We start from the raw sequence: 140502 nt of genomic DNA, 5'->3' as shown, positions 1-140502 counted from the left end.
CCCTGCCCTATATCATTTCAGAGAAATGGCTGTCCGATCTCTTCTTAAAAACTTCCAATGTTGCAGCATTCACAGCTTTTGGAGACAGATTGTTCCACTGATTAATTGTTCTAATTCAGGACATCTTAGTTCTAGGTTGCTTCTCTCTTTGGTTAGTTTTCATCCGTTGCTTCTTGTCCTGCCCTCAGGTTCTTTGGAGAATAGGTTGACTCCCTCTTCTTTGTGGCAGCCCCTGAGATATTGGAACCCTGCTGTCATGTCCCCCCTCATCCTTCTCTTCATTAACCTAGACCAGGGGTCAGCAACCTGAAACAGTGAAAGAGCCACTCGGAACCGGTTCCCTCACAAAAGGAAAAACTGGGAGCCGCAAAAAATGTGTGCGCATGTGCGTACATGCGCAGAACAGGGTTTGACTGAAGAGTGGAGCCAAGGCGAGATATGCACCTACCCTGCATATTTGAATTGATTGGTTGAACTTTTTTAGTCCCACCTTTTTTTTTTTTGGACTGCACATGGCAGAGGACTGGGAGCCGCAGGAGACGGCTGAAAGAGCCGCATGCGGCTCCGGAGCCGCGGGTTGCAGACCTGTGACCTAGACATACCCAATTCCAGCAACCGTTCCTTATATGTTTTAGCCTCCAGTCCCCTAATCATCTTTGTTGCTCTTCTCTGCACTCTTTCTAGAGTCTCAACTTTTTTTTTACATTGTGTCACCAAAACTGGATGCAATATACCAAGTGTGGCCTTACCAAGGCATTGTAAAGTGGTATTAATACTTCATGTGATCTTGTTTCTATCCTTCTATTAATGCAGCCTAGCACTGTGTCTGCTTTTTTGGCTGCTACAGCAGACTGCTAGCTCATATTTAAGTGATTGTCCACTAGGACTCCAAGATGCCTCTCACTATTCCTACTATTGAGTGAGGTACCACTTATACTGTACCTGTACATTTGTGTTTTTCTTCCCTAAATGTAGAACCTTACTTTTTTCATCATTAAATTTCATTTTGTTAGGTAGTGCCCAATGTTCAAGTCTTGTCAATGTTCTACTGTTTTTACACAAGTGTTCTTAGAAAATATCTTATTTAAAATATCAAAGAAGTATATGGAAGCAGTGTGACTATCTTCTCAAGATACGTTTTCTTCTACAAAAAATTAACTGAAAGAGTATTATGTACAGATTGCATGGCACAGTTGTTAACATACCTTCAGGTGCAAGTGGACTCCTACAGGAGTTTTCAGTCATACACAGGAGAAAAAATAATCTACCATTGACTAAAATTATTTTCAAGCAGATGTTCAGTTACTACCAAGTTCATTTCCTCACTGCTTTTGGAACCCAAGAACTGATATAACTCCATATTCTTTTTCCAGCTCCAAATATAGGTCACTCCTGTTTAGTGAGGTACAGCCACTCAAGATTTTAAAAAATGAATCGGTAAACTGGAGAATTCTGAATGGTGAAGTGGGATTGGAAAGAGCCAGTGGAGGTTGAGAAGTCCTAGTCAGCATGGGGATGGAAAGTTGATGGGGTGGGAGATATTACAGAAGTGATGAGAAGATAAGCCTTTAGAGAGAAATAATGGATAATTTGTTTATAAATAATATTTTAATACTCATTTATGATCCTATTTTATTGCTTCAAATTCCCTTGAATTTCATGAAACTGAACATTTCTTGGATTCTGTGCCAGCATTATTTTCTGCTCTGAACTTTTCTGCAAGAAGAAATATTCTTGTTAGAATTCAGAAAACACAACATGCCTTTAATCTTTTTGAGGTGTAAATAAGTTCAGGCATAATATACAAAGTTTAGTAGCCACTCAAAACCATCTGTTGCTATATGTATATTTAATTAAAATTTAATTTAAATTACTACAGATTTATGAAGCTGAAATGAGCCCCTCTCAAAATAAAACTGGCTTCTTTGCTTTATTGTACTTACTGTAGTAAGAAATTGGATATATTGTCTAGCTTACTGTCACTCTTTCTTCTATGCTTACAAAGCCCAAGGCTTTTTGCAATTCTGTGCTTACCTAGAAATAATTCTATCAAACACATTGAGTGTGGGTTTTGCTTAGAAATATATTCAGGCATCCCTAATTATATAGGTAGTCCTCGACTTACAACAATTCATTTAGTGACCGTTTGAAGTTACAACGGCATTGGAAAAAAGTGACTTAAGACCATTTTTCACACTTATGACCATTGCAGCATCCCCATGGTCATGTTATTTATATTTGGATGCTTGATAGCTGGTTCATATTTATGACGGTGGCATTGTCCCAGAGTCATGTGATCATCTTTTACAACCTTCTGACAAAGTTAATGGGGAAGGCACATTCACTTAACCATGTTACTAATTTAACAACTGCAGTGATTCACTTAACAAATGTGGCAAGAAGAGTTGTAAAAAGGGGCAAAACTTACTTAACAAAATTTCTCACTTAGCAACATAACTTCTGGGCTCAATTATGGTCATAAGTTGAGGACTGCACTTGCAGCCTCTTGTTTCATTTGTTAGAAAGTCTGATTGTACTTCTGCCTGTGCAGCGTACTTATGTTACCTCCTATTTTTCTTTTCTTTTGCTTACAAGGGCATGTTCTCTGCATTGCCTTTCTATTTTTGTATTTGATTTATATCCCCCTTTCATTCAGCAGCATACCCAGAGCACTCTCCTCCTATTTCCCTCCATAACAAACCCCACCACGCGGCAGGTTAGGCTGAGAAAGTGAGTGAACTCAAGTCAACTAGTCGTGCTGGCTGGGGAATTCTGGGAGTTGAAGTCCGCATGTGTTAAAACGGCTAAGGTTGAGAAACGGGGGTCTGCAACCTTGACAACTTTTAAGACTTGTGGACTTTAGCTCCTAGAATTCCTCAGCCAGCTATGCTGGCTGAGGAATTCTGGGAACTGAAGTCCACAAGTTTTAAAAGTTGTCAAGGTTGCAGACCCCTGGTTTAGACTCTCTCCCTGTCTGAAATTTGGAACCTCCTGGCTTTTATCATAGCAAGCAATTCTGCTGGAGCAGGACTGGAGAATAAGAACCAGAATGAATAATGTCATTTGGCTCATGTGGAAATGAGCTGCTTCAATTGTTTTTAAGGGGCTTCTCACTAGGAAGTATTGTCTGAAGACCCTTTCAGGTAAAAGTATGTCTGTAAATTAGTTCTCTGTAATCTAACTGGATTTGCCCTGAATCTTTTCCAAAAGGGAAAGGTGAACTACTCTTAACAGGCTCTTAAGTGTGATGCTTATCACAATTGCTCACCAGCCAGTTGTTGAAATCCCACACTTATCAGATCTTCATATAAATATTTAATGGGATTCTGGCCAGCCGTCAGAACACCATGTAACCAGATAAGAAACATTCTGTGTCCATGTTCCTTGTAGCTCTTTTCCCCTAGAGGATAATATACAAAATGTTAGCCTACTGTTTGGAGAAATGCTTCTGTGTTAAATTTTTGGCTGCAAAGATTTGTTTCGAGATTAGATTCTTTCAAGACCTAGATTCTTAAACTTTTCTGTTGGAAAGGGAAGGTAGAAGAGATTACGGTAGTAGAGGTAGAGCATAATGAAGATCAGGCCAATTAACCCTCTTTTGTTCCCTCCACTAATTCCTAAAGGGAAATATGAAGAGATCTACTACTAGAGATGTCCTTTCAGCAGATTTTGCAAATATATAGAAGACAGTAATGTTGAGGATGACATTACACAAATGAGACATAAAAATCTGGTGATGTAAGTCCTTCTTTATATTAAAAAGTTGTAGGAGACTGTTATTTAGCCCTCCTCCACCTCACCACATTAGCAGTCAAAGCGTTATTTCCTAAATTGTTTTTGCTCTCTAGGATGAAAGTTATGGGGATTCTGTATCTTTCCATGGGTGAGACAGTGGCTTTGGCAAGTATGATTTTGAGAAAATAACAGGAACACAAAGGATTAAACAGCTTTGGCGTTCCCATCTACAGCTGGATATTCATTTGGGAGGGGTTCTATTGCCCCTCTCCTCGTAATTAGGTATTTTTAGTGCTCTATGGAAACAAAAGAGTTATTTTTCATATCAGAAAATACGCTCCAGGGCAGTAGCTAAAGTTTAAAATGTCAATAATATAAAATAATAAGCATCTAAGCTGTGCCAAATATTGAATAGGATAGAATTCAACCAACTGAAAGATGTACAACAGACATCAACATATAAACAAAATTCTGGGGCAATCGAAACATTCTTTTGTTAAAAACTGAATCTCCTTTGAAAGATCAGAGTATGCTCCTATCACAGAAAACACTCCTTCCTAATGTATTTATCTTACCAAAGCCCTTAGAGAAAGGCCTGCTAAGATACAAATAAAATATGGCAGGTTTAAGCTGGTATGGGGAATCAGTAAGTACATTATAGGTGCTGAAGAGACAATCAGTTGGGATGCAAACTAGCTTATTTTAGACCATATTCAAGGGATAAATGTGTATGTCTGTTTTTATCAAGGAATAAAGAGGCCTTGTCTTGTCTGTTTTTATCAGTGAAGGTCCCTAGATGTTCAACAGTAAGGGAAGAATGGTCCTCTATAGTGTTTATATGCCCAATCCAACCCTGTAGGACTTGAAGAGTAATCAAGTAGAAAAAATAATTTTTCATTTAGTGTAACGGAATGAGGCTCCTACGTATATCATATATAGTAATTGGATGTTTAGGAAATCCTGATGAAGGAACATAATTGTCTAGGGAGATTCTCAGTTATCCAGGTCACAGTTGTCTCAAAGGTGCTTTTTTCAAAAGGAAACTGGACTGCTTTCTGAGGAAGAAAAAGAAGCTTCATCGCTTGTGACTGGATGGTGGGGGGGCTGGAAGGATAGGTTCTGACAGGGTGGTGGGGGGGAAATGGAAGGATTGTATTTTTTTGCAGTCATCTGGTCATTGGCACTCTCTGGGAGAGTCGTGGAGGCCACTTAGGGGTTTCTCTGTGTCCCCAGGGTCACCTGAATCAGAGTGCAAATGGTTATGGACTTCTTGGAACTGCTGAAAGGACCATGTTGTAGATAGGAGATAGGTGGTTTGAAAGAGGGGTAAAAGAGTCCATCTATGTTAGAACTGAACAGATCTCCTTCAACAGGGGGAACAATATGACACCACCTACTGTATCTCCTGTCTACAATGCAGTCCTATCTTGTTTGCAGCAAGAACTAGAAGAATCATCAATTTCCAAAATGCATTTTACTTAATCTGTTCTGAAGAAGTGTAAACATTGAAATAGACATTTGGTATAACACCGTGGTGGCGAACCTATGGCATGCGTGCCACAGGTGGCACGCAGAGCCCTCTCTATGGGCATGCGCGCTGTTGCCCCAGTCCTAGGCCTTCAGCTGGGTTTTATAAAACCTTTTCACTTTAGGCCTCCGCCAGTGTGTGCAAAAAAAAAAAGGTTCAATCAATTTCAACTTCTCGCGGGGAAAAAAAAGATCTCGCAAAATTGGAATTGATTGATTGAACTTTTTAGTCCCACCCAGTCTGCCGTTACCACCGCAGCCATGCCCACCTAATGGGCCATGCCCACCCAATGGGCCACACCCACCCAGCACCTGACAATACATAAGTGAGTTTTGGGTTCCAGTTTGGGCACTCGGTCTCTAAAAGGTTCGCCATCACTGGTATAACATATGCTGAAAAATTGCAGTTTGATAGTGTTGAAGCTCATAAAATTGGACTCTAAATCCATTTTTTAGTGCCTTAAATTTTGACTGGCCTATGTAATGATATACACCTTTAACATTTAAGAAACTTCACAAAATGAAGGCTATGGTCTCAACATACTGCAATGAAATTGTGCTTTGTTTTTCTTTAAGCACACATATAATCACATATCATTTTTTTCTAATTAGCTTAGAAACAACATTTACAAGAATATCCAATAGTTATTTTATTTCAATTTTCTTCCCTATTCTTTTTTAAAAACACTGAAAGGATTGCGATTTATAACGAAAGAAGTCTATGTAACTCAGAAGTACTCTTCTGGATTTTAGTTAACTTTCCTATATTTGGAATGGAAACACTGGGTTTTTTTAAAAAAATCCAGCAACTTACCTGTCCACTGTTCTTCTATTGCTTTGATTTGTTCATCTGTAAACTTCCAAAATTGTGCCAGTTTTACCCATTCACGCATTTTTAACCCATTATATGCTAGATTCCAAAGAGATGCACGGATCTGTTTGGTCTGTATGTTGTGATCTTGTTTAAAAGATAGATTAATATTCGACACATTACAGTGATGCTCCTACAAAGGAAATTTCAGGGATTATATCACATATTCTTGTTTTCACTCTCAACTATAATCTTTGGATATTATTCTAAATATTTTACAAATGTTAATAATGTCAGATACATGTTTTTCCCCCTTCTGTTCATTTATGTCCAATTGAATTATGTCCAACAAGGTTTTTCGGAAATAGATTACCATTGCATCCTTCCCAGGACTGGGAAAGTAACTGGCTCAAGTGCCAAAGGCAGGACTAGAACCCAGCTTGTAGCCTGATGCTTTAACCATTACATCAAACTGGCTCTCTAGCTATATGGTGCTGAGTGTCAAATCCTTCAGACGTTTTCAGTTCTTCAGTTTTATATGCCTTATTCACCAGGCTCTAGCTGATACATCTTGGAGTACTAGTAAAAATAGAGGCTTGACAATGCTAAAATCTGCTCACAAATCACACTTTGGGACTTTTTTTAAAAAAAAATGCAAGCAGTGTATTCTGCTTTCCCCAAATTGTCCTACTTCTTTTATACATTATATTTATCTGCACAAAGTTATTTCATAGCTCCTTTCCATTGATAGTTTAGGAAATAGCTTATAACATAGTAGGGAATATTGTGGAAATGAGCTCTCCTTGTCTGCCTATAACATACATTTTATAGAGAGGCACTTTCTGTTACAAATTTGCTCAAAAATCAATACTTGTTCTTATTTCCTTTGGTCACTCTTTGTAATCTAATATCATTTTCCTCCTTTGCCTGTGTTTGTAATAAGCATTAGCAGATATATTTATCTAGCCTCAAAAGCAGCCCCTTCTATTCCCTATGCCCTATGGTATAAAACAGTTGCTAAAAATAATCTTATCCATGCCATATAAGACAGCTAGGAACTATATTGACAAGTATCAATATAGTTAATATCACACAGCATTAAGAAAGCCAGGTAAGTCCAGACTAAAGCAACTCCTTCTCTGTCCTCTATCTTCAGTTTTTTTCAGCAGAAGAAAGTAATGCCATACAGTATGCAGAGTAGAAACCTCCTTGATCTCTTCAGCAAAAATGAAGGGTTTACAACTTTATACAGTAAAAGCCTGAATAGATTTGCCATATTTCTGTGGGTTCTGTTCGACAGACCTTTGCCCAGGAGTATCAAGGAAAGGCAAAATCTTGCACTAGCATAAACACAGGTGACACCTGAATTGAAGGAGGTAATTAGTAACTAGATTATGTAAACTAATGACACTGATAGTTTTTGGTATTCTACGTACATGATTGTTGCCTTATCTAGCTTTCTGGTTTCTAATATGCCCATGTAGGAGGAATGGCAGAACGTGAAGGTGGAGTCAAAAGGGAAATTAGCCTAGAATTCCTATGTAGCCAGAAGCGGACTAAGTCCAAACCTCCTTTTCTGTGGATCCTTATCTAACTCCAAGCTGGTGCTGTTAGTTGAGAATATTCCTACGCATAGGCTACAATAAACCGGTTTAATAATAAACCGGTTTATTGGACCTTCACATGTGGACCTGGTCCTTCACACTCGACAGCAGCCAACATGTCCAAGCAGACACATTTTGGATTACACGTATGAAAATTATCTTTGGAAACTACCAATTTCTACAAAAGCAATTATTTCTTCTGTCAATTTTTTAACACTATCAGCTAAGAAATAAAACTGGAAATTCAAGGCTTCATTGGTAAATAGAGGTTAAAAAGCAACCTAAGAATTTAACTTCTTTAATATCAATGATGGCATGAGGAAGGGCTGCTGGGCAAAATGGGAAGAGAAGAGAAAGAAACGGGATACTTCTGATCTACAATTTCCTACCAGTTCTGCAAGGAAGCTTCAAACTCCAGAGCTAAAAATAAGATATTTTGCTTATGAAACTCAATATAACGGAGAAACATGCTTGACCAGAAAAGCCAAATAAGTTGTGTCCTACCTGTTTCCAGATGTAGTACCTCTCTGCTTTTATAATCATGTCTACAACTAAGGCATGATTGCTTCTAGATGCTACAGCAAGTGCAGATTTTCCTTGCTAAAAATGTAAACATTGTCAGTTATTAAACTAAAGGTATACCCACCCCCAAAAAATCTGTGCTAAGGTAGAGAATATGTTGCAAAATTCTCTAATCTCACTGCCATGTATCTTGAGAAGTGTTTTTTAAACTTTTTTAAAAAAGTCATTTTGGGCAGCAACAAGCTTTTTTTTTTTAGAAATCTAAATATAATTCTGTATCTAAGTAGGTAAAATGTTTCCGTGGATCCTCTATTTCCTCTTAAAAAGTTAAAAATCCTGCAAACCAGCTAACTACTGCTTTTCACTAATCTGTGTAAAAGCACAAATATTTCCAACTCATATGTACTTCCAACATATTAAATTTGTAAAACTTTGAATAGAGTTTTTAAAAAGTGAGTTAGTGGCTTCAGCTATATTTACATGCCCCACTTTGGCTCAATGTTGCTTGGACAGTAGTTCTTAAAGGACACCATACAGCTTTCTTCCTATCCCCATAACAAAAAGCACTTTGATTTTTTTTGTGTAATTTAAATTGGTGTTTTGCATTTTCTCCCAATGACATGAGTGCTTTGGTAGTAATTGAGCTAATAATATAGCAGGATTGGAATCTACCCAGTACATATTGGTCACTTTCAGTGACTTTCAGTGGGTAGTGGCTGACAGGCAAGCTGTCTGCTGGCTGAAAGATATGACTCTCCGAAGTCCTATTTACACTCCCCTCCAAGATTCCATGCATGGTGTGCTGCAAGTCACATTAGCAGGTTGTGTGCATGGTTGTGGCATGTGGTCCTGCAGGAGCAGTGCCTTCTGAGAAGATTGCCAACATGGCTGCTGGCACATCGTACTGTGGTGCACATGCTGAAGTGAGAAGATCATGCATTATGACATCAGACTGGAATTGGTGCCCTTCTGCTTCAACCAGCACCACCACCAATGGAATGGTGGCAGTGTGGGGCAATCAAGTGAAGGAGAAAGGAGAGAGTGTCTCCCGCTTTTCTAGAAACTTCTTGGATCAGGTGCTGCAAGTAATAATCCAAGATGGATAATCTTGGTAAAGCAAGAGTGGATTGTTTATTAGGTTCTGAAACAGAGCTAAATCTCTTATATAGCCATCTGTTAAAACTTAGCTCCTTCCCCAGCTTCAGCCTCACCTCATGGTAGACAGAAATGAGTGATTGTTTTTTCCCACCATCAGCGAAATCCCTCTATTTCTACACAATACCTTGCCTCTGTTACAGATAGCACCACTCACCAGTCTTGTTAACAATGATAGCAGAAGCACAGGATCCAAAGGATCAAAGTCTCACCCCTTTTTAATATTTCTGTGACATTGCACATTCCTAAAAAAGACTTGGTGCTACTTTGACCGACAATTTTTTTTTGCATTCCCTCTGCAAACACCTCTAAAAAATATTTAGACTAGCTGTTTTACTTGTCGAAATAATTTCCCTCTTGCCTTATGCATTCTGAAACAGAAAAAATCCCAGAAGCCTCAGAAGAGAATAGAGAAATGGAACCATCCCATTTCTAAGAAGTTCTCTTATCTTGCAGCTGCCAAATTTTTGGATTCATTGCAGTACCCTGACTTCGTGGTAAAATTACTGTGCTGGGAGCATACACTAATATTTGGTTTAATCCCTATTTTTCAACTAAATTCAATTCTATTCAAATAAAGCCTAAAAAGTTATATATTTATCCACTCACCCATCTCTTGTGGTGGTTAAAGGAGAATTGTTGGATAGCTTCATAACAACATTGCAAAGAAGTTGGGATAGCAAATATCGATGGCCTACCAATGACTAATTGGTAATTCATTGTGGAAGCAAGGATTTGGACTCAAATCTCCCTAATCAAAGCCCAACAAACTATCTGCTGTGATGCACTTGCCTTAAGATATTCCTCACAAAGTTCTAAGATGAATGACCTGCTTTCTAAAGTTGCATAGGCTTTTATTTCATTTTGCTGCGGACTGTCATCTAGGCAGCAATAAATTTTTAATGAAGCTGGAATTAAATCTGCTTTTGGGTTAAGTAAAGAGGAAAATCAAGGCTGCAGACATTACTGTTGCATCACCTCTATCATCATTCTCAGCAGCCACAAAGGCTGTATTCAACACCTTTAAAGCAAAACCTAATGGTTTCACTCATAGGACATGATTAAAGTTGGTTATTTAATTTTGATTTGGTTTCGGTGTAATGCAACCTAACATGTTTAATTAGGTCATACTTAAGGTAGTGACTCCAGGAAATGGATCGTCCCAGTTAAGTGAGCTGTATAAATGTAGCCAAAATGTTAAGAATGGTGTTCTGTAATGGGAAGTCTTATAATTATAGAATGTGGCTACTTAGATTTAGAAGCCTGATTTTCTACTTAACAACCCACACATTCATTTAACAAATGCGTTGGGGAAAACACAGATGGGGGTGTCATTAAGATAGGTGATTTACTTAACTGCCCTCTCAACTTTCAACCATAATGGGAGGCTCCATTATAGTTGTAACTTGATGATTAGCTATACTACCTTATTTCACAAATGCAAAGAACAAATACTGTTATTTTATGTCTGGCACCACATTCCATTATCTCTGTTGCAAGTTTTAAGAGATAACCTAAGTCAAGAATTCTATTTTAATACAGGATCATCTGAAAACCAAACCAGGATATGCAGGAGAATTGCATTTTAATAGAATCATGAATACCTTATCTACTATGCTGAAGTCACAGCCTGCCTTTAGTAATGTTTCTATTACGTCCACATTTCCAAGGTCTGCTGCCAGATGTAAAGGTGTTTGATGTCTCTTGTAGATGTAAAGGATAATATTATTCAGAAATCTTTTCCATCAAAAAATGTAACAAAAAAGTTAATATTCACACCATGCAAAGAATGGAATTCATATGGCAATGAATAGATCAGGCAGTGCACTTTCTCACTGGCAGTCCCCTTTCTCCCATACAGAAGGACAGATGACCCCAATGCTTCTGGCAGTTTGAAACACCTAAAACAGTTTTATGGTAGCATACATTTAACTCCTAGCTTACATGAGATTGTATTTGTTTTAATAGTGTGATTGTATGAATGACTGTCAATGATATTACTTCAATAGTTTGCATTGAGATTTTACTTGTATTTTTGTCTTTTGCACTTTATTTTGTGTATCCTTTCCTGAATCAATTGGAATTGAAACAGATTATGGATATGGTAACATAACATAAACAATACTAAATAAGAGCAAATGAACTTAAATCAATGAAGTTTAGTCAATCACAACTGAAGTTCTAGCAAGTCAATTTAATTCCAAATCTGTATCCAATTCCGTATCTGTATTGTTTTTTAATTATAATTATTGTTTTAAAAGTATTAATTTCTGCCTAAATATTCTGAAATATTTTTAAAATCAGAATAAACATGTTATTCAAACTTTTTCTAAAAATAAATGTGGTGAAGTTGTTGTTTGCTTCTCTGTATGTATTTATGTGGAAATTAGGAAAAGTACCAGGATGTCTCAGGAGCTAAAATGGAGATGTTAAAAATTCAAAGATTATTTCCCTGGTAATTTTGTCTCAGAGGATTGTATTGGTTTTATGGAAACATTTATATTTGAGAGTTGAAGTCAGTAGCCTGGACAATGAGCAGTCAAGCCATAAACCAAATTATAATGCTGATATGTTAATATTGTACCATAATTTTTAAAAAGTATAGCACGTGTATATGTATATACTGTATGTGTAAATGTATGTTTTGTGTGTTTTACACACACAAACACACACACAAATATTATCTCCAATATTCAGTTCATATGATTCTAACAAGAATTTCTTACCTTATTTAGGCAATTTATGTTATGGTTTGCTTTTATTAAGCTATTTATCACTGATAGGTTATTTTTTGTGATAGCCAAATGTAGAGGAGAATTATTTTTCTGCAAAGAGAGGAGAAATAACACAATGAAACTATATTATTTATTCATAAGAAATCACACTTGACCAGGTTGAAAAGTTTTAAAATATGATGAAAACCTTTGATAAATCAAGTATATTATTTCAATAAGGTTATTCAAGATTTCCATTTTTCCACTAAAAGCCACTATTCAAATAGCTACCTTATGCATTTACTTTAACTGTACTTCATGAGTATACATCCACTACAAAACTGGAGTTTTATTTCAAATGTGTTAGTATATTAAAATACCTTTCTTTTTATCATATTTTAATGTCACATATTCAATAAACTTCTCCCATAGTATGTCTATCATGCTGATGGTACAGCTTTTATAACAACATAGACCAAGGGTATTTTCCAAGAGATCAAAAATGTCAAGATGGCGATCACAACTATGCAATTAAAAAAACACATCCTTTTTTATATCCATTGCGACACAAGCACAAGGCAAGATTTTGATCACATGACTGTGGCCACCATTTTGACTTTTTTGAGCCTCCTTTGCAGATAGCTCTGATACGGACTATTTGGCTACTATATGGCTATTTGAAATAATATAGAAACATATAGATTGCTAAAAGTCTTTACTTTAATGTTCTTGTTAGAAGACCTGTATTGCCAATAGCATTTTTCTGCAATTTTCTTAAATTATAGAACATCTCTTATTTGCATATGCTATATCTCGTCACACAAACACAGACACAAACTATTTATAACTTTTACTTTTTCATATTTAAAAAATCCTGCTGAATTTCTCCCTACCAATTTTTTAAATCCAAGTTTTTTATATTGTAATTTCATTCAACTTTTTTTCAAATCACAGCTACTGCTGTTTGCACAAAACTTTCATCATGTACCTTTTTTTCCAGTTACATTCTGTGATGGATTTTTGAATGAGGAAAATGAGCCCTTTGATTGTAGTGTTTGTTCCACTGCAGAACCAGGTGCAAGCACATCGCTCAAATTTATTTGCAAAGAAATCTCTTATAACCAGGGCTTTTTTTGTCATAGAGCGCTCAGAACGGAGTTCCGGCACCTTTTTTGGATGGAACCTTGTAGGGTAGGCAAGGCAGGTTGTATGACATGTGTGAGTTCAGGCACCTTTTTCTTTTACAAAAAAAGCACTGCTTATAACCATAGCAAATGTATGAGGTACATATATTGTACATCTGAAATGTTACAGCACAATTCCTCCAGCTGAACATTTTTACTTATATTTATTTCAGGGTTAGGCATAATTTAATATTCACTCAGCAAAACTGAAAATAGAATGTTTAATTGATTTATGTAGACTGTGGTTCTTCTCTTTTTTATGGCTTGAATTATGCATAACTTTAGCTATCATCACTTTCAGAAAATGTTGAGAAATGTCAGGATATAACATATGAGAAAACAAGAATAAGAAAAAGTCACCTGAGACTGAGCATCCAGATCAATATTATTACTGATAAGAAATCTGACCAAAGGTGTGTGTCCTTTTTGGGTTGCAATATGCAATGCACTGGCATTGTGCTGAATGAAATATGTTGAAAAGAAAGGAAAATAATTTTTATTGTTAATAATACAATGTAATTCAAATGTATGTTTTTGGAAGATATGTACAGTTGTGCTAATAACAAAAAACTAATTAGGCCAATCTCCAGAAAACATTTGGAGAATAAATCCTTAACTTTTGCCACAGCTATTTCACATTTTATACAAGTCTACACCAAATACATGAGTAATGTTTTTTATACTCTCTTCTACCACATCTCCTTAAGTAGTTAGTTCTGATGGAGAAACTCGGTTCCTTATGCCATGGTTTCTAAGCCTACTCAAATAGAGGAAATATGATTCAAGACGCAATATTTTCTGTGAATGTGGGTGTGTGAAAAGATGAGGGAAATGGTTAAGAAAGGAAACAAATTATAGTTTTCCAAATCAAAATCATGCACCTTAGCTAAATCTATCAGGCTAAAGTTGCATTTGTATATTCTCTTCATAACAAACAAAATTAGTTCTCAAAAATATGCATTGGATTATTGCTGGATGACATGGAAAGCAGAAAATGAAGTTTTAAAAAAATCATTATTTCAATTTCCCTAATAGCTGTTCCATATTATTAATTTGAATTATTGGGATGCTTAAGGGTTACTATTAACAATAATTTTACTACTGTTTCCTTCAGCTTTCTTGAACTTCTATATTAATGTTGCATCAAGATCCTTTTTATTACAAAAATAAGTAATAAAGAATACACAAATGTGAGATGGAGATGAGTTAACTGGGGCTATAAAAATCCAGGTGAATGATATACACTAGAAAACTTGAAATCTAGTGTTCATCTGAATTTTGCAGCCCAAATCTAGCACCCTTGTTACACTTTAATACAAATTTCACAAAAGCAATTTATCTGATTTTTAATTCACAATATGGAAAAGTTCAAAAATATTATCTCAGTAAGTAAATAAAGAACACCACATGTACCTACATACTTTGTTCAAAATATTGATGTCACTTCCGGCGTCCAGTAAGAGGTCAGCACATTTTTCATGGCCTCCTTCAACAGCCATATAAAATGGTGTTTCACCATTCTGAAGAACAATACAAAAAGGAAGTATGTCATTAATGTCAGATACAGCTGCTTATATACAGCTACCCAATACAGGCTCATAGGAAGTAAGAAATTTTTTTCAGATAATTTATATAAAATTAAAGAATTATTAAAGATAATTTTTCTATTGAAACTTTGATATGGGACTGCAAAATATGTATGCCTGCAATAAAGCAGTTATTTATCTTCAAGGTAGTTCATATTTAATAATTGGCAAAAGAGAAATTCAGAATTAATGGTAATCCTAGCACCAATCATACACTATGATTGATTTTACTTGTATATCACCAAATCAAAACAGACTCATGATAATTTACCAAACACTCAATAATATATCTGTAAACAAAATGTCCACAGAGATATAATTACATGGATTACAGTAATGTATTCTGCATAGGGCTATCCTTGAAGACCATTCCAGAGTTGGTCTAGAATGCAGTGTTGTGGATAGTGTTGGGCATGCTTTGTCATGCCTGTGTGACACCCATTGTTCTGCGATCAGCATGGATTATCAATTGGCTTATTGCAATTCAAGATGCTGGTTATCACTTTAAAGCCATTCATAGTATTAAGGCCTGATTATTTGAGGATCCACCTGTCTCTAATTGTTTTTACCTGTCCAGTATATAATTGGACAGTGGGCATGCTGTGAGTCCAATTGATTAAGCAGTGGTATCTTGTAGGATCCAGGAAGTAGGCCTTCTCTATCATGGTACCTCCCCTCCCACCCAAGGTAATGTAGTAAAGGTCTTCCTGTCTGAGTTTTGAGCATGAGTTGCTTTTTAATTGTTTTGCTTCACACATATTTTAGCATATTTCTTGTATTTTTACCTGATTGAAATTGTTTATATCTTCCCACTGCTGAAGAAGAATCTCTACCACTTCATCGTGGCCATTTTTAGCTGCTAGATGCAAGGCAGTGTTTCCTTCCTACAAAAATGTGCATAGACATCTAAGAATGTAGGCTTGAATTATCACTAAAAACAAATATACTTGAATCAAGAATAATAAATATAATGCTCAATCTTTAATAGAAGACTGCATATACCTGGTACATTGATATTTTGATAAGAAGTATTCAATCTGGCATTTCAAGTAAAATATGCTGTTACAATATTTATTATTAAGACATTGTTCAATATGTTTGCAAATTATCATTTCATTATTTGGCTAATTAAATTCGGGGGAGAGGTAAAAATCAGCAGAAAGTAAATTGCCTTGTGGACCACAAAGCCCGCCCCCTTTTTTATGTGATCCCTTCTCCCAGAGCGACCTATTGTACCTATTCAGTGCAAACCGCTATATAACACCAATATGACTTTATACTGTTTTTTTTTCCACAGAAAATGCAATCAGACTTCTGGTAGATATAATACAAATGTAAGACATTGAAAAACAAAAAGATAATAAGTGTTCTAACATCAGTGTCCTTCGGTGCTCACTGACATCAATAAATAGAAAATGTGGCTTCACCTGAAAAAAAAATCTGTTGGTTTTAGATTTTTTTTTCTACATCCCAAGAGAATGTTAGAAAAATCTTAATAGTAAGGACAGTGAAATGATAACTGGAGAAGCGACTTCTCGGGAAGTGCTTAAGTGGAAGATAAGAGATGCTTAATATGCACAGAGAACTGGACTCATGACCCAAGTGTGTGTGTTAGTCATGTGACAGAGCAGAGGAAGAATTGGCAGCTGAGAATATCATGATGAAATGTAGCTCAGTAGGGAAGTGTGAAAAAGGAGCAGGTCTGGATTTCAGCAAGCCAACAGCACAAGGCCTGAAAGAGGAAGCTACTTCACTCCACAACAGCACAGGACCTGAAAGAGCCCAGAAGCTACTTCACTCCACCAAAGATACTGACAAAGTACAAGCATACAGCAGCTGTTCCCACCCTCACCAACAAAGGGGGAAAGGCACTTCAGTAGTTCAGAAAAGCAGCTGACAGCAACAGAAGCCAACTAACTTCAAGATAGGTACTGTACATGACATCTAAACATACAATAGCTGTCTTTAGTTCAACATAGCTCAACAAAAAACAAAAGAATTGTTTATAAGACTCTTTAAATGAGATAGACCTTGGTATAGGTGTGGTACAGCATATATTATAGGTTTAGTGATGAGCGATGAATTTCAGAAATAAGTTTGTTAATTTTTTTATTCAACAAAAGCATCTCTAGAAATGCAGGGGCAATAACAATAGTCTATTGGAGGTCTGTACCATTTCCCCAAAGAACCCTCTCACAATTTAGTATAGAACATACAAAATCAAATAAGTAGCTTTAGAACTTACCTTATCCTTTTCGGAGGTAAATAAATTAAGGGTAATCAACTCATTTATCATTTCTTCATGGCCCATTTCAGCTGCCAGGAGGAATGGCGTTCTCCCTTTCTGGGAGGAAAGTAAAGTTAAAAGACACTAAGGAAGAAAATCGATATTCTTTCAAGATTAATTACCAATAGTTTTAACCCAGTTGGAGGTAATTTGTCCCTTTGGATTGCACATGGTCTGCAGCCAAACTACAAAATTATTTACAGGTGGTCTACAAGAATGCTGAACAAGAAGATGCTCAAACTCTGCATGAGTATTTTCTGGTGATGCTACAAGTGCCATATGAACCTGAACAAGACACACCAGAAGGGTATTTCACTTCAACAAATCTGGAAGACAGGGTCTGCAGGGTTTTTTTTAATGGAAAGATTTCTAAATGCTGCTCAAATAAAAAAAAACCACAAATCTTTAAAAGTCTCATGTATTACTACATATGTGATGTGACCCACAGTATACGCATAATCTTTTAGACTAGATTCCTCAAGATCACACATAGCCCCTAGAAGCTTGTTAAGAGCCCATCGAAAAGTAGCTATCAGTTTGCAATCTTTAAATAAACAAAAGAAGAAAATCATTAAGTAAATGGAAATCAACCATATTAATTATATTGGAGTAACTGAATGTTATTTTTATTAAATTAAAATTAAATTAAATTGAGTTTAGATTTTTCAGCCAAGCCTTTTGGAATGTAGCTCCCAAATTTACAAGCCAAATGTAGCATTTAGCCCAGCAACAGCCAGGTATCTTGATGCATGCTCAGAATTACTGCAGAGCATAGGAGTATGAATATATGTATGATCAGTTAATATAATTAACAACATATGGTTAATCAAAAGGAGCCAGAAATACACAATACCAGCAATATCTATAGGGGTGTGTGGGTGTGGGTGTGTGTGTGTGCATCTAAGATGGCAAAAAGATGGGCACAGCCTTGTGACGCAAGCTGTGCCCTATACATGTGCATATAATATTGACATACTATAAAAGGAACGAGACTAGCATAATGATGCTGCATCCGCCAGCATCTTTCCCAGGTTTGACTCACTCTATAAGCAACACTGAATAAAACAAACATTTGTTCTATCAATATTCATGAAATACAGAGAAAAATATATGGAAGCCATATTTATAAACATGCTCAGTATTTTAAATACATGTATTCACAGAAATAATGCTAATATCCATTGTCTAATTGCTTATTCTTTGCACTCATAATACCTCATCAGGTTTATTGAGTTCCATCAGGTGAAGATCTTGGATAAAATAATTCACTATTCTAACACTATTATTCTTAGCAGCAAAATGTAGGACATTCATGCCTTCCTAAAAAAATGAAAAAAAAGAGTTACTGAAAACATAATTAGAAATCCTGTTGTGAACATGGTTGTTGCTGGCTTATATTTTGGGATACCATACCTGGTTCTTTGCTTTTTGATCAGCTCCTGCTTTAATTAACATCAGCATTATTTCCAAATTACCAGACCATGCAGCAAGATGAATTGCAGTAAGGCCATGCTTTAAAAGTAAGTAAAATAAGTAAGCATAAACTTCAAAGAGACAATGAAATTCAAAACTAGCCTTTTAAATTCTGTTTTATTGGAAAATAGGTAGATTCCTCATCTTTGTGACAGCCCCTTAGATCAGCGGTCCTCAACCTTTGTGGCTTGGTGGCCTGGCTGGGGGGGAGAGAGGGGAATTGGGCTACACAAGCAGCAGGCCAGCACACACATGCATGAGTGCCCACGAGCCCACCCCTGGCACAAGTTGAGTTGCATGTGTGCACACATGCTCCAGCCAGCCACTCACGCAACCCAATTCTGAATAGACCATGGCCTGGCACTGGGCCGCAGCCTGGGGGTTGGGAACCTCTGCATTAGATACTAGAACACTGCTATCATATCATCCCTAGTCCTTCTTTTAAACTAGACATACCCAATTCATGCAACTGTTTTAGCCTCGTCTCCTAATCATCCTTGTTGCTCTTCTCTGCACTCTTTCTAGAGTCTCAATATCTTTTTTATATCACGGTGACCAAAATTGGTTTCAATATTTCATGTGTGGTCTTACCAAGGCATTAAAAAGTGGTATGAACATTTTGTGTGATCTTGATTCTATACCTCTGTTAATGTAATCTAGGACTGCGTTGGCTTTTTTGCCAGCTGCAGCACATTGCTGGCTCATATTTAAGTGATTGTCCACTAGGAGTCCAAAATCCCTCTCACAGTTACTACTATTGAGCAGGGACCACCTATTCCTATATCCATGCATTTGGTTTTTCTTGCTGAAATGTAGAACTTTATATTTTTCACCACTGAATGTCATTTTGTTAGATAGGGTCCAGTGTTCAAGTCTGTCCAGATACTTCTGTATTTGGAACCTATCTACTGGAGTATTGGCTCTTAGTATTGTACTTTAGTATTGTATGCAAATTTGATAAATTCCTCTTCTATTCCCTCATCTAAATCTTCAGTGTTTCACAGAATCTTACAGCACTTCGGTTTTGCCTTTAGTCATCTTTAGAATATTGCTCTATCGTTTTATTTCTTATCTATTTAGCAGGAAAACCCTAAAATGACATATTATTAATTCAATTTTTCCAATAGCCTGGGCATGATTAATCAGAAATATTAGAATTAATGATTCCATTAAATGTATTGTAGGAGCAGAGATATTTAATCAATGTTAGTCAAGGATCAGAATGAGTCTGGTAGCCTCTTTTTAGACTAACATAGAGGTCCCCTACCCCCAATCCGCAGCACATCATCAGTCCACATCCCACCAGAAACCAGGCCACACAAACAAGTCCCAACTGCACACACCCATGGGATGCAGGCAGCACATCAAACCATGCATCCCTAGCCTGCAGAAAAACCTCTCTCCATAGAACCGGTCCCAAAGGTCGGGGGCCACTGGACTAACACGTGTTATTAAAATTCATACGTTAATCTAAAATGCTACTAGCGGATTACTTCTTTTCCATAAAAGAACCTCTAAGTCTGTTTCAGGTACTCTAACATAGTATTAAAAAATCAATTGCATATACCTTATCTGCAATATCAACTCTAGCTTTGTGATGGAGAAGAAAATCAACTGCCGATATATGATTTCCTGCAACAGCAAAATGGAGGGCTGTGCGTTTCAACTAAAACATGAAATAAATCATAGGGAATGAACACAGAAAATAAAAGGTAAAATTAGACATAACAAGCCTTTAAACTGAGTAAATTAAACTATGGCTAATATGAAAACATGTTTAATGAGTCATTACCTTTCCAACACATCCCCCAAAACACACCATTTTGTAAACCTCCACATCTACAGTGCAAGCCCAAGAAAAGGTGTAGCTTTTGTTTTGTTTTTTAAAATTAACAATGTAGGTAGAAGATAGAAAAAGACATAGTAAAATTTCAGTAAACAAATGATTTACCATTATCACAAAATTCAAATTTCATTGTTTCATTAATTAATTAAATGTATAGAAGTAGGTTCATTATAGCACCTTAAAAAAAATTCTATAAAACTTTAAACATTAATATTAATGGTGATATTGCCATTATTTGTCATTGTTCCAGAAACAATATATAAAGAAAAAGGAGAAAAGATAAAATAAATAAAACAAATCAATAAAACAAAGAATCATAAAATCAGTATTAAGTTCTAAATCCCTTTCCATTACATCTAAAGGTGATTGATTGCATTTAAGTTTTATAAACATTCAAACTGCTCCTAATTATTATCTTTACATTAATTACTTTCTCTTTTAAAACCATACTCTTAAATATCTGAGTACGTGTGGCATTTATTTTTGTGTAACATATAATATAGAGGAGCCATTATTGCTTAAATTTACTCAAAGTTCTGTGCTGTATATGTATTATTATTAATTTTGCCATTGCTACATTTTCCTTATGTTTGGTGTCCCAGTCTCATATTGTCGACACAGTATCTCTTTTCTAATGTTGGGCATAATTTTGACTGTGTGGCCAAAAGTTTCAGCCTATCAATGAACCAATTGACCGGTACAGCAAGACTGTGCTTGCTTCTGCCTGCCTCCATTCTCAGAACTGCACACCTCTAGTGCAGGAAGAGGGCTAAATAAAAGTCCCAAAGACTAAAGAATAAATACTACTTTTTTCCTAAATTAAGAAACAGAATCTGCTTGTTAGAGAAATTCATTATAGTAAGTGCTTTTATACTTACAACATTTACAGCATTAATATTAACTTTTTTCCTAAATAATCTTTCCATAGTGTCCAGATTATTAGTTTTAGCAGCATGCTGAAATTCAATCTCATCTGGAAGCACTGCAAAACAAAGAACACAACTTCTATGATACTGAGGAAATTCTGATAATAATCTTAAATAACTAAATTACTAAATTACTTTACTTTTCCCCAAAGTGTTGAGAATCTTCTATTAAAATACTCCCATGAGATCTGGGTTACAGTATCCTCAAACATCTGGTGACTATTACAGCTGAGTTAGATTTGAACTTTTACCCTTCTGATTCTAGTCCGGAATCTAAATATAGTGTATCACACTTCTACTATGTTTCCTCAAAAATAAGACCGGGCCTTATATTAATTTTTGCTCCGAAAGATGTTTTAGGGCTTATTTTCCAGTTAGGTCTTATTTTTGGGAAAATATGGTGCTAAAAAAATGAGTCCGTTTGGCTCATGATCTTAACTGGGGCTTATTTTTGGGGTGGGGCTTATATTACAAGCGTCCTGAAAAATCATGCTAGGGCTTATTTTCCAGTTGGGTCTTATTTTCGGGAAAACACAGTATTAAGCAATGTAGGTATAGTTTTTTATTTTTATTTCCTTCATTTTCTACAGGACCATATAACCATAAATATAATTAGAATCAAGTATTTAAAAATTAATTTAAATCTAAAACTTTACAAAAACCAGAACCTGATTATCTCCGGGATTACTTACTCTGAAATAAATTTGTACATTTAGCAAGATCTGTGAGAAAAACCCATCTACTGAAAGACCCATCTTCTACGGCAGGGGTGTCAAACTCAATTTCATTGAGGGCCGGCATGACTGTACGCCACAGGCACACAGAACACTGTTACCTTCCCACCGGAGTGGTTCCTATTTTTCTACTTGCATTTTTACGTGCTTTCGAACTGCTAGGTTGGCAGAAGCTGGGACGAGTAACAGGCGCTCACTCTGCTACACGGCACTCGGGATTCGACCCGCCAAACTGCCGACCTTCTGATCGACAGGCTCAGCGTCCTAACCCACTGAGCCTTTTATTATAACAGCTATAGCAACAGACTCTTGCAAGTCTGAATGTGTTTCCCCTCCCTTACTTTACGAAGAATGGGACTTGTCTGGGATGTTTGCTTACCTTATTTTCTTAGAAAAGGCTCGCACCTCTTTTATCCATTGCTTTGGTAGCAGCTCCTCCTACCATCCTTCAAAGCAGTTCCCTATGCCCTCTATATCCCCCTTGTGAAGCACAGTTTGCTCTTATAGAAATCTTACAGACTGACGTAGGGGCTAAGCTACTGGACTAATGAGAGTTAGGTCTCTCTTAGACTTGAAGGCTGGCTAGATGACTTTGGGCCAGTTACTCTCCCTCCGCCCAACCCACCTTACGGGGTGGTTGTTATGGATGACAGGAGGTAGGAGCACCATGTATGTATATTGCCTTGATCTCATTAAGGAGAAAAATATTTATTCTATACATGTCATTCTGAACTGTTGGAAGAAGAGCAACATGGGAATAGTTAATGAGTTAATTAATAAAGAAATTACAATAAAGGACAGCAGGGACTGTCAGATACCCCAATGGGAGCTTTCTGTGGCAGAGACCCAAGGCTGTCTCCAGGAGCCGTCTCGTGTGCTGCACAAGGCTGCTTCTGCTTTGCTTGATCACAGCTGGTTCTCTGGGGCACAGAGCTGAAATGGGGAAATCCAATGTGATAATGGGTCTCAATCCCTCTTGTTCTCCCCAAACCAAGAAGCCTAGTTGGCATATTTATTTTCCATCCCATTAGGAACAGTGGCATACCCAACTGGGGAATGAAAAATGTCCTCCCATTTCTCTATAGTTTCTCCCTATCGCCACTATATGTAGGTTTTCTATATTGATATATAATAAGAATGATTTAAACAGATTTCAAATAAATCAAATCAAACTTAGATGGGATGCATGCTTTCAGGAACTGGCAGAGGAGATAGCTTACCTGTACTGACGTTTACAAAAATAATTTTGTGAATGAGCAAGCATACCTCCTTGGCTGTGGCTACCATGAAAAAGAGCTGCAATGTAGACCTATACAGCAGATAATGCTGCCAGTCAAAATGACACTGCATGATGTTTACAAGCCTTATAAAATAGCTGTTTCCATTTTTTTGTTAGGAAATCTAATACTTGGGCCAGAATTTTTTTTTTTTGTTTAAGTATATCCTTGGGCGTTGAATGTTTTTTTGTTATTTAAGTCAGTGTTGATTCTGGGTGATTGCCTGGACTACTCCTTGCGGTTTTTTTCACTAGATTTCAGTAGTACTTTGCCATTACTTCCTTTCTAGGGCTGAGAGAGAATGACTGGCCCAAGGTCACTGGCTGGCTTTGCACCTGAAGCAAGACTAGACCTCAGACTCTTTTTCTAGTCTGACCTCTTAACCATTATATCAAATTGGGTCTCCAATTTTAAAATAAATAACTATATTTTTAAATTTCCTCTGAATTAAAATGAATTTTAAGAAATGCTTACCACATAATATGAAATTTGCTTAACCTTGGTCTACTCTACTACCTCTCTCAAGACTCCAAACGGGAGTTGATTGAAATAAGAATGAACTCTTATCAATTATTCCCCCTCCAGGAAATTGGAAGCTTGCCCTTCTTTCAAACGTTTTCAAAGGGTTATTTGAGCATTTACTATTTTAAAGAAACATTATTCAAAGTTTTCAGAAAGCCCTGAGAATGCAAATTCAAATCTGGGCTGGACGGGATTTCAAATTTCAGAGGGTTTCTAATTGGCAATTTCCTATAGGAAACGAATCGCTGCCCTGTTCGGTCCGTTTCCCTCTCTGGAGGATTTCCTCCAGGGCGGCTGTGCTGTTTTGCCTGCTTTTTAACTGTTCAAGATCACCGGAACCTTTGCAGAAAAAGGGCCAGACAAAAACGTCCAACCGAAGTAGCTCAACGCCTCGCGACCCCCAAGGAGCGATGGGGCTGCGCTCCACACTTCGGAGCAGAGCTGCGTGCCGGAAGAGCCCCACAAACCGGCGGTCTTGCCCAAACCAAGGCTTGGAGACCTGCCTCCGCCTCCCTCTCGCCGACACTCACAGGTTTCCGCGTTGGCCGCTTCTGCTGCGGCTGCCGCCTTCGAGCTGTCGCCTTCCTTCACAGTCAGGTTGAAAAAGCCCTTCAAATCAGCGAGGCCTTTCACGGTGCGGCTCCGGATTTCCTCCATTGCGGTACCTGCCGAAGCAGCCTCCTGGAGCGCGGCCAGCGGAGGAAGCCACCCCGACCGTGTCCCTTTCTAGGGACAACTCCCTCCAAGCACCTGTTTTCTAACTAGAGAAGCGGGGCGGAGGGGAAGGGAGGGAGAGCGCGAGCAAGAGAGGGAGAGATCTGTGGCCTCTCGGTTGGTTCCAATAAATATATCCCAATCTTGGATTTTGAATTTTATTTTATTTTATTTTATTATTTTTATTTTATTTTATTTTATTTTATTATTTTATTTTATTTTATTATTTTATTTTATATCCCTGGTATCACTCATTGTTCAGTCTTGAATCCTAATGAGAGGCTTGCCTAAATCTACAACTTCATGACATTTTGACTTACAAAAAACAGTAGAAATTGTCAATGGAATTAAGTTGTTTATTTAGTTTACATGGGCAGTGTTTCCCTATACACACATTCTTCCAGTGCATTTACCTAAAATTTGGTTTGTATTATTCATTCTGTTAGATCAGCATCAACTAACTGAGGATGAATTGCAAGCAATCCACACAATGCCAAATCCTGAAAACTTTTCCAGCCTCTTCAATCCTTTCAGTCACAATGTAAAGTATCACCACTATTGAAATATTTACAGTGTGAATCTACAGACAAAAATAATACTGATGGACGACCCAATATGATTAAAAAACAATCAAGATGGCTACAATTATGTGCATTACGCGTAATGGGTGGAACCTGGATCATAACCTCATGACCACAATTGACTTTTCAACTTAAGCTTATGGAAATTAATAATAATAATAATAATAATAATAATAATAATAATAATAATAATAATAATAATAAAGTTGGAAGGGACCTTGGAGGTAATCTAGTCCAACCCCCTGCTCAGGCAGGAAACCCTATACCATTTCAGACAAATGGCTGCCCAGGCAGGTTGTTCCACTGATTAATTGTTCTAACAGTCAGGAAATACCGGTTGCAGTATTCCAAGTGTGGCCTTATCAAGGCATTGTAAAGTGGTATTAGCACTCTTGATTCTATCCCTCTGTTAATGCAGCCTAGCACTGCGTTGGCTTTTTTGGCAGCTACAGCAAAATTTCCCTTACTCTGCTTCCAGGTTTTATGATGACTGATTGTAAAGCATATTTGGTAAATATTACAATTTACCGTAGTCCTTGTGTTTGCACTTTGGAAAGTGTTCTGTATGTACTGTTTCTATTCACTTATTTCTTCTTCCCTCTCAGTCTACTTTTCCTGTTATTAGACTGTAAGTCCAAAAGATTCTTTAATTTTTTATGGGGTTGGGGTTTAAATAGTAGAATAAAATATATTTAAGACATACTACTACTACTACTACTACTACTACTACTACTACTACTTTGGTATAGATCAGTTACTTCTGACCCAAGGTTGGACCACGTCAAGGCTGAAATTAAGACCTATGCATTAGTGAATAAAACTGCTAATTTCCTGCCTTCTAAATAAATATTGACAAAAGTGACTCAGTGTGAAACTAAATATAATTGTGAATGAGTCATATTTATAACATAAAAATAGTTATCTATGAAGCAGTTGTATTAAAAAGTTTTAATCAATTGCTTATGCTTACAAATATTTTACAACAAAAATATATACTACATAAATTTTTATATCATTGTATTCCATTTTTTTATATATATGAAAAATATGGGAAAATATGAACTAGATGAAAACATCTAGGGGGAAAGGGTTAAGCAACAACCTGTATGCTTTCTGTTCACAATTTCACTTATCTAAATTATGCTTTTAAAAAAAGTAAATACATTTAGAATCCAACAAATCCAACAAATCAAGAAAGGCCATTTTTAAAAAGCAAACAGGAAATAGTATTTCAGGGAATTCATTCAGAATAATTGTTCCTAATTCTTTATTTGTTAAATCATTTTAAATACTAACCATAACTTTTAATATTATTTTATAAAGCTACAGTTTTATATATAAAAAGCTGCATGTTTCCAGTAAACATATATATTTGAGATATGCAGGCCATACAGAATTAGAATTGAGCTGTTTTCAGTTGGGCAAAACTGGCAAAATGTAATGTATATAAAACTGGATAATAGAAGGAATGGTGCATGCCCATTTTTCAGTTATTTTAATTATAAGAATGAAAGTCTCTGTAGATTATATCTGTGCATTGCTCAGATGCTGCACATTTTGTTAATCACTTGATGAGGCTCCTTGAATTTTAATCTTTAGTCTATGCCACTTGTTAATTCCCCTGCATGCAATTTCTGGTGCCTGTAGCTAACAGTGAGTGCTTGAAGTTTAATGTGTCTAATTTGCTAAATTTCTTTCGTTAGAGGTCAGGCTAGTTGAATGATCTAGAGCAGGGGTGACAAATTGGTGGCCTGCAGGCTGGATGCACAGGCCATGCCCACCCCAGCTTTGCAAAGGCAAAAAATGTTGTGCTACTACAACACTGTAATCCCTTAATCAATCAGTCAATCAATCAATCAGTCTTTGGTCCTTAACATAGCATAGAGTGCTCATGCAAGTGGCAGGAAGTGTCTCATGCTATTATCTAGTGTGCTCCCTAGTCCACCTCAGAATTTATCATTATTCACAACAAAATTCCAGCCTCAGGCATTCCCTTAATTTTCAAGTTATGTTTTTCAGTCCCAGGTAGAGAAAGTGGCTGCCTCTATAGTTATTGTTATTTAGTGTATGAGAACATGACAGAAGGGAAGTAAACATACACACAATCCATGTAATTATATACAAAACTTCTATAGGGGTATGGCAATGGCCTCACAACTGGATGTCCAGTTCAGCTATCCAGACAATCCCCTCTGACATTGCTTCTTGCCAATCTTCCAGGCAACCGGAAAAGACATGTCGTGGGCAATCTTGCACAATATCTTTAATAATTTGCATATCAGCACCACAATCACAGCAAGGGACATCTTTCCATCACCACTGATACAGGGCAGAGGCACTTCTTCCAGTATCACACCCAATTTTGTTCCATTTTTTCCAGACAAGAGTGAGGCAGGTCAAAACCAAATGGCTTGGTAGAGATATCACTAATGGTCAGGCCACAAGAAGGTACCTTGGCCCATTCCTCTCTCCAGGCATTCTCGGAGTTAAACTGGGTTGATATTAAGTGAATAGTTGGTTTCCATGCTGGCCTATGGGATTTCAGCCTATTTATTGTTCAGCATCCTTGTTGTCTTCTAATGTGGGGCGGTATGATTATTGCTAAGTATGGTAACTGGTGCACAGGAGTGGGATGCAATGTGTCAGAGATGATACACATTGTCTGGTGGAGTTGGACATCAACCATTTGGGTGTAGTTTCTATTACGCTACGTGCTGGCACATTATTCAGCTGTGAAATAAACCAAAGCCAAGGCTGTCTATGGAGAGTCTCAGTCATCCAGGTGATGGTTGTCCCAAAGGTGTTTTTTCAAGAGGCAACTGGACTTTGTTTTTGTTTGAAGATGTTTCACTTCTCATCCAAAAAGCTTCTTCAGCTCTGAAGGAATTTTCTTGGATGAGAAGCAAAAGAAGCTTCTTGGATGAGAAATGAAATATCTTCAAAGAAAAACAAGAAATCCAGTTGTCTCTTGAAAAAGCACCTTTGAGACAAAGTGAAGGCTGTTGTTCGTAGGATGTTAGCATCAGCACCCCAGGATGTTTCTGCCTGTCTGTTCAGTAAACTGTTGCAGCTTTTCAATTTTGCAACTGTTTTTTTCTAGGTGCCTGTACAATAACCCAGTATAAAAGTGTATCCTCTTACTCTGAAAATACAAGCAGAGTAGACTGTTACCATATATAAGTCCTTCGTGGATTCTAGAGGTGGTGGTAAAGAACAGCCTCACCATTTCACTTGGTAATAAATGGGCATTCTGTGATTAGCCACCACTCATAAGCCAACCTTTTAACCTCACAAAATTACAATGTAGGTGACTGGCTTCAAATGGTTGAGGAACTCTGCTTAAGACTAAGGAATTAATTTAGTATTTGAATATAAATTCAACAAAATAAACTAAAGCATGAACCAGCCATACAGAATTGAAAAAACTGAAACAAGTATATTTATGGTTCATAGAGAAAATGCAAACTACAGTTTCATTAATGTGTATTTATTTTACATATTTTGTGCTTATTTTGCTAAAAACTTTATCTTGAGTTTTACAATTAAAAAATCAGTATCACTTGTTTTTGGAAAATGCATCTTAGATTAAAATGATTTTGCAAAATAAATTACACTAAATAAATTACAAAGGAAATTATTTTAAAGCACACAAACTCCACAGAATCATAAAGTTGCCAAGCTCATTTAGATCATCTCAGTGCAGGATTTCAAAGCAATAGATCCCCAGCTTCTGTTTAAAAGAGAGTTCAAACTTACTAGGTACCTTGGTAATTGACTTTTTCAATGAATTGCTCTTGATAAAGTAGAAAATTATCTCACCATTTAACAGGAATCTGAATTCCTGTAACTTTGATCATTTATTCCATGTCTTGCATTCTGATACGTAGATCTTGATTTTCTGTGTAACATCCTTCAGGTACTTCAAAAGTACCAATGAATTTGCTCCCACCCACCAACCCACCCTTAATATATTTTCTTCTCTCCATTTCCATCTCACATTTTAAGGCCTATTTTCCAATTTTCTGAGTATCTTCACAACATTTTTCTATATCTCTTCCATGTTCTCTGAATTTATCTGACACCTGGGCACAAGGGGTACTCAAAATGGAATCTGGCCAACACAGAATATACTGACCAATTTTTTCTTGAACTCAAAAGTAGATTTCTAGGGTTGCAACATGAAATTACATTTGTCTTTTTAGCAACTGCATCACATTGCTAATGCATGTTGAGCTTGTGCTCAATTACAATTTGAACTTCATATAAATCTATATTATGTAACAGCCATTTATTTTTGGAAACAATTTTAAAATGTAAAGAGGTAAATGGAAGTACAGTGGTACCTCTGTACTCATTGTTAATTGGTTCTGGGAGGTATGATGAGTACTAAAAATGATGAGTGCCAAAGAAACCAGGTGACTTACCACCTGACTCTTTGTTTCAGCCGAGAAGGACTTCCTGTCTGTCCCTTTTTCTATGTCAGTCATCTTCCCAGCATGACCAACTTCCTGTCTGCTCTCTGCGGCCGCTCCCCTCTTCCTTTTGCAGCAAACCTCTCAGCATGGCTGATTTCCTCTCCTGTTATTCTCCCCCTTTTCCTATTGCAGTGCATCAAGTACCAAACAAACAAGTACCAGGACATTTTCATGTCAAAATGCATTGAATACCAAATTCAATGGGTTTTGAAGCAGTCAAGTACCAAGGTATCATTGCAGTCCTCAACTTATAACCATTTGTTTAGCAACTATTCAAAGGGGTGACAAAAGTGACTAACATCTGGTCTTCACCATTATGACCATTGCAGCATCCCCACGGTTACATGATCATGATTTGAGAACTTGGCAACTGGTATGTATTTAACAACAGTTGTGATATCCCAAGGTCACATGATTGCCATTTGTGACCTTCCCAGCCAGTTTCTGACAAGCAAAGTCAGTGGGGGAAACCAGACTCACATAACAACCCTGGCAACAGTCATAAAATCAGGAAGAGTCATGTGATGACTCATGTAATGATGGACATTCCAGTCCAGTAGCTCTGTTCAGGATATGTCATTAATATGAAGTTTATTTAGCCTGCTTTTACTAATATCATCTATTATATGTAGTACATAAAGTTTTGTTCTCTAATGAACAGTCAACAGATTCCTGCTTCAATTAACAAAGGCTAGAAGTGCTACATGACTGTACAGAAATGAGTCTGAATTTTGGATGCTAACTATTCCATATTTTCTAATATTTTTATACAGAATTGAGGGAAGCAAATTAAGTCTTAAATTTTCATCTTTCTGCCTGTAAGATAATAGTGCTGGATCTATAAAGTACAGCTTTTAATTTTAAAATAAAATCCAAATTCTTTCACTTTCCCTTCCTATCTAAGAGTTGTGAAGATAATAGCCATTACTATCATGTTATTCAAAGAGAAACTGGCTTTTAAATGTGCTTGATAATCCTAAACAAATAACAATATGATTATCAGATTTAAAAGTCAACTTTATAAATTTCATGCATTCTTTAAAATGAGGCTGTGATTTAAAGAAAACGGAGGGTTAGCTGGTGCAAAATCATATATATGCAATATACATAAGTAATATATAATCTATAATCATAAATATATAAAATTTTATATAATTCTTTAATGTTACATAATTTATACATAATACATATGGTCCAAATGACATATTTTATTCTAAGCCTCTGTACCATAACAATAATTAATTTATTGTGTTCATTTGAAAAATGATTCTATAGTGCACCTAGTATTGCCTGACTTGGCTTTTTTGGATGTTGATTGGGGAATTATTGTTCCAGATCTGAAAAGAAAAAAAAACATATATTACTAATTAAACAGCCACAGCAACAAAATGTTTAACATTAATATATTCTAAATATTCAAATAAACATTCTATTAACACTCACTCAGAGCTTACCTTTTTGTTCCTGCTGAAAAATTTGTACTATATTGTCCTCTATCCATGGTTTCTGGGGAAAAAATTACTTATTTTTTTAAACTGAAAGCAAAAATGTATTCCAGTATAATTATAATTAACAAATGGAAATTAACAAAAACATCTATTATTATTTTCTTCTCCTCCACTGAAACTGACATTCTATAGACTTTTCTATAGCTATCTTGTTCTCGCCCCTTATTATCATTATTATTATTATCATTTTTGCTTGGGAAGGAAAAATAAATATTTGCTCTTTTAACAATTATGCAGATGGTCTATACTTCCAATGACAAGTGACAAATGAGTTATACTACAGACTCCTGCATAGCTCCTGCATAATCTGTGTATAACAAGAACCCAGCAATGTTTATGTGTCCTGCATTTAAAAACTAATTTGTTACAATTTACAAAATACCTTTATCTGCAGAAAGAAACATCAGCCTCTTTCTACACAAAATGAAGAAATAGTCAACTCCTTTATAGAAACCTCATATAAATTTGCGTTCTGCACTTCATTTAACATTCCAAAAAGACGACTTTGAAGTGTTTTATTTAAATGACTGGTAAAATACTCACCATTACCTGAATTTTCTGTCAACTGCTCGATAATGCCTTTGTTTAAACAAACATCCACGTGCCTGTTGAACAATGTGAGATCCTTTGTTTTTTGTTCTATGTTGCAAACTGGACAAACAAAAACATTTTCAGTAATGCCAGAAAAACTTTGCAAATCGCTTCCTGAACAATTTGACTCTTTTTTATCTATTAACAAGGCTCCAGAAGACAAATCATCCTTAGCATGCATTTCAGATATCGAAGCATTGGGAAAACCACATCCATTCTCATTCTGTTTATGAACTAGGTGCTTAGATAAAACATCTTTGCTACTTGCAGAAGCACAATCAGCTATATTTGTTGACTGCTCATTCACGGGTGGTTTACTTATTTTAACTTTTATCTCTTCTTTTTTTTCCATATCCACAGGAGGATCATTTTTCCATGATTTGCTATTATCAGTAATTTCTGCATTTTCTTTTTCTATTGTTCCACTAAGGCACATATCAATATGCCTATTAAATGCTTCTAAAGTGCTATCCTGCTGCTCTTCAAAGCAAATAGGGCAAATAAAGATCTGATGTTCATCATCCTTTATTCGTTCTCCTGAAGTTATTGTTGACATTGCATCTTCTAGATGCTTCTTGTCTGAAGATTCATTTAAAAATATCCCTTGATTAGTTTGTTCTCTTGTAGCTCTCTTTTTATTGAAAAAGCTTTCTCCTTCAGATACTTTTGGGAAAATGTTGACAGCTTTCTTAAAAGCACAGCCTTGTTTTCCTTGTCCTAAGAACGTAACGATGCTCTTCTGACGGCATTTTTTTTCTTCTTCAGTTAAAAAACCTGATACTCTTACACCTGGAATATGATAGACAAGCCACAAAAGGATCAGTGAACATCAGAGTTGTTTAAAAATATAATCAAAACAACATATGCTGAATTGCAGTCTGTTTCACATAGACATGTATAGGAATGCATAATGAGGTCACTAAATTCTTACTTAAATCAATTCAAATTTAGACATGGGTCAACTAACCTTTCAGACCTTTGCCCAGAATTCTCTTGTGCATACTGGTTTCAGCCTAGCTTTAACATATACAGTGAAACTGGACTTCCCTTCTCCTTCCACTTCACAGATCTCCTTGGAAATATCATTCAGGTCCTATCCCCTCTCCTAGAGGGCATGTTATGGCTTCCAATCCTTAAGACATCTGGTGGGACCCATAAAGCAGGTCTTCTGTATCTTTGGAAGAACATTATCCCAAGATTCACCTGACCCTGCTGGCATTTCATAACTCCCTGAAGATTAGGACGTTCCCTCAGGTGAGCCTGTTGTATGATTGTTGACATTACTGTGGAAGTATGACCTGGGTTAGACTGTCTACAGATGTCACTGTATTATTATTGTGTTATTATTTTTTGTTGCTGCTTTTAATCCATTTTGTTGTCAAAGTCATGGTTGTGAGATAGATAACCATATAAATATATTTAAAGAAATACATAAATTACTTAGTCGTACAACCTTGTCTTCCTATGATTCCCCACTGCACAACCTACCCCTAGAAGAGTCATGGTGGGGATGGAGACAAAGAGAAACACAGTTTTACCCATTCAGTTTCATATACTTAAATCTCGACACAAACTACAAACAATGAAGTAATACTTGAAGTGCCAAATGTTCTTTTGACATTGGGAAAGTGTTAAGAATACAACTATTTTTTGAAGGAGACAGTAAAGGAATCATATTTTAAACATATATTCTAGCAATTAATAGTGAAGCAATATTGCTTTGAGGTACTTTCAATAACTATGTAATTGTAAATGTATAATATTAGTGTATAAGAAGAAAATTTAACAGCTATTGCATGTTGATCAAAACTTTCATTTCACTCAAGTAACTAGCAATAACTGACATAAGTTAATTACACAAACCAGTAATCAGCATAATTATGTGAAATGATATTTACCCATTAATCTTAAACGTAAAGGTTCTGGGGCCACACTCTCCATTTCTGATTTAAGCAAATCTTTAGCAATAGTAAATATTTCATCTTCAGTAGAAACTGCAGAAAGTACTGTATTAGCTCTTGTTTTCACTTCAAAGTTCACATTCTTCAATTTTAAAGTTACAGTTCTAGCCTATTAAAAACAATAGACAAGTTTTCTGAAGTTGTTATATTCTGAGACACAGAAATAGCTTAATAATAAAATACTACATTTTACCTTTTCATTATGTGTTTATATTAACATTAACTCCGACATTAACTCCCCATCGTCCTGTGTGCTCCCACAGAGAGGGCCGCCTTAGGGCACCGCTGGTGAAGGATTGCCGGCGGGTGACTCCCAGAGAGAGGGCCTTCTCTGTGGGTGTGCCTGCCCTTTGGAACCAACTTCCTATGGAACTTAGGACTGCCCCCGACCTCCGTTCATTTCACCGGGACCTAAAACCTTGGCTCTTTGAGCTGTCTGGCCTAGACTGAGGGGTTTTTAATTGGGTTTTAAAGTTTTAACTTTGGGGCTTAAATTTAATTGTTTTAAATTTATTTTAACTTTTGTATTGTATGGTTTTAATTGCCCTGTAAACCGCCCTGAGTCCTATGGGAATAGGGTGGTATATAAGTCAAATAAATAATAAATAATAATAATATTTACGACTTTTAAGCAACTGATTATTTTAATGTCTTGTTTTGTTCAGTTTAAATCTTACAAAAATTCTCTGTACTCTGGTTCTTCACATTCAACCATGTCCAAAAAATGAAAGCCAGAGCATATCTATACAAATACGAACAGACTTAATTTTTAATGATCAAGTAGAATTTTTGATTGAAACAAATAGAAAAAAGTAGCATGAGACTTTATTTTTTGAGTTGGGAAGTGAACTTTCAAGGGAGTTAGTCATTTGTGCACTGCTAGATCCCTTTTCTTCTATTTATTTTCAGTTGCTTACTTGGCAACACCAAACATTTTTTATAAGTTTCATGGTTCAAGAAATAAGTCTCCATGTTCTTGCACAGAAACACTAAAACTTACTATAAACTGAGTCCAAACCATTATTCCATTTAACATTTCTCCAGAATTTCAATGAAATATTTTGCAGCTAGGAATTAAACCTGGGAAATCAACATGAAAAGCCAAACATCTACCAATGATCTACAGCCCCAACCTCCTGGTGGGTAGTGTCTTGCAGTAAAGACGAAGAGGAAGATCAGCTCAATGAAAAAGAATGGGGGCCATATACCATTTTTAGCAATAGGCAGTCCATTCCTAAGTACAAGTTCCAACTTTAAATTTAAGTTAAAGACAGATTTAGGAATTGAACTCGTTTTTAACCAGTGACTGCCTGAAAATCTAACAAATCATCTTCATCATCAGCATAAAATTATGTTCTACCTAAATTCCTATGACCAAGAGGAATGCAGACAAATATTTTCCCCCCCCAAACAATACACCAATAAACACAGAGGATGTGAACACTAATAAACAGGAGAATTATAGAAGATATAAAGTTACCTACTTTAAGTCCTTCCTTTTTCAAATCCTGAGCAAGGTCACTGCAGAGTTCTTGACATAACTTGTATTGTTCTGATGCACTTATTTCATTAAACGTCCTGCCAAGAGTGAAGAAAATCTCAGCATGTTCTGTTCTTGACAAATTATCCAAGTAAGTTTAAACTAAGCTGTGCTGGCGCAGTGGTTAGAATGCAGTACTGCAGTCTAATTCTGCTAACTGCTGGCGGTCAGCAGTTCGGCTGTTCAATTCTCACCAGCTCAAGGTTGACTCCGCCTCCCATCCTTCTGAGCTTGGTAAAATGAGAACCCAGATTGCTGGGGGCAATAGGCTGACTCTGTAAACCGCTTAGAGAGGGGCTGTAAAGCACTGTGAAGTGCTACGTAAGTCTAGTGCTATTGCTTTTGCTAAGCAGAAAATATTTGCAAAATCTACTGAACAATACCTAAATACAAAAACAGTTATTTAAATTCACTGCAGCATTAAAAATGAATGTTTCAGCTTATAATAGATGCTACATACTTACTACACAAAAATCAAGACCACAATATGATTTCTTGTGCCTGTTATGGTAACATATCAAAAGGAAGTGAAGCTTTGGAACTAATATGACAGTCCAGCTTCCATTTAATAGTGGATGTCAGATTTAGAATTGGATCAAGACTAGTTATCTCATTTAGTTTGCGCTGAAGTTAGACATTGCTTTTACAATTATTTCAATGGGATCTAATTATAACAAATTTAGCCTTGATCCAGTTTAAGTCTTTTAATTTATTACAAATATCCAATAATGACTTTGCTTTTTAAAAAACTGCATAATGAAAAAATAAATTTTGGTTCTTTGGAGATCCAACATTTAATTCTACTTGAAATTCTGCTCATAAAGCTTACTAGGGGTTGGGTCAAGAGAATGATCACAATTTCTTGGTACCTTCTCCTTCACTATTTCAGAGGATTACCTAACACTCTTCAGATTTTCCAAGGTACAGACAGCTTATTAAGAAAGGAATCAATGAAAATAAGGTTTTCCTCTGTTTGGATCAGTTGAACTTTTCTCCTGTGTCAGATGCCTGTCACTGATGGAAGCAGCATATCTAGACATGGAGGGAAAATTCTATTTTTATCTTAGGTCTTCTTAGCATAGTCACAGTAATTATATTTGATATTACTGTTCTAATAGAAAAAATATTTTTTTCTAGAAGAATGTCTCAAAAGAGGCTCAGTTATGCTAGAATTACATATTTTTTTATCTCCAAAGAACCAGTATCTCTTTTAAATGATGGTGAAAGTGTGCTGGTACCAGAATTTGGATAAATTGTCTTTGCAGAATTAGCGACTGGCAACTATCTATTATCGTTATGTGGACAGAGTTTTAGCTGTTTATATGTTTTTTCTGGTTATGAATGCCACTGGTGTTGGGCAATGAATACATTTAAATAATAAACAAATGAACAAACAAATAAGCTAATCCATAATTCAGGTAACTCCAAACATTATTTGGCAAATTTTTAGCATTGTATTGGTATCTCTTGCATCATGGGGGGGGTCACATTTACAGTACATTTAAATGCATTTAAGAGGTGAGATGTTTGCACTTGATTTAATTTTGAGTACATACCTTTCTGTACTCATACTTTTTCTTTCCCCATCCCTTAAAAAAAAAAGAAAGAATGTTCAAGAGTGCTAAATTTCAAAGGTTAGCTCCCAATAAAGTAAGTGTCAAATTTTATGAGTAGACACATAAACGCACACAGCAAAAAAGAAGCAATGGAAAAATAATGATTAAAAATCAGGAAAAAATAGTTATCTGAAAAGGTAAGAAATATTAGTAAATCTCATTGTTTTCTGTATGTGTTCAATATCACTCTCTCCTTATAAGAAAGTTTATCTTTTATTAGAACATGATGGAACTGAATTTATTCAACAATTTGAAAATATTTTTCAATATTGAAAATTGAAGAATTTCGCTGATTTTTTTAAAAAAGTTACACGTATGTAGGTGATCTAGTTTAGACGTAAGGATCTTAGGAGAATTGAGGGAAAGTTCTAAGATTCTGCAATTCTATTAGGAATTAGAATAAAAACAAGACTAGATTAAAGAACATTGAATAATGAGGCCGTTATTAATTTCATGCGAAATGCAACCTATTAATAAAATATTTAGAAAACAAGTAAAATAAGGATAAGTACATTTCATATAAAATACCTTTCCAAATGTGTGGAACCCAAGCCAAGAGAAATTTCAAGAAAATTATGGCAGGATGTTTCAGAAAACAGAAGAGAAATCAGAGCCCTCTGATGGTACAGTTCTGTGCAAGTCTCTATTTCCAAAGCTTTTAGCATTTTCTCTGTTACTTTTCCTATGCCTGGTACCTAAATGAGAATGAATTATATACCAGTGAAACAGGAAGTTTTAATGTGAAAGCTTAATTTTAACAGTTTCAATATGTAACCCATTATCAACTATTATTAACTATGACCTTGGAAACTGAGCATTTTTAAAAGTAACAGAAATAATTAGATAGCTTGATAAACTGCTGCACATAACTGGTGAATTTGTTGTATTGTTCTGCACTGACGTATGTAAGTGAGGCACTATGCGACAGTATCTGATTTTTTGAGCGGTCATTAAGCAAATCACACAGTCTTTACATGAAACACATGGTTGTAAATCTCAACCTATCCTCCTGAATGGGCGTTTATTTGCTGGCAACTGGCAGAAAAGTCACAAATCATGGTCATGTGACCACAGGACACTGCAACCAGTTGTAAATGTAAGCTTGTTACTAACTGTCCAAAATGCAGTCATATGTCATGTGACTGCATTTTGGACAGTTAGCAACAAGCTTACATTTACAACTGGTTGCAGTGTCCTGTGGTCACATGACCATGATTTGTGACTTTTCTGCCAGTTGCCAGCAAATATAGCAGATAAAATTTTCATAAGAAAACTAGACACCAAAAGACAACAACTATTTCCTGAACACAACATTCATAAAAGTAGTAACTTTAAATAAGTATTTTTTCACCTTTCTAATAGCTAATTTTTTAATGAAGTCCATCACAGCATCTCTTTCTGGAGGGATTCTATATTGGCCATTAGGTTTATTTTTATCACTGCACATTTTTGCCAACATCATATTTGGAGCTATGCCTATAATTAAATGAAAAAAATTCAAATAGAAACAAAAAAGAATTATAGCTTTCCCACTTCAATTATATATTATGTAAAAGACATAGTAATCCAGATTTGATATGAACCTTGAGTATAAAGAATACTTTTGTGGCAGGATCATGGGTCCGATTAAAACATAGGCATTGTGGGTGCCCCATCTTAAAGTGGCTAAATATAACACTATTTGGTTATCCAAAGGAAAGTAGAGGCTAGGTTACCAAACTGTCATATATACATCTCACTCACTATTCCACTATTCCAAAGTCATAATATCAGTCATAATATTGGATAGTTCTGTCATATTTTGGCCATTATGCCACAAGCACAACTAATACCGAGTTTTATCTCAAGCATGCTAAAAAAAGTAAGCTAGGATCTCTAGAATAGAAACTTTCCAAGCCAACATTTTGTTGCCTGCATCGTATCAACTATGAATGTGGACTAAATTAAAAAATGAGTGACCACTATGAAAGGAGTAAAATGAGTAATTTGATCATATAGACCAGGGTTTTTCAAACTTGGCAACTTTAGGAAGTGTGTACTTCAACACAAAACAATAATATAGACAGAACAAGGATTGAACTGCAAAACAAATACATATATTGAATGAATGATTGAATGAACTGAAACAAGTGGATGACTGAAATGGGACAGAGTTTGTTAAGATCCTCATAAAAGCAAGGTTCATTTGCAAGGACAGAAAATATGGAAAGGAATAATGAATAATGTTAGTGTAAATGTTCCCTCTCAATGTCTTAAGCTTTTTTGGCATTTTGCATAATTTCATCATATCTTTTTAAGATACAGTGGCCAGAACTGCACACAATATTCCAGATGCACTCACACCACTGATTTTTCTAAAGGTGTTAATATATTGATGTCTCTATTTTTAATACCATTTCTTATTAACTCTAACATAAATGAATGTACACTGTGTTGACACCTTGATTAAACTGTTTACCACTAGCCCAAAACCTCTTTCCTCACTGCTGCTCTGATCCCATTTAGTTTGCACGAATACTAAAGATTTTGAGCACCAATTGTACTTTCCTATCTAAGTTGCTTAGAGATTTCCTATCAACTTCCATGTGCAAAATTTGCTTGCTTGCCTTCTCTGATCTCAAACTCCCATAAGCTGCTTCTCTGCCTGGACTGAAAAAAAAGAAAACGACTGAGAAAAAAGGGAGGAAATTATCTCCCCATTTACCTCCCCATTGACTTCACTTGCCAAATTCTTGACTTCTTTACCTGCAATATTATTTAACTTCATCTGAACAGACCATTACAGGTCTGTCTAGATACATTCTCTGAGCTATGCTTCGATAATATTCAGCTTCATTATTTATTTGTTTTACATTAAAATTTGTGCTATTTAAATAGCATTAAGTCTCTTGTGGGTGTTTGTCTCTTTTCATTATAAATACTTTTATTTCGGTTAGCTCTTAATCATATCCACTGACAGAATAGCAAAAGCTCTAATTTCAGATCAATTCAGACTGATTTCCAGACCTCTGTTATCCCAGAAGGTATAAAAGATGAAAAAAATTAAACAGTAATGGGTTCTTCTTCACTGAAAGAATTTAAGCAGAGGTTGAACAGCTGACACGGATTTGGATGACTTCCAAAATTCCTTTCAACTTTACATTCTTTAGCTTTTTTAGACGACCATTGGTTATTAGTGTTTCCTAAGATATAGTCTTTTACAACCAGTTTTTATTTTTGTTATTCATAACTCTTCTAGTCCGAAACAACTGAATCTCGTACAAAGGACTGGTTTATTTTTTTTTCCAAAAATAATCAGTTATTTGGCCATTATATAATTGCTGGTTCCAAATTTTGCCTACAAGCAATGTAAGAACAACTGTCTTTCCCTTAATTATTATAGATGTCTTATTAAATATAAACAAGACATTCACATCCTTTGATTACGCCCAAATTATTATATTTATTCAGAAAAGAAATCAGAACTAATTCTTACTAATCTGACTCACTGTCACTCATTGCAGCCAGCCTCCAGATAAAAATCAAGGCAATAGATATAAATTTTGTTGAAGTCAGGGTAGGTAGAAAGGTTAGGTAAGTAACTGAGAGAGTAAGACTTAACAATCTTTGGTTGTGGCCCAACAGAGTAGTGAATGGAAGAATATTTAAATAATATCTATGAAAGGGACATACTTACAACTTTGTTAGTTGTGAACACAACATTCCTAGTCTAAAGCCTTCTTTCTCCCCAAAACAACTTTGTAAAACAACCTGCATAAGTAACAACTCTATAGGGAGAATCAGTCTGAAAGCAATTCCGTTGTTGTACGCAAATGGAGATTCTGTGAATATTGGAGTCCAGAGTCATACCAATTCTGCCTTAATTTAATGGTCAATATTTGCACTTGGGACCACAAGAATGCACATATCTAATAAGTTGTACTATCTTATATAGACAGGAGCCACGTAAATGAAATAAAATCTAGAACACACTACACACAAGAAGTACAACATAATTATTCAGCTTTACACTTTTTGATTGCTATATGGTTGGATAGGTATATAGCAGCAAGGAATCACATATACAACTCTAGTCAATCAACATGTCAGATATTTCATGAACATACTTGCAGTAAATATGTACAGTAAATATGTCAGTGTCATAAACAATAAAAATATATTTACCAGCGCTGGCAGTCAGCCCAGTTTTTTGTTCAATTCTCAAACGAATTTCATTTACAACTTTCTCAGCTGATGTTTCCAAGATAATTGACTTTAACTGTACACTTGACTGCTGGCACCGCTGCTCTTCTAAGGGCAAAGATGGTTGAATAGTCTGCTTATCCATCAGAGTGTCACTGTCAAACAATACTGGTGAACAGGAATGCATATCTTCACTCAAGTTTGATTCATCAGATGTAACTGTGTTCTGCTTTCCTGGTTTTTAAAAATTTTAAACAATCAGGATATCACAAGCAAAACAGTCATTTCAAATCTCTTGTAAAGCTAATAACAGAAACAGCTTTAGACCATGGGTCCCCAACCCCTGAGCAAGGACCGGTACGAGTCCATGGCCTGTTCAGAAGTGGGCTGCACACCTGGAGGTGAGCAACAGGCGTGCAAGTGAAACCAAAACCATCCTCTTCCCCCGGTCTGTGTAAAAATTGTCTTTCATGAAACAGGTCCCTGGTGGCAAAAAGTTTGGGGTCTATTGCTTTATACTTCAAAATCACTTATTTGGCAAGATTGTTGCATATATTGCTTTTAGAAAAGCAGTATTCTTATTGTTACTGCTGCAGGGTCATCTCCCATGGAAGGAATGAAAGAAAAAGCCACAGTAATTAGAATACAGTAATGCGGGCTAATTCTCCTAACTGCCAGCAGTTTGATCCTGAGCAGCTCAAGATTGATTCAACCTTCCATCATTCTGAGGATGGTAAAATGAGGACCCAAATTGTTGGGGGCAATATGCTGACTCTGTAAACTGCTTAAAGAGGGCTGTAAAGCACTGTGAAGTAGTATATAAGTCTAAGATCTATTGCTATAGCTATTTATATGCATCTAGATATCCCCTCGTACAGATGAGTTGAAGTTTAGAGAACTAAAATGGTATTGAAAGAAACAACATGTCTCTCTATATCTACTAAAATGACCAAAGAACTCACTGGTATAGGGCTATCTAAAATTATAGTAAATTACTAAAATTGTTAAGATTTTCTCCTTAAGATGTGCAAATCAGAACTCCAGTTTAGGATCACAATTCTTTTTCTTGACGAAATCACTGGTCCAAGATAATAACCAGCACTAGAAAACCTTCTCCCATTGAAATGAGGACTCTTACATTTAATAAGCGTTCAGAATACTGTACATTTAAAATTCCAGATTAAGATCTTATCACTAGCTTTTGCCTTGGAATGAAATTAATTCAAAATAAACATGAAAGCAAATATTAAAACTAAAAATATTCTTGTGCCACACAGTTTCTAGGTTTACTAAATCACAAACATAAAAGCAACATAATATTTATATTCTGACCTGAGAACTCCTGATAATTACATACCATTTAGACCAAACTTGGATGTACTGGGATGTTTTCTTTTACAGCAGTGGTTCCGTTCTTCTAAGTAGTCTGTTATGTTCAAGTAGGCTTCATCAAGGCCCATGGGCATGAATTGAGGATCATATTCAGCTAGTACTTCCCTAATCTTCATAAATATAAATACAAGGTTGAACTATTATTTAGTCATGTTTTAAAAATATACCATACATTTAATCAGTATCGGCACTGTATCTTTTGGCATACATCATGGATCGATCATACATCAGGGAGGAAAGTCAATTATTGAAGAGGGTTTTTTATTTCACTCCCTGCTAACTATAGCATCTTGGTCACTGAAGGTATGCTATTAACAAGAAAAACTTGTTCTCAGTGTAATAAAATGAGGGCTCTAATAAAAATGGATAGTTAAAATGTTTTAAGACAGAAATGTCTCCCCATGAAGACATTCAAACTTGCTGATTCCAGGGATGGGTATCTCTCAGTTATTTGATTTTATCTCACCCATTTAACAGCAAGTAATAAAACAGACTGTATTTCTTAATGATGCTAAAGATACACTGTGGGAATGTATACTCCTATTTCAGTGCTACAAAGATATGCACACAATTTTTATGAAATGTCAGAACCATGAAGCATAATAAACTCGATGTCAGAGTGAAGACTGACCAGCAATGTTTTCAGCAAACTAAAATGGACTGGAATCCTATGTCACTTAAAATCAGAGAGTGTCATGAAATTCATAGTAGTGATAATGTAGCCATCACTATTAACAGAAGGTGACTTAACTCAGTGCTAAGACCCAAGTCCCCCAAATGACAGAATGATCTCAGTCTGCATGAGAGCAGATCAATAATATTACACTGGCTCCAGACTATGCTTCAATCACACATGCACAGGAATAATAATAATAATAAGTTGGAAGGGACCTTGGAGGTCATCTAGTCCAACCCCCTGCTAAGGCAGGAAACCCTATACCATTTCAGACAAATGGCTGTCCAGTCTCTTCTTAAAAACTTCCAGTGTTGAGCATTCACCACTTCGGGAGGCAGGTTGTTCCACTGGTTAGTTAGGAAGTATAATCATTCTCTGGAAACCTGCAACAACTTGTTAGCATAATGCAAAAAACAAAAACACAAAAGAACATTCAACCCCATAATTTATTAATTATGGGAAGCAATGCTAATACTATATGGAATAATGGGAAAAGTGTAACATAATTTTTAATTGTAGGTGAACTGCAGAGAAATTAAAATAATTAAATTAATATGCATTTTGCTATACAAATGAATCACATACCTGTTTACTTACTTCTTCATATTTCTTAAAGTTTAATGGTACTATAGTAAGATGTGGACAAAGTTTCTTCGCAATAAATCCAGGCATAGCTGCACGTACCCCATATCTTCTAGCATGGTAATTTGAAGTGGACTTAAAAAACACAAAACCATGATTTTTTTTTTTAAAAAAGCTTTTTAAAATGGATTGTATTACAACTAAATTACAAAGCTGTTAGGAAAACTTAAGGAGTCATTAATACCAATTCAAGTACTACTTAAACATGGAAATTAGCTTCTACTGTGAAATCAACTCTGATTAGAAAACTATTCCATTTTGAAGAGACTCTGTTTTAAGGGTGGGGGGATTGATGATGTGATTGAAGGGATCCTCATCATATTTGCAGATTATACCAAGCTGGGAAGAATTACTAAAACTTTGGAAAATAGACTCACAATTAAGAAGGATCTTGTCAGACGTGAGTATCAGGCCCTATCCCAATGGCAAGATGCAGTTCAGTGGTAAGGAAAGTAAGGTCTGCACTTAGGCAGGAAAAACCAAATCCACAGGTAAAGAATAGGCAGTACCTGGCTCAACAGTAGTGTCAAGAGAGGGATCTACGTGTCCTAGTGGGCTACCACTTGGATATGAGCCAGTAGTGTGTGCTGCAGCTGCCAAAATAGCCAGTGCAGTCCAAAACTGCTTTAAGATCACATGAAATGTGATATAATTTGCAACTTATAATTTGCAGTTATAGTTTGCAACTTTCCCTACTGGCTTCTTACAAGCAAAGACAAAGGGGAAGCCAGCAGGAAGTTGCAGTCATGTGAGGTCCTCACATAATGCCCACATGGTCCTTGTTTAAACATGGCAACTTAAATTGCAATCACTAAGCAGTGGAACGTCATTTTTTTTTTACTTATGACCGGGTTTCTTAATGACAGAATTTATGGTCCCAATTAGCAAGTTTAAATGAAAACTACCTGTATATATGCTCTTCACAAATATCAGATATTCAATTTCCAGCTCTTTGGGGCAGATGGGGAAATCTTCCAGAAAGCTGCTATTCAGTGTCAATAGTTACAGAGGCACACTAGAGTCACACAGAAAATATTTGTGCTACCATGTTGTAAATTAAACCAAAGAACTGTTTTATTTAAAACCATAGACCAAGCTATGAACAAGAACAGGAAAGGCAAAATATTAATCTTAAAAAATATTTGTACCAATACTTGCAAAAATAATTATTTTGCCTCCCTATTATCACAAATTTAGAAACAAAAATAATTATTTTGCCTCCCTATTATCACAAATTTAGAAACATTTCATTTTATAAAATGAAAATTCATGTTTGTGTTTTCTATGCAGGTATGCCAATGCTGTATTTCTTCTTACCAGCATACTCAATGAACCCACTGCTATGGGCTTGTCCCTTAATTCAGGATTGTCTCTCATTTCTACAGCTGCATAAAAGGCATCCATGTCAATGTGTACAATAGTACAACTAAGGTCACGATTCTGATCCAATTCCATTGCAAGTTTATCCATCTGTTTGTAAATAGATACACAAAACTGTATAAAGACAGAGTTTTTCTCTTACTCAGAGTTGGATAAGTTTATAAAAATAACTAGAAATTACTTCAGAATTGTTTCATAAAATATATACAGTATCAACATTGTTACATAGAAATTTAATAGCTTCTGAGGCTTTAAAACAGGGGTGTCAAACTCAATTTCATTGAGGGCCGCATCAGCATTGCGGTTGCCCTCAGGGGGCCGGGTGGGTATGGCCTGGGTGGGCGTGGCCTACTGGGTGGGCATGGCTAGAGTGCGTATGACCTACTGGGTGGGCATGGTCAGCTCTACATCGTTGGCATCAAGGGTGCCTATGGGGGCCTGGGCAGGAGTGGGACAGATCTGAGGGTCTCTGGCAGGAGGAGGGTCTCTGGGCCAGGGCCAAGGCAGTGGGGGCCGTTCCCTCACTGTTTCCAGGATGGCTTCGCGGGCCGCATGAAACCACTTCGCGGGCCGCATCCGGCCCCCGGGCCTTGTGTTTGACACGTCTGCTTTAAAAGCTGACATTCAGGAGCCCCAGAAACACTAGTTGAAGCACTACAACGGAAAGCCAGATCTCCTAGAGTTTAGACAAAGAAGATTGGCAAGATTCAGTAAGTCACAAACCAAACTGACTTACATTTACTTAAATAGCAAGCCTTAAATTGATGGTTATCTTGAAACAGCATGCTAATATGTGAGGCTGACATCACGGACTTCCTTTGTATTCTAAGCCCTAAAATATATTAGTTATTTCAGATTAAATCAAGCAAACCTATGCAAAATGGAGTTAAGTTAAATGGAATAAACTTTTAATATTTTTTTTCTTACTTGGCTGGTCTTTTCAAGACCTTTAATAAAATTACCTGCAATTGTGCTTTCAAAATCTGTTGCTCTGTGATTTTACTTTTTAGTTTCAGCATTTTTTCAATCCGTTTATTAACCTGTTGATCTTTCTTAAGTTCATTCTCATAAAATCTAGAACCCTGCCAAAGAGATTAAAATTACTTCAGCCTGGTACATATCAGTTTAATTGTTTTTAAGTTGTGAAGGTCATTAGAAGAGCATCTACAAAGGACTTTGACCACCAAGTTTGTTATATTCACTAGTAAAGTGGCATTCCTTAGAGCAGGGGTGTCAAACTGCCGGCCCATGGGCCAGATACATCATGCCGAAAACACGCCCACTCCATTGCCGGCAATGGGAAAAAAGTCACGACATGTCACATGATGTTGCGAGTTTGACACCCCTGCCTTAGAGCAGCATTTCCCAACCTTAGGAACTTGAAGATGCGTGGACTTCAACTCCCAGAATTCCCCAGCCAGCTATGCTGGCTGGGGAATTCTGGGAGTTGAAGTCCACACATCTTCAAGTTCCTAAGGTTGGGAAACGCTGCCTTAGAGCATGAAAGAAAACTGGAATCACCAAATAAAAAAATCACAGATTCTCTGAACTGTGTCAGAATGTATATATTTAGACACATATTTTGTGTAATATTTTGGTTAAGACGTTTCATACCTCATGAAAAAAGATAAAACAGTATAAACAAATAATAGATTTAATTTTATAGATTTATTTTTAACATTAATTGTAATGACTATTCATGCCTATTACCTATTCCATGTTGGTAGATACCTGATATTTTTTTACTGAATACAACCAATGTGAATAACTAAAGCATTTGTTAACATAAAAACTTATATAAACAAACCTTGGAGGCTTCCATTATGATTTTGTTGATTTTCTCTTTATCCAGCCCTTGCATTCCAGCTTTGTTATCATTAAGACCCATCCTAAGAAGTAATCCTTCTCTGGAAGAAGCATTATCTTTGTTTGCATTTTCCATTGTACAAACCCAAGCAAAGAGTTTTTTAGTTATTACCCTGAAAAAGAAGAACTGCATAGTTTTAGAGGCTACTGCTGTCACTCTCACATCATAATATAACAGAATTATCTACACATGCACCTAACAATGTTACATTGTTTTTTATCCACAGAGACATATTCAGATGAGAAACTTGGGAAAGCGTGCATATATCTTATTTTCATTTATTATCTCTTTATTAATTTATCTAAGTAATTGCAATATCATTTGCCAAATGAGTGCAAAGTAGCAATGTTTCTGGTTAAATTATCTTCGGATCAGTGGTGGGATTCAAATATGTGAACAACCGGTTCTATGTGTGGATGCCGCTTCCGGAAGTCCATTCTGGGCCTGGGCAACAAAAAATTAGTTGTCGGTTTTGCTGAAGTAGTGTGAACCAGCTGAATCACACCACTGCTTCGGATAGATATGAAGCCAGCAGCGCGGAGGCTTTAGAATTCTGTCTTATAACTAGAAGGTTTACTTTATTTTTTAAAATAAAAACAACAAGAGGATATAGAAACAACCAATATTAACACAAACCAATAACATGACTTCAACCATGAAAGCCAGCTAGGTGATCTTGGGCCAGTCACACTCTCTCCCCAATCCACCTCACAAAAGTTGTTGTTGTGGGGAAAATAGGAGACATGCATGTTGGATATATTCACTGCCTTGAATTATTTGTAAAAATAAAGGTGAGATACAAATGAATAAATAAAAAATTGGCATCTCTGTATATAATCTTTCTCAATATTTACCATTACAATTCAATAAAAAAACTACTTCATGTCTTGGCTCTGTGGGGTATCTTTTTGGAAAGATGGATTCACCTAATTGAAATGTAGTACCCAAAATATAATACAGGTAGTCCTCAACTTACAACAGTTCATTTAGTGACATTCAAAGTTACAACAGCACTGAAAAATGTGACTTATGATCATTTTTCATAGTTATGACCTTGCAGCATCCCCATGATTATATGATCAAAATTCAGATGCTTGGCAACTGGTTCATATTTATGACCACTGCTGTATCCTAGGGTTACATGATCACTTTTGTGACCTTCTGACAAGCAGTCAATGGAGAAGCCAGATTCACTTAACAACCAAGTTACTAACTTATCAAATGCGGAGATTCACTTAACAACTGTGGCAAGAAAGATTGTAAAATGGGTCAAAACTCACTTAATGTCTCACCAACAGAAATTTTTGGCTCAATTGTGGCCCTAGGACTAGGTCGAGGACCACAATATATGGCCAAACAGTGTCTTTTTTTGGACAGAAATTATTTTAAATATTAATTACATTTTAGCACCTGATTGTCCACTTTTGGCTTGCCTGGGCCGCATGAAGTGAAAATGACTTAAATGATAGTAGTTTACAGGTAGTCCTCATTTAGTAACCACACTTGGAATCAGCAACTCAGTTGTTAAAGGAAATAATTGCTAAGTGACTCTGCGTAATCTTACTTCAACCTTTGTTTGCTTTACAAGCCTGTGAAAATTGTAAATGCAGATCATAAAGTTACCGGTACTTTTTCATCAATATAGTAACTACAAATGTCACTAAATAAGGCAATTGTTAAACAAGGATTACATGTAACTTTATGGCATAACAAGGATATATAATTACATTAGGCTTTATTTAATATTTACAAGGTACATATTTTCCTAGGCATTTTCTTTTTTATATAATTAAAAATAAAAAAGCTGACACATTGTAACACTAATTATCCTTGTTAAGAACAGTGGGAATAAAAAAGCTGTTACTTCTTCTGTTCATTCCATCTGTAAGTGACAGGATCTATAATATCTCAAAACCTTGACAAAAGATTATACAAGAAGTAGGGCTATCCTAATAGGCTATTCTGCCTAATATTATTGCCTCGATGTTGGTTGGTACAGCAAACCAATTTAATTCAAAGCATTGTTTGAATAGAAAATCAAATCAAATCACCAGCTGCCTGCAATTAGTGCAGGTTCGAGTCCCATCAGGCTCAAGGTTGACTCAGCCTTCCATCCTTCCGAGGTAGGTAAAATGAGGACCCAGATTGTTGGGGGCAATAAGCTTTGTAAAAAATGCCACTTGGGGGGGCCGAAAGCCCTAATAAGCAGGCATATACATAGAATGAAGGCTATTGCTAAGCACATTGATTTGTGCTTTAGATTGTAAGCCGCCCTGAGTCTTCAGACAAGGGCGGGATATAAATGGGATTAAAATAAAAATAAAATAAAAATAAAAATCACTCCACCTCACACATTGAAAGAACTTCGCTTATTCACTCTACAGGATAAGGATCATAAAGAGAGGCACCTTTATGTGATCTGGTACTTTGAAGGAAATGTTCTCTCTAATCCGTGGTACTACTTCAAGGACATGCTTTTACTAAAATATTATTGAAGCAAAGCACCTCTTCAAAGTTCTGCAGTTCTGACAAATCATTTTAAGCCAGTGTGTAAAAAGTACAAATATATCCAAAATATATCCAAACACAGGAGTAGATAACCTACCATATCAGAGCTACATACAGACCAGAAATTATTTCTTACCATCCCCAAACCACCTATAAATATTGGTAATAAAATTTCCTACCATTTTGAAACAAGAAAGACACATTTAAAAACAATGACAGTTTGGAATATTCAGAAAGCTCTTCCAAAACCAAGAACAATTATGTAAAATTTTTCATATCATCACCCTGTTGAGTTTGCTTCAAGATGTCACCCACAATGGCCCTAGGTCAGGCCTTTTCAACCAGTGGTATGGGTACCACCTGTGGTACATTGGCACCTGGCAGGTGGTACACGCCCATCCTAGAAAAGTGGTAGTGGGGGAGGGGAATGGTAGCACCGCACAAGCCTGAGTGAGACATGGCTGGAGCTGCAGGGCTGTCAGGGCTCAGTGGAAGTGCCAGGATCAGTGCCAGACTCCAGCTGGAGCTTGGTGCTGATCCTGGTGCTTCTGCTGAGCCCAGAAGAAGCACCGATCAGCTGGAATGTTGCAGCATCTCCAGGGTCTTGTGATTTACATTCAGATGCTTGGCAACTAATTCATATTTATGACTGTCACAGTGTCCCAGGGTCATGTGAAGTGACCAAACCCTGCTGCAACCACCCAACAGATGGGGGGGATAAAACCCAAACACCCCCCACCCCCACTGCCAATCCTCAACAGAAATGCTCACAACAATGAAAACCTCAGACAGGCGGAAGAGCGCTGCCGGGCAGGCAGGTAGGTGTCTTGCTCAGCTGTGGCTTGGGGGGCACTTTTTTCAGTGCCATTGTAACTTTGAACAGTCACTAACCGAACTGTTGTAAGTCCAGGACTACCTGTACTTCATCACTTTTTTCCTTTTTTTTGGTCAAGTTTTTGACACCTTGCTAGGCGACTGGTGGTACTCGGATGTTGCCATATCCTAAAAGTGATACAATGGGTAAAAAAGTTGAAAAGCTCTGCCCTAGGTCACCAAAAAATTGTCATTTCCTGCTCAAACTACAGAGTTAAAATAACCTGCTTAAATTAAGTTAGCCAAAGAAAAGGAATTGGCAAAAAATGACCAGTAATACAAACACTCCAAGCCCCTGATGGCTACATACATACATAGCTAGTAGAATTTTAGAATAACTCTTATGTTTTTTTCCATAGTTAGACAAAGTTAATAATTATATTATCTAACAAAACATTATTCCAGAGGGGATTATTACTTGAAGTTATTTATTCTGCTGAATGATATTTTTCAGATATATTATATTCTTCACAATAATGATCTTTTTCTAAGGACTCTGCATTTTAACAAAACACTGAGGCTCCAATGAAAGATGTTTTATCTCACTACACAAAGACTAACTATTCCAAGAATTTAGGCCTGAGTCCACAAGCACCTCATACTGTATAATCCTCCTGCACTATCAGACCTTTTCTTTCCATCACTGGAACTTTGCAATTTAGAAGAGTCATGTTAGACCATATTTTTGTTAGTTTCAGTCCCGGAGATACAGAAGAAATATGTTGTGATTAGCTTGGCTGTGTTAAAAGTCTTACTGCTTTATCTTAGGCCTTAACTTACTGTAATAATTTTGTGGCCTTTTTAGTGCAATCATACCTGTGACTTGGTTAAGCAGAAATCCCAACAACAATTTGCATTAAATAGTCCAAACCTTTATGCTTTGGACTGACATTCATCTGGGCTAATATTTTTCAGTCATGACAGTTCATTTTTATTGGGGCCAGATACATGGTACATGTAACACCACTTCAGTGAGAGCTGCACTGGATACCAGTGTTTCCAGGTGCAATTCAAGGTTATGTTTAAAGGCCTACATGGGGTAGCTGAGGAATCATATTTTTCCCAAGAGTCTCTATCCATCCAACCAGATCGAGTAAAATGGGTATGCTGCAAGATCCCATCAGCCAAAGAGTGTCGGCTGGCAGTGATCAGAAGAAAAACTTTTTCTGTAGTGGTCCCTGCTCTATGGAATATCCTCCCTTCAGAGATTAGAACGGCCTCAACTCTGTTGGCCTTTTTAAGACCCTAAAAACCTGGCTATGTTCTCATGTCCGGGTTGCTGAATGTCGGGCAGCTATAGAAATTGAATAAACAAATAAATAAAGATAATTTGGTTATCCTACTGATCAGATTAGAAACTGATGCAGGAGAATATTGGTAGCTCAGGGTTGAACTCTGGGGTCACTGATGTTCTCTGAGCTTGGTGCAAGCTTTTCTTTTCTTGCAGATGTTTCATTACCAAACTAGGCAACATCATCAGTGCTCAAAAAACTGAATGAAGAACAGTATTCTGTGATTATAGTGAGATACCTTTCCTATTCCTTACATGAAGAAAACATCTAGAATACATTACATTTTGTTTTAAACTATTTTTGAAGCACTTTATCTTTCCATTTTGTGAAGCTGATTAGAATTTTAAAAAACATTTTGAGATATACAGTATTTATTTACTAGAAAGGCAGACTAACTTTTCCCAAAATCATTTACCTATACTTGAGTCATTTTGAATTTAAGAGGAGAAAATCATTTTAAATTCAGATTTGTCTTACTTTTAGGTAAATATGGAATATTTATTAATATTTGCTTTAGTAATTAAAAAGAAGTTATAGTATGAGATCTTCTCACAGAAAAAAACTAATAGTAATTCGAATAGGAGTAACAGTTTTTATTCCATTTATTTTGGGCAGGATGCTTTCTAAAATAATTGGAAAAGTAAAATGTAGTAGGAAATGTTTTTTGCGTGCTATATTTACAAGTCCATTCTTACTGGTAGTAATAACATTTTAATACATATTGTATGCATGGACAATTAATGATGAATATATTATAAATTAACCATCCATTAAAGTGTCTGCCAAAGACCAAAGAACCAGTGAGTATACCAGTGAGTTCTTCAGAACTTCTCCAAATGTGGAGAAGGTGGGTGATTGCCCACGTTTATTCCAATCACTGTTCCTCATCAGAAGACCACAGGATAGCAGTATTCTGCAGGTTTGTCAAGAGATGAAGAAATTGATCATTACGCTCATAACAGCCTTTCAAAGGATACTAAATTTGCTTACCTCACTTTCTAGTCATTTGTGCAAATTGCTTATTTAACCACCTTAAAGATACTAGGGATCTTCAGTACAAGAAGTTTGAAAAGCCACTTGCTGAGTCCACCTTCATTTCTCAGCAAAAGAAAAATGAACTGTAAGAGTAACAACTTAAAAGAATTTCAAATAACAGGCAAAAATCTAAATAAGATTTTGAACTAAGAAAGTTATTAACAAATTAAGGTCCATACAAATTTGGAACGTTGAAATGTTCAAGATTTTGAAATTATATAAAATAAATGATTTTTCGTGGAAACCAAAACTAGTTTATCTATTGTGTATCATAACAGAAATTAAAGGTTTACTATTTAAACTGAACACTACAGGGGGCTGGAGATTCCAGACAAGAAGAAAAAAAATGCTTTTGGTTTTGATCAGTAACAATATCAAAAATATTAAACAATGTCTGCTTTTATGGATAGACTAATTCAAAAAGTGTCAATGAAGTAATGACAGATGTGAAACAAAGGTTGTGAGCAAGAGCTGTAAGTCTAGGGAGCCCCAATGTGCATACAGGTAGTCCTTGACTTACAATAGTTCATTTAGTGACTCCAAGATGCCTCTCAATATTCCTACTATTGAGCAAGGTACCCCCCTATACTATACCTGTACATTTGGTTTTTCTTGCCTAAATGTAGAACCTTACTTTTTTCACCATTTTCACTTTGTTAGATAGCACCCAGTGTTCAAGTCTGTCCAGATCCTCCTGTATCTTAAGCCTATCTTCTGGAGTATTGGCTATTCCTGCCAGTTTGGTGTCGTCTGCAAATTTGATTGAGCTCCCCATCTATCCCCTCATCCAAATCGTTGATGAAGATGTTGACGAGCACTGGGCCCAAAACAGAGCCCTGGGGCACCCTACTACACATTTCCCTCCATGTAGATGCGGTTCCATTGAGGACCACATGCTGAGTACGGCCAGTCAGCCAGCTACGAATCCATCTGGTGGTGATGCTAACCCACATTTTTCTATCATATCAAGTAGTAGTTTGTGATCTACTTTATCAAATGCCTTACTGAAGTCCAAATAAATTATATCCACAGCATTCCTAGGGTCCACTAATTTTGTCACTTGGTCAAAGAATGCAATAAGATTTGTCTGGCATGATCTGTTTTTGACAAACCCATGTTGGCTTTTAGTAATGGCTTTGTTTGCCTCTAGGTGCTCATTCATTGTTTGATTATCTTTTCCAGAATCTTCCCGGGTATTGAGGTCAGGCTGATAGGTCTGTAATTTCCTGGATCCATTTTTTTTCTTTTTTGAAGATGGGAACTACATCAGCTCTTTTCCAGTCCTTTGGTAGTTCCCCATAGCTTTAGGATCTTTGAAAAATATAGTTCAGTGGTTTTGAGATCACATCTGCCAGTTCCTTGAGAACTTTGGGGTGTAATCCATCGGGACCTGGTGACCTAAGCTGTCTTAAGCTGGACAGGTGCTCACTTAACATTTTCTTGCCTATCTTAACTTGTGTTTCTATTGTTTTTTATGGCACTATTTTTGATAGGTTGGTCTGTTTTTTCCCTTTGTGTAAAGACAGATGCAAAAAACGACTTTAACAGTTCTGCTTTCTCCCTGTTGCTTGTCATCTTCTTGCCACTTTCACCCACTAATGGACCAATCATTTCCTTCACTTTTTTCTTGTTTTTACATTTGAGTCCTTTATGATTGACCCTGTGTTTACTTTCTACATGACCTGTGTGGTGCCTGAGTGCCCCTATTGTCTTACCACCTATTTGGTTAGTACACTTTGTGTGGCACTCGCTATTAGAAGCTTGATTTTGCTTGACAGCAAGGTTGATATTCTTGTCCACACACACATCTATGTTACATGCACTGATAACCCTATAATTTTTAGATTGCCGGGGACAGGGATGTTCTGTATCAATTAACTCACTGTCCCCGCTGTTTAGTTTAAATATTCCTTCAGAAAGTCTGTGAATTTATAGCTGAGCAACTCCGTCCCTTTCTTTGATGGATACAAACCATCACTTTTGTACATGTTTTCATTGGACCAGCTGCAAACATCATGGCTAATATATCCAAAGCCTTCCCCTTTACAACTGGCCTTCCCCTTGGCAACTGGTTCATATTTATGACTGTTGCTGTGTCCCAAGGTCATGTGATCCCCTTTTACAACCTCCTGACAAACAAAGTTAATGAGAAAGCCAGATTCACTTAATAATTGGGTTACTAACTTACCAACTGCAGTGATTCACTTAACAACTAAGGCAAGAAAGGTCATAAAATGGGACAAAACTCACTTAACAACAGACATTTTGGACTCAATTGTAGACATAACTCGAGGACTACCTATACTCAGGCACAGTTAGCAATAGAAAATCTCCAGATCAAAACAAAACCTTTATTGTACTCAGTGAGCATCAAAATCTTCAGAACCAGGCCTAAAACCCACAGCCACTAACTAGTCTTGCCATGATTAAACTAAGCCTATCCTCTCCTAACCAAACCCCCATAGTCTCTGGGCACCAGGAAAGGTCCTAGTGGTATCACTTTTTTTGGCCTAGGGCAGGGGTAGCCAACCTCGGCTCTTTTATGACTCATGGAGTTGAAGTCCATGAGTCATAAAAGAGCCGAGGTTGCCTACCCCTGGCCTAGGGGAATACAACTGGCTATCATCAATAAACTGATATTGCACACGTGTCATATGATTATTTTATCTAGCAGCTTCATATAGATGTTAAATAAGAGTAGGGACAGGGAAGAGTCCTAAGGCAAAACCAGCTCCAGGGAAAGGAGGAAAATCAGTCTAGTGCTATTATTTTCTACTCCCAATTCCTGAAATGGGCCAGAAAAATTTCACGATCAATAGCATCGGAGGCTGCTGACTAATTGTATTAAATCTTCAGTAATGTTTATTTGCAGTTACATAGCAGATAAGAACATTTCAAATATAACAGAAATCTTTTAAATATGCAGATTTCAACCTACATAATCTTTTAAGCGTGTTAACTGAAACTAATGCTATTGACTTTGAAACCCTAACATAAACAATATTACTGCAGATGGAATTTTTTTTTTTACTTGGTGGCTGAAGCTATTGGAGCATCATTTCATGATGGATTGCAATTTTCAGAGAAACTGCACCATCTCCTGAAACTTAATTTAACTCATCCAACTTGTTTTCTATCTGCCTCACCAATTCCCTAAAGGCAGGAATGAACACTTTCATACCAACTTGCCATTATCTTTAAGAGGTTTATCAAATGCAGCCAGGCACAGAATGGATATTTTAGGCAACTGCTGAAGCACGGACAAAACCAAGATCAATAAGGAAAAAAAAGAAAAAGGATAGGAAGTTGCAAGGGATAAAAGTGATTGAAGATAACTGCAAAAGCAGAAAAAAACATAACTGATACTTACTCCCTTGGAATCTGTAGTCAAACCACATCACATTAGTTCTCCTTCCTAAAACAATAAGACATTTTCATATGTTTCTTTTTTTTACATACAAATAAGAACTACCTTGCTGGAATGAGACCAAGAGCTGACATAGTTCCTACTCTCCATTTTCACCTATGGCCACATATCTGTAATGGCCATGGTCAAATTCAGCGTCTTCCCCAACCCTTTTAGAACCAGGAACTGATTCTGTGGAGGGCAGTTTTTCCATGGAGAGTGAGAGTGAGTGAGTGAGTGAGTTCCTACTCATGTGCAGATGGGGCTTCACTCGCATAGTTCCTGGCAAGCCACAAACCAGTGCTGGTCCACAACCCAGGGATTGGGGACCTTGGTATAATTGCTAAAACTACTCATATATGACATGATATGGTATGGCTGTGGAAAGCATTCAAAGGATCTGCTTCATAAAGCACAGCAGTTGATTGAACCACCCCTTCCTGAAATCTTAAAGCAACAACATACAGGTACTTTGAGGGACATTTTTTGCTGTTTGTACAGACACAATACTTCCATTCGGATTAGCAGCAAAGCTGCTGCATACGCATGTAATTTCTTTTGAATAAGCCAATGAATTCTTTAAATAACATTGCATCAACACTTCAAGGAAATGATTTACAAATAGTCCTCAATTTATGACAATTAAGCCCATATTTTCTGTTGCTCAGCAAGACACTTGTTAAACTGAGTTTTGTTTCATTTTATGACTTTCTTACTATGTGAATCACTGTAGTTGTTAAGTTAGTAACATGGTTTTTAAGTGAATCTAGCTTTCTCATTGACTTTGCTTGGCAGGTCACAGAATATGATCACATGACACCAGGATACTGCAACCATCATAAATATGAACCAGTTGCCAATCTGAATTTTGATCACTTGACCATGGGGATCCTGCAATGGTCATGTGAAAACTGTTATAAATCACTTCTTTCAGTGCCTTTGTAACTTTGAACAGTCACTAAATGAACTAATGTAAGTTGAGAACTATCTGTACTTAAACCACCAATGAATTTTGCAAAGTATCTCTCTTGAATTTTTTTCACAGGCTCTGTGGCTACATAAATATACAGCCTCAACTGTATTGTGCTTTTGCAAATCTTTAAAAACTTCCAACAGGCCTGAGGCATTCATCCTTTGGTAGTAGAACACTTTTATTATCAAGTTATGTTCTATTCTTTTCCCCAATGTATTGTTGTTCTTATTTACAGTTTATTATCTTATGGTTCTTAAAGTAATATGTGAACTGCTTAGAATTGCCTGTGAGGAGGCATATATGATGATTAAATACAGGCCACAGCTGAAGACTGCTGAGAATCAGAGGTCTTCAAAGTACTTTTATTTGGTTCTAACAAACTAACAAGGTTTGGAGGGGGGGGGAAAGCTCAGATTTTTACGTCATATTTCACAGGGATTGTAATTTCATTGCAGTAAATTTTGGATGTTGTGCCTGGCACTACCAGTCACATAAGCCTTGTGCTTTATCCGTAACACACTGATGACAAAGTATTTGTGAAGACAGCTATTGCAACAAGAGGCATTATGTATCCTTACTCTCCATTTAACCATCTGTGCTCTGCACCAAAGTTACTAGTAGAATCTTAAGCTATAGATCAAAAGGATTTATTATTTCTATTTGTTTAATAGGAACCAAATTTATATTACCAAAAAGAGAACTCTTAAGGTTATGAGAAAAGTGTTGGGGTGAGGTTTCAATTATAAACAAGATTCCATTTATTTAGTTTGAACAAATTCTATATGTTCAACCCTATCTTGTCCAAGCCAAAACGTCCGCCTACAAAAAGTAGCCACAGGAACAACAAATTAACCCTAAATCAGCTTCTTTGACTCGCACTATAGCAAGGGTAACATATTTTGTAGTTTTTTTTAAAAATTCCATTTATATCCCGCCCTTCTCCGAAGACTCAGGGCGGCTTACAAGCCTTCATTCTATGTATATGCCTGCTTATTAGGGCTTTCACACACCCCCAAACGCCATCATTACAAAGTCAGCTTAATTGCCCCCAACAATCTGGGTCCTCATTTTACCTACCTCGGAAGGATGGAAGGCTGAGTCAACCTTGAGCCTGGTGGGATGCGAACCTGCACTAATTGCAGGCAGCTGGTGTTACTTAAGGAGGATGTTCAACCCTATTAAGTTCAAACGAACTTTTTCTCTCGAGTAAATTCGCATCACGTTGCAATTTCGTCTCCCTGTTTGGAGCTGGCAGCACATGTAGCCTTTTTTCTCCCCATCTCTTACATTGCCAGGTGATCTACATACTCCACCACATAATTAAACCAAGTAGCTGTTTCAATTACGAAAAAAAACCCCTCATTGTCTTTTCCTTCGCTCTTGTGTATATGTCAGAGTCGTGCAAGAACATAAATCATCCCATTTATAAGGATGGCATAGGGAAACCTAAAACCCGTGCAAAGAAAGTAAAAAAAAAAATCTCCCACAAAACCAGTTCCTTCCTAATCACATATAATACAGCCATAAGGCCCGCAACACACCTCAGTCCCAGAAGCTTCACTAGCCCCCGTTTCCGCAATAATTAAGTCGCACCAAGATGGCGACCAATTGTGTTTTCAAAAAAAAAAAGAGAGAGAGAGAGAGAGAGAGAGAGAGAAAAGGAGCGACGCCGGTACTTTGCGGAAGCAAACCCAATGCAACAACCAGGAAATCCAGAGAATTAGGGGAACGATTAACGCTCGCCGCCCCACCCCGCTTTCCCAGGAGGCGACGCGCCTTCAGTCGACTACAATTCCCAGCATGCTCTTGTTCTAGACAACTCCGTCTGGTGAGAAGCGTTAAAAGGGCTTGGCAAAAGAAGAAAAAAAAAAGGTGGCGAGAAAGATGGCGGCGGAAGTAGTAATAGTTGCACCAACCGCCTCCACAAGGTGAACTGAGTTGGGGAAGGAGAAGAGAAGACGCGCGCTTATCCCGCTGAAAGCCTGCTTCTAATGGTCAGGGCTACCAGCGTGCGCGGAAGGGTGGGGGAGATCCGCGAGCTGCTGTCCCGGCGGTGGCCAGAAGGGGACAGACCGACGGAAGGGCTCTGAAGGGCGGCTTAGGCTGGGGCGACGTAGCAACAGTAGCGGCTCCGGAGCGGCGAAGCGTCTTAAATCAGGTAGAGAGCAAGCTCCGCTGGTCTCGGCGTTTCGGCGAAAGGGCAGAGGGAAGTGCCTCCATGTCGGACAACCAGAGCTGGCATTCCTCCGGCTCCGAAGAAGATCCCGAGACAGAATCGGGGGCGCCTGTTGAGCTCTGTGGGATCCTCAGCAAGGTAAAGAAGAAGAAGGGGAAAAAAAAGCCCCCTTCGTTTTCTTTCCCCGCCGCTATGGCTCCTCGGGTTGAGCTTAGACGACCGCCTACCTTAGGGAGCCTTTTTTCCTTTCCCTCCCCCGTGGTTGGGGTGTGTGTGTGTGGGGGGGGGGAGGTTGTGAAGGCATTTGGGGGCCAGGGCGGAAGGGTGGCACCGTCATGCTCTGTCTTCCGCGAAAGAAGGGCTGGCAGGCAATGGGGAGAGCCTGACGTTGAGTCACCTCGCCGGTTGCCCACCCGCCCGGCGGTGGCGGCGCCGGCCTTGCTTGTTAGACTGGCTTCCTGGTCAGCGGGAGGTCCCGGCACGTTTCCTCCGCCGCCCACCGATGGAGCCGAGGTGTGCGCAAAATATGTTATATTGCAAGTATATATTTGGATAAAGCGCTTCGTCGCCGCAAGCGGAAAAGGCACTGGGGGGGGGAGTCTTTATCCAAGGAGGGGCAGCTTGACTCCAAAATATTTCATTCGCTGAAACGTCACTTTCTCGGGAAATTTCTTGATGGCTACAGGGTTTTTTGCTTGAAAGTCTTGCTAAAATAACTTGTGCGTGGGTCTTCTTTTTTTTTTCCTTCTTGTGGTCAAAGGAAGAATCCTTATGCATCCGTCTCTTTGCAAGTGCCTGGTAGAGTATTATTGCAGACCATGCTTGTAACCATTGCTTGGATGAGTAAATGTTTGGGTGATGGCCTTCGCTGAGGATTGCTCAGGGCACACTCTTGGTATATGCATGAAGGAAATGCTAACTTCATTGTTGTCCCTGAAACAAAAATCCCAAAATTTCTTTCTACTCCTTTTCACAAGGGGAAGAAAAATCATGTGTGTTTGCAATTATAACAGATTGTGGCAAGATCACACAAGAGTTCTGTGATCTTTGGGCAAAGCATCAAATAATGTCATCAAACAGGCTGGTTGGAAGATAGTACAAATAGTACTAGAAGTAGCTCTTGCTTTCAGATTTCAGTCTCTCTACTATCTAATCTGTATTATGAATCCTTGCTTTGAAATTAAAAGGGATGGGCATGGTTGCTACATAGCTAGAGATCACTTTTGATTAGAAGTTTGGGGGAAAATAACAGAAAAGGCAATGACAAGTTCTGTATTGTTGCCAAGAAAACTACATTAGTGTATCTATGAAGTCATTTGATGTTGAGCATAGTTTAAAGGAAATCTTACAAATTTGATAAAACTCATCCTAGGGAGAAAATTGCTTATTTTAAAAATGTAGCAAATAGTTTAGGAAACAGTATTTTTAGAAACTCTGGCTTGTGAACTGCACTGGTAGAAACAAAATCTAGCTAACAAAATTATTTGCTTAATAACTTTCATAAATAGTCTACATGTTTCCTTCAGATATTCTTAAAAATGTAGACAAGCTCAGATATAGTTTAGTATTTTGTAACAATGAATAGAGAAAGCACTCTATACAGGGAATTTATTTGTTATAAGAGCTCAAAACCCTCAAAAGCTAAAAAGTTTATTCATTAGGTTGTAGCATTTTAGATAGTCCTTAGAAATATGTAACTAGCTTTACACAAGAATGATGTACTAGACTGGGATGAAGGAAACTGGGGTTGAAGTCCACTCTTGGTGTTAAGCTCTCCAAGTTATTTCAAGCCATTCATCTCAGTATTACTTCACAGGTTGTTGGTTGAAGGATAAAATAAGATAACAGCATAACAGCTTGCGCTCATAAGAACAGGTAGAATAAAAAAGTCAAAAGTCAGTATGACATTTTAAATGTGCCTTATCATAGCTGTTGCTCTGTCTGCTTGGTTTGACTGCAGTTGTAAAGAACGGATGGAAAAGAACTGCAGTATGTATTTCCAAGAACTTCACAATGCCTTATCCATGTTGTTTTCCATATTTTTATTAATACTTTTGTTTGCCTTTTAGTAAGTTCAGAGCAGATAATTCAGAATAAATAATACAGTAGTGATGCCTTTTCTCTTAAGTTGAGATAAAAATTTGCACATATTTACAAGCTGTTCTTCCCATTGCATTAAAAGTATGTACCTGTTAATAAAATTTTAAAGAATTCACAGAAATTCACAATTCTCTCATCTAATATCTATTCATGATAATATTTCCTTGAAGTTATGATCTATTTGGTATAGAATTCTGAAATTATGCTTCTAGAAAGTTCTTAATCTTCTAAACTCTCTTAAGCACTTTATAGCAACTTTATCTCAAAGTTTTATTGGTCTGTAACAAGCCAAATATGTATATTATAGATTTATTTATTTCAAGTTATATAAGGCTGCCAAACTTTGAGCAGTGTACAACAAAATAGTAATTTACAACAAACAACCAATATATAAATACAAAAGCTAAATGTAAAATTGCAGTAGAGCACAGGACAAAACAAACCTCAGAGTGGGGACTGCCACTCAACCAACCGCTAACACCTGGAAGAAGAACCAGGGGTCTTCTTAAGTGCTTTCCTAAAGACAAGGAATTTTGGGGCTGGAACCTGTGATATAATGGGTATTGGGAGTAAGATCATTCCAGAGAGAGGGGACAACTATGGAAAATACATGCTTTCTACATCCCATAAGACTTTTTTTTTAAAAAAGAACATGGAATGTGCCCTCCCTATGGAAGCATGTGGGGTGGGCAAGTTGTCTTGGGAAAAGGATGTCTCTTAAATACAGTAATGTGTTCCTATACCATTAGGTCTTTTATAGTTTTCCTGGGCTAAGGAGGAGTTTTAAAATAGTTAAAATCCCTTTAGTTCCAAAAAGCTGCCCAGAGTTTTTTGGACATTGAGTTGTATATAAATAATAGTAATAACTAAATTATTTTCCTACTGAAATATCCACATGTAATAGAGGCAGGCCCCTTCATGGATTACTGCCTTGTCGTGGCGAAGGGGCTTGCGTAATTCAATGAAGCTATGAGCTATGCCGTGCAGGGCCACCCAAGACGGACAGGTCATAGCAGAGAGTTCTGACAAAACGTGATCCACTGGGGAAGGAAATGGCAACCCACTCCAGTATCTTTGCCATGAAAACCCTATGGACAGTACCAAAAGGCAAAACGATATGATGCTGGAAGATGAGCCCCTCAGGTCGGAAGGCGTCCAATATGCTACTGGGGAAGAGCAGAGGGCTAGTACTAGTAGCGCCAGAAAGAATGAAGCGACTGGGCCAAAGCCGAAAGGACGCTCAGCTGTGGATGTGTCTGGTGGTGAAAGGAAAGTCCGATGCTGTAAAGATTTTTTCTCCATAGGAACCTGGAATGTAAGATCCATGAATCAAGGAAAACTGGACGTGGTCAAACAAGAGATGACAAGACTGAACATTGACATCTTAGGTATCAGCGAACTAAAATGGACAGGAATGGGTGAATTTAATTCAGATGACCATCAGGTATACTACTGTGGGCAAGAATCCTTCAGAAGAAATGGAGTAGCCTTCATAGTCAATAAAAGAGTAGGAAAAGCAATACTGGGATACAATCCTCAAAATGACAGAATGATCTCAGTTCGAATCCAAGGCAAACCATTCAATATCACAGTAGTCCAAGTCTATGCCCCAACCACCAGTGCTGAAGAGGATGAAATTGACCAGTTCTATGAAGCACTACAGCACCTTATAGAACTAACACCAAAAAATGATGTTCTTATCATCATGGGGGATTGGAATGCTAAAGTAGGAAGCCAAAAGATAACTGGAATAACAGGCAAGTTTGGCCTTGGAGTGCAAAATGAAGCAGGGCACAGGCTGATAGAATTCTGTCAAGAGAATACGATGGTCATAGCAAACACTCTTTTCCAACAACCCAAGAGACGGCTCTACACATGGACATCACCAGATGGTCAACACAGAAATCAGATTGACTATATGCTCTGCAGCCAAAGATGGAGAAGCTCTATACAGTCAGTAAAAACAAGACCAGGAGCTGACTGTGGCTCAGACCATGAGCTTCTCCTTGCAAAGTTTAGGCTTAAACTGAAGAAAGTAGGGAAAAGCACTAGGCCAGTCAGGTATGAATTAAATCATATCCCTGTTGAATATACAGTAGAGGTGACAAATAGATTTAAGGAATTAGATCTGATAGACAGAGTGCCTGAAGAACTATGGACAGAGGTTCGTGACATTGTACAACAGGTAGCAACCAAAACCATCCCAAAGAAAAAGAAATGCAAGAAAGCAAAATGGCTGTCTGAGGAAGCTTTGCAAATAGCTGAGGAAAGGAGGGAAGCGAAAGGCAAGGGAGAAAAAGAAAGATACACCCAATTGAATGCAGAATTCCAGAGAATAGCTAGAAGAGATAAGAATGCCTTCTTAAATGAACAGTGCAAAGAAATAGAAGAAAACAATAGAATAGGGAGGACCAGAGATCTTTTCAAGAAAATTGGAGAAATGAAGGGAACGTTTAATGCAAAAATGGGCATGATAAAGGACCAAAATGGCAGGGACCTAACAGAGGCAGAAGAGATTAAGAAGAGGTGGCAAAATTACACAGAAGAACTATACAAGAATGAGCTTAACGTCCCTGATAATCACTATGAGGTGGTCACTGACCTCGAGCCAGACATCCTAGAATGTGAAGTGAAGTGGGCCTTAGAAAAGCTGAGCAACAACAAAGCTAGTGGAGGTGACAGTATTCCAGCTGAGCTATTCAAAATCTTAAAAGACAATGCAGTAAAAGTGCTACACTCAATTTGCCAGCAAATTTGGAAAACTCAACAGTGGCCACAGGATTGGAAAAGATCAGTTTACATTCCAATTCCTAAGAAAGGCAGTGCCAAAGAATGTTCAAACTATCGCACCATTGCACTCATTTCTCATGCTAGTAAAGTCATGCTTAAAATCCTACAAGCTAGACTTCAGCAGTATGTGGATCGAGAACTACCAGAAGTACAGGCAGGATTTCGAAGAGGCAGAGGAACTAGAGATCAAATTGCCAACATACGCTGGATCATGGAGAAAGCTAGGGAGTTCCAGAAAAACATCTACTTCTGCTTCATTGACTATGCTAAAGCCTTTGATTGTGTGGATCATAACAAACTGTGGCAAGTTCTTAAAGAGATGGGAGTACCAGACCATCTTATTGGTCTCTTGAGAAACCTATATGCGGGTCAAGAAGCAACAGTGAGAACTGGACACGGAACCACTGATTGGTTCAAAATTGGGAAAGGAGTCCGGCAAGGCTGTATACTGTCGCCCTGCCTATTTAACTTATATGCAGAGCACATCATGAGAAAGGCAGGGCTAGATGAATCAAAAGTTGGAATTAAGATTGCCGGAAGAAATATCAACAACCTAAGATACGCAGATGATACCACTCTAATGGCAGAAAGTGAAGAAGAACTAAAGAGCCTCTTGTTGCAGGTGAAGAAGGAGAGTGCAAAACTTGGGTTGAAACTTAACATTAAGAAAACCAAGATCATGGCATCTGGCCCTCTCAATTCCTGGCAAATAGATGGGGAAGAAATGGAGGTAGTGACAGATTTTATTTTCCTGGGCTCCAAGATCACTGCAGACGGGGACTGTAGCCAAGAAATTAAAAGACGCTTGCTCCTGGGGAGGAAAGCCATGGCAAATCTAGACAGCACACTAAAAAGCAGAGACATCACCCTGTCAACAAAAGTGCGTATAGTCAAGGCTATGGTCTTTCCAGTTGCAATGTATGGTAGTGAAAGTTGGACCATAAGAAAGGCTGAGCGCCAAAGAATTGAGGCCTTTGAACTGTGGTGCTGGAGAAGACTCCTGCGAGTCCCTTGGACTGCAAGGCGATCAAACCGGTCAGTCCTAGAGGAGATCAATCCTGACTGCTCTTTAGAAGGCCAGATCCTGAAGCTAAAACTCAAGTACTTTGGCCACCTAATGAGAAGGAAGGACTCCCTGGAGAAGAGCCTAATGCTGGGGAAGATCGAGGGCAATAGAAGAAGGGGACGACAGAGAATGAGGTGGCTGGATGGAGTCACTGAAGCAGTAGGCGTGAGCTTAAATGGACTCCAGAAGATGGTAGAGGACAGGAAGGCCTGGAGGAATGTTGTCCATAGGGTCGCGATGGGTCGGACACGACTTCGCAGCTAACAACAACAACAATAGAGGCAGGAACTTTCTTAAACTTTTTCCTAACGAAGCAATTTTCTAGATTATTTAAAAGAGAGAGAGTCTTTGCCTTTAGGGTCATAATCTCAAAGGTCCAAAGCTTTTTTAAAGTTACCATTTTCTTATGACTTCCTAATATGAAAGTAGATGATCTATCACCAAAGGACCAGAGTCCCATTCACTGTCTTCTGTAAACTAGTGGCATGCTGATACTGTTTCATTATTCGAGGGAATGTATTTAGAAAGACTTGTCTTTATGCATCGTTAAATGTGTGTTTTTGTATTCCTCTTCTCTGTGTTTTTCAGATATTTTTTGTTAAATTTATATGCCACCCATCTCATTGATAACATGACTCTGGACAGATTAAAAATGGTAAAAAGATAAATATAAAAAGAGTTGAAATTAAGACTTAAATAAGACTACGATCCTTGGTGTTCTGAGCTTCATTGCTTTTTTGCAGATGTTTCATTACCCAAATAGATAACATCAGTGCAATGTTGGATAATGAAGTCTCAGTAAGAAAACCACCAAGAGAGCACCAAGGACCCCCAAGTTAAGCTCTGTGCTACAAATATTCCCTTCAATTGTTAAATAAGAACTAAAATCTAGGGGAACAGACAGCACAGGGGTGAGGTCTTTTCTCTTACGCTGTCAACCACCTCCACCCCAATCAGGGCCTCAAGCTGCTAGCAAAACCAGGTTTTAAGGTCCTTACATAAGGCCAAAAGGGTAGCAGCATATCTCACCTCGAGTGGCAGAATGTTCCACAGGCATGGGCCATTGTGGAAAGGCTCTTGAAAAATATTAGACAATTGTTCAAGGGATATTTTTATATACAAGCACACATGTCCCACAGTGTCTATGTTATAGCATTAAGAATTCAGTCTATAATCCAGTAGTCCATTGAACATAGTGTTCTGGAGGGGTTCCACAAGCTAAAATATGTTGACTACTTTGTGGTTAAGGTTTATATAAACCCAGCCAATGTAATTGGTTTGTAATTCAGTGTTTTGCGCAAACCCCAGCAATTGTATTGGTTAAAACTGTAATTCAACTAATTATAGTTTGACATTGGTCATTGTAAATGATCAAGAATTGATAAGGCTGCCTATTTTGTAGCATTTAAATAATTTTATGGAGTATGTAATAAATTTCATTTGTCACTATATGTTAGATAGCCAAGAACATGCACTGATATTAAAGACCATGTGTTCCTGAACCTATCTTGTCTAGGCAGAATTTGCCCATCATACACAATCTATTCAGGACACAATGCTACAAGTAACCACTCCTGGGAAGATCAAGGAGATGACTCTTAGCTAAACAGCAAGAGCAGAACTCATTTAGCCTATTTCCAACACTTTTATTAGTATGGTCATTCTCCAGCCTCAGAATCAGAGGAGTCCATAACAAGGGGTTTGGTGTCTGGAAATGTACTTTCTCTGTGTAGACCATTGATTGTGGAACAATTTGCCCCCCTGTGGTCAGGTTAGTCCCCACCCTTTTATTCTCCAGGAAATGGCAAGAACGGTAATCTTCCCTAAAATATCTGGAAAGAAAAAAATTAACTAGGAGACAGCAACTGTTTTTTTATGCATGGTGTTTTAATGTATTAATAACATAAGCACCTAGATTCTTCCAAGTTGGTTATGAAAATCACTGCAAAAAAATAAAATAAGTGCTAGATTGTGCAGTTGACTAGGATGGCAAAATATTGGCTATTCTGTCTACTTGTTGGCTCTTCAAGATTCATTTTAAAGATTTCCTAATACAATTCACTGTGTTTCAACGATATTTTGATCAATCTATATCCAGTATACCTCACTTCAATCCAGCAGGCCAACACCCAGATAACTCTCCTGCTTCTTTCTAAAGTGTTAATTTCAAATGAGGATAAGAACCCAAACAAGGCAATCAGACATAGAAGCCCTAAATATTACAACCGAGGTGAATTGGTGTTAGGAAACAGTCCTTCTGATGTGTATAATTCAGTCCTTAAACTGAAGGTTTATGAAAATACTACTAGCTCTGTGTGAAAACTTAGAAAACAAGAAGTTAGAGCAGTTGTCCGTTTACAGAGAAGCATTGGGCACAGGGAGGTCTATTCAGGAATTACCTCATTCTAGAAATCAGGGTCGTTCAGTTATCAGCTATGCTGAATTGGAAGCTGGCAATTCCCAATGAAATTCCCATCTGAGTATAATCTGGTATTAGAATTCCATATGAACTTAACTTTACTTATATGGTGCTCTGTCTTACCCTGAACCTTGCTGTGCACTTTGACTTGGAGTACAAACACTGCCTTTCCACATGAACTTTAGCTACAGGTAGAACTCTTATTTCCTTTGTACTTAGATACTTACAAATTATTCCTATAATGGGTATGTGAACACACATGGAATGGCTCTGCTTGGGTCTCTGAAGATTCCTGTAGGCCAGAATCCTTTCTTGGAAGGAGCACTACTAGTTTATTAAGAATTTTAAATGTTGTATATGTTACATAAAATAAGATCAAAGACTTAAACCCTTATAGAAAAAGAAAAAAAATCCAAAAGAAGAGTTGCTTTCTAAAGATGCTTAATTTCAGTCAATATGAGCTCAGGACCCTGCTGCTTCTTTAGCCCAGTAATCTCACAGACATCAAAACATTTGCACACAGCCTAGATCTCATCCATAAAATAGCAGAAGGGACTTTGGGAGGTCTTCTAGTCCAACCCCCTGCTCAAGCAGGAGACCCTATACCATTTCAGGCAAGTGGTTGTTCAATTTCTTCTTTAAAAACTCCGGTGATAGAGCACCCACAATTTCTGAAGGCACACCGTTCCACTGATTAATAGTTCTGTCAGAAAATTCCTCAATTCTAAATTGGTTCTCTCCTTGATTAATTTCTATCCATTGCTGCTTCTGCTTTCATATGCTATGGAGATCTTCTTTGTGGCAGCCTCTTAGATATTGGAACATTGCTATCAAGTCACCCCCTAGTTCTAGTTTTCATTAAACTAGACAAACCATTCTTCATATATTTTAGCCTCCAGTCCCCTAGCATCACTGACCCTAATATGCAGTCCAGATTCATTAGATCCAGCACTGCTGCTGGCTGGGAATTGGGTCTTGCCTTGCTTTCCACCTGCCTTGAAGGAAAACACACATATACCTCCCGCCCCCCCCCCCGAAAGATATAATGGATACTTCCCCCTCCACTTATATCCTAATCTGCACCTTGGTGTTTGTTTTTTTCTATTGTATCTCCCCATTACCTGGATAGATAACTACTTTCCACTTAAGCTATTAAGTACGGACTTTATGAAATGGAGTTTCCCCACATTCAGTACAGTTCCTTTGCCTGATAAATTTTCTACTTTAAATTGTTCATCAATTGACTCCAGTCCAAGAGAGGTAGGATAGAACCTCAGATATTAAATCTCAGAAACCCAGTATCCTATCAACACCTTTTGCACAACCAGTTTTTCACCTTGCATGAATTGGAAGTCTCCAGGTTCTCTGGTCTTCACAATTATTGGGATGTGGTTGTGCCAGTTATTTTGCAATGTAATTTATTCACACATTGATTAGGGGGGTGGGATAATTTTCAGTGGAACTGATTAGTCTTGAACCTTCCTATTCTATGATCCTGACAAATAGCACACTTCATGAACTAATGGTCCTGATGATGCATTCCCCCAGTCAACAACTTCCACAACTCTCCTCTTTGACTTCTTGCAGAACACAACAGTATCCTATCTGATTTTAAGGCATTCACCTTCTTGTCTCCTGTTCAGCAGAGTATTTTTTTTTCTCTAGAAGGATCACTGCCCATTTTTTTCTAGGAAAGCCCAAGAATTAATGTTTACGACTCCTACTAGTGCAAAATACTTTCTGTGTTTCTGATTCCAGTTTTCATCCACTACTTTGATTTTCCTTGCTGAGAATAGCTTCTGTGGTTACATTTCCCTTGATCTAATGCATTTTTGTTCTCTTTTATTGTAAAGGCTGAAACTGACAAGGCAGGAGCGAATGGTTCTCAGGATAGAATCATTACAATATGTAAATGTTGCACAGGTGGGCCCTAATCTCAATGCTGGAAAGAGAGTGACTACATTTCCAGTGGAAATTTCAATTTCCATTGAGAAAAACAAGAAGAAAAAAACCTATACTTTAAATCCCGGAGCAGACGTATCTTTAGGTTTGGATGCAATTATCAGTTTATATAGGACTTTTGTTTGCGATAAAATGACTTATTTAGCTATGTTGACACTGTGAGCAAGTCACATGAGTATTGGGCTAAGTATTCTAAAGAATAGAAATGTATTGCCAAACCTGGCATGATGTCTGCCATTAAAGGCAGTTGTTCCTAACTTTTATTTTTTTAAGCTCTATTGTAAGTTTGCACTTAATACATATTAATTTTAGGTAAGCACATAGACACGCCACAAACATTGCAAGTCATAACTTCTGAGATAATGTATTTTCACCTTCAAGTTTGTTTCTTAAGTCACCACTACTAGAAGGACTTTTCTTTTTTCTTCTTTTCACAGGCTCTCAATTTAGTAAGAACCCATTCATTACTTAAAAAAGGTAAAGGTTCCCCCGCACATGCGTGCTAGTCATTTCCAACTCTAGGGCCCGGTGCTCATCTCTGTTTCAAAGCCGAAGAGCCAGCGCTTGTCCGAGGATGTCTTCGTGGTCATGTGGCTGGCATGACTAGGCGCCAAAGGCGCACGGAATGCTGTTACCTTCCCACCGTAGTGGTCCCTATTTTTATACTTGCATTTTTATGTGCTTTCGAACTGCTAGGTTGGCAGAAGCTGGGACAAGTAACAGGCACTCACTCTGTTACGCAGCACTCGGGATTCGACCTGCCAAACTGCCGACCTTCTGATCAACAAGCTCAGCGTCCTAACCCACATTAGAAATTTGCTTCCTAAACTCAGTTGCAAAATTTCTGTGAAATCACTTCCTGGAAACCAAAAATATTCCTTTTATAGTAATGTACAAGTAATGTACAATTTTATTTTAATATTGCTGATAATATTAGTAGCATTAAAACTATTCATACTAATAGTATAGTTCTGTTTTAAATAAGAAATTTAAAAAGCACAGAAGAGTGGGCGAGAATATCATTCTATGATCTGATACTCTCATCCAGGTGTTGGATTAGAAATGTTATGATCCCCAACCAATTTATGGAAATATACAGTACTTGAAGTAATAATGCCATGACTGTAGTGATATAATTATCTGGAATTCATTGTCAAATTCAGCAGACCTGGGTTCTTATTGCTGTGAAGCTGTATTGGTGATTTTTAATTATCTCTTGGAAATAAGCCTTTCAGAATCTGGTTTATTTAGAGTTCTTTCATGATTTTCAGTTTCCTCTAAAGCTTCAAAAATATTTTACAAATATTTCTGGTTGCTATTTTTAATATACTGAAAGTTGCCGTTCATTTAGAATAAATAGCAATCATTTTATTAAAATAAAGTTTAGTAAAGTATATAAGAAAATAAGAAAATCTATTATGTGAGTATGATGCCACAGTGATATATATACTCATTTTTTTGCTTTATTCAAAAATACATACCGTATTTATTCTTTTTAGTGGACCAACTACATCCATGGGTGGCAGGACCGCTGGGTGGTATTGAAAAACAACACTCTAAGTTACTACAAATCTGAAGATGAAACAGAATATGGCTGCAGGGGCTCAATCTGTCTGAGTAAAGCTGTCATCACAGTAAGTGTTTTCTTAAAAGTTTGATTAGTCTTCCTCACTAGTATATTTAATATGTTTCTCAATAATGGTTGAAACAGAACAAATTGGTCTAATCTTTCATTGGACAAAATTGTAATAATTTGTAAACTGATCATAGAAAATATTTTATGTAAACCAATTTTCTGAAATAATTATACACATTGAAAAAAGATGCTTATATGCATATAAGCCCAGTGCGCTCCCACAGGGAGGGTCTGCTCAGGGTCCCGCCGGTAAGAGACTGCCGGCGGGTGACACCCAGGGATAGGGCCTTCTCGGTGGGAGCGCCTGCCCTCTGGAACCAGCTGCCGGTGGAGCTGAGAACTGCCCCCGACCTTCGATCATTCCGCCGGGGCCTGAAGACCTGGCTCTTCGAGCTCTCGGGCCCAGACTGAGGAGGAATTTTTAATTTGGGGTTCTTTTTAACTGACTACAGGGTTAATTTAATATTTTTTAATTTGGTTCTTAATTTTTGTATTTTGGGATTTTTTAATTTCCTGTAAACCGCCCTGAGTCCTCAGGGAATAGGGCGGTATATAAATATAACTAAATAAATAAATAAATAAATATTTTGAAGAGTTTTTATTTTAAAAAGTTAAGTTTAAACTTTTAAAGGAAACAAATAATTGTAAATGCGGTCCATTAAAAAAATATAAAAGGCATTTAAATCTGTATTAAATAGGGCTAATTTTGTTTTAAATCTTCAGTATGTTTTAAGAGACATTTGATAAAGATATCTGAAGCCTGATTAATATTTTGGCAACAGAAGCATAAGAGTTATTGAAGAATTGGTGGTGCTATTTGGTTGTGCTAATGTATCAGGAAGTATTTATGCGTTAATAGTCAGATGATTACTTCACATGCTAGTGCTGACTTGCCTTGGGAACAACAATAATAACATAAAAACTGTTTTTATTCTGTGGTTGTGATTGCCTCTTTGATCTGCTAACTGACCAACGTGAGAATAAAGATGCAGTATCAACTGCTCCATTATTGGCAGGAAAAAGATAGCACAATAACTGCAATGCACAGGTCTTCTACCCTTCTTATATGATTTCCACAGAATCAGAATAAGATGATAACATTCTGCCCCTCAAGATTTTACAGTTATAACCATTTGCATTATATATTAAGGCAGTGGCCTCCAACATTTTGGGTGCCAGGGACTGGTTCCTTGGAGGGCAGTTTTTCTGTAGCATGGGGGGGCATGTTTTTGCTTGCTGCCTGGATCCTGCATACGTGCGAATGGGGCTTTGCTTGCTTGTGTGGCCCAGTTTCTGGTGGGCCTTGGACCGGTGCCGGTCTGCGGCCCAAAGGATTGGGGGGACCACTGTATTAAGGTATGTCTAATATGACTGGCCATTGTTGCAACACATTTATGCCTTCTTAGTACACATAGTCCTGGATTTATGACCACAATTGGGCTAGAATTTTGGTCATAGGTTGTTACGGTTGTTAAGTAAGGCACCCATGTGACTGCCTTGTTCAACAACCACAATCATGGCCCTCCCCCAGTTATCATAATTAAACAAAAGGTGAAAAGAGCTGCTTGCCCCCCCCCCCCAAAGGCAGATTGGTCTCTTCCAAATGGAGAAGTTCTGTGCTAGGTCTTAGTAAGGAAACTTGAATCCCAAGCATTCCCCTTCATGTGCAAAAGGGGAACCGCCATGCTGACTTGGAGGAAGGAAGCTCAGATCACCAAGATCCAAGCATGGCGATTCCCCTCCTCTCTCTATGATAGCCTTTCTACCCTTCAGAAACATTATATTTGCTAGCTTTCTAGCCTGCAACTTTCCCTGACAGTTTCTGCATTGACTTTCCAGGGAATTCAGCAAAGAGTATTGCAAATGTTATCACACAATTACAGGATGCTTGCCAACTGATCACAAGTGCAACCAGATTGCCAAGTGTGCAAAATGGAATCACATGATCACAGGGGTGTGGCAGTCATAGCTTCAAGGACAGGTCATAAGTAATTTTCTTGAGCAACTTGTAACTTCGTCCAGTTAGTAAGCCACTAGTTGTAAGTCAAGGACTACCTTTAAGGGTGAGAAAGTAAATGTGACAACTTACAAGCTTGCTTATTTTTGTATGCTAATTGTTTTATGGTTATTTCAGATTTGTTTTAGTTGTTTAATATCTGTTACACAGAGTCATAACAGTCAGCTGTATAAATATAATAAAATAAAACCTAGGCAGATTTATTTGTATGTGCTCAGCTTTTTGGAAAAAAATATACTACATTGCTTTTTTATGAAAGTTTGAAAATAGCATAATATCTTGCCATTATTTCTATTCAATGGGCAAATTGCTACTTTCGTCAGACATAGTAGAAGCATATAAGCAGTGTATGATAAGCAGGAGTCTTGGTGGCCCAGTAGTTAGAATGCACTATTACAGGCTAACATTGCCCACAGCCAAATGCTGACATTTGCAAACAGCTCAGAGAGTGCTTTAAATTACTGTGGAGTGGTATATAAGTCTAAGTGCATTGCTATGATAGCCTGCTGTAACTTCATACATTGCTTTATAAATTTCAGAATGCTAAATGTTGCTTGCATTAATTTCTTTGCATTAAAATTGTAGATTACTCACTGAATGAGGGTATATGATTTTAGAACTTATTGATTCACATAAATAATTTTAGTACATTTTTTGTGATTCTTTTATTGACTAGAAAGCATTTTTCAATTCAACATACTTATATGTTTAATTTTTTGAACAAATATACACTGCAAGTTTATTAGTTTTAAATAGGTCTATGACCTGATTAAAGACATTTTAATTGAGCAGCGAGTTTTAAATTTGCATACATTTACATGCAAATATCAGTAGCACTGAATAAAAAGACCTTAAAAAGTATGCATGCACTTATCTCACCAGGCATCATGCCAATTATGCTGTTTTGTTAATTTTCCTTTTTTTAAAAGGTTTAATGTCATTTATCTGTATTGTACCATTCCAAAACATACTTCTATATTGAAATGAAGGAGTACTCTTTGAATATTTATGGATTTCAAAAAAAAAAAGTGCTAGGGGCACATTCCCACAGGATGGCATGCTGAGCAGCAGGGGGATCCGTTTCTCCTATTGACAAACAGCTGATTTTGCCCTCTAGATCTGATTGGGAGCTGCTAGGAACAACCCAAGATGACCCTGGAATGATTGTGGTCCCTCCTGGGAAGAGGAATTTTGAGGGTTGCAATTCCCAGTAGGGATGGTTGGAGACTTGGGTCTCCGTGTTTCCTCTCAGGTGATCTTTTTTTTTTTAAGTACGCCTGGGTTTTAACTGCGCCTGGGTTTTAACTGCACTATTTGAATTTTCTTTTTATCTTGATATTTCTCTTAAAAATTAATTGACTGGTTGAAGGCTAATTTACTCTTGCTGGATTTTAATGTGAATTCTTTAATGTTTTTTACTGTTCCACTCTGTTTCACTTTACATCGAGGAGGACTCTGTGGTGAGAATTTCCTCTTTTAAATTTCTGGGAGTCTACCTCTGTGAAGATCTTTCCTGGAAAGTTAATATAACCCAGGTGGCCAGAAAGGCCCAACAGAGGCTTCACTTTCTCAGGGTCTTGCGGAAGAACAGGGTAGAACAACGGCTAATGACCCTCTTTTACTGGTCTACTATAGAGAGCGTCCTCTCGTACTGTATTGTGGTTTGGTATGCTGGTCTGACAGCCGCGGACAGGAAAGTATTACAGAGGGTGGTGAGCACAGCACAAGACATTGTGGGCTGTCTGCTGACACCACTGGATGACATCTCCAGGGCTCGCTGCCTTGGAAGAGTGAGGAAAATTCTCAGGGATGACTCATACCCTGGACGGTATCTCTTTACTCTCCTACCATCGGGTAGGAGATATAGGAGTATAGCCAGCCATACTAACAGGCTGAAGAACAGTTTTTATCCATGGGCTGTTAGGCTTTTGAACGGGAAATAATTTTATAAACTTTATGCATGATTGACTTGCGAGGCCGGTGCATTGTGCAGTTAGCTCACATGGTGTAATAAAATGGAGGATTTGTGTCACTGTAAGTTGGGGGTGGGGGCACGAAGGGAGGCTCAGCCAGTCTCAATGTATACATGGTTTAACTTTGACAATAAAGGTTCATTCATTCATTCGAATTACTTTCGCTTTCTTCGTATGGAAGTAAGTGGAGATTTTCTGGGTAGTGGAAGTGACCTGTTTGGATTTTCATTTGCACTGGATTTTCACTACAGGGATTTCACATTTTCTTAACTTTTAAAAAGCTCTGGTCTTAATTTTTTAATGCTTCATGGAAATTTTTTCCATCCTTTATTGTGAGAAATATTTCAATATTCTCTGTGGCTACTTTGTTACAAGGGAGTTGTTTATGACTGGTTACAAATGCCCAGTTAGAGGGCTATATTAAAAATGCAAGCAATGTAGCAAATTACAGATAAAGCCCTCTGGGAAGCCTTTGAAAAAAAGAATGCTTTTTAACCTACAAGTTCAAATTGAAAACTTGGTAAAAAGTTTGATGAAATAACAGAGGTTTTAAATCAACCTAGAGGATATCCAGACACAAGCAAATATAACCAAACCAAACACAGAACTGAATGGATTGAAATCTAAATTGCTGTTTTAAAGATTTAAAGAAAACTGCAGGTTTGTTGGAGAAAGTTGAAGGGGATATGGATTCTACAGATTTGGAGGTAACAGAATCAATTAGTGATGAAGATGGATTGCGACTGGGGAATGGACTTGCTCTATCTAGAAAATTTGGGATGGATTTTTCGGGGAAAATGGGTCAACAAGGAAGGTTTATGATTTTGGAGAATAAAATATAATTGTTGGAACGTTTTCAACAAATTTTATTATTAAGAATCAAATGAGGTTATTTGATCCCAGACAGATCATACGTGATGATTGTGGTGATTTATGGTAGTTAAGAAGCCATTGTAGACAATCATAGATTAAATACAATAATAGATTGTTAATAGAGGGCTTTGAAATTTAATTTTGCTGTTGCTTCACCTGATAATTACTTTTGACTTTATATATAGTAGATACATGACAGGTCAAATTGGTTGCAAATAGAGGAATAAGTTTATAAACGTTGGGCCTGCATCATGGGGGGGGGGACTAATAGTGTTCCAACTAGGGGGGATAATATAAGTGTGTGTGTTTTTACCTTTTGTCTTTAATACACATTTTTTCTTTTCTAATGTTTTGTCTATCTTTGTTTTGTTTTTGTAAAATTTCTTTTTCCCTTTTTTGGAGTTTGAATTTTAGCCTGATTTTCGAAATAAAATAAATTATTTTAAAAAGTGCTAGGAACTTTTGATAAACAATGATTTAAAAGCTTAAAGAATATTACAAGCCAAAATTTAAATTAAGTATGAAACAACAAGAAGAGATCTCGTGGAGCACTGAAATTTTGCAGCTGTCAATATACTGATGCTGTACAGTTCTTTTCTAGCTTTCTTCTTCAGCTAATGAGACTGAGTTCTGAACTAGTGCATTGTATCATTAGTCAGGCGGACGTAAGAAAGATCTTTCCAGGCAAGATGAAAGAATTCTTTGTCAATAAATTGATGGACCTAGGAGTAGAGAATAATTCTGTTTTTAAACAGAGTTGCAATCTCCTTGAAAAATTAGGTGTCTTGGAAACCCCTGGTCTTCCTGTTAAGATTCCAAAATAGCAATTTTATCCAGCTTTGGCTAACATATCAAAGAAACAGACCAGGCAATGCATATTAATGGATGAATATTATAATTGTTTTGTAGGATTGTACTGGAAAAGAAAGTTGATTTTAAATGTTTCTACAAAGCCACCAAGTATAACCAGTTTTAAAATGCCTTTCCATATTTATTTGCCATATTCACAGGCTTAGAGTTGGTTCTGGAGATAATATAAGTTATCAGTTATTGCTTTGAAAGCCCAAACCAAAACTGTCTAATCTGGTGCCCTTTGTATGTTTTGGACTGCCTTCTCCATTCTGGCTATTAATTGTGATTACCAGTGAGGTGTTGTCAATGCTGTATAGGGCATCCCTAGGCTACATTGACTAGTAAGCCACCACCTGACAATGTGAAGATTTGCATTTTTGGATTGATTCAGAAGGAGAATTGGCATTGGCACTCCCTAAGCTTTGGCACCCTAGACAAGTATTTACTCAGCCTTAACTTAAATCCGGCCCTGCTTATTAAATCCTAAAGAAGTTTTCAGTATGATATGTAAATAGAAACTCAGCTTTTGTTTGTGATTTCTTGCTTTGTTTGTGTATCCTACCTGCATATCTAACTAATCCACAGAAATATAAGGAAATAGCAGCCGCAAAAAAGAAACAGATCAAATCAAAACTAGTCCATACAAACCATGGTTGCTTGTTTGCACGCCTCACCAAGTTTTTTTGGCTCATTCAACAAACCATTGTTAAAGCAAACAAAAGATTAGCATGGTCTATGATCACAGTAATTTGTAATTGTGCAGTTACATTTTTAAAAAGTGGTCATTGCTGTGCATTATGTTGGAATAGGCAGCCAGCCATTCTTGTAACTGAGAAACAACTCAAAGCTTTTGTGAAATTACGTCATAACTGATGGGGTATCATACAGTAGTGTATAAAATCAACTCCTTAGAGACATGATACAGTTCTCATAATTTTGTTTTCTGGGTATTTTACTGAACTGAGAGGGAAGGATAAAGGAAAGAATAACAAAGGGAAGTTTTAAAATCTTTGTATAAATTACATTGAATATTAAATTGTACAACTCTTTACTGAAAAGGCAAAGATTTAGTTTCTTTGTAAGATGTATACATTCTGTAAATGTTAGCTATAGAAATTGCTTCCATGCTTTTGAAAGAAAAAGCATATTCAAAGCATCTAGAATTCTAAAATCATTAATAGATTATAATTTGTTAATTAATAGTATTTCCTAAATGTGCAGCTATCTCAATAAAGTGTTCAGCACATTAAAGCTATCTTTTGTATAACAATTTTAACCTGAGATGGTGGAGAAAGTGGTCGACAGCCTACGTAACCTAAGTAGACAGTGGAGCAATCAGCTATGCATAGTTAAGAGTAACAGGTAAATCAGTTGACAGCTTATCTCATAAATGGCAGCCTAGCCCAGGTGGAGCAAAATCTGGGAAGAAGTGTTTTAAATCATACAAAGAAACTTCCTTTTAATAAATGAGGCTGAGAAATTTGTCTTAAAATTTCCAAAATTCAAGAAGATTTACCTCAGATATGACAGGAAAAGTGGGAGTGGGATGGCAGCTATAAGCAAGTGCACAGAGATGCCTCAAGACAACAAAATCAGTAAGCAGGGCACATTTAGAGAAATAATGAATATTTTGATTTCAGCACAATATAGATCTACAAATCAAGAACCTAGTGTAAATGGCTTTTAGCTATTTCTGTACAGTTCCAGTTTTGCCCCCTTATTGGCACTCTTCAGCTGTTATTGTATTGAGTTCAAACCCTCTACCACAGACATGTCAAACTCGCGACATCACATGACGTCATACAATGCATTGGGATGGTTTTGCCATTGCTGGCAATGGGGTGAGCATGGCTTCCAGATGGCGCATCCGGCCTGCGGGCCAGCAGTTTGACACCCCTGCTCTACCAGAATTGAAAGCGGTGCTCAGCATTTACAGGAAGGATATTTAAATGTGCTATCAGAATGGTATATATACAGAAGATATAAAAAGTCTATATTGTTGTTGTTAGTTGCGAAGTCGTGTCCGACCCATCGCAACCCCATGGACAATGTTCCTCCAGGCCTTCCTGTCCTCTACCATCTTCTGGAGTCCATTTAAGCTCACGCCTATTGCTTCAGTGACTCCATGCAGCCACCTCATTCTCTTGTCGTCCCCTTCTTCTATTGCCCTCAATCTTTCCCAGCATTAGGCTCTTCTCCAGTGAGTCCTTCCTTCTCATTAGGTGGCCAAAGTATTTGAGTTTCAACTTCAGGATCTGGCCTTCTGAAGAGCAGTCAGGGTTGATCTCCTCTAGGAGTGACCGGTTTGAATGCCTTGCAGTCCAAGGGACTCGCAGGAGTCTTCTCCAGCACCATAGTTCAAAGGCCTCAATTCTTTGGCGCTCAGCCTTTCTTATTTGTCCAACTTTCATAGCCATACATTGCAACTGGGAAGACCATAGCCTTGACTATACGCACTTTTGTTGACAGGGTGATGTCTCTGCTTTTTAGTGTGCTGTCTAGATTTACCATGGTTTTCCTCCACAGGAGCAAGCGTCTTTTCATTTCTGGGCTGCTGTCCCCATAAAAAACTTACAATAACATGATTGCATAAGTGTGCACACCCTTAAACTAATACTTTGTTGAAGTACCTTTTGAAGCCATTCCAAAACTTTGATCTTCTATTCATGAACCCATTCTTTTGTTGATTTGCTTTGGTGGGTCATTGTGATGTTGAAATTCCTCTTCATCTTCAATATTTTAACAGAGGCCTGAAGGTTTTGTGGCAAAATTTACTAATGTTTGAAACTGTTCATAATACCTCCATCTTGGCTAATGCCCCAGTTCCTGCTGAAGAAAAGTAGCCCCAAAACATAATGCTGCTGCCACCACCACACTTTTTCTTTGGGTATAGTATACTTTTGATGATGTGCAATGTTGTTTTTGCGCCAAACATACTGTTTGAAATTTGGCCAAAAAGTTCAGTCTTGACTCAAACCATAACACATTTTCCTACGTGCCCTTGTCACCCTTGATGTAGGGTTTAGAAAATGTAGCTGGACTTTGATGTTTTTCTTTGTATAAAAAGCTTCCATCTTGCCACCCAACCCCAGAGCCGAGACATAAGAATATGGGACACTGTTATCACTTGTAGTACACAACCAGTATTCGGCAGTAATTTCTGCAGATCCTTTAATATTGTTATAGGCCTCTTGGCAGTTTCTCAGACCAGTTTTCTTCTTCTTTTTTCATCAATTTTGAAGGGACAATCAATTCTTGGTAATGTCACTGTTGTGCCATATTTTCTCCCCCTGTTGATGACTATCTTCACTGGTATATCCAGTGCCTTGGAAATGTTTTTTGTACGCTTCTCCTGATTCATACATTCCAACAATAAGATCCCATTGATACTCTGTAAGCACTTTGCAGACTATGGCTTTTGTTGTAAGAGGCAACTGAGTAAATGTCAAACAAATCCTACTAGAACAGTTGAATTTTATATGGGCTTGATCAGAGTCATTTTAATGATGGCAAGTGAGTACTGACTACTATTTAACATCAATTTGAATGTGATTGGTTACAGGTAGTCCTCGAGTTACGAATGGAATGGAGCCTGCCCATTCCATTCGTAACTCGAAAATTCATGGAAGTGAATCTCGTACCTCCAACAAGACCACTCCCTGCTTGTTAAGACATATGCAGCTCGTTAAGTGCGCATGAGGAATCTCAGGGTAGGGAAGGCCATAGAGAGCCTAGTGATGGAACAAGCCCCCACTAAGATGCCTCATGCTTCTTCCTCCCTTCCTGCTGCGGCAGACTCACTTGCCTTGCAAAAATCCTCTCTGCTGCAGTTCTTTCCCTTTGAGGGAGAGGACAGTCGACTTGGAAATGCTTTTCGCGCTGACAATGGAAGCTCCGGGGTGCCGTAATATTGAGTGACTTCAAATACAAATTCTCTACAAAAGAGATCATGGCCCCCAGAAGCTTCCATTTGGGGGGAGGGGGAGTGTTTGCTTCATTTGCATGCCTTTGGAGCAGAGCGTGGAATTGTAGTTGGCTGGTGCAGGAACCAATGCTGTCTGTGGCCTGGGTGCGCTGCTAGTTTGCGTGCGTTGGCTTTAGTTTGAGAGCAGGAACCAAGCCTTCAACTGAGCAGGGAGGCATCACAGGGCGAGTCCCCTTGCACCTGCGTTCAGGCTGCTGACAGTGGCAGTGGCAACAGCCACCTGAGCGGCCACGATCTCCCCTCCCTAGCCAGCCAGCCATCCCGCCCAACCTACTCCTTGCCTCACTGGCTGGTGGTACAAATCCTGCCCACTCTTCTTGTCCTCCCCACCCAAGTGGCAGCAGCCGCTTGACTTTCTCCCCTCTGTCCAAAAAGAAGAAAATGGCGCAGAGCAAGATTGCTCTCAAGAAGACACGGGTGCTTTGCTTACTCGCATGTGCCGGCTTTATTGAGAGCAATCGCTCTCTGCGCCTCCACTTCTTTCCACTTTGATGGAGCAGAGAAACTCAAGCCGGCTGCCACTCAAACACTTTTTATCCAAAGGAGACCTGTGAGAGATTGGAAAGTCTGTGTAATTGCCAGTGGGGGGCTTCAGAAACGGAGCATTCCTTTACATTTCTGAAGCCCCCCATTAGCAGTCACATGGACCTTCCAATCTCTCTCAGGTTTCCCTTCGGGGAAAAAGTATTTGCACACCTGTGGGGCTATTCAAAACATAGCAAATCTTATGGAAGGGAGAGGGAAGCAGTTGTGGGGAGCGGTCGGTGCGGGAATAGGGCGAATGTTGCAGAGCCTCTGTAGTTGTTCATAAGGGCGAACGACTGCCGTGGTGCTGCAATATTCGTAATTTTGGGACTTGCTCATGAGCACTAGGGGGCGCTGATCGCGTAACTTTCAACAAGCGTTAAGTGAGCGCTCGTAACTCGAGGATTACCTGTATTTCCATGTCTTTACCTATAAGAGGATATGCACACTTACAGTATGTAACCATACTATTATAAGCTTGTTATTTTTATTTTTTCCCCTGAAAGATTTTAGTTTATTTTTCAATTGCATTATACAGCTTATATCTTATATTAAAGATGGAAAAAATTCTGAAGTGATTTATCTTGGTCTGTTTTTTTATATATATCTCAAAAACCTGGCATTTTAATAGGGATGTATAGACTTTCTGTATCCTCTGTAATCCACCTTAAGCTCTCAGAGAAGATAGATACAGGTATTGCAATATATAATACCTCTATGTATAAGACTTTATAAAACTTTAAAAAAAAACCTGTTCACTCCCCCCCCCCCCGGATCTTCAGAAGAGGAAGAAACTATGGCATCCGGTTTTCTGTGTATAGTATTGCACAGAGACCATCTCGCCTTTGTGGGAATACTTATTGGGAATGTTTGAAACTAGTAAGGCAGGTTATATTTGTAATTTCTGTCTTGGAAGTGTTGTTTTAAACTATGTGTAACGATGTTTCAATTTAAACAGCATGCTTCATAGTTCAACCTGTAAGTTCTTGTGTGCAAATTATTTTACAGATCTTTGATCTGTAGACATCATTCATTTTTCTTTCCTAATTTTAAAAAGTCATTTTCTCAATCTTTTTGGTTAGATCAAGTCTATACAGCATAAGCCTACAAGTTGTTTGTGGCTTCTCAGTATTTTTTAAAAATTCAGTAACTCTGCTGCTGCCAAATAATGCCACCATTACCCCCAAAAATATGCTGCTGAGTGTCTCCAGTGCATCTAGGCTCATCAACACTGCCAGCTCTATCGCCGCCCCAGAACTATATCTACCAATTGATGGATGGGAAGGCCAGTTATTCTTCCTACAATTATTTTTAATTTGTCAGTGGCCCTATTCCCCTGTACAGATTTTGGTAGGCCTGGGTTAAATCATAATGGGGACTAATTAATATGTTGATAAATAAAATGATTTTTTTATTTAAAAGATTCATCCACTAATTCTAGTGCTCCTAATTATCTTTTTTTTTTGTCCAACAGCCTCATGAATTTGATGAATGCAGATTCGATATTAGTGTAAATGATAGCGTTTGGTATCTACGAGCTCAGGATCCAGATCATAGGCAGCAATGGATAGATGCAATTGAACAGCATAAGGTATGGATTGTTATTATTTCCAATTAATATGTTATGGTGGTGAATTAGCTATCCCCTGGCTAACACCCTCCATATTTGCTGAATTTGTAACTTCCAGAATTATAATCCATGTGGCCAGTTCTGAGAATTGTAATTCCAGTGGGTGTAGAAGTTAATAAAATTAGAGGAGGCTGCTCCAAATTTTTGCGTAACAACTTGTGTAATTCGTTATGAGTAAAAACTAATGTTATAAAACTTAACCACCAGAAACATCATGACATGAGGTTTTGAAATGAATAATACAGGTATATTAAGTTGGTATACAGCTAGTCCTTTACTTACGACCACTATTTGGACTATTTGTTGATGAAGTAGTCAACAAGCAAGACACACGACTGCTTTACTCAATAAATACAATCCCAGCACTTATTAAGCAGACAGAGCAAAATATCTACCTACCAAAGAGTTTCAACCCTGCACAGAGCAGAAATCCTCCTGGCAGATAGCCCTTTCACTCCAAAATGCTCCTGCAGCCCACCAAAAGATATCTGTTCCCCTCTGTGTACAGATGGGTAATCCTTAGATGGGTTGCAGAAAAATCCTTTGTGGATCTACAGGAACATCTCCAGCAGCCTACCGAAGGGTTTCCCTCTCTTCCATGCATGGAGTGGAAATCCTTCAGTGGGCTGCAGGAGCAGAGCTGAAATCGTGAAGATTTCAGTTCATTCCTGCAGTCCACTGAAAGATTTCAGCTCCTTTTCGCTTGCAACCTTCCCTGCCAGCTTCCCTATTGGCTTTGTGAAGAATCTGGCAGAGAAGATTGCAAATGGCAATATCACATGATTGTGGGGCACTTGCCAATTGGTCGTAACTGTGAGCTGGTTGCCAAGCACCAAAAAAGTGTGTGTGTGTGTGTGTGTGTGTGTGTGTGTGTGTGTTTGTGTATGTGACATTTTACAGTGGCCAGAAGAACAGTGTAAGCAGCTTTTTCAAGGCCATGGTAACTTTGAACGTTCATTAAATTATTGTTCAGAAGCCAAGAACTACCTGTCTTTAACATTTTGCCATTGAGAGACATTGAAGAAATGTTAATGAAATAATAGGAAGCTGTAAGGAATTACAGTGTGGTAATATGGAAAACACACAGGAGCTATTATCTCTAGCAAGTGGAGTTTAAATTTTTGTCTGCACTGATTATAAAATTCAAAAGGATGTTGGTGTAGGAGGTGATATTTGAATACAATACAGTTTGCAAAGCTTGTAAAGAAAATCACTTGAGTGCTGCTCATTTGATCCTGATGTTGGATGTAATTTTTGTTTCTTAAAATGTCTTAGAACTGTGATTTGGTTTTTTTAAAAAAGAGTTTTTCTTTCTAGTATGATGATTAAGAGTAAAAAAATGTTTATAATCAGCTTTAAGATTAACTGTTCTAATCTTCTGATTTGGGTTTGAATACTGTCTTGTACTAGTGTGAATGACCAGGAGCAAATTTTTCAAATGCTTTTACAGGTAAAACAGATGGGGAAAAAACCTCCATTTCCATTTAACAGCTTTTTTCTTTTTCTAGAGGAAAAAAAACCCCTATATTGCTTTTATTTGAGATCTTATAGGATGCCTCAGCATTACTCAAATCTTTGTAAAATAATATGCAAGAGAATACAAATAATCTTAAAATGAATAAAACTAAAGCCAGCAAAATCAATAATGTTCAAATAAATATTTAATAAGAGACATTTTAGCCAGTTATAAATTTAGAAGATACATATTCTATGAAATAGCATTCCATAGATTAAGTGCTCCTAATTCTTGAAAATGACATAATTCAGATGGTCCTTGACTTATGACTGTTTAATGATGGTTCAAAGTTACAACAGCCTTGGAAAAACTGATTTATGACATTTACTTGGACTTTGAACCATTGCATCAATCCTGTGGTTGGATGATCAGAATTTTAAGCACTTGACAACCGTCTTGTGTTTACTAGAGATTGCAGCTTGCTGTGCTCACATGATTGGTTTGATACTTTTTTTTTGCTGATTCCTGGCAAAAAAGAATTGCTAAATTTGCTTAAACATTGTGTGATTTGCTTAAAGCCAGTGAGATTTGCTTAAAATTACCATAGAAATTGTCATACAATTGGATCTGACATACAGCCGCAGTGAGTTACGACAGAAATTCCAGTCATAAGTCAAGGATTACTGGTAGATGTGAAAAATAAATTGTCAAGAAGTGTGACTTTTAATTAGAATTTTTGTCAGTTAAAACCTCTTTTTTCAGAGATAATCTGATTGATACACAGTCATGTGCATACATGCTTCTTAGGTCTCATGGTTGCAGCAAGGGTTAAAAAGTGCTGGATCTATGAAAGTGATATATTCAAAATGTTCTACAAGAAGGAATGTGATTTTCTGAAATGCAAATGAATTCCAGTAAGATTTTGGAACTACCTGACAATGCATTTCTCCTTTATTTTCACAAAGCAGATAGTTTTATTTCATTTGTTCCTTACAAATTTCATATAAAATGTAGAGCATAAAGTAGGCCTACCAAATGAATGTGAGAAAAATATAAGAAATTAGTGTCCCTAGAATATACAGGACTAAGACCACTTAGTGTTTTAAAGACAAAACAAGCATTTTTGAAATAAGCCTAGAGGCAAATAGGCATTTAGTGCAGGTGAGTAAAATGTGTCTTGATCTTTGCATCTTATTCATAAGGAACCAGCATCTCAAGATACCATGGTTATTTCTGAAAAATGCTTGTTGAAGATGTAATGTAGCAATTTTTGAATAGCCTAAGTTACAGATTCATATTTTTAAGTAAATGTACGCGGGAACTGTAAATATAGAGGGGGTTTTTTTGTTAAGCTTCTTGTGCTAGTAAGTTGCAACTTTGGTATATTAGTGTCAATTTTTCCAGATATGTATGAATGCATATCTTTTCTATAACCATCACCCCCGAAAAAATCCCAAGGCAATTTACAAAATATACAGTTATTTACATTGAAGCATTAGAGTTCAAGCTCATAGTCATACCAAAATGAGCTGGTAAGAACTATGTGTGAAATTAAAACAAAATTTAACTCATCCTGTGATTTTAAGTCAATAGTTGAAATAAAGTCCTTTAAAGAAGACAGGTGAAGCTAAAGTTTATCTTTAATCATTCTCAATGTCAATATTTTTCAACATTTCTTAGGAGAAATATGGAAGTGGTTTGCCATTGTCTTGCCTTCCCAGTATAGTCTATAGCTCAGAAACTTTCAAGTATGAATTCTGCTTGACCTATTTTGGATCTACCAAGGTCAGCTAAATGCTGCTATATTTTATGACAGAAACTTTTACTCCATACTTAAAAGCCTATAATGCTCACTCAATAGCCAAGTTTCAATTTGGAGACCACAATTAAAAAAGTTTCTGTGCCTTATGGCTTTCACCAAGGTGCACAAAATAAATACTCAGAGTTTTTCTCTTTCTGTCTCTATACCAGGGCAGGCTAATATTGATGGATAGGGCCTTTGCGTAAAACTGCCCAAAATATTAAGGCTTAATATCAGGTTGGCAAATGGTATAATGCCAGCCACAGTTTAGAATATTTGGAAATTTTTGAATCATAATTAAAGACTTCATAAAGAATGTATTAGAGTAGCCTAGATCAGAGGTCTCCAACCTTTCTCAGTTGACGGACTGGAGGGAAAGGGAGGGGGAAGCTTTTTACACGCAAACACAAACGGGGCTGCGAGCACGTGTGATGCAAACAGGGCGGTGCAAGCACCCATGTGACACTAGCACTGCCCTGTTTTTGCCATGTGGCGCCCCATTTTTACCATGTGGCACCCATTTTTATAGCAGCGGCAGTGCTAGCGCAAGTGGGGGTGAGTGCATGCACATGCGTGTGCACACTGGTCAGCCTGTTCTGTGGCCTAGTGGCCAGCAGGCCATGGCCTGGTAGTGGGCCAAGGCCCACAGGTTGGGAACCCCTGGCCTTGATAGCAAGGTTCATTCTGTTCAGATAAAGTCTTACTAAATTATCCTAAGTTGGTGTTATCTGAGGTTTATCTGTTATTATAAAGTGAAGTGAATCTGGCCTTGAAGCCAGACTGTAAATCTTGTTTAAAGTCATCTGTAAAACATCTTCCTAAAAGAGAATTGTCTTCTTTTTTTAAAGATACCCTTTTCTGTTTTACTTTTCTTCTCAGAAAGTTGAGAAGAAATAAATTATGAAGTGCTTTACTTCAGTTGTAAATAATCATATCATTACATTGGACACTTTTTATACAAAATCATTGTTTCCTATGCTAGTAAATTTAATATACCACATCTTACATAATGTTTTATTTTCTTGGAATAACAAAATTATTTCAGATTTATAAAGGATCCTTTAAAAGTTATATCATCCTTTCCAAAGTTTTTTTTCTTTTCGGAGGAAAAAAAAGAGAGCAATAATACCTGAGCATTACTATATTATTTCAGCACAGATAGTGTCTCAAGTCCTGTAAAGCCTCACTGTATGATTTTATGGAAACATGGAGAAGACCTGATGTCAAAATATGGCCTGTCTACCTATAAATAAATATAGAGAGCATAATATTAATCTGTTTTATCCTGAACCTTCTTGTAGTGTTCTGTCTTCAAAGAACAGTTTCTAAAATAAAAACTATTTTAGATTTGAGAATTCAAAATGCATGTAGTTATCTAACTTTTATTTATGTAACATTGTATGTGTTGTGTTATACTGTAACTGACATTCTTATTTAAAAGATAACAGATCAAAAATTTTCTCTGTCAACATACAACATGAGCAGGTTTGCTGTTGTATGACAATAAAGATATTAAAATTCTCTGTTTTAATGGCATGACAGCCAGTGACCCATTGGGTAATTGTTTTAGAGATATTTCCTTAGCTAGATAATGAAGCAAAATGTTCAAGGGCAAAAAGCAGTGGGAGTGTCTACTAAACAATTGATGGGAAGGCCAGTTATTCTTCCTACAATTATTTTTAATTTGTCAGTGGCCCTATCCCCCTGTACAGATTTTGGTAGGCCTGGGTTAAATCATAATGAGGACTAACTCGTATGTTTATTTTATTTATTTATTTTATTTTATTACATTTATATACCGCCCTTTCCCTGAGGACTCAGGGCGGTTTACAGGGAATTAAAAACCAACAATACAAAAGTTAAAACCAGTTTTAAAAAGATTAAACTTAACCCTGTGCAAATAAAACCCCAGTTAAAATAAATTAATCCTCAGCCTGGGCCAGAGAGCTCAAAGAGCCAGGTCTTCAGGCCCCGGCGGAATGAACGGAGGTCGGGGGCAGTCCTCAGCTCCACTGGCAGCTGGTTCCAGAGGGCAGGCGCCCCCACTGAGAAGGCCCTATCCCTGGGCGTTACCCGCCAGCAATCTCTTACCGGTGGGACCCTGAGCAGACCCTCCCTGTGGGAGCGCACTGGACGAAGGGCACTTGATGCTGGTAGCAGGTGTTCCCTCAAATAAATAAATTGATAAATAAATTTGATAAATAAATGTTGATAAATAAAATGTTTTTTTTATTTAAAAGATTCATGATTCATCCACTAACAACTTCCTACCAGCTTGACTATGGCTGACTACCATCTGGCAGGCAGTGGTGGGACCAGTCTATCCAACCTCTGTGGGCTAGGGCAATATTGGTCTACACCTGATCCCCAGCAGCTGAAGGAGGGACCAATCTACCCAACCCAAAGGACTAGGATGAGATCAGCCTACTAAACCTTTGGGCAGTGGTGCAGCAGTGCAGCACAGCTGAACTGAAGCAGTCACAAATTTAGCAAATTACAATTCCACTGGAGTCATCAGTCCCAGATTTTGGACCCATTTTATAAATTTACCCCATTTAAGATATCTTAATTCAAAAATTGTTGCCTTATGATGCACGGTTTCACCTACTTAAAGCTTATAGACACAAGAGTTTTAATAGTATACAAATGTAAGATAAGATATGGGAAGAAGAGGGGAGATTGTATTTTGAAAGAAGTTACTATAAAGATAAATGAAAGGAATATGAAATTGATGTACTTATTTAATTTGAAAATGTGTAGTTATCTCTGGTAGCTCTTAATACATTTTTGCTGATTAAGATAGATGAGGCTGTATTTGCTTTTAAATTAAAGACAAGATATCGGATGAAGAGATTTTAGATTGAAATGTTAGAGAAGATAAGTTACTGAAATTATTATTATTTATTATTATTATTATTTTGTATTTTTAAACTTATATTTTTTTAAAAAAATAATAGAAAATATATGAAAGTTACACAGTAAAACATCTATTTTTAACGTGCCAGCAGAACAGGGCTTTGAACCAGGAGCCCAGAACTCCTCTGAGTTGAATGAGCAGGGAGCCCATAAAATGTATTAGGATTTGCTCACCACATTATGAAGAAGATATGTGGGAGTGCTGTCTCCCAAAAGACAATTTGGACCACAATCCAATGTTGTCTAGCCCCTTTGCTCTGTTTAGTCTGGAGAGGGTTTATAGGTCCACTATATCACTTCATTTCTTGTGTTTCATTTGTGCTGAACAAGGCTGCTTTGTAAGAAGCTCCCCTGAGATTCTGATCATTGTGACTTACATGAATAAAACCAAATGTTAATGTGAAAGTATTCTTTGAGTACAAAGCCTAGAGGCATATCCTATGCCCACTTTAACTGCCCCCTTGTTTGGCTATTTCCAGCACTATATTATTTGTTGGAGGGGGAATGCTATGAAGTGAGAGAGCGTAGTCCACTGAAATGACTGCTTTGTGGCTTTCTTGTTTTTCTTCTTAGGACATTAGGTAATATTAGCATTAGCTTATAACTAAGGCTAGCCCTGAAGGGTGCAGGCAAGGCTTTTGTGTAACTTTATGATAATAGACACTTCAGGTGAGATGGATAAATTTATGCAGTTTATTAATTAAAAAAGTGGCCACTTTATTGTCAGTGGGTTTCTTCCTAATATTTTTGTTGTCCTTGAGTGCTCTCAGCCGTGAATTTGGGGAGTGCAGCCCCAGAATGCGCAGAGGACACCAGGTTAGGGGTAGACTGTGCTCTGCTTCTATGTCTTCCTACATATAAGGCTATTAAGCAGTGTTTAGATTTTGTATTGCTGATCTCTTGATAGAGTTAGGGTTTGTTCAGAGCCTTCATGGTGGTATTAATCTGTAATTCTATTCTGTTTTTAAAGGTAAAATCTTAGCCTGTCTGAGTTACAGCTTGTATAATTTTACTTTAAAAAACCTGAAACAATATAGGATTTGCTGCTGAAGTCAGAACATTTGTTAACCACCAATCGTTTAAATTAGGAAGTCTTGAAAACATTTAAATGTAGACTTAACTGGAATGTAATGGAGGCAGGATAAAGGTTACTGCTGGACTTTGACCAATAGTAACCTCTATGAATTGCTTCATATTCTTTTTATTGATGCCATCTAGTGGCTACTATTGGTAGAGGACATTGTAAATTTTATTTTTTCCTCAAGTTTGCTAATTGTGTTTGGATGTGATTCTGTGTCATAAATAGAATAAGTAGAATTTTATTGATGTGACATAAATGTTAAATAAATAATTCACTTATATGAATGTCATATATGGATAGAGCTAGCTGATCAGCATTTTTTTTTTGGCCTTTTCTTATGGCTTTTAACCATCTTGCGTGATGAGCAGTACTTGAACGCTTGCAATACTTCTGTAAAATTTCATTTGGTTTAATAAAAGCATTATCTCTTTGGATTCTGCTTTATTTTCTCTTTCTCTCATGGCCAACCCAGTTACTATTGCTTTTTCTAGGAGTTAACGAGAATCAAATAGGAAAAGAAGTACCAATAAAGACATATTTGTTAATGCCCAGTATTGGAACAAAGATTTTTATATTTTTGCATTTAAAGTTATAAGTGATCTTTGTAAAATTATTGTGAGGTAAAGCCAAGAAGAAGCAATTGGTTGGAAATGGCTGCTGTACTTTGAAAGAACAGCAAGTATAAGAAAAGTTTGAAAATGAAGGATAAGAAAAAGACGATGGAAAAGCAAAATGAGTAAATGGTATGTTCAAATGTAGTAAAGACCTGGATGGATGAGAAAGGAAGAATTTGAAAATGAAGGGATAGACTCAAAATAATTTTTTTAAAAAATGATGAAATGTAGAAAAAAGTAGAAAAACAATGTGAAAACGGGATGAAAGGAGAAAAGTAGATAGTTCTGGGAATCTTTAAGAGAAAAGAGGGAGAAGCAGTAAAACATCATGGGTATAAAAAAACCCTGAGGTTTCAGAGTTCAAATAGATCAGAGAGGTACTACAGTCACAAACAAGTGAAAAGGAAGAACAGGTGTATTTATTGTGGCTTAGTTATCTAATTAACTTGTTCTTTAAACGCATTTAATTGCAGTCCTAAGTCACAACAGCAAAAGGCGTACCCTTCAAGATATCATAGCAAATTTGTCCAAATGGCAAAGCTAGGAATAAATATATGTCTTGGGATAAACAAAATGGAACATTTCAAAACATTTCACGACAGATTGGGAGATCAGTAGGCTAATGGAAGAATTCAGAGGTAGAAAGCGATCACGGTTACTAATGTTTACCCAATGTTGCTGCCACACATAGAGATAGCAATGTCCCGTGTGTCATCATCATACATATGGTGTACTGGGTTGTGCACTGCACTATCATTTAGAATTCAGAGGTAGAAAGCGATCACGGTTACTAATGTTTACCCAATGTTGCTGCCACACATAGAGATAGCAATGTCCCGTGTGTCATCATCATACATATGGTGTACTGGGTTGTGCACTGCACTATCATTTAGAATTCAGAGGTAGAAAGCGATCACGGTTACTAATGTTTACCCAATGTTGCTGCCACACGTAGAGATAGCAATGTCCCGTGTGTCATCACCATACATATGGTGTACTGGGTTGTGCACTGCACTATCATTTCTATTCTGCTGTGGCTACAAGTTAGAAACCAATAGTTACATAAGCCATCCTTGCCTTAAAAAGACAAGATTTGGATTCAAAAAAGCGGAGAGAATTAATTTTCCTTAATGTTAAAAGTGTAATAAGACTAAATAATTTCCTAGCAGAAAAATCAGACATAGGACATGTAGGAAATAGTATTCAAATTTAAAAGAAAAGAAGAAACAGGTAAACTGGAGGAATTAGAACTATAAATGAAACTACAGAGGAAGAAAAAGGAATTGCTTCAGAGGAAGAAAATTAGCAGAATCTTAAGGTTTAAAGATAGGAAGATAATAGAATAGAAATACTGTATAGAGATAGAAAATTAAATAGATTTTGGCAGATCCAAGAAAATTTGGTTTATTTATCTACAGTACTGAAACTGCTTTGATTGAAAATGTCAGTTTCTTGTTGCTATTTTTTTTTAAAAATAATCTATTCTGTTCCCCCTTCCTTGACTCATATTCTGCTTTTGACAACAGATTATCTTCTCTTTCTGATCTGTTCTTTGCTGTTTCTTTTCTTCCTTGTTGAATTCCCAGAAATTCTTTACTTGCCTCCATACTAACCCTGTTCAGTAATTCCTCATAATCGATATATTTGGTTATCCCCCTTTCTGCATTTCCTCTCCTTCTCTGTGACCTATCCTCTGCAGCTTAGTCATTATGACATGAGTCTGCTACATTTTATCAACATTTTGCCCTTTGCGCCTCTCTGTTCAGTATGCATATCATGCCTCATCTACTTCAAGGTCATCTTCTAGTAGCGTAAAGATTCAGGTTCAGCCTGTTAATTCTCTAAGCATGTGTCGGTGATTGTACTCTTTGCCTGTCAATTTGATGGATACACTCTTCTTTAATATTAGTCAGATTTTTTGAAGATTAAAGCAGCCTTTTCAAAGACCCTGTACAAAAATAATAAAATCTGATTGTTTTTAACTAAGTAAATCAGGAATTGGCAATGTTGCACTCACAAATACCATGGCTCCACCAATATGCTTAAATGGTGCTAAGTGATCTTCAATCACCAATGTAATTTTAAGGTATTTGAATTCGTTGCATTTTATTTTACGAAAAATAATATGAAATTGCTTAATGGTGCCTGCCACATTAAAACATGTCTAAGTAAGCTGTTGTGCAAAAGAAATTAAGTTTGACTATAAAATGGGGAGAAAAATTGTCAAGCATCCCAGCATAATGAAAACCTAGTCTAGGTGGCACTCTTGAGCTTTGTTTGAGAATCTGGATTGTTTCTATGTGTTTCATATACTACAGGTAGTCCTCGGCTTCTGACCACAATTGAGCCTAAAATTGATGTTGCTAAGTGAGACATTTGTTAAGTGAATTTTGCCCCATTTTATGATCTTTCTTGCCACAGTTGTGAATTGGGCTGGGAGGGAATGACTGACCCAAGGCCACCCAGCTGTCTTTCATGGCTAAGGCATGATTTGAACTTATGGTATCCCGATTTCTAGCCTGGTGGCTTAACCCCTAGACCAAACTGTCTCTTTGTCTGTTTGTTAAAAGTGGCTGCAGTTTGCTTGTCACATTCTGGATAATGTGAAAGATGAGATACCTTCAAGCTGTTTGCTCAAGTTTCCACTATTGAAGGGCTGCATGATGGGGGAGAGGAGAGAAAAGAGAATAGGAAATATTATTTAGTTAGCTTTAATGAAGATCTATTTTTCTCCTTAGTTTTTCACTAGATAATTTCTGGAAATAAGCTTGACTGAAATCACTTTGCCATTCATAATAATCTTTCCCTTCCTTTCCTACAACCAGCTAGGTTTTCAGGTGAGAGCTTCTTCATTTAGTATGTATTAAAGTGGTATATACATATTTTTCTGCCTTTCTCTAGTCCACTTTTTTATTTTAGAATACTAGTCTGAGCAATACATTTAATGAAGGTCTGCCTCTTTATTCCATAACTGATGCATGTATTTGTTTTTTAGACTGAATCTGGCTATGGATCGGAGTCAAGCTTGCGACGTCATGGCTCTATGGTATCCCTTGTATCTGGAGCAAGTGGGTACTCTGCAACATCAACCTCTTCATTCAAGGTTAGATATGAAAAACAGTGATACTGTTGAAAGAAACGTATTTCTTTGTACATAATGTGTATAAAATTAAACCCTGAAAATACCTTGCTAAGGTAAGCTTTATTGATGAATTCTGTTACGTTTTCTCATGTAGGCAAAAATACATGGGGTCAGAAACAATGTACCTGAATATCACTTAATATAGAAGGAATAGGGAATGATCTTGAAGGATAGGAGATGGAGCTACTACCAAGGCAACAGACATAAAAAGGTCTCAAGCCCATTCCTAGAAACTAATTTGTGTAAATATTTTAGAAAAACTTCTAGTTCACACCAAGATACAGGGAGGGAAGAGTAAAGTGCATTCAGACTTTAGATTTTGTATCTAAAGCTATTACAATAAAAGTATGTGACCTACTTGGCTTGGTTTGTTAGGCTGGTTATTTATTTCCCACCTTTATTATTTTTATATGTAACTCGAGACAGCAAACATATCTAATACTCCTTCTTCCTTCTATTTTCCTTACAACAACAACTCAGTGAGGTGAGATGGGTAAAAAAGACTGACTGGCCCAAAATTACCCAACTGGCTTTCATGCCTAAGACTGGATTAGAATTCACAGTCCCCCGGTTTCTAGTGCCTTAACCACTAGACAAGGAATGACCCATTAGCACAAGATTGGGTGGTTGTTTGATAGGGAGGCTCTTTGACTGGGAAGAACACTTCATTTTTTAAATAAGACCTATGTGCCTCACAATTTAGTAGCTGTCTGAATTCCTCTGGCATTACTTTAGAACAATGCTATATAACTCTCAAATGTATGCTTTTTGTGCTGTTCATAAAGAATTATACCAAGCCGAATACTTGGTTGCATATGTAAAGGACATTTTAAAATGTTTATGGTCATTGAATTAATGGACAGGATACATAAAATGTTCATATAGGAAGATGATCTCAATAACTTAAATATACAAACATTGAAAGTATGTTGAAAGTCTATATGTACTGAATTAACACATTGTTAAAAGTAGGAACATATATTTGGGTTAGTATAATTGAACACTTTACCAACAATTTTCAGAAGGGCCACAGTTTGCGTGAGAAGCTTGCTGAAATGGAAACCTTCAGAGATATATTGTGCAGACAAGTTGATACATTACAGAAATATTTTGATGCCTGTGCTGATGCTGTCTCCAAGGATGAACTTCAAAGAGATAAAGGTATTAATTTAAATATGTTTAAAGTAAATGATTCTGTTACTCTAAAATGGTATATATTGCAAATTAACATTCATTTTAGGTGGCATAATATGATCTTATAAAACTATAGTGACTATAATGCAGGGGTCCCCAATACCTGGTCCGTGGAGCAGTACCGGGCCGCAGCAGGCCAGCAACCAGTCTGCGCAAACAAGCAAAGCCCCATCCGCAGGATGCAGGCAACACACAAAACCACGCACCCTCTGCGGAAAAATCTCTCTCCACGGAATTGGTCCCTGGTGCTGAAAAGGTTGGGGACTTCTTCTATAATAGACCTAGAGCAGTTTCATAGTGAGCTGGGTGTTATCCCTGTTGGTCTGCTTCATGTTCCATCCAAAGCCTTGGTTGCTGATCAGAATAAGGTAGCTGAGGCCTTTGATTGGATCATGCCCATGTCACCTGTCTCCTCTCAAGGATTCGTATTGAGACCTGTGTTCAAGTAGTAAGAGCAGTGAAGTCCCACTACTTCTCTGCCCTTATTGTCATGCCTTAAGCTTGTTTCAGGTGACACAGGTCCACCTGGTTTAGAGAGGTGTGGAGATCCTCTTAAAGGGGTGTGCAGAGGAATTTGTGCAGCATCTATCAGATAAAGTCACTGGGATTCGTTCCCAGTTGGATGGTGGTCAGAGGTGAGGCCTAGAGAAGAGTCTTGCTGGTTATCTGGGACTAGTTTGAACCTGTTGGATCTGAGGAAGTGCACAGACTCCTCAGGACTGTGAGCTTGGCCACCTGCTTTTTAGATTTATGCTTGTCATAAGTGTTTTTAATGTGACCATAGGGTGTTATGTGAGTGGATTCTAGTGGCGGTTATTTGTTCTTTGAGTGAACAAAGTTCTTTGCCTCTTAAAGAGATGGTGGTTTGCTCCCTCCTTAAGAAGCCATAGCTGGATCCCACCATATTAGACAATTTTTGTCCAATGACTCACCTCTCTTTCTGGGGGAAAGTGATAGGAAAGACAGTTACATAATAGCTTCAGAGGGCTGGATCCTTTACAGTCAAGACTCAGATCCGGGTATGGGATAGAAATGGCATTGATTGTGCTTTTGGATGACTTCTGGTATGGGTGGGTTGGGGTAGTACAACCATCCTTTCCCTACTTGACTTAGCAGCTTTTGATACCATCAACTAAAGTGTCCTTCTGGATTTGCTCAGTTGTGCTGATTTGCCTTCTTTCTTCAAGGTCAATTCCAGTCTGTGATGATTGGGGAGGGGACATTTTTATTTTCAGTGGGAATTTAAAAGTATATAGCAAATGAAGTCGTAAAATGAAATCAGCATACTAATAAGGGGTACGATTAAAGATCACCTTAGCTTTATTGCTTAACTGGTGTTTCACAATAGCACTCATCTCTCCCCACCTATCCATTAGTAAGCTGAATTATAACTATTTCTTCTAGCATTTGAATTTTTAATAATATTAATTTCCTACTTGGTGTGTGCACAATATAGAACGTGTACAGGTATGAATGTCTAGTAACATGCATAGAATTTATATTTCACTTGGATATTGATTTAGTAAAATGTTTTCATGGTTTAGTAATAGAGAAGTGCTAGCCACCTGACACAACATTTGATATACAATTATTTCTCTGCTATCTTCTGATTCTATGCTAATGCACATTAGTAATTGATCTATTTCTTTGTTGTAGTGGTAGAAGATGATGAAGATGACTTTCCAACAACACGTTCAGATGGGGAGTTTTTACATAATACTAATGGAAGTAAAGAAAAATGTGGGTATACTTAAATACATAATATAAGTGCTGTGGTGAAATAACAATCCTTTGAGTAAATCATGAGTACATCATGAGGTAATTTAGCATTGTATGCTAAACATGCCAACAGAATCGTTTATATTTTAATTAAATATTATTTTATTTTAAATGCTCAGAAGATATGCAATGTACTAATTATTTACATTTTATAATTTTAAGACATTTTACTTAAAATTATAAAGCTGTAAAAGAAATTAACATTTCTATAGAGACTTGCAATGCTATCTAATATTTATCAAATAATTGTTATTGAATTCAGTAGATTTACTCATGTAAATGGATATAGGATTGAATCATATATTACATTTAACTAATACAGATACTGAAACCATTTAGCAGTTTTATAAAACCAATTATTAACCTTATTCTTACTTGCTAATTTCAGGATGGTTTTATGTTTTTTTCCTGTTATGTATGTTTTTATGATAGGTTTAAGAACAAATCTCTTTAAGAAAAAGCCTAAATATTAATTCTATTCAAGGCAGCTTATAACACTTTTAAATTTGATTTCAGTGATTTTGAACTTAAGGCTCAGCAGTCTGTTTGGAACAAAAGTAGAATGCTTGATCTTCTATGGCTGTAACTACATTGTGTTTATATTCATAAACATTTCTTATTGGTGATGCCTTAACTATTTCTGCTGTTGACAAGTGTTCATCTAAGGTTTTGTCATTCATGCTATGCTTACATCATATTAGAGTATTGTAATGTGGTTTTTACCTTGACAACTGCCTAGAAACCAGACACAAATAGTCTAGGAGGACTGTGTGAAGTTATTGACCAGTATCCGTTCAATGAGTCCAGTTGGTTTCAGAATGCTATTCAGATATTTAGCCCTTTTTTCCCATTTCCCTATAGAGAGATATTCTACCTCTATTAGTATCACCAATTTTATGGTTACTAAATATAATATCTTATTAGAGGTGATCTGTCTTAAATGTAATATTTTTCTCACAGAACTGTCTGCCTTTCTTCAGAGCATAAGCCAGAATTCTGTTTTTAAAAGTTTATAAGACTAACAAGAGACAAAAGACTGCATTTTGATACTGCTTAGCTTTCAGCTTTGATTTTATTAAGCTAGGTAATTTCTAGTAATGTTATATTTGACCTACATATATTATTTCATATTAATAGCCTTCAGGATAAAACTCTTTTTAATAATAAGAGTATAATACTACTGCTGTATATGGAAAACCTATACTTCAGATCTTTTTTGCATTTATCATTCTACTTTCTCAATATGCCTTGAAGTTCATTAGATACATTCTTTGCTGGCCTTCAAGGGTTTTTTAAGTATGTATTAACTGCATTTTGTTTTGATTAATGAACTATTTAACCTTTTATCTTATTTCTTATATCTTATGCTAAATGTATTTTCAAGTTGTATTTTGTATTTTCAAGTTGTAATCCAAGTTGTATAACTTTATAATGCATTGTTATTCCTGCAACAATTTACTTAAAATGAATTTTATTTTAAAATGTAGATTTTTGCATTTCCCCCCATACTGTCATTTTTTCTATGTCTTTCTTTTCTTGTCAAATAGGAAACTGAAAACATCTGAAAGCATTGTGTTGTGATGGGCTTGATTCGTTAAATTATACATACAAATGTACATTTTAATGAAATACATCTAACGGTATATACATAGGTGTTTTAGGTATAGCATATATTGATCTTACCTGATTAAATCGTAGCTCTTAGCAAATGGAGAGGCCCAGTCTTAATATTTATTTATTTATTTAATTTAATTTGTATACCGCCCTTCTCCCGGAGGACTCAGGGCGGTGAACAGGGCAGTAAATACCACAAATACAAAATACAAAAATTAAAAACAGATTAAACCATGGTGCCCAAATACAATAAATAAATTACTTAAAAACAATAATTAAAACCCAAACCCATCAGACCAGGCCGGCTTGTTCAAACAAATAGGTTTTTAGATCACGTCAGAAGGAGCGAAGGTGACAGCATCCAACATAATTTGATACCTTTTTCCATCCTTAATATAAAGGTAAAGGTAAAGGTTCCTCCACACATGCGTGCTAGTCATTTCCAACTCTAGGGGCCAGTGCTCATCTCCGTTTCAAAGCCGAAGAGCCAGCGCTTGTCTGAGGACACCTCCGTGGTCATGTGGCCGGCATGACTAGACGCCAAAGGCGCATGGAACGCTGTTACCTTCCCACTGTAGTGGTCCCTATTTTTCTACTTGCATTTTTACGTGCTTTCAAACTGCTAGGTTGGCAGAAGCTGGGATGAGTAACAGGAGCTCACTCTGTTACCCGGCACTCGGGATTCGACCCGCCAAACTGCCAACCTTCTAATCGACAAGCTCAGCGTCTTAACCCACTGAGCCACCGCGTCCCTTATCCTTAATGTATATTGATGTATTTTTGTAACATTCTGCCTCATATACTTTTAAATAGATCATTTATTCAAACAAGCTTAGCAACAGATGGCTGTTGCAGTGAAATACTGAAATCAGCTGTAGCTATGGAAAATTCATCTATATAGGTATATTATAATGTCCTTCCATTTTATAGGACATTATTACCATACCCTGATTATTTTTCAAATGCTTTTTATGGTTCATTATTAGATTCAAATGCATGTTAATTATTGGTTTTAAGTGCTGTATCTGCTAGCTTTTAAGGTGGTTCTGTTTTAATTAAATTGTACTTCAAGCTGTCAAACTACAATTGTTACAAGAATATTAACACTCCTGCCACCCACACATTTTTTCAAAGTAGAGTTAAAGCACTGAGTAACAGAGTACACAGGAATATAGTTGGAAGAAGGCATTTCTCCTACTGAGTTTTCCCTGTATTCTCCAAATGAACTTTAATTGCCAAATGATTTTTGCTGTGCATAGGCACACTGCTACATTCAGAATTTTTTCAGGTAACATTCATTTGAGTAATCAAGGTTTGTAATGATGTCTATAATCTGTTTTTTTTAGTGTTTCCACATGTCACCCCCAAGGGAATAAATGGTATAGATTTTAAAGGTGAAGCTATAACTTTCAAAGCAACAACAGCTGGAATCCTTGCTACACTTTCCCATTGTATTGAATTAATGGTAAAACGTGAGGAGAGTTGGCAGAAAAGGTTGGATAAGGTAAGGTTCTTGTGCAAGGATTAAATTGTGATTTTTTTTTTACTTCAGATGTACTAAAAATATTGACCTGTATTTACATTCAGTTATGTATGACAAGGACAACAGAAAATGTCTTCATCTGCATTAACACGTTTTATAGCAAATGCACATTCCATTTTGGCTCTCCATCCACAAATTTCCTACTTTTATTTAAATAGAATTAAAACATAGGCTCCAGAAATCTTGTGTGAAACCAAAGCTTTGAGCTGTGCTTGATATGCAGTTCAAACAGAAATGAACATATTGATCGCTTTCATTTCTGGATTAGGTTGTATAAGTCTGAAATGTACTTTAATATTTGTTTTTATTTTGGATATAGATTTATTTATTTATTCACTGTGATTGAGTTTAAAGAAACTTAATGCAGACAGAAACATTTTTTTAAAATAGTTTTCCTGAATTCTGTCATTTTTCTGATTCATTATGAGCCCCACTTTCATTTTTTGTTTTTTCAGTGGTTTTAGAGAATTTACCTTAGGAATTGTTAAATACTTTGAGTAAATTATCATTTTTTGAAGAGTGTGTGTGTGTGTGTGTGTGTGTGTGTGTGTGTGTATCTGCATTTACTAATAGTCAATGTCAAACCATTGGAAGAATATCACTCCTCAACCCTTGGAGAATTAGAGTAGAATTAATATCTCATTTGAATATTTTCACTTATTAATTTATTTCCAAAAGCTATGATGACCTGGCTTGCAAATATGTAATTGTATTATACATAATACCATATATTTAGTTATAAGATTTATAAGAATATATTACTTTGGAATTTGAATAATTGAAAAAGTAGGGTTGAAGGAATTCGATAGTATTGTGTAAAAGCAGCATTTATGTCGGGAAACACTGAGCCAGTTGGAGGAAGGTCTCAACTGGGGAATTAGGTTTCAGATCCAGATCCACCCTAAATGCCGTAGAACCTTATCTGTTACTAAGAGAAGGCAAGCAATCTGGGGATATTCCTGTATAATAGGCAGAATATAGTAGTTAACTTGAACTTTACATGTGTAGATCTGGTAACTGCACCTGACAATTTAACTACCGTATTTTCCGGCGTATAAGACGACTGGGCGTATAAGACGACCCCCTACATTTCCTGTTAAATTATAGGGTTTGGGCTATACTCACCGTATAAGACTACCCCTCTTCCAACGCACACCAAATAAAAATTAAAAAACATCAGATTTGATTTTAATACGGTAATTTTAATTCAAATGCTTATGACATGCAGGTACTTAGTAGGAAAACTGTCAAACTATTGACCTGTATTTACATTCAGTTATGTATGACAAGGACAACAGAAAATGTCTTCATCTGCATTAACACGTTTTATAGCAAATGCACATTCCATTTTGGCTCTCCATCCACAAATTTCCTACTTTTATTTAAATAGAATTAAAACATAGGCTCCAGAAATCTTGTGTGAAACCAAAGCTTTGAGCTGTGCTTGATATGCAGTTCAAACAGAAATGAACATATTGATCGCTTTCATTTCTGGATTAGGTTGTATAAGTCTGAAATGTACTTTAATATTTGTTTTTATTTTGGATATAGATTTATTTATTTATTCACTGTGATTGAGTTTAAAGAAACTTAATGCAGACAGAAACATTTTTTTAAAATAGTTTTCCTGAATTCTGTCATTTTTCTGATTCATTATGAGCCCCACTTTCATTTTTTGTTTTTTCAGTGGTTTTAGAGAATTTACCTTAGGAATTGTTAAATACTTTGAGTAAATTATCATTTTTTGAAGAGTGTGTGTGTGTGTGTGTGTGTGTGTGTGTGTGTGTATCTGCATTTACTAATAGTCAATGTCAAACCATTGGAAGAATATCACTCCTCAACCCTTGGAGAATTAGAGTAGAATTAATATCTCATTTGAATATTTTCACTTATTAATTTATTTCCAAAAGCTATGATGACCTGGCTTGCAAATATGTAATTGTATTATACATAATACCATATATTTAGTTATAAGATTTATAAGAATATATTACTTTGGAATTTGAATAATTGAAAAAGTAGGGTTGAAGGAATTCTATAGTATTGTGTAAAAGCAGCATTTATGTCGGGAAACACTGAGCCAGTTGGAGGAAGGTCTCAACTGGGGAATTAGGTTTCAGATCCAGATCCACCCTAAATGCCGTAGAACCTTATCTGTTACTAAGAGAAGGCAAGCAATCTGGGGATATTCCTGTATAATAGGCAGAATATAGTAGTTAACTTGAACTTTACATGTGTAGATCTGGTTACTGCAACTGACAATTTAACTACCGTATTTTCCGGCGTATAAGACGACTGGGCGTATAAGACGACCCCCTACATTTCCTGTTAAATTATAGGGTTTGGGCTATACTCACCGTATAAGACTACCCCTCTTCCAACGCACACCAAATAAAAATTAAAAAACATCAGATTTGATTTTAATACGGTAATTTTAATTCAAATGCTTATGACATGCAGGTACTTAGTAGGAAAACTGTCAAACTATTGACCTGTATTTACATTCAGTTATGTATGACAAGGACAACAGAAAATGTCTTCATCTGCATTAACACGTTTTATAGCAAATGCACATTCCATTTTGGCTCTCCATCCACAAATTTCCTACTTTTATTTAAATAGAATTAAAACATAGGCTCCAGAAATCTTGTGTGAAACCAAAGCTTTGAGCTGTGCTTGATATGCAGTTCAAACAGAAATGAACATATTGATCGCTTTCATTTCTGGATTAGGTTGTATAAGTCTGAAATGTACTTTAATATTTGTTTTTATTTTGGATATAGATTTATTTATTTATTCACTGTGATTGAGTTTAAAGAAACTTAATGCAGACAGAAACATTTTTTTAAAATAGTTTTCCTGAATTCTGTCATTTTTCTGATTCATTATGAGCCCCACTTTCATTTTTTGTTTTTTCAGTGGTTTTAGAGAATTTACCTTAGGAATTGTTAAATACTTTGAGTAAATTATCATTTTTTGAAGAGTGTGTGTGTGTGTGTGTGTGTGTGTGTGTGTGTGTATCTGCATTTACTAATAGTCAATGTCAAACCATTGGAAGAATATCACTCCTCAACCCTTGGAGAATTAGAGTAGAATTAATATCTCATTTGAATATTTTCACTTATTAATTTATTTCCAAAAGCTATGATGACCTGGCTTGCAAATATGTAATTGTATTATACATAATACCATATATTTAGTTATAAGATTTATAAGAATATATTACTTTGGAATTTGAATAATTGAAAAAGTAGGGTTGAAGGAATTCGATAGTATTGTGTAAAAGCAGCATTTATGTCGGGAAACACTGAGCCAGTTGGAGGAAGGTCTCAACTGGGGAATTAGGTTTCAGATCCAGATCCACCCTAAATGCCGTAGAACCTTATCTGTTACTAAGAGAAGGCAAGCAATCTGGGGATATTCCTGTATAATAGGCAGAATATAGTAGTTAACTTGAACTTTACATGTGTAGATCTGGTTACTGCAACTGACAATTTAACTACCGTATTTTCCGGCGTATAAGACGACTGGGCGTATAAGACGACCCCCTACATTTCCTGTTAAATTATAGGGTTTGGGCTATACTCACCGTATAAGACTACCCCTCTTCCAACGCACACCAAATAAAAATTAAAAAAACATCAGATTTGATTTTAATACGGTAATTTTAATTCAAATGCTTATGACATGCAGGTACTTAGTAGGAAAACTGTCACTTATAAACATAAGGCTGTTTGTCATCAAACATGTAAACATAAAACAGTGCAAGTGGATTAAACATAATAAAAATAATAATAACAATAATAATAAAAATAAGAAGAAGAAGAAGAAGTAGTAGTAGTAGTTGGAAGGGACCTTGGAGGTCATCTAGTCCAACCCCCTGCTAAGGCAGGAAACCCTATACCATTTCAGACAAATGGCTGTCCAGTCTCTTCTTAAAAACTTCCAGTGTTGGAGCATTCACCACTTCTGGAGGCAGGTTGTTCCACTGGTTAATTGTTCTAACTGTCAGGAAGTTTCTCCTTAGTTCTAGGTTGCTTCTCTCCTTGACTAGTTTCCATCCATTGCTTCTTGTCCTGCTTTCAGGTGCTTTGGAGAATAGCTTGGCTCCCTCTTCTTTGTGGCAGCCCCTGAAATATTGGATCACTGCTATCGTGTCACCCCTCACCCTTCTCTTCGTTAAACTACACATACCCAATTCCAGCAACCGTTTCCTATTATCCTAATTCAATTTTTCACTTTTCCTAATTCACTCTAAAGCTTTCCCTGCACAGAGCCTTATGTAACCCCAGCTGCCTGCAATTAGTGCAGGTTCTCATCCCACCAGGCTCAAGGTTGAGTCAGCCTTCCATCCTTCCGAGGTAGGTAAAATGAGGACTCAGATTGTTGGGAGCAATAAGCTGACTTTGTAATAATGCTGCTTGTGGGGGGGGGTGAAAGCTCTAATAGGCAGGCATATACATAGAATGAAGGCTATTGCTAAGCACATTGATTTGTGCTTTAAATTGTAAGCCGCCCTGAGTCTTCAGAGAAGGGTGGGATATAAATGGGATTAAAAAAAAAAGACCAAATGGGAGATCCGCTCCAGGTTTTCCAGCCAGCCCGCCCAGTTCCTGAGTCAAATGTGTCCTTAGAGCTAAGCAGCTGCTCTGCTACGCATTCCCCACCTGCCTTTCAAATTGCTCTTGCATTCCCCACCTGCCTACAGCTGCTCTTCAACTTTAGAAGGAAAGAAGCCCAGACCCCAGCCTGTAAAAAATCAGACTGCAGCTTCTACTCCAATTGGTCCCGCTTTCCCTGTGCAGACTAAATGGGAGATCCGCTCCAGGTTTTCCAGCCAGCCCTGTCCCTAAAGTTTCAGCACCCGGCGGCGTATAAGACGACCCCTGACTTTTGAGAAGATTTTCATGGGTTAAAAAGTAGTCTTATACGCCGGAATCTATGGTACATTTACTGTACAGTTGTTGCTTCTGTGTTCCTATCTCTTGACAAATAGTTTGAAGAATTTTTTCATGAAGCCTGCATTGTTTGTATTTCTGCACCTAAAAAAATACAAACATAAAGCAATGATATTGAAAAGCTTCTTCATTCCGAAAGTTGGAATGCATATATATGCTTATTTATCTAGATGTAGTCTTACGGGATTTTTTTTTCTTTTTACATATGGATTTTCTGTGTAGTATCTCTCATGTAGCATTTTTAGGTATGGGTTTTTATAATTTGGCAATTTATGACTGGTGACAACTAACTGATTATAAAGGTCACCGTTTAAAAGTCGTAGCATTTAAAGATACATGCCCTGTGCTTCTATGTCACTTCTTTCATTGTAAACTCAGGCTCAGCCTTTTAACAAAACCTTGGTTCAACTACCATAATATATCAAAGCTACTATGTTTCCTTCCTGCGAACCTGTAATGGTGTAATTATTTCACACCATAAAAGATGCCCATGTCTCTCTTTTGTGCCTCCAATGTTTCCAATAAAAGAGAATATTTGTAGCTCAGGGTTGAAATGAGGGATCCCTGGTGCTCTCTGAGCTTGGTTGTTTTGTTACAGACCTTTCATTACCCAAACTTTGGATAATGAAATCTCTACAAGAAAACAAGCTCAAAGAGCATTACCTTGTTTCTTTATCAGTTGTAAAGAAGTTCTTTCCCTTTGGGAGATCTGCTAGTGCAGTGGTTCCCAATCTTTTCTATATCCCGCACCCCTAGAATGCTTCTGATATATTCTTGCACTCCTTACAAAAGTTCAAAACAAATTATGCATACACACTATAACTTTGAAACTTCTAAACCCAAGTTTTTGCACCCGCAGGGCGTGCAAGCACCCCTGGTTGGGAACCCCTGTGCTAGTGTATACAGATACTCCAATTGTCTTTAACCAACACTCTGTACAAGAGCTATGTGACCTTGTGGTCTTCCTCTTGACTTTTCTGGGTACAGTGACTTATTGTAACTTTAGAATTAATAAATGATAGTTTGAACCCTCTCCAGTTGATGGTTTCTGGTTGAAGGCAAGGGCAATCAATGAATAACTTCTAACAGGCAGTAAATGTATAACATTTCTTTGAGTTCTCTCCTTTGTTTTTCATTGCTATATTACCTTTACTTAGTTAAGGGTTTTAGATAGCTAAAGACTGAAACTAATTGCTCCCAAAGCAAAAGTTCCTTCTTAATTTCCTTATGCTGATCATTTACTGTAGAGAGTGCATCTTACCTATTATACTTTATATTGTGATGCAGTATCTTATAAAAGGCTAATTGAATTGTTTAAGAATAAAACATACTGTCTTTTTTAATATTCTTGCAGGAAGTTGAAAAAAGGAGGCGAATAGAAGAAGCATACAAGAATGCAATGACAGAACTAAAAAAAAAATCTCATTTTGGAGGGCCAGACTATGAGGTATGCATTTATCTGCAAGTTCCCTGGATCTATATACTTCCATTAAAGGTAGATTTAAACAGGTACTTAAATATTGAGCAACAAAAGTTCATTCATGTATTGGTTTGTTCATTATTTATTTTGGGTTAAGAATACCCAGAAACAAGAGTTGGGTACACAGTGAAAAATCAGTAAGAGCCCCCAGTGCTCTCATTGTATTCTCTGTATTAAATACTTTATATCTAAAATATATACAACTCTTCCAGATTATCAATCCACTTTATAAGAAGCAATATATTCTACTTTTCAGTTTTATAATCACTATGAATAACTTGAATAAGATAAAATATGAAATTATATAAAGGAGCATTATAATTGATGAATTTAGTTAGATTTAGCTGTGTAACTCTAAAAATACTCTTGTCCTTCTATATCCGGCCCACCCCACTCATGCTGGCAGAGAGGGGTACTACGGATCCCATAAGTAAAAAAAAACCTCTGGCTGTTGGGATCCAGAAAAAGAGCGCCCGCTCTTTGGAACATCCTCTCCCCAGGGTGAAATCTGCCCCCATCCTCCTATCCACAAGAGCCTGAAGATCTGCAAATTGGTCAGGGACCCAATGAGGGAGTACCACACTGGAGGAGGCTGCTACATTGATCGCAAACCCCACCTTTCCCCATGCAATCCTTGCTCCCCTCCACCCATCAATAATAATAATAAGAAGAAGAAGAAGTAGAAGTAGTAGTAGTAGTAGTTGGAAGGGACCTTGCAGGTCATCTAGTCCAACCCCCTGCTCAGGCAGGAACCCTATACCATTTCAGGCAAATGGCTGTCCAGTCTCCTCTTAAAAACTTCCAGTGTTGGAGCATTCACCACTTCTGGAGGCAGGTTGTTCCACTGGTTAATTGTTCTAACTGTCAGAAAGGTTCTCCTCAGTTCTAGGTTGCTTCTCTCCTTGACTAGTTTCCATCCGTTGCTTCTTGTCCTGCTTTCAGGTGCTTTGGAGAATAGCTTGACTCCCTCTTCTTTGTGGACGCCCCTGAGATATTGGAACACTATCATGTCACCCCTCACCCTTCTCTTCATTAAACTCATATTACTGTATTTTCATCGTTTACTTCTTTATTTTATTGCTTAGTTATTTTGCTACTATTATGCTTACAGTTCTTTTCATTTCTTTGTTTTTACTGTTAAGGTAAACTGCCTAGAGTAGCCCCACAGCAAGATAGGCAGCAAATAAATTTAACAAATAAATAAAGGTAACATTTAAATGAACAAAAAGTTTAGAGAAGATAAATCTGCCTTTCTACTTTGTTCATTAATGATTGGATTACCCTTTCTTGTAACATGTTTTTAGCATTGGAATAGAAGAGCACAGAACAAAGGAGAACAGAATTCTTTATTGGCCAAATGTGATTGGACCTGCAAAGAATTTGCCTCTGCTGCATAAGCTCACAGTGTACATATCAACAGCAAGTAATAGATCATAGATCATAAACATAGTTACAATCATTAATCATAAGTTTATCAACAATTGATAAATCAAAAGAAACTAATAGGAGAAGATAGTAGGAAAAATGAGAAGATGACAGATGAGACAGTGCTGTGGGAATTAAATGTTCAGCAGAGAGATGGCGCAGGAGGAAAATACCTGTGTCTGGTTGTTTTGGCATGCAGTACTCATAGTAGCATCCTGAAGGGAGAAGTTGAAATAGTTTATGTCCAGGATGTGAGGGGTTTACAGATATTGTCTCAGCCCTCTTTCTGGTTTGTGCAGTATACAAATCCTCAGTGGAAGGCAGGCTAGTTGCGATTGTTTTTTCTGCAGGCCTAAGTACTCTATTAGGTAAATGCTTAGATATTCATTGAGCTATTGAAAATATGCATGTATATTCATCACCTCTATTTAATCCTTCTCATCTTGATGCATTTTATTCATGGATGGGTATCTTCCAATAAGAGAAGAAATCTAGATTAGAGAATATGAAAAGACCATTAACATTCTTTTTTTTTAAAAAAAACAACAAGTTTTTATTATTTTTCCAATTTTACATCAAAATATCAAAATGTTTAGAAAGCAACGTGATGATTGGGTAATCAATAGTCCAGTAACAAAATCATTTGTACCTATCGCAGGTTAAATCATCTAAAAATTCCCTCTCTGTGTCCCATAATTTTGTTGTTATTGTTAGTTGCGAAGTCATGTCTGACCAATTGAGACCCCATGGACAACGTTCCTCCAGGCCTTCCTGTCCTCTACCATCTTCTGGAGTCCATTTAGGCTCACTCCTACTGCTTCAGTGACTCCATCCAGCCACCTCATTCTCTGTCATCCCCTTCTTCTCTTGCCCTCAACCTTTCCCATCATTAGGCTCTTCTCCAATGAGTCCTTCCTTCTCATTAGGTGGCCAAAGTATTTGAGTTTCAACTTCAGGATCTGGCATTCTAAAGAGCAGTCAGGGTTGATCTCTTCTAGGACTGATCAGTTTGATTGTCTTACAGTCCAAGGGACTCGCAGGAGTCTTCTCCAGCACCATAGTTCAAAGGCCGCAATTCTTTGGCACTCAGCCTTTCTTAGGGTCCAGCTTTCACAGCCATACATTGCAACTGGGAAGACCATAGCCTTGACTATACGCACTTTTGTTGGCAGGGTGATGTCTCTGCTTTTTAGTGTGCTGTCTTGATTTGCCATGGCTTTCCTCCCCAGAATTTAATTTCTTGGCTGAAGTCCCCGTCTGCGGTGATCTTGGGAGACCAGGAAAATAAAATCTGTCACTACCTCCATTTCTTCCCCATCTATTTGCCACAAATTGAGAGGGCTGGATGCCATGATCTTGGTTTTCTTAGTTTCAATCCAACTTTTGCACTCTCCTTCTTCACTTGCAACAAGAGACTCTTTACTTCCTCTTCACTTTCTGCCATTAGAGTGGTATCATCTGCATATCTTAGGTTGTTGATATTTCTTCTGGCAATCTTAATTCCAGCTTTTGATTCTTCTAGCCCTGCCTTTCTCATGATGTGCTCTGCATATAAATTAAACAGGCAGGGCGACAGTATACAGCCTTGCCAGACTCCGTTCCCAATTTTGAACCAATCAGTGGTTCCGTGTCCAGTTCTCACTGTTGCTTCTTGACCCGCATATAGATTTCTCAAGAGACAAATAAGATGGTCTGGTATGCCCATCTCTTTAAGAACTTGCCACAGTTTGTTGTGATCCACACAATCAAATGCTTTAGCATAGTGAATGAAGCAGAAATAGATGTTTTTCTGGAACTCCCTAGCTTTCTCCATGATCCAGCGTATGTTGGCAATTTGATCTCTAGTTCCTCTGCCTCTTCGAAATCCTGCCTGTACTTCTGGTAGTTCTCGATCCACATACTGCTAGAGTCTAGCTTGTAGGATTTTAAGCATAACTTTACTAGCATGTGAAATGAGTGCAATGGTGCGATAGTTTGAACATTCTTTGGCACTGCCTTTCTTTGGAATTGGAATGTAAACTGATCTTTTCCAATCCTGTGGCCACTGTTGAGTTTTCCAAATTTGCTGGCAAATTGAGTGTAGCACTTTTACTGCATCGTCTTTTAAGATTTTGAATAGCTCAGCTGGAATACTGTCACCTCCACTAGCTTTGTTGTTGCTCAGCTTTCCTAAGGCCCATTTCACTTCACATTCTAGGATGTCTGGCTCGAGGTCAGTGAACACCTCATTGTGGTTATCAGGGACGTTAAGCTCGTTCTTGTATAGTTCTTTTGTGTAATTTTACCACCTCTTCTTAATCTCTTCTGCCTCTGTTAGGTCCCTGCCATTTTGGTCCTTAATCATGCCCATTTTTGCATGAAATGTTTCCTTCATCTCTCCAGTTTTCTTGAAGAGATCTCTAGTCCTCCCTATTCTATTGTTTTCTTCTATTTCTTTGCACTGTTCATTTAAGAAGGCATTCTTATCTCTTCTAGCTATTCTCTGGAATTCTGCATTCAGTTGGGTATAACTTTCTTTTTCTCCCTTGCCTTTCGCTTCCCTCATTTCCTCAGCTATTTGCAAAGCTTCCTCAGACAGACATTTTGCTTTCTTGCATTTCTTTTTCTTTGGGATGGTTTTGGTTGCTACTTCGTGTACAGTGTTGCGAACCTCCATCCGTAGTTCTTCAGGCACTCTGTCTATCAGATTTAATTCCTTAAATCTATTTGTCACCTCTACTGTATATTCGTCAGGGATATGATTTAGTTCATACCTGAGTGGCCTAGTGCTTTTCCCTACTTTCTTCAGTTTAAGCCTAAATTTTGCAATGAGAAGCTCATGGTCTGAACCACAGTCAGCTCCTGGTCTTGTTTTTACTGACTGTATATTGCTTCTCCATCTTTGGCTGCAGAGCACATAGTCAATCTGATTTCTGTGTTGACCGTCTGATAATGTCCATGTGTAGAGCCGTCTCTTGGGTTGTTGGAAAAGAGTGTTTGCTATGACCATCGTATTCTCTTGACAAAATTCTGTCAGCTTGTGCCCTGCTTCATTTTGTACTCCAAGGCCAAACTTGCCTGTTATTCCGGTTATCTTTTGGCTTCCTACTTTAGCATACCAATCCCCCATGATGATAAGGACATCATTTTTTGGTGTTAGTTCTATAAGGTGCTGTAGGACTTCATAGAACTGGTCAATTTCATCCTCTTCAGCACCAGTGGTTGGGGCATAGACCTGGACTACTATGATATTGAATGGTTTGCCTTGGATTCGAACTGAGATCATTATGTCATTTTGAGGATTGTATCCCAGTATTGCTTTTCCTACTCTTTTATTGACTATGAAGGCTACTCCATTTCTTCTGAGGGATTCTTGCCCGCAGTAGTATACCTGATGGTCATCTGAATTAAATTCACCCATTCCTGTCCATTTTAGTTCGCTGATTCCTATGATGTCGATGTTCAGTCTTGTCATCTCTTGTTTGACCACGTCCAACTTTCCTTGATTCATGGATCTTACATTCCAGGTTCCTATGGAGAAAAAATCTTTACAGCATCAGACTTTCCTTTCACCACCAGATACATCCACAGCTGAGCGTCCTTTCGGCTTTGGCCCAGTCGCTTCATTCTTTCTGACGCTACTAGTACTAGCCCTCTGCTTTTCCCCAGTAGCATATTGGACGCCTTCCGACCTGAGGGGCTCATCTTCCAGCGTCATATCTTTTTTCCTTTTGGTACTGTCCATGGGGATTTCATGGCAAAGATACTGGAGTGGGTTGCCATTTCCTTCTCCAGTGGATCACGTTTTGTCAGAACTCTCTGCTATGACCTGTCCATCTTGGGTGGCCCTGCATGGCATAGCTCATAGCTTCATTGAATTACGCAAGCCCCTTCGCCATGACAAGGCAGTAATCCATGAAAAGGTGTCCCATAATTACTATGTCACAATCAAGTTAATACATTTCTAGTTATAACACAATCAGTTAAGATATTTATCAAAATATTTTTACTTATAGTTATCATGCCTTGGTGGAGCAGTGGGCTAATGCCTCCTTAAGTAACACCAGCTGCCTGCAATTAGTGCAGGTTCGCATCCCACCAGGCTCAAGGTTGACTCAGCCTTCCATCCTTCCGAGGTAGGTAAAATGAGGACCCAGATTGTTGGGGGCAATAAGCTGACTTTGTAATAATGCCGTTTGGGGGGGGCGAAAGCCCTAATAAGCAGGCATATACATAGAATGAAGGCTATTGCTAAGCACATTGGTTTGTGCTTAAATTGTAAGCCGCCCTGAATCTTCGGAGAAGGGCGGGATATAAATGGGATTAAAAATAATAAATAAATAAATAAATAAATGTGCTGTTTTTAAGATTTTACCAATTTTCAATTACAGTGCTCCAATTTAGCCTTTAAGATCCATAGTATTTAACTTTCAGGTAACCCAAATTTCCCCTATTTCATTACATAATAGTTATCATATCTAAAATACACATATTGCTTAGTTAAATACATTCTTATTTTATTTCACAAATAAATTTCACAGATATATTCTATTTGTAATATTACTAATAAAGTATCCTTTATTGTCTCAATGTAACTTCCATATTATAAGTCAAAACTATATTCTAATAGCTAATTTTAATTTCCCTTGTAAGTCTAAATCCTAAATATTAAATCAAATAATATCTTTTAAAGTCTCCCCTTGACCCATTAAGTAAAATTTTAGGTTCTTCCGTTATAGATAAAAGAAGAAAAAAAAATTAAGTCTAACTCTGGCTTTCTTTTTGTGCCAAGCAGGTTTCCATACCATGGAAGCCTGGCATTAACATCCTTCATGATCTTATTTAATGCCTGCATGGGTAAGCAGGTAAAGGGGAAAATTTTTTCCCTAGAGACAGTTTTGATGAATGCTTTTAGGGATGAATCTTGTTCATCACCTTTGTTATCCTAAATGAAAGGAGCAAAGGTTGTATGTGTTGCAGGCAAGGATAATAGCCATTCATGGCATGGGTCCAGGTTACTTGAGCAACCATCTCATCCCACTGAGATTGGCTCATCCCACCTGTACCAGCAGAGGAGACATGCTGCAGACCCATTGACCAAGGAATTCCACCTGGCAGGGTCCAGAAGAGCTTTCTCTGCCATCTTTGATGCCCTTTGGAACATTTTGCCCCCTGGGAGAGAATAACCTTCCACAAGAGCTTGAAGACTTGGTTTTGCCAGTTGGCCTGAGGTTCCAATGGGGGAACATCACACTGGAAGTGGTTAATAGATTATTTCAGTGATAGCTGATAATTTGTATTCTTATAGTGTTTTATTGTATACTGAGTCCTTCGGGAGAAGGGCGGTATACAAATTTAATAAATACTAAATACTACATTGTTGCATTGTAAACTGGGAAAATGTATGCGCATGTGTGGATAGACACACAGCGCTAGTGCCCATGCACAAATGGGCCATGCGCACTTGTGCACATGTGCAAATTGGCCACTAGTGCCTGCATGGTGCTGGCGGCAGTGTTAGTGCCCCATGCACACGCAAACAGGGCCACTAGCACCAGAATGGCAGTACTAACGCAAGTGGGGAGGTTGCTTGCATATGTGCGTGCAATCACCAGCCATTCCCACAACCTGGTGGCCAACAGGTCACGGACTGATACCGAGCTGCAGCCCACAGGTTAGGGACCCCTGCCATAGTTGGTTCTAAATAGTCTGGGCAAGTGTGCACTGTGCAGAGATAATTGCTAAACTATTTTTATAGGAATAAAAGTTAAGCATATTTTAGTAATTTCATTGAAAGTAATATGGCCTGTTCTAGTCTTGATGATCATAGCCTGCTTTTTAATTTTCAAAACTCATAGATGTATTTATTTATATATTTATGTAATGTTTACCTGTCAAATTCTAGTCAGTTCTTTTCTGTTTGCCTATATAAGCTATAAGTCAAAGGATGTCAATTGTGTACAGGATTTTATAATGTTGATTCAGATATTTTTAATATTATTACAAAATAATAAAGCCCCATATTCTTTTCAAATTGATAAAGTATCTAAAAATAACAATATAAGCAGGTCCAAATAAACTTGGTGCAGTATTTTTATTTAATTGCAATAGACTTTTGAGCTGTCTTAATTTTGCACCTGCTACTGAGTTTACTTTCTATTGATTTTTGCTGTAGGAAGGTCCCAACAGTTTGATTAATGAAGAAGAATTCTTTGATGCTGTTGAAGCTGCTCTAGATCGGCAAGACAAAATAGAAGAACAGGTAATATTAGTATATGAAGTTCTAGGCAGAACTGTGTTGCTGTGTTATATCATGGCTCCTTTTAAAATACACATACTGTAATAAATACCATCTACAGCAGGGGTGTCAAACTCAATTTCATTGAGGGCCGCATCAGCATTGCGGTTGCCCTCAGGGGGCCGGGTGGGTGTGGCCTGGATGGGCGTGGCCTACTGGGTGGGCGTGGCTAGAGTGCGTATGGCCTACTGGGTGGGCGTGGCCAGCTCTACATCGTTCGCATCAAGGGTGCCTATGGGGGCCTGGGCAGGAGTGGGACAGATCTGAGGGTCTCTGGCAGAAAGAGGGTCTCTGGGCCAGGGCCAAGGCAGTGGGGGCCGTTCCCTCACTGTTTCCAGGATGGCTTCGCGGGCCGCATGAAACCACTTCGCGGGCCGGATCCGGCCCCCGGGCCTTGTGTTTGACATGTCTGATCTACAGCATACAGTTCATGGAATTCAGAATGAATAGGAGCACATTTGTTTGTTTGTTTAATCCTGCCTTTATTACTTTTATAAGTATTTTGTATTATTTTTTTTAAAAAATGTCTACTTTAAAGTAAGAGACAATTGCTGTTTGGTGTTATGCAAGAATTATGTTCAAGGCTTTGTGTTCTTAACTTAGAAGATGTTCCTACCACTGAGAATTATTTTTCAAATTATTTAATGTTTTCATGGTACATCCAAAATTCTAGGATAATAAATATATTTGTATATGCATTTGTTCTTATAGTCCCAAAGTGAAAAAGTCAGATTGCACTGGCCATCTTCCTTGCCACCTAGTGATGCTTTTTCTGGTGTGGGGAATCATAGATTTGTCCAAAAGGTAAGATGCTTCCAAAATGTGACCTGAAAGTTGAATCAGTTCTGTGTTCCAATTAACACAATATATGATGGTTATGAAATATGTAAAGATCCTATTATGTATGAATAAAGCCATTCAAACTGCTGTACTATCTGCTAGAAGAAAAATTACTTTGGCTGCATTGATGAACTTGAGAAATGTTTTTCGCTAATCATGCATGCTTCAAAATTAAGTTGAACTAAACTGTAATAAGGAGGACTTTTATTTTCCTAGATTTCTGCAAGCTTTCATTTTTCACTCTGTTAAAGAATGGTTTATTATGAATTAGTGAACACATCTTGTATACCAAACCTAGGCAATAATATTTAGTATTCTGAGAAAGAATTCTTTACTGAGCAGTGTTTGGAGTATAATACATAATAGGTGCATGAATCAGCATTTGCTGCTGTACTTGCTGCTTATGGTGCTTTTGTTTCTTCTTCATAATCTTGTGCGTGGAAGTTGGTACAAAATGCTCTGTTGTGCCTTTGTTCTGATTACTTGGTTTTTCTTTGTCTGTCTCTGTTAGCCCTATAGTCGCTCTTCTTCCATGTCTTCCATTGATCTAGTCAGTACCTCTGATGATCACAGATTCAGCTCCCAGGTACTGTATTTCTACATGCAGAGTGGCTTTACCATGTCGTCTTGTTGCGTTTCACCTTCATGGTCACTTCTTTTCTTCTTGTTATGTTAACCATTTACGCTTGTTTTAAACAAAATGCACATAAACTGTAGGGTAAAACTGTGTCTTCTAGTAGTGAGTAGGAAGAAGATAAATACGATTGTGAAAAAGTTTTGTTGCATATCAATCCAAGACATTCCAAATGTGTTTTATTCCATTCTGTAAAAATCAATACTTGTGATTTAAGTAACGTACAATTTCTCACACATTGTACAAAATTAAGAAAGTTTAATTTTTCAACCTGCCTAGTTAATTTTGTCAAGACAAAGTTTATTCATATTAATTCAAGATTTTGATGATCCAACTTTTATGTACTTTGAGTTAGAGATCTACTACGTGAATTTTCATTTGACTTTTTGATCATATCATGAGCAAGTTACATTGGTACAGAGTAACACTCATCTTTTTTCACTCTTGTCCAATGTTTGTCATATGCCCAACATTTTTAATTACTTCCAAGTTGGAGAAGATTTCTCAAATTTGTTATTTTTTTTAAAGAATTGCAGCAAAGACTATATATTGATAAACACATTGATTACTGGTAATTTGAAATAGTTTGGCAAATGTTCCTAACAATAATGGGAACATATTTCCAACTTAGACCCAGTTTGAATGTTTACTTTTAAATTTACGTATACTTAATATGTCAATTTAAGTCTGTTTAAATATATCCAGAAATCATATTAGCATAAATTGTTTTCTAAAGGGACAGAACAAAAAAATTAATGTCTAGTGATTAAGAGACACTTTTGTTTAAATCCCATGTATTTGTGCTTGCTTGCTTGCTTGCCCGATTATGAAAGTTCGTTGCCCAAGTCTGTTTCTTGTTGATAATATATTTTTGCACTGTCGTTTTACTTATATATTTATTTATACAATGATTTGTTTAATGGCACATTCCAGGCAATCATGTGATTATCTTCAGGCTACAGAAGAGCTAAAAATACTTCCATAAATGTATTTTTAATTTATTCCTGTTTTGTTTTGAAAGGTGGAAGAGATGGTGCAGAACCACATGACATATTCGTTACAGGATGTGGGGGGTGATGCTAACTGGCAACTAGTAGTTGAAGAAGGTGAAATGAAGGTATGCAGAATATTTCATATTTTAGAAATATGTTAAAATGAATAATAATTTAGTCAAAGAGTTGCTAATTTCCCTGAGGCTGTTAATTCAATAAAAAGATTGAAATTGGATTTGGTTCAACCTTTAAGCTGCTATTTGTTTTTGCTATTTAGAATGCATATTACTTTCTTTCTCTCTATCTAAAATAGTGATTACAGTTCTAGTCTACAGACTTGAAAAACTATGACATTACTAGAAAAGTACAAAAATATTCCAAAAATTCTCAGAGAACTCAAACTCGTTCTGTATTAGAAAAGGCTGGAATGTTTGGAACTTTGGAACTTAAAGAAAGGATATGAAGTAGAGACATGATTGAACTGAATGAAATCTTACATAGAATGGAAAAAATAAAGTTTTTCTCCTATCAAAATATTATAATTTATAAAGTTGATTGGAGAAATATTTAAAATGAACAAAATGAAGCATTTCATTTCTCTCCCCGCTGTGTCCTATTACTTGCTTTTGTATTTTTGTATTTTATTATATAATCTAATAAAATGTTAAAACAAAAGGAAGCATTTCTTTGTACAGTGCATAATTAATCTGTGAAATTAATTATCAGTAGATGTGATGGCCACTTCCTTGGATAGGGTTAAAGGAACTAAATATATTAACTGAAGACAGGTCTTTCAGGGCCTACTGGCTTTAAAAATTCAGTTATCTTCATCATGGGGAGCTGGGGGGGGGTAGCATGTCTACAGAGGCCAGTAACAGAGGAACAATAGAGGGACAGCTTATATATATCCATCCCCAACTTGTGAATATCCTAGAGGCATAAATGTGAGGGGAAAAAAGCCAGAATATGATAAGAGCCAAGTCATTTCTTGTGTTCTATATTTAAATGAATGGCATTTCTACTGTAATTTTACTAAGGTGCTGGTACTTACCTTTAAAGCCCTACATGGCCTAGGCCCGGGATATTTGCAGGACCGTCTGCTGCCGGGAACGACCTCCCATCGCCCAGTACGCTCACACAGAGAGAGCCTCCTCAGGGTGCCGTCGGCTAAACAATGTCGGCCGGCGACCCCCAGGGGGAGGGCCTTCTCTGTGGGAGCGTCAGCCCTATGGAACCAACTTCCCCTTGAGCTCCGGATGGCCCCGGATCTCCGGTACTTTTGCCACGGCCTTAAAACATTCCTTTTCCATCAGGCTGACCTGGACTGACGAGAGGGATTTTAAAATGTTGTTTGAATTTTAATTTTAATTTTAATTTATTTTATTGGGGCTGTTAATTTAATTCTTTTTAACTTTTGTATTGCTGTATTTTATTGTTGTTAGCCACCCTGAGTCCTTCGGGAGATAGGGCGGCATATAAGTCCCAAAAATAAATAAATAAATAAATAATCCAGGATTGTCTGTACCAATTTCAAAAGTGAATTTAGAATATAAAAAAGTTTTAAAATATTTTACATTTATTCAAAGGTGTACAGGAGGGAGGTAGAAGAAAATGGCCTTGTTCTAGATCCACTGAAGGCCACACATGCAGTCAAAGGAGTAACAGGACATGAGGTCTGCCATTACTTTTGGAATGTTGATGTTCGCAATGATTGGGAAAGTAAGTAAAAGTAGTTTGTTTATTTGTATTTGTTGCTGTTCAACTGACACCCACTTAGTCCAGTTCCTCATTTTCAGCTAACATGTCTGGAAATTCTAGGACTTGCATTTCTAACTCATTCAGAGGACAGAGATTTAAGTAATGTCGTTCTAACTGATATGTGAAGGTATGATTGCTGTAATTTAATTATTATTTTTTGTCTTCTCTTTAGCAACCATTGAAAATTTCCGTGTTGTCGAAACTCTATCTGATAATGCAATTATCATCTACCAAACACATAAGGTAATACTTAGCAATGTTTCATAACACTTCAAAGTACTGTAAGTGCTATGAAGAAAGAAATCAACCTAAAGGTTATAAATTTCTATCTTATCTGAACTGGTTTTTCCTGTTAGAACATTACCTGACTTATCAGGAAAAAAATAGAGTTAAAGATTGATGTCTTCTATTGTTTTGCAAATTTTGATTAGAAGTTTCTTTAATCTTGCTCATGTATTTTTGTTCCAAGTAATTCAGATCTTACTTGTTTTTAGAGAAGCAAGTGCAATAATACTTGAGGAGAGACTATAGCTCAATAACGGAATATAAGCTTTGTATTCCAAAGTTCCCAGATTCCATCCTTCCCCAGATGCTATGAATCTGTGAGTGGGTAACAGGAAGAAAACCATTTCCTAAATCATGATTTAAAAATTATTTCTAAAATGTTGCCCTAATTATCATGTTACATTGCAAGCCAAATTAATGCTAAGACCAAGCTACAAATTGTCTTTATCTTGAAGGGTAACTGATTTTGCAGTAAAAACACAATCTTACTGTATCGACAAAGGAGAATAGTTGTAACTCAGGGTTGAAATGAATTTGTGCTCTCTGAGCTTGGTTGTTTTCTTGCATTATATTAAATAGTGTATTAAAATTGTTTTCATTTATTTATTTACGTATTTTTGATGAATTTATCTGCATCCTCATCTTTTAACCTGCAGCTTAAGGTACCTAGTACTGTACAGGTAGTCCTCAATTTACAACCATTCATTTAGTGATCATTCAAAGTTACAACATTATTTTAAAACACCGATTTGCCATCAAATTTGGGCACTTGGCAACAAGATGGTATTTACAATGGTTGTAACATCTCAGGGTCATGTGAGTGCCACTTGCAACCTTCCCACCCAGCTTCTGATAAGCAAAGTCAATGGGGGAAGGTGATTTTGCTTAATGACTGCTTGATTCACTTAATAACTACTGTGATACATAGTAAAATTGGGCATGACTCACTTAACAACTATCTTGCTTAACCTAAATTTTGGTCTCAATTATGGTCGTACCTTGAGGATTATATGTATACATATTCCTTTATATTATTGTCCCAACAAATATGAGAATTAGGGTGAGCAGACAAAAAATGATGATGCCAAGTCATCCAGTAACTGGCTGTGTAAAGTCTAACTTGCTATTTACTACACCATTCTGGCTATGGCATAATTTACTTCATCAGATGCATGGATATCATTGTAAGAGAGGAATATTGTGGTTAATACACACACACACACACAGACACACACACACACGTATACGCATGCGTGCGCGCGCACACACACACACACACACACACACACACACAAGTATAGCTGTGAAGATGGAAAAGTTAGAAGGAAAATAAAATATGAGAAGCAGAACCCAAATAATTACCTCTTGAAAGTAGTCTCCACACATTTTTTTTATTTTTGTATTGCATTGATCAGTTCATACCCATGTTGTATGTAATAAAATTGTCCTTATCATTATTTTTTTTTGAGGTTTGCAGCAGATGATTTGGGGAAACTAAAGATTGTATCTTTACTTCTCCAATACTTAGATTGGTGTCCAAATACTCGTTTTGCTTATAGTTTGGGCACTTTGTCCTATTTGGATTGTAATGGACCAATGCTCTACAAAAGTGTGGGTAGGAGCTTGTGGAAAAATTCTCTTTCATCCTGTCTCTTATTTCTAGTCTTGGGTGTAGTTCACCTTGTTCACAGTTGACTTCTTTAATAATAAGCATACAATTATTTTTGCAATTCTGAATAGCATCACATTCTGCATAGCTGGATGTGATAAAAGATGGCAATTACTATTATTAATTATCCTTGCTTGGATGTAATGCAGAAACACTATTATAAAATCTAATCCGGACTTCCGGTGGCGACGCGACGCCGAAGACAGCCGTTTTCGGGCTGCCCGCTCCGCAGCTGTGTTTTTCCATCGTAAACAGCGCCGATCAGCTGTTTAGATGGATTTGAAGCCCCCTCCTCGGGAGAAGAGGAGGGGGTGAGGCCCCAGGTAGGGGTTGAGCTCTCCGAGGCCGCCTGAGCTGAGAGCTTGGGCGGCTGAAGGATGAGCCCCCCCCCCGAAGCCTGGGTTGCTCCGAGCTGCGCAGCGCCTCTGCTCTGGGATTCTTGGAGCAGAGCCAGGCGTTAGCAACCACCCCTGCCAAAAGGAAATACTTTTGATTATCAAGATGCAGGCAGAGCGGTACAGGAGGTCAAGGTGAAGTGGACTCTTTATTTTTACTCTCTAGCTCAATGGATTTTATAGCTTTAAAGTGAAAGTGCGTAATAAGTGAAAGTGGGGGAAGATGGCGGCTAAAACTTCTAAAGCTCTCCGGAATGCGGGGTCTTCCCTGGTGCAAGAGACCTCATTGCAAGCTTTGCTTCCTCCTGCATCTCCCCCGGCATTGACGCTTAAGGATTTACAAGACGCTCTTGGAAAGCATGCACAATTGATGTCTGATATGATGGATGAAAAGTTGAAAAAGCTGGAGGAGAAAATGGAGGAGAAAATGGAGAAATTGGAGAAGAAGATGGAAGAGAAGCTGAGAGCAATGAGGGTGGACATCTTGTCTAAGGTTGAATCCGTAGCTGAATGTGTGCTACAGCTGGATATAAAAGTGGAGGATCTCAGTCAAAAGAACTCTATATTAGAAGCAAAGGTATTAGAAAATGAAAATATAAGGGATAAAATGGACGAAGAATTGAGCCTTGTTCAGTATAATCAGATGCAGTATGCTATTAGAATTAGGGGTTTAAAGGAGAATGGCAAAGAAGATTTAAAGCAGCTGATTTCTGAGGCTCTGGAAGGGGTACTGGGCCAGTCAGCATCTGAAATTGAGGGAAATATGGACAAAGTTTTTCGTGTAAATTCATGGATTGCAAGACAGAGGAAGTTACCCAGAGATGTGGTGGTCTATTTTACAAAGAGAGTAATGAGAGATGAAGTCATTCAAGCTGCTTATGATACTAATTTGGTAGTGGCTGAGCAAGAAGTTTTGGTTTTAAAAGAGATCCCTCCGAAGATCCTAAGGAGAAGGAAAGATTTTGCATTTCTGGTACAGGAACTTAAGAAACGTGATATTAAGTTTAGATGGGAGATTCCAGTTGGATTGGTGGCGACGCATGAAGGTAAAAGACATCGTTTGGTTACTGTGGCTCAGGCACGTGATTTTTATAGTAATGTGTTAAAAGCAACCCCCCTATCATTTTTGGAAGCTGCAAAAGGATACGGTGGGGGAAAGCTTCAAGACGTTGCAGATAGACAGACAGAGGACAATGGTGTTGGAGGGGATCAAGTCACAGTTTCATCGGTTGCTGCAGGAGGCCAGAAGATGACGCGTGCCGCCCTAAGAAGAGCGAGACGAGAGCAAGAGCAAGACCAGCAGAAAGTTATGGAATCTTCAAAGTGTGCTTACAGTGAAGATGTGGGAGGAGAGCAGTCTAAAGAACTTTTGGGGGTCATCACAGAGGTGCTCCAAAAGTTTTGGGGCGTTAAGATTGCTGATTAATTTTTAGATTAGAATGTCAATGGAGTAAAATTATTATAGAGGAGAAAGTAAGTTTTTTTTTCTTTTCTTTTTGTTAATATTTTACATAATTTAAGATTGCTTGCTAGAAAAGTATATTAGGGTTATGGACTTAAAGTATGTGTTGAACTAAGAATGGGTATGTAAGCTCCTAATTAACAACAAGTTGTCTTAGAGATTGCCTAAATCTTTTTTTTATATACTCTTTGTATTTGAACTTTTATTTGAACTTAAGGATGATTTGGAACTGCGAGACATTTGGCGTGATACATGCAAGAACTATTTTTGATAATAGTTTAGTTTGGTTGGAGATTATTAAGATTAACAGAGATAGGCGCTTTTGGTGTGTAACTGAGAATTTGTTTGGAAATTGAGAAAGGTGGGAGAATGCAAATAGCAGGTGAAAGTTTTTTTGTTTTTTTTCTTTTCTTTTTTCTTTTTTTTGAAATTAATATGAATAAGGACTGGGATTAAGAAATTTTATTTTGAGTAAAGCTCTTTTTCTGTTTTCCTCTTTTTTTTTCTACTTTATCTGTAATATTAATATTGTTTGTATTCATTTTATATGAGCTAGAGAGAGATAGAATTTATAGTTTATTGTTGATAACATAGGGGTGTTTATGTTTGTTTTTTGATTTTATGCCCTGTATTTAGCTCTGGGAAGTCGGGGGGGGGGAGGAGGGAGTGGGGGAGAGGGATAGGGAGGGTTGGATAGGGGTGGGGGAGGGGGGATTAAAGTCAAAATGTATTGTAAAACTTTTTAAATAAAAAAAATCTAATCCAAATTTATAATAAAAGTGTGCAAAACATTGCATCACAAAATATTCTGATCTTAAAATGTACTGTTCCAAGTTATTTTCCAATCTCTGCAATATGGGTTTAATAATATTGAGCTAAATTATAGGTTTGCTTTAAACATTAGAACAAAAATGTGTTTTAAAATCAAAGAAACATTTCAATAATATAGAAAACTTGTTTCCAGCTGTTTGAAAGTCTCAGTGTATAGAGTGTTAGGCATCTGTATGTAATGCCTCAGCTTGAACTCTTTGTATACAGTAATTTACTTTAAATCTATGTAGGCACATAATCAAAAAACAGACCTAAAAATAATCCATAAATATTATTTTTCTCCTCTAAAAATTACATTATGCCAATCCAAATCTTTATATATCGTATTGAAGGGATTGGTGGTGATATATATTTAATACATTTTTGTTTCCAGCAAGTTAGAAATAATAAATTTTGACAATGTAGCATTAGTTATCAAAGATTTATAAAACAATGTAACAGAAGTTATTGCTGTATTATCTAAAACTGAGAAATCTTTCAAACAATATTTTGCTGTAAAATTGAGAAGTACTTTGCATTGTTGGTAAGTAAAAATGTGGAGAATTGCATTGCCTGGAAGAACACAATGTGAGAGTCTTGAAGAATAGTTGAATTTTAAACATTTTTGATCTTTGGTTATAAATTTTGTTTTGGTTGTCATATTTTAGGTTATAAATGAAATATTTTGTAATACTATGTGTGTGTCTATATGTGTTCTTGCATAGAATTATTGAATAGGTATTTCTTTTTATATTTTTCTCTGGGGTTATACATGTAACAATCACTATCCTCAAATTTTGATTTACTTGTTTTCTATTATTAGGATTACTACAGAAGTGTTGTTTAAAAAAAATTGAATACTTTAAAACATATAACTGCTTTCCTTCTAGCGAGTATGGCCTGCTTCTCAACGTGATGTGCTGTATTTATCTTCTATTAGAAAAATACCAGTTTTAAATGAAAACGACACTGAAACATGGATTGTCTGCAACTTCTCTGTGGAACATGATAGTGTTCCTGTAAGTAAAACTTGTAGTTTCTGAAGGTATTTGTTGTTTTAAAATTCCTTTCTTAATTGGAGTATTTGTAAACCTTAGGGCAATGATAATTTAAAAGAAAGGAAGGAAAAGATTCAGGATATTTAATGAGTTTTTTCTAATGGAAAGAAAAGGACAGAGCCATAGTATTTATTCACAGTCAGCATTTAATCAGCAACAATGTGAATGTTTGTATTTCTTGACAGACAAACAATCGATGTGTTCGTGCCAAAATAAATATTGCTATGATTTGCCAGACATTGGTAAGCCCTCCAGAAGGAAAGAAAAAAATAAGCAGAGACAACATCCTATGCAAGATTACATATGTAGCAAATGGTAAGGCATGACTTTCTTGAAATGCATATATGGTTGTTTTAGTGTAAAAGGTTTTTTACTTCTGATTTACAGATAAAGAACAATACAGATAATAAGATACAAGGCCTATGTACATACCTTATTTTCCGGCGTATAAGACGACCCCCTACTTTTTCTGTTAAATTGTAGGGTTTGGGCTAATAACTCAATATTTCACTTCCTGGCACACAATCTGCATATTAACAACTCGTTTAGCATTAGTACCCTTTTTTTTATAAGTGCCACGATGTTGCTAAAATAAAAGAGGTAAACTTCGTGACCCTCCCAGCCTGTGCATAAAACAGAAATGAAAAGTCTTAAGCCTTTCCGTTCCCAAATACCAAGGTTTCCCCCAGGTTTTGCGCAGTTAAACAAATGGCATTTGCGTATTAATGTTTCTCCATGGAGCACAAAATTCGCCCGAATTAAGGAAAGTGGGGAGCTAAAGAATCTGGGGCTACAGGGAATACCTCTGGCACGACAGGCAACCTTGGGAAACATGAGGACTGTAGCGGCACCCTCAGTTTGCACAATCCGATCCAGAAAGCGCCTGGAGGCTCCTTCGTTACTTCTAACAGAACGTCTCCAGGCCCACGTCCCGCCCGCCTCGCCTTTTAAACCCCGCCCCCTTTTCCCCTGTAACGTTTCCCTGCTCCACCTGCTCTGTGATTTGCCCAGCTTTGCTCCTTCCCCGCCAAAGAGGGGCCTTGCCTTCTTTCCTCTGAGCTCTCTTGCTTGGTGTGTTGCTGCTCTCAGTTCCGCACTCCGTGACCAGGCAAGCAATTCTTCTGGTCGGCACGGTCAGGCGGTGCCTCGGCGGGAGCAAAGGTGCTCCCTTCCTACTGTTGAGCGGCGCGCCTCTGGGGACCGCCTGCCCCTCCTCTCATCGGGGACCTGACAGCCAGTATTGGAAGCGCCAGCATGGCCAGTCCTAGAGAGAGCAATGGCGGCGGCTGCAGCAGCCGCCCCATGATCTGACAAGAGTTTGCCCTCCATCACCCGCTTGCTGTTGGCCGCTTAACCACGGGTCGCCATCGCCTACCTACATTCACCCAGTGATCCCGCCGTCCAGCAAAAAAGATTGGAGAGGTGAATAGTATTTTCCGGCGTATAAGACGACTCGGCGTATAAGACGACCCCCAACTTTTGAGAAGATTTTCATGGGTTAAAAAGTCATCTTATACGCCGGAAAATATGGTACATACATGACAATTACTTTACAATATGTAAAGATACTGCAACAACTAATTCTGTTTAGGAAGACCTGACATTGTTTATTGTTGAAACTACAATTAAATCCAAATGACAATCAAATTTTAAATCATGTTTGGCTTCTTTTAAGATGATAGAGATAGAATGAAGATAATAGGGCAGGAGGGGGTCATCTTTTTCCCAGCTCAGGAGCGCATGGAAGGTACATTTTATCTCTTAAGTAAAGAGTCAGGAAAAACTAAAATTTGATTTCATTTACATTTAATAAAATGTAGAAATATTAATGTAAGTTGTCTTCTTTTATATATATAATCACTTCCCTCTTCTAGTACATTCAAAATTACAATTTGAAAACCATTTTTGGATGGATTTGAAGCCCACAACCACAGATCTAGGAGATTACATCCCCTTTTTTAGAGGCTGTGTTCGTTACATAAAATCAAATCTGGATTTCCTTCTGGCCATGCGTTACATGGAAAACATGCTGTGAAATCTGCCCATTGGGCATGTATTTTATGTACACTGTTTTGTGGATTCATACTCTTAAAGTTTTAAGTGTGTGGTAATAATTGTAGATGGATTGTGAGATGACCCCCACAATTTTATTTAGATTGATCTGTAAATGCTACATTGGGTCTAATTTAATTTCCTATTCCTGTAATATCAAAATGAGAACTGATTCTATTACTTTTAATAATAGTTGTACATAATTAAAATTTTAGGATTTCAAAATTATCTGTGACACGCTTTTTTTTAATTGGAAGTATAATCTGCAATCTTTGCTAACCCTAAGCAAATACCATATGAAAATGCAATTCCCCCTTATACCCAAAGCAGTTTAAATCCAACAGTTTATTTTCCTACCTGTCCTACATGCTATTGGATACATTGCCAAAATCTACATTTCTCAGGGTCAGAACTAGGTGGCAATTAATTGGCAACATAACCAGCATTCATAGTCTTGATAAACTATAGCTTCCAACTAACTTCCATCCAGTATTTGTTTTTTGTTTTTTTTTACTGATTGGTACAATTAGGGGAAAATATACAATGTTGTAACCATGGCTCATTGTCAGCGCTGCCTTTTTATTATTGGTGATAATACTGATTACATTTCACCACGTATCAACAAATTATTATAGGAAAAAGATGATCTACCCATTTCACATGAAAAAGTTTATTTATTTATTTGCTTTTTTGTTTGTTTGTAAAAATTTCTAACTCTGTTTCCCAGAAGGATTCTCCAAGTATCTTCAAAAAATTTTGAAGCTATTTAAAATAAATTGGAAGTGGTGTATAGTTAAGATACTGTATAGTTTAAATAAAACATTCAGATTAAAATTCTTCTGAAAGTACTATATTTTTAAATTACCCCTTCTCAAAGCTTAAAGTACCATAACATGCAATATCAATAATAAGATTAAATCACCAACAGAGATTTTATCAGAATTCTGGGTAAACAGTTTCCTCCTTAGCTAGCACCAAAGTTTACAATACTTACAATAAATACAAGTACATTGTTATAATCACAGGCATGAGGCATGAAGTAAATCATAAAGCAAAAAAGCATTCAATGTAAATAAAATTATAACAACTTCAAAAGTCTGTGCAAAGTTATAACACTAATGTGACTAAAGGTTGTGTAAAGCTAATCCTAAAACTACAACATTGGAGGTATACAGGTAATTGTCTACTTATGACCGGTTGTTTAATGATTAGTCAAAATCTGAAGTGCCTTGGAAAGGATTCTTTATAGCCCATAAAGACTTCTGACTGTCATAAAACATTGTGCCATACATTTTAGGTATTTTGTAACAAACTCACTTACTGAGCTCAAAAAGTGACTCAGCGGTAGCAATAGTAGTTACTAGAGTTATCTTAAGGCTAACTAGTCTTTGTAAAATATCACTTTGATGGACCTTGGGCATGGCTTCAAAGGTACTAATAAGTATAGCTAGTGCCTATTAGACTTGGCCTCATTCTGCATATCTGTCTTATTCCCATGGCCTGGCTTAGTCAAGGGCAAACAGGGAGAGAAGATAATGTTATTAACACAGGTTTTATTATTTGGAACACTATGAAGATCAAAAGTAGCTGAGCTGAACAAAGAAGCTATCCCTCCATCATGAAAAGAATAGCAAGAAATTATTTCATTTTAAGTAATATGTGAGCTGCAATAGATTGCTTAAAAGTAAAATTTGGGTACTGTTGATGATGGCAGGGAAAAACCTGTCCCAGATAAATTAGAATTTCTCTTTTGGCGACCTAACAACTAGAATTAAGGTTGTTCAAAGATGTATGATATCTGAAGAACAACCTGATTTAATTACAAGGAGTAAGTAAGCTTAATTGAAATAACTTCCTTAACTGCTTGCACACTTGCCAGAAGTTACATTTGTGATTTATTATTACTCAGTCCTGAGGGATGTTGGTTCACTCAGTCCTGGGGGCTGTCTGTTTGGGCCTTGGACTTCAGTAAAGGCAAAAACCTCAAAGTCACTTTTTAATAGATCCAGGTTATTTTTAAATGGAAACTAATTGCTTGAACACTGAAATGATAGTTTGTGCTGTGAGAAAACATGGTTTTACCATGAATTTAGTTGTGGCCCTCTTACATCAGCAGTTTCTCCTAGTTCTTAAAGAACACCCCAATGATTTTGCTCTTTTTCTATTTTTGTATGTTATTCCTCTTCAAAACCCTCAAATTTATTAGAGATGAGAAACATGGTTAATTTACTTACTGTTTCTTTTTGTAGAAAAAGTTCATCGATTTTTGGTGGTTTGGCTGTCTTGGAAGAGTTCTCCAAGCCAAGACTCACTCTATGACACTTCTTCCTTTCCCCTTTTCTCCAAGTCAGAAGTCATTTCTCTTTCCTTCTCAGTGCCTGATTCTTCCTTTTCTTTTCTCTCTCAGGAAGTTACAGGTGTATAACTGATTTAATTTGCTTATTTTAATAAGTCATAAACAACACTAAAGAGGCAGCATATAAAACAGGAGCTCACAGAAAAAGATGTTAATAGTTTGCCATCTTGTTTGGGTTTTGTTTCCATTATTACATGTCAAGAGTACAATTGATTTTAAACAGTAGGAGTAAAGACAGTTATGCTTCAGTGTTATATTTAAAATCACAAAGTTTTGGTATAGTTAGGAAAAATTGGCAAAAGATTTTTGGCAAATTAGCAAGTGACTAACTTTCTTCCAAGCAATAGATTAGCCAGATTCACAGAAATTTCTATATAAAAAAGGAAAAATCAAGCCTATTTCCATTTAAGTTCAAATCCTTCTAAGTATGTAGTCACATCCATACAGTATCCTTGGCAATAATACCAAAGCAGTTTACCACTGTTTTTTTTTCTCAATTTTTTAATACTTCAAGATTCCTTGGCAGTCTTTTGTTCAAGTACTTACTAGGATCAACTTTGCTTAGCTTTTGAGCCATAAAAATATCTCTCTGTCAATAATATACAGATAATCCTTGCTTAACTGTCATTTGTTCAGCGACGATTTGAAATGAGGTAGGTAAAATGAGGACCCAGATTGTTGGGGGCAATAAGCTGACTTTGTAATAATGCCGCTTTTTGGGGGGGACGAAAGCCCTAATAAGCAGGCATATACATAGAATGAAGGCTATTGCTAAGCACGTTGATTTGTGCTTTAAATTGTAAGCCGCCCTGAGTCTTCGGAGAAGGGCAGGATATAAATGGGATTTTTTTAAAAAATTATGATGATGCTGAACAAATGGCAGTTATGGCTGGTCCTTGAAGTTAAGGCTGTTGCAGCAAGTCCATGATCAAAATTCAAGTGCTTGACAGCCTACCTGCATTTATGACCAAAGCATCCTCATCAACTCCTGACAGCTACCTATTTTCTCTCCCCCATCTCTGCCTTTCTGACTGCTCTGTGCTCTGGTATTGCTGCCTACCCCTTCCACCATGCACCACCTCTAACTTTTGTCTCCTGCTGCTGACAAGGCAGGTCCAGCCAAGGCAGCTGCTGGCCCCTAAAACTTTGAGGTTTTAGGTGGTGGAAACCAGGTTGGCTAAAAGGGAAGAAAGGTGGGTGGGAGGAATTGAAACTGAGGCAAGTGTGACAAGGCAGGAAAAGCATGAAGTCTCAGTAATAGTGGTGTGATCCTCGCCCAAGAACTGCAACCAGAAATACTGGAGCTGCCATTGCTAAGAAATTCAGTCACGTGATGTTTCGTCTAAATGACATTTCACTTAGTAATGGAAATTCCAAATCCAATTAGGGTCACTAAGCAAGGACAACATGTAGATGTTTTACAGGTGAAAACAAACTTTTCAATGGCAAAAGTTGCCCTGGGTTCCTTATTTGCTAGTAGGAATTGTATAAAAATTTCTTCAATTTGTCCAGTAAGTGGAATTGGAAGAGATGTTAAGGAGCTCTTTGTTTATGTCTTGATAAAAATCACAGTTTAACAGAGTATGAGTTTGTGTTTCAATATTACCATAATTACAAGAGTAAACCTGATGGGATAATATTCATGTAATTTAAATTCTCGTCAGATTTTATTGTTTGTGAATTTGCCACTCCACAAAAATACAAATATATTAACCACTTAAAATCTCATCTTTATTTGTAGTGAACCCTGGAGGCTGGGCACCAGCTTCTGTACTACGGGCAGTAGCAAAACGAGAGTATCCCAAATTCTTGAAACGATTCACATCATACGTACAAGAAAAAACAGCCGGGAAGCCTATTTTGTTCTAGTATTATCAGGTATGTATAATCCCTTTGGTTTTTGCCATGTATAATTATTTTATCATTAATTATATAGTCACTTCAGATATGCTAAAATATTTTCCTGCTTAGAATCATTCGTTCCCCCCCCCTTTCCCTTTAATGTCCAGTTTCTAAAATTATAAAATGACTTATCTTTGATATGACTTGCAATAAGCAGGATACCCAAAATAAGTGTTTTCCACAAGAAGAAATTTATTTTTATAGTTGATTCCAAAATCTTATAGTAAAAGCCAATATTCCAAATTTATCTGTACTCTTTATTTATAAACAGTTGATAACTGTTTATAACCACATCAAAATCTTATTTAGGCTTCTTTCTGTTTATTTCAAATTATTTTAAGTTCTTAAGCCTATAATATTTTTTTTGTTCAGAGTTGGGGGGAAAACTCACCTGATGACTTTTTAGATTTATAGTTTTGAAGGTCTCTAAAAGCTTTAAGGTAGTTGATAGGTAGTGATTAGAAAACCAGTTTTGCTCCACTGCAGTTCCAAGAAAGATGACTGATCCCTTCATCTCCCAGGACTCAAACCCACAGTTTCCTCGCAAGGGGGAGCTGTCGGAAGCATGTGTGGGTGATCTTATCTGGAGAGGATCTAAGGAACCAATATATTCACTGGATCCTGGGACTTTCCTTGGTCTTCAGTTCTGCTTTCACAAAGCTGTCTTCAGTTTGGCATACCTCCCTGGAAATTGCACCCACCTTGCATTTACAATGATTATAGCATCCTGCAATCATGTTACCATCATTTGCAACCTGCACAGCCAGCTCCCGACAAGCCAAAATCAAGGAGAAAAATCAGCAGGAAGTTGCAAGTCAGAGTCATGTGATGTCATGCTTAATGACCCATAGTGACCTGATTAATAACTGCAGCCAGAATTGGCATAAATTGGTACAGTCACATGATGTTGCACTTAAGTACTGCACCACTTAATAATGGAATAGCCAGTCCCTATTGAAGTTGGTAAGTGAGGATTACCTGTAAACTTATAAGCATCCTTCCTGACTGAACTAAATTTTGCAAAGTTCAGAGGAGGAATAATTCAGATCAGATAAATAGACTACCAACAGATCAGTGTAGCTCAATATAGTTTTCACCTTGTCAGGTGCCTGATCCAGGCCACACATAGCAAGAGACAAGATAAGAGATTGATTCCCAGCAACCATTTAAGCTTCCAGTCACCTCCTGATTTCAGACTTTAAACAAACTGCAAACACTGCAAGGCAATCCCACTTGCACGGGGAAAGCTTCAGTGGGATGTAGGCTGAAAATGTCTGCAGGTCACCTGGTGAATACTACCTTGGTACTGATCTCCCCAAACCCAGAGAACCAACTAACAAAAATTCATCAAAATCATCTTAATTTTGATGATTTTGTGACATCATAAAAGAATACCTGTAAATAAATTAGTTGTGATGTTGAAATAAGACAATCAGTGTGAATTGTGCTTAGCCATGAATGCATCCAATTCAACAGCTGGCTTTGTTCAACTAGAGAAACACATTTAAACCAATCTGTGGGTACCTTTGCTTTTTTGCTTATCAAGGGGAGAAGCTGCAGACATTGACCTCATTCTAGCTTTTAGTGGTACTGTGAGAAACTTCATCTATTTTCCCCTTTCTCCCTCTACCTAGTGATTGGAACAAGGCTGTGTGAACATTCCATTTGGAGAAATGAACCAAAATGAAGGCTCCAAGCTGGAACGTAGGATCTACAGTCTTATGGGCCAAGTCTTGCATTCTGTACACAACTGAAGAATACTGCAATGCCATGAACTTGAACTTTCACTGTCTTCTGCTAGTCCACTTTGCTGAGTTGATGTGTAATTATAAAAATACATGTGTTGATACATGTATATGGCTCTGTTTGCTTGCTCTAGAGGAGAATACTACAATTTTGGGTCACCAACTTGGTTCATTGCTTTAACTTTTGAATAATTTGAGGAGATTTCATTTACTGTGGGACTTCATAAGACATTTGCACAGTTCTTGTTTTTGTGTATGTCTAAAAAGCACAAGAGACAAATACACATCTAGCATACCATATGTGCTTTATGTACACAAAAACATGTTATAACTTTCTTTCCCATCAGGTTTTCAGTAAATTCTGTGTCCTTTTAGAGGGAATTTGTGTATGCTTTGTATAATCACAGTTCATTGCTGCTGAGTTTCTATGAGAAATCATATTATGTAAAACCTCTCTTAAAATATGAGGGCTGTCAGGATCTTTATGACTTGCCTTTTCTATAGTCTTGCTCCTATGAAGACCTTCTGGGATCTGATGGAGTAGGCATGAAAAGCTTTATTTTTTTTAGATATCTTTATATTTCTATTTTTATTTTTAGTTGTGTAATATGTGCTATAGTAATTTAGTTCCAGAACATGATCCCAAAAAGATATATCTTCTGGTGATATCTAAAGTTATTACTAGATACTATATAAGAAGACCTGACTGCCAGAAAACAGCTACTGCTGTATCTTGCCCAGATTGTGTGAATATGGGCTACTTTCTAGCAATTGGAACTTACACTGTGTAATATTTATTGAGTTAAATTGGCTTGCTGAAGATAACATTCCCAGTCTTGAAAAAAATGTTGTTGTTTAGTCCTACACTTTGTTTCCTGTTGAGTAAAGCTATGCTATGAGATTCATATATAAAAACTTGCCATACACGTAATATTTGCCCCATGATCTGCCTTGTCAGATATGAAAACAAATAAAATCTAGAGAGAGTTCCTCTTAGTTGCTATGAGAAGTTAACTGTCAAGGATCTGACTGTCTTTAATATCAACAAATACAATATATGAAGGGTGAACTGTATGAAAAGACTGGTGGTACTTTTGAGGAAATGCCTTGGGTCGTACTTTTAAATTGAGATTATCCAGATGACCTTTTTAGCTGTCAGCTTGTGTATATACGGTATATAAAGAGAGACAAAATTTGGATATATTTTTGAAAACAAAGCAGAAAGTCTTTATTTCATATAGAGTAGCTCATCCCTGAAAATAAATATACTTTTTAATGAAGATTCAGCTAATGAGAATCTTCAAGGTTGGAAGCAAGTTAGTTTGGGTATAAGCTGATGTGTCTTTGGTACACTAAAACAGGCACACTCTAAGGTTGTTTTATGTATGTGTATACAGAATTCATGCTTTTTAGTATCCTTCATTTGCCTTTCTCTAAATAATGTGCATGGGAAATGCCTTACTACAGAATAATTCTGATCATGATTTAAAATGTAGAAAAGTGCCTATAGGGTAATGCTGGCAAGGCAAAGAGTAAAGATGATGAATTAGATCTGTTTACTATCTCACCAGTAAGCATTTTGTATACCTTTTCTGATACCTCAGATAAGTTTAATATTTTTGCAATCAACTGGAAAAAATATTTGTTCACCATAGCCACTGATGGGAACTTCAATATCAAAATATTGCTTAGACCCTGAAAACAAAATCAACAATTTGCTATTCCTGATTATGATCATGGAACACATGCAGATAACTATTATTTAATTGGATAGCTTTATTTTAGAAAGAGATGGAAAGTTTACAAAGCAGTTTATAAATCTTAATGTCATTAGTTGCATTTGCACTAAATGTGATGTATTTTGCAAATCTGTAAATAAAAATTACACTAAAAGATACTATTTGTAAACTAAGCTTTACTTTTAGACAGGTGATGTCACTTCATTACAGCTAGCCCTGCCCAATCTGTCTTGAAATTTCTTAGGATGTATAATAAAATAATTGTGGTCAGTGCTTGACTAGCAGTTCTTAATGTTTTTCCAGAAATAGAATTTTATTTTTAGTTCCCAATTGATTATTGATTTTTTTTTCCATCTAGTGCATCCATCTACCTGATACTTCACAAGTGGCCATCTTTTGCTATAATAACTGATGAGCAAATTATAGTCCCTACACGTTTAGTTTTTTATGAGCTAAACTATGGTTAAATTCTGTGGATGTAGGTGGCTTTACTGTATCTCTTTAGCTTATTGTTCCAAAGACTGAACGGCCACCAGAACCAATATTAACATTAGAATTCTATCAAATGTTGGAGTTTCCTCTTTAACTGGGAAGGGACAACATATTGAGACCTATCTGGTTTTTAAAAATCTTTTTTATTATTACATTTTGCAATCTGACTAAATGTTATAAAATCTTTGAAGGGGTTAGGGGTGGAATGCTGGGTCATCGTGAAAGAAATTTCTCTTATCTTATTAAGTTGAGCTGACTTGTAAGAAGATGTACTGGTACTCAATCAAATGGTTAAGTCAATTTTTCACAAATCTTTTTGTCAACTGTTGGTTATATAAATGAAGCTGTATCTGAGTTATCATGTTCAACTACATACTCAAATTATAAATCAGTTTCTAGAATGTCCCGAGTGTGTAAAATGTGACTGTTCTATGATAGCTTTATGATCCTGTTAACATTAAAAATAAATGACTAAATGGAGTTGCCTCTTCCATATTACAATCACAGATTTGAAAACCAGTATTTAAAAGTGCAAAGTATTAAAATATATTACAAACATGTTTCTATTTTGTATTTATTTTTAATACTCAACACTAGCATTACATTATTTTATTCTAAAAAAGAAACTTTACTCCTAGTATGATGCAGTTGCTTTTATGTGTGTCTGTGACAAGTGGCCAAACTTTGGTGACTGAAAGGCATAAGTAGCAGTTGGACCATGAGTGAGGTTGGGTGGGGTTAAGATTTGTTTCTGGAGTGTTTTATTCCTCCCCCCCAATACTTTTATCATAGGAGGCTTTGTAAGCCATAAAAATATTAAGGGCCACATGCATCTATCTTCCTGTCTACTGAAATAAATGTGATTCAGAATTTATATAATAGAATAAGAAAATTTTATATAACTCAACTGGTATTTAGGTTTAGCCATTTCTGTGTTCATATGTTCTCTAATTAGCACCAATTGTCATTTTTTCATACAAATGCACAAAGTCTGAATCACAACATATCTATGGTGGGAGGGACGTGAGGGAGAGACCGAGTCCAAGGTCATTCCAACACCTCATACTGGTTAGATGATAAAATGAAAACATAGACTCTTGGTATAAGATATATTGTAAAGGCAAGGGCAATTATTTCATGAACATTCACTTGGATTTTTCAAATTTGTATATCCACCCATCTCACTAAAAACAATTATACAACATGGAAGTGGATTACTAGGAAGCAGGGAATGGTAATTGTTTTAGAAATGGCCTGGAGTGTTGTGAAATGTAAAGCAAAAGGCTAAGGTTGTAACTTTTTTTTATCTTATTGCACCGAAAAAAGTTGGAAGCCACTTCTTTATTCTCTTCTCCTTTAAATACTATCTGCCTCTGCTTTACAAATATTTGACTTATTAATGAGGCAGCAATACATGCTTGTTCTGCTTCAGTGAAGCTACTTATGCTCCACCTGTGGATGGAAATAGTCTCCATGTTTTCCATTTCCTTTCCTTTCCTCCCTTTTCTGTTTTGCTATTCCCACTGAAAGGGAGGAAGAAATATATGTAATTTGTCTGAAAAACAAAATAGGGTGTGGCAATGTGAGGAATCAGTTATTTATATGAAGACAATCCGTGGAGTAAGTGATCTGAGATTGGTTCTCTTCTCTGACTCCTCGGCCACAATCTTAACTCCCAGGATTGGAAACAAGTAGCACAGTATTGTGCTGGTTCTTCTCCTTTCTCCAAGGTTAATACCAGTCAGTATTGATTGTGGGCAAGAAAGTCTGCTCTCAACTCTTGTGGGGTGCTACAGGGTTTTATGCTGCCTCTGCTGCTATTAAACGTTTATATGAAACCACTAAGTGAGATCATCTATCACCATGAAGTGAAGTATCATGAGTATGTTGATGATACCCAATTATACAGGAAGGAAGGAAATAATCATCTCATTGCTTCTTTTTCAGCATGTAGTTTCCTATATCTTAAATATCCACAGTTACATATTTATCTGCAAAGGATTTTCACTCAGAGAATCCTTTTAGTGGTTTAAGCTTGCAACTCAAAAATTGTGACCGATGCTAGGATCCATTGACCCTTAGCCCAAAGCAAAGTCTTCATCCATGCTCTAGTGCTTCATTTGAAGTAGCATCTTTCTGGTCTTCATGATGCTATTATATTCATAGGTCAGCACATGCAGAGAGCTACATTTCAGGTTATTCTATAGATGAAGGTTCTGATATAAAGGTAAAGATTCTTCTGAGCCCAATTTGACTCCTGCTGACTGCATTAATACATTCATGTTGTTTTGTCAGCAAGCATACAGAAATATTTGGTGTTGCCTTCTGAAAGGTCCCTTCCATTTCCTCTTTCATCAGCTTTTCAGTGTACAATGCTAATAGGTTAAGCTATTGAGTTATGAACAGAAAAACCGTGCAATGATCGAGAAGAAGCCGTGATGTGGACTACACAGGATACTTACGTAGCAAAGGTCAACAACTCCTTAAAAAAGTCTTTTCTCAGAATTTAATGTTTGTCCTTGGCAGCCACAGCACAGAACTAAGAAAAATTGTGGTTGATTTAAAAAGTTACAAATAGATGCTACACACATGCTCGCATGCAATTCAAATCATCTTGTGGCACAGCCCTAATGAACAGCCATTCAGACACACTTTTATTTTAAGCATTCAAAAGTCTATTGAGTTTTCCACACTATATCACATCCCAGGAACAAATGAACGCCTACAAAGTTCACAGGCCATGTTCCTATATGCATGTACCTAGAAGTAATTTCTGTTCAACTCAGGGGACTTATATACAATTCTAGGATATTAATATGGCACAGAGATGCTTTCACATTTGTTCCCAGAGCTCCTTTACAGTAGAGCACTGGTTAACTTTCAGTACTGCTTTGAGAATAAGCCATCTTATTACCCCTATTGGGGCTCACAGCCAGAGAGAATAAGCAGCAGAATTGCATTGTATCCTGTTTCAAACCCAGAAACAATCCAATAAAGCAGAGGAGTTTCTGCCTGAGCTGGTGTGATGCAATGAAGAGCAGCTGATTGGTTCTTCTGCATCTGGTGTGATTCTTCCATGGTTACTGCAGAGCAGCGCTTGAGCTATGATGACAAAAACCTCCTCATGGTAAAAAAAAGATACAGGTAGACAGTGGTTCAGTGTAGCCACTGTTCTTGGTTGAATAAGGTTAAATGATGCAGAGTGCCATTTGATGTTTGTTGCAAGAAAATGGCAGCAAATGCAACCCTGCTGACAACTTTTTACATGTGAATTTTTCTTTACCCCTTTTTTCTCTTTCTCTTTCATTGTACACAGGTGTACAATTTAGGCAGGCAGGTACATGTAACCTGTATTAATACATTCATGCTGTTTTGTCAGCAAGTGTGCAGAAATGTTTGGTGTTGTCTTCTTCTGGAATGTTCTTTCCATTTCTTCTCTCGACTTTTCAGTGTACAGTTGTTACTTCGCATGTTTGGGGTCTGTGATTTGTATCCTTGTTTGTCTCATGAGGACCCACCATTGTTTGTCTCATGAGGACCCACCATTGCACCCACAGTGGCTCTATTACTTAGCTTTAAGCTTTTCTCCTTTAGGGTTTATGGGTAGGTTCTGGAGCCAAATAATCTCAGGCCTATGTGGGACTTTGCCCTATGCTCTAATTGACATGGCAGGTTTTTGGTGGCTTCCATTACAATTTTAAGTAGAGAGCTGTTGATACTGCTTTTCCCCAATCGGCGCTAAGTAGGTTGGCATCTGTCAACATGCTGGTCATCTTTGCCAGGTTTTGGGTCTCTTTCTACCACTCTCAACTATAGGCTACTGTAGCTTTGTGCTTGAATCCTTCAGGTACACCCAGGTCTTCCACTTACATTTCCTGTCCATTCTCAGTTCACAGGGTCACTGACTTATATGAATTCATGCTTTTTTTCCCTATGCACAGAATGTCATTAATTGATTTTCAATCTGCATTCTATTAACACTAATCTGAAATTAAGCTATATTTTTTAAAAAACTACTGTATGAGAGGATAATGCATGCTAAATCAAAGTGCTCTTTCCTGTAAAGAGAATAGTCCATCTTTTTATTTCTTAGCAGAATCAGAAATAAATTTCAGGTAAATTACTGCTGACGAGATAATTCCTGAAAAGTTTCAGACAATTATGTTCAAGGGTTTCATGTTGCTATTCAAAAACCATGCCAAATATTGATGTGTGGTTAACCAAAAAAAACCCAAAACAAAACAAAACAAAACAGATAAGAGCCTGAAGTGAAATAGTGATAAGGCAATTATGTTTCATAGGAAAGTTTTTTTTAAGCCCCCGTGTTGTAAGTTGCTCCAATCATATTGATTCTGGGCATGTACAATAAAGCAAGGAAGTAGATTTAAAAACAAGAATGGAATGATTATAACTACATCTAATCATTCAAGGCCAAGGCCCACTTAAACAGGACAGAATTCAAAACTTTAAAAATGCAGAGGGTTTTTCCCCTTAGTATGTTTGCCCTTAGCAATTTGCCCATAGCATGAGAGTATTTCATACCATGGGGCAGCCCCCCTCCAAACATGGAACACCTCTTTCAGTGGGAGTATAACTCCATTTATGGATCAACATTTGGCCTATAAATGGAGTTATATTTGTAAACACTCTGATGTTTGCAAATGAAAAGTAGCTCCGTCTTAGTAAGAATATGACTTGTTTTCTCCAGCCAATTCCAAACTGCTTCCGGATATTAGTTGAGAATTTCTATAGTATCTTTGGTTCAGCTTTGGATAGCAGTGTAAAGCTGGATATTGTAGCAGGTCCAGGCTAGTCCTTACAACTGTGTGAGACACAGGCACCCAACAATTTGGCTACCTTGGCCTAAGAGTGGGGAAACTGGCATAGACAAAAGGACTTGCCAGTTGCCCCACTCCATATGTAGAACCCCTTTCTCCTGCAACCTGCTAAGCGAGGTCTACCCCTCTGATCATCACGGTCTGAATTGGAGCCCCACACATCACTTCCAGAGACCAAACCAATGCGACACACCCTGCCTGTCCTTAGGTATATCTGTCATTTATCCATCTTACCACCATCAATCGTTATGTGCAAGGCATAATCGTGGGCTTAGAACCAGAAGACTATCAGTTGTAGTCTTGTTGTAGGCATAAAACCTGCTGGGTGATCTTGAGCCAGTCATTCTCTCTCAGCCCTAGGAAGCAGGAAATGGTAATACACTTCTGAAAAAATTGGCGAGAAAACTTCAGGGACCAGACCAGGGAGTACCAGGAGTCAAAAACTGAGTAGAGGGTACCAAAAAAAAAAAGCAGCTACCTATACCAGGGGTAGGCAACCTCGGCTCTTTTATGACTCATGGACTTCAACTCCCAGAATTCCTGAGTCAGCATAGCTGACCTATACCAGGGGTAGGCAACCTCAGCTCTTTTATGACTCATGGACTTCAACTCCCAGAATTCCTGAGTCAGCATAGCTGACCTATACCAGGGGTAGGCAACCTCGGCTCTTTTATGACTCATGGACTTCAACTCCCAGAATTCCTGAGTCAGCATAGCTGACCTATACCAGGGGTAGGCAACCTCGGCTCTTTTATGACTCATGGACTTCAACTCCCAGAATTCCTGAGTCAGCATAGCTGACCTATACCAGGGGTAGGCAACCTCGGCTCTTTTATGACTCATGGCTAGCTTTTAAAATGGCGGACGTGCGGGCGGATCTGTTTGAGTGAGCTCTGCAAGTCTCGGAAAAATAGGTGTCCTAGGAGCCCCCCAGGGGTGTTTACACCCTCTGGGTTGGGGGGATAGTGAGCGCAATAGTTTAGGCAGCTGAAGGATGATGGTTTTGGACTCCGTTAGCTGCCAGCCCTGCCGTTTTTTCAACTGGATGTTGGGGGCGCCTACCTGCTCCCTCGGGC

At 37.2% G+C, this 140502-nt stretch overlaps 3 protein-coding genes across 8 annotated transcripts; 1 reads left to right on the top strand and 2 right to left on the bottom strand.

Moving 5' to 3' along the window:
* Positions 1-1595: 1595 nt before the first annotated feature.
* ANKDD1B (ankyrin repeat and death domain containing 1B) lies at positions 1596-25316 on the bottom strand. Of its 4 annotated transcripts, XM_083352601.1 has the most exons (15): positions 24434-25316; positions 21323-21426; positions 20166-20264; positions 18539-18637; positions 18341-18445; positions 17084-17182; positions 15624-15722; positions 14674-14772; positions 13613-13711; positions 12081-12179; positions 10959-11057; positions 8182-8277; positions 6077-6266; positions 3269-3400; positions 1596-1716 (listed from the first exon to the last, which is right to left on the bottom strand). In XM_083352601.1, the coding sequence occupies exons 1-15, from the start codon at positions 24558-24560 to the stop codon at positions 1658-1660; spliced, it is 1605 nt and encodes a 534-aa protein (XP_083208727.1). In that variant the 5' UTR covers positions 24561-25316; the 3' UTR covers positions 1596-1657. The 4 variants fall into 4 exon arrangements, with proteins under 4 accessions (XP_083208727.1, XP_083208728.1, XP_083208730.1 ...); XM_083352602.1 differs by lacking the exon at positions 8182-8277; XM_083352604.1 differs by lacking the exon at positions 18341-18445.
* A 3359-nt stretch (positions 25317-28675) lies between these two features.
* Positions 28676-58723, bottom strand: POLK (DNA polymerase kappa). The gene is made up of 16 exons (XM_083352897.1): positions 58657-58723; positions 56107-56151; positions 46969-47140; positions 46124-46243; positions 45099-45251; positions 43725-43856; positions 42429-42573; positions 41054-41305; positions 38241-38365; positions 37418-37584; positions 36830-36862; positions 35218-35311; positions 33671-33842; positions 31731-32561; positions 31128-31179; positions 28676-31010 (listed from the first exon to the last, which is right to left on the bottom strand). The coding sequence occupies exons 3-16, from the start codon at positions 47101-47103 to the stop codon at positions 30926-30928; spliced, it is 2496 nt and encodes an 831-aa protein (XP_083209023.1). The 5' UTR covers positions 47104-47140; positions 56107-56151; positions 58657-58723; the 3' UTR covers positions 28676-30925.
* A 192-nt stretch (positions 58724-58915) lies between these two features.
* CERT1 (ceramide transporter 1) lies at positions 58916-135140 on the top strand. 3 transcript variants are annotated; one of them, XM_083354741.1, is made up of 18 exons: positions 58916-59429; positions 71128-71262; positions 82964-83080; positions 93983-94090; positions 95152-95290; positions 96980-97063; positions 100063-100220; positions 106572-106664; positions 114277-114363; positions 115111-115203; positions 115751-115825; positions 116895-116990; positions 118452-118584; positions 118796-118866; positions 124135-124263; positions 124488-124617; positions 130452-130588; positions 132247-135140. In XM_083354741.1, exons 1-17 carry the CDS (start codon positions 59334-59336, stop codon positions 130577-130579), a joined length of 1872 nt encoding a protein of 623 aa, XP_083210867.1. In that variant the 5' UTR covers positions 58916-59333; the 3' UTR covers positions 130580-130588; positions 132247-135140. The 3 variants fall into 3 exon arrangements, 2 of the variants coding, with proteins under 2 accessions (XP_083210867.1, XP_083210868.1); XR_014491463.1 differs by lacking the exon at positions 132247-135140 and having other exon boundaries at positions 124185-124263; positions 130452-130559; XM_083354742.1 differs by lacking the exon at positions 115751-115825.
* The last annotated feature ends 5362 nt before the right edge of the window (positions 135141-140502 follow it).

Source organism: Vipera ursinii (assembly GCF_947247035.1).
Source record: "Vipera ursinii genome assembly, chromosome: 2".
NCBI classification, from domain to species: domain Eukaryota; kingdom Metazoa; phylum Chordata; class Lepidosauria; order Squamata; family Viperidae; genus Vipera; species Vipera ursinii.
Note: the sequence above shows the minus strand (reverse complement) of the source record. Positions and strands in the feature narration are given on the sequence as shown.

Bases quoted from the DNA above. Each gene is read 5' to 3' on its own strand.
- ANKDD1B (XM_083352601.1), bottom strand. From the start codon at position 24,560: ATGGAGGAAATCCGGAGCCGCACCGTGAAAGGCCTCGCTGATTTGAAG. The intron at 15,723-17,083 runs GTAAGTTCTAAA...ACATTTTTGTAG, and splicing joins TTACCTCCGAAAAGGATAAG to GAAGGAAACACTGCCTTGCA. The intron at 14,773-15,623 runs GTAAAAATACAA...ATTGTTCTTCAG, and splicing joins ATATAAACAATTTCAATCAG to AATGGTGAAACACCATTTTA.
- POLK (XM_083352897.1), bottom strand. From the start codon at position 47,103: ATGGAAAATGCAAACAAAGATAATGCTTCTTCCAGAGAAGGATTACTT. The intron at 41,306-42,428 runs GTATGTAATTAT...TTTAAAAACCAG, and splicing joins ATCCAAGTTTGGTCTAAATG to GAAAGCAGAACACAGTTACA. The intron at 35,312-36,829 runs GTATGTACTCAA...CACTCTTGGCAG, and splicing joins AAAAGTATGAGTACAGAAAG to GACGTTTAATGAAATAAGTG.
- CERT1 (XM_083354741.1), top strand. From the start codon at position 59,334: ATGTCGGACAACCAGAGCTGGCATTCCTCCGGCTCCGAAGAAGATCCC. The intron at 95,291-96,979 runs GTATTAATTTAA...TCTTTGTTGTAG, and splicing joins TGAACTTCAAAGAGATAAAG to TGGTAGAAGATGATGAAGAT. The intron at 115,204-115,750 runs GTAAGATGCTTC...TGTCTCTGTTAG, and splicing joins ATCATAGATTTGTCCAAAAG to CCCTATAGTCGCTCTTCTTC.